General features: G+C 48.7%; 3 protein-coding genes, 3 non-coding genes and 3 pseudogenes across 10 annotated transcripts; 4 read left to right on the top strand and 5 right to left on the bottom strand.

Annotated features, from left to right (window-relative positions):
• Nucleotides 1-1,550: 1,550 nt before the first annotated feature.
• Nucleotides 1,551-7,853, bottom strand: PRR13 (proline rich 13). Of its 2 annotated transcripts, none has more exons than XM_039472039.2 (4): nt 7,776-7,853; nt 6,841-6,879; nt 5,517-5,890; nt 1,551-2,186 (listed from the first exon to the last, which is right to left on the bottom strand). In XM_039472039.2, exons 2-4 carry the CDS (start codon nt 6,857-6,859, stop codon nt 2,145-2,147), a joined length of 435 nt encoding a protein of 144 aa, XP_039327973.1. In that variant the 5' UTR covers nt 6,860-6,879; nt 7,776-7,853; the 3' UTR covers nt 1,551-2,144. The 2 variants fall into 2 exon arrangements, with proteins under 2 accessions (XP_039327973.1, XP_039327972.1); XM_039472038.2 differs by having other exon boundaries at nt 1,866-2,186; nt 7,768-7,853.
• A 7,845-nt stretch (nt 7,854-15,698) lies between these two features.
• AMHR2 (anti-Mullerian hormone receptor type 2) lies at nt 15,699-28,130 on the bottom strand. 3 transcript variants are annotated; one of them, XM_003939237.3, is made up of 11 exons: nt 28,002-28,130; nt 27,515-27,697; nt 27,087-27,278; nt 26,745-26,822; nt 26,418-26,536; nt 26,072-26,302; nt 19,223-19,337; nt 17,758-17,930; nt 17,410-17,557; nt 17,107-17,243; nt 15,699-16,194 (listed from the first exon to the last, which is right to left on the bottom strand). In XM_003939237.3, the coding sequence occupies exons 1-11, from the start codon at nt 28,048-28,050 to the stop codon at nt 15,898-15,900; spliced, it is 1,722 nt and encodes a 573-aa protein (XP_003939286.1). In that variant the 5' UTR covers nt 28,051-28,130; the 3' UTR covers nt 15,699-15,897. The 3 variants fall into 3 exon arrangements, with proteins under 3 accessions (XP_003939286.1, XP_010348182.1, XP_003939287.1); XM_010349880.2 differs by having other exon boundaries at nt 17,107-17,239; XM_003939238.3 differs by lacking the exons at nt 17,107-17,243; nt 17,410-17,557.
• On the bottom strand, nt 25,557-25,663 carry LOC120365126 (U6 spliceosomal RNA). Its single transcript, XR_005580145.2, has one exon. It is a non-coding gene; the product is annotated as a U6 spliceosomal RNA (small nuclear RNA).
• Nucleotides 28,131-36,018: 7,888 nt separating the features above from the next.
• SP1 (Sp1 transcription factor) lies at nt 36,019-66,765 on the bottom strand. 2 transcript variants are annotated; one of them, XM_039472410.2, is made up of 6 exons: nt 66,646-66,765; nt 64,815-64,972; nt 63,003-64,515; nt 45,916-46,084; nt 40,445-40,644; nt 36,019-39,697 (listed from the first exon to the last, which is right to left on the bottom strand). In XM_039472410.2, the coding sequence occupies exons 1-6, from the start codon at nt 66,650-66,652 to the stop codon at nt 39,384-39,386; spliced, it is 2,361 nt and encodes a 786-aa protein (XP_039328344.1). In that variant the 5' UTR covers nt 66,653-66,765; the 3' UTR covers nt 36,019-39,383. The 2 variants fall into 2 exon arrangements, with proteins under 2 accessions (XP_039328344.1, XP_074258784.1); XM_074402683.1 differs by having other exon boundaries at nt 63,003-64,371.
• Nucleotides 44,966-45,909, top strand: LOC141585121 (uncharacterized; annotated as a pseudogene).
• LOC120365109 (U6 spliceosomal RNA) lies at nt 53,221-53,327 on the top strand. Its single transcript, XR_005580128.1, has one exon. It is a non-coding gene; the product is annotated as a U6 spliceosomal RNA (small nuclear RNA).
• Nucleotides 66,766-80,314: 13,549 nt separating the features above from the next.
• LOC120365072 (mitochondrial import receptor subunit TOM6 homolog pseudogene) lies at nt 80,315-86,281 on the top strand (annotated as a pseudogene).
• A 4,874-nt stretch (nt 86,282-91,155) lies between these two features.
• LOC120365176 (U7 small nuclear RNA) lies at nt 91,156-91,185 on the top strand (annotated as a pseudogene).
• A 3,444-nt stretch (nt 91,186-94,629) lies between these two features.
• Nucleotides 94,630-94,770, bottom strand: LOC120365256 (U4 spliceosomal RNA). The gene has a single exon (XR_005580259.1). It is a non-coding gene; the product is annotated as a U4 spliceosomal RNA (small nuclear RNA).
• Between the last annotated feature and the right edge of the window lie 27,126 nt (nt 94,771-121,896).

Below are 121,896 nucleotides of genomic sequence, written 5' to 3'. Positions count from 1 at the left end.
AGATAATCCACCCACCTCAGCCTCCCAAAGTGCTAGGATTACAGGTGTGAGCCACCGTGCCCGGCTGGGAAATCCATTCTTCTATTTTTTTCTACCCATACTTTTCACATTGAAGGCCAAGAGGTAGTTCAAATGTCACTTCTTCTGTGAAGTCATCTTTCACTCCTCCCTCTTCTCCCAATGAGAATTCTTTCTCCCCCTGACTTTTTATTGAGACAGAGTCTTCCTTTGTCACCCAGGCTGGAGTATAGTGGTGCCATCTTGGCTCACTGCAACCTCCACCTCCTAGGTTCAAGTGATTCTCCTGCCTCAGCCTCCCAAATAGCTGGGATTACAGGCACCCACCACCATGCCCAGCTAATTTTTATATTTTTAGTAGAGACAGGGTTTGACCATGTTGGCCAGGCTGGTCTCGAACTCCTGACCTCAAGTGGACCACCAGCCTCAGCCTCCCAAAATGCTGGGATTATAAGCATGCACCACCGTGCCTGGCCTCCCCCTGACATTTTATAGGGCCTCTCTTTATTAATTAGTTATCTTAGATGTCTTTTTCTTCCACTCAGCAGATCTTGGGGAACTCTATGTATAGTACAGTGCATGGTATATGGTAAATCAGTGGCCCTCCAAGTGTAGCTGTGCATCAGAATTACTCAATTTCATAAATATATTGATTTGTAGAGACACATTGAAAGTCTTAGCAGGGTACGGTCGCTCAAGCCTGTAATCTCAGCACTTTGGGAGACCAAGGCAGGTGGATCACCTGAGGTCAGGAGTTCAAGACCAGCCTTACTGTCCAACATGGTGAAACCCCATCTCTACTAAAAATACAAAATTAACTGGGCATTGTGTCAGGTGCCTATAGTCCCAGCTACTTGGGAAGCTGGGGCAGGAGAATTGCTTGAACCCAAGAGGCAGAGGTTATATTGAGTTGAGATTGCACCATTGTACTCCAGCCTGGGCAACAAAAGCAAAACTCCATCTCAAAATAAATAAATATATAAATAAAAAGTCTTAGGAAAATTTTTTAAAAAATAAAAATAAATACTAAGCCCCAAATTCCTGTCTTATAGCTGATAGGCAGCCAAGGTTAAGAACCTCTGAGCCGGGCACGGTGGCTCACGCCTGTAATCCCAACACTTTGGGAGGCCAAGGCGGGTGGATCACGAGGTCAAGAGATCGAGACCATCCCGGTCAACATAGTGAAACCCCGTCTCTACTAAAAATACAAAAAATTAGCTGGGCATGGTGGCACGTGCCTGTAATCCCAGCTACTCAGGAGGCTGAGGCAGGAGAATTGCCTGAACCCAGGAGGTGGAGGTTGCGGTGAGCCGAGATCGTGCCATTGCACTGCAGCCTGGGTAGCAAGAGCTAAACTCTGTCTCCACAAAAAAAAAAAAAAAAGAAACACAGGAATCATACAGCATCTTCCTCACTGATGCTGCTCCGGTTCCCTTCTATAAAACTGATACACTTTAAAGGGTCTGTGGAAGTTTAGCAAAAGTAGTAGAATGTGCCATGCCCAGGCCAGGTGATGGCACAGGTGAACAGAGACCAGGAGAAATAACTTTATTTGGACCGAGAGCTGGAGAATAAGAATAGGACCTGACACAGTATATTGGGCTAAGGAGGACAGGTGAGGTTCCAGAACGGCAGTCAAAGCTCATCGACCAAACGGACCCTACTTCCCAGCAACCTTGCAGTTAGTGCAACCAACAAAAGGCCTGCTGGGGAATGTATTTGCCACTAAATTCTCCAAGCATGCCAACATCACAAAAAAGATAGAGGTTCTTCATCATAATTGAATTTCCACAAACCCCTCAATCACAAGTATTATAAGAGGGAGTAAAAATCACATTTTACAGATCTCAAACTTGTCTTCAACATTTAGTTCATCATCTTCAAACAATAGCTCCCCGGCTAAACTCATTAGCTATATGATCTATCCCAGCAGCAAGAGGACGGCCATACCATGGCAATCCTCTTCCCATTTTCCCAAGGCACTCAGGGCTGAACAGCAGGGTGAGGCTCAGGTGGGGGTGGGGAAGGGAGCACAAGGGCTACTTTCCCCCAGTATAACATGGCATCTGAAGCTTGATGGGACAGCAGAACTGGTGAGACTTGAGGGAAGGGTCCAGGGCCTGTATTCAGTCAGAGTCACTGCTGGAAGAGGAAGAGGAGGAGGAATGCTGCAAGGGGAAAGGGGAAAGGGGAAAGGAGATAGCATCAGATCCAAAAGACCTTTCATCACTCTATGGGCCATTCTTCGGCCCCACCCCTCCACCCAAGTATCCCTTGCTTCCCTAAGAAGGTCAAGAGTCTTGAACAGACTGTACCTAAACAAAAGTAAGGGTCTCCTTCAGCAGTGAGCATACAGGATTAAACCATCCTAAACTGTCACACAGAATTTAACAAATTTAACATACTGACTTTGGAGGAAATTTCCAACTTTCTTTACCTGAGTTGATGCCTAGGCAAGGAATAAATTACAGGCACAAGCATAGTATAGTACTAGGCAACCAGCTGCATCTTATAAATGCTTATTCATTAGCTGCATGCCAAGTCTTATGATTTTAAGAAATTGGATACTATAAAACTAAGAAAAGAAGATAGAAACAGCAGCTGTGCCGGGCGCGGTGGCTCAAGCCTGTAATCCCAGCACTTTGGGAGGCCGAGGCAGGTGGATCACGAGGTCAAGAGATCGAGACCATCCTGGTCAACATGGTGAAACCCCGTCTCTACTAAAAAAATACAAAAAATTAGCTGGGCATGGTGGCACGTGCCTGTAATACCAGCTACACAGGAGACTGAGACAGGAGAATTGCCTGAACCCGGGAGACGGAGGTTGTAGTGAGCCAAGATCGCGCCATTGCACTCCAGCCTGGGTAACAAGAGCGAAACTCCGTCTCAAAAAAAAAAAAAAAAAAAAAAGAAACAGCAGCTGTGTGTGCATGTATCTCTACTTTTTCCCAAGCAGAATGGGAAAAGGTGGAGAAGATGTAAAAGGGTGGGAGTTCTACTCAAGGGTCCTTATGCATATACTCCCAGCAATGCTACAGTTATTAAATAAAAACATTTTTCAGCCGGCCGCGTTGGCTCCCGCCTGTAATCACAGCACTTTGGGAAGCCGAGGTGGGTGGATCATGAGATCAAAAGATGGAGACCATCTGGTCAACATGGTGAAAGCCAGTCCCTACTAAAAACAAAAATACAGAAATTTGAAAAAATTAAAAAATTAAAAAAAAAAAACTGGTGCTGGAAGGAGTTAAGAAAAAAAATTCTGAACTGCACCTTTCGGCTGAAAAAAAAAAAAAAAAAAAAAAAAGAAAGAAAAAAGAAAAACAATCCAGGTCAACTGACCAACATAATAAAATTCCATCACTACTAAAAATACAAAAATTAGCCAGGTGTGGTAGCACACACCTGTAGTCCCAGCTACTTGGGGAGGTTGAGGCAGGAGAATCACTTGAACCCGGGTGGCAGAGGTTGCCGTGAGCCGAGATCACACCACTGCACTCCAGCGTCGGTGACAGAGCAAGACTCCCTCTCAAAAAAAAAAAAAAAAAAAAAAAAAAATTAGCCAGGCTCATGGTGGCACACACCTGTAGTCCCACCTACTCAGGAGGCTGAGGCAGGAGAATTGCTTGAAGCCAGGAGGTGGAAGTTGCAGTGAGCTAAGATCCGTGTCACTGCAATCTAGCCTGGCCACAGACTGAGACTCCGTCTCAAAAAAAATAAAATAAAATTTCAGTCTCTCTAAGGTAATTTCTCCCCTTCTTCCCCACTCAATCTCACTTCTCTTCAGACTTCAAAGACCCAGAATCAGGAATTAGAAACCACAAGGCAAATAAATACTGGGCTGTTAAATGTAAATGAGGCTTCATCAATTTGCAGATTGGTTTAATCCTTCCAGAGTTGTCCTCAGAGTTGCTTTTACCCTTGCTATTTTTTATTTAATCATTTTTTTTTTTTTTTTTTGAGACAGAGTCTTACTGTAGTCCAGGCTGGAGTGCAGTGGTGCAATCCTGGCGCACTGCAACCTCCGCCTCCTGAGTTCAAGGGATTCTTCTGTCTCAGCCTCACGAGTAGCTGGGACTATAGGCAACGCACCACCACGCCTGGGTACTTTTTATATTTTTAGTAGAGACAGGGTTTCACCATATTGGCCAGGCTGGTCTCGAACTCCTGATCTCATGATTCACCCGCCTCAGCCTCCCAAAGTGGTGGGATTACAGGACTGAGTCAGCTATTTTTATTTATTTATTTATTATTATTATTATTTATTTTTATTTTTATTTATTTTTTAGATGGAGTCTTGTCTGTCACCCCAGGCTGGAGTGCAGTAGCGCAATCTCAGCTCACTGCAACCTCCACCTCCTGGGTTCAGGCAATTCTCCTGCCTCAGCCTCCTGAGTAGCTGGGATTTACAGGCACATGCCACCACACCTGGCTGATTTTTGTGTGTGTGTGTGTATTTTTAGTAGTGATGAGGTTTCACCATGTTGCCCAGGCTAGTCTGGAACTCCAGACGTCAAGTGATCCCTCTGCCTCAGACTCCCAAAGTGCTGGGATTACAGGCGTGAGCCACTGCACCCAGCCACTCTTGCTAATTTTTGTTTGTTTGTTTTTTTGAGACAGAGTCTCTGTCACCAGGCGCTAGGCTGGAGTGCAGTGGCGAGACCTCCGCTCACTGCAACCTCTGCCTCCCGGGTTCAAGCAATTCTCCTGCCTCAGCCTCCCAAGTAGCTGGGACTACAGGCATGAACCACCAAGCCCAGCTAATTTTTTTGTATTTTTAGTAGAGATGTGGTTTCACCATGTTGGCCAGGATGGTCTCAATCTCTTGACCTCGTGATCCGCCCTCCTCGCCCTCCCAAAGTGCTGGGATTACAGGCGTGAGCCACTGAGCCCAGCCTGCTAATTTTTAAACACTCTTCTGAAACAAAGATACTTAGCCTTGGGGCTGAGTTTAAAACCTCCTTAGTCCTACATTTTGTTAGAGGCTGAGTCACTGCTGCTCCTGTCTTCATTTTTTCTGCTGGATCATAGGGCAAAGGGCCCATGCAATTAAAACAACGCCCTAAGAACACTGAAAGAGAGAACTCCAGGAACTAGGGCCAGATTATTATTCTGTTAATTATTATGGGACTGCTTTGTCAAAGGACTTTGCTATTTTGACAATGTCAGTGGGTATGTCCAACTTGCTAGAATATGCACCTGAGGGGGAGCAAAAGTTCTGGGAGAGAGTAGGGCAGACAAGATGTGGCTTTTGATTCTAAAATCCATTCTAAGGCTCACCCTAGCTGCCTCCAGATAAGAGAAGCCTGATGTTTCTTTCCAAGATAATCAGATTCTTCCCAGTAGCAATCTTTTATAAAAAGGAAGAAGAATCATCTACCAGAGTGGAACAACCGTCATCTCCATGTCCACAGAATGTGAATCCCCCACACCCCAACCCTGCCCACCTGGTCCCTCTGAGGGGGCACCCCTTCCCTCACCAGGTGCCAGAGGGTACTGACCTTGCCATGCTTGTGGTGCTTGTGGTGCTTGTGCATCTTTTTATGAGCTTTCTTCATTTTCTTCTGCATCTTCTTGTCCACTATCACTGTTGGTCCGACCATGCCAGGAGCCAAGGGATTCACAGGAGGCATTCCAGGGGCAGGGGGTGGGTATGGAGGAGGGTAGGGACCACAGGGTTGGCATCCTGGATACCCTGGCTGTGGCACAGCAAGAGGGGGCCCACATGGGGGGGGAACTGGATTGCAGTGGGGGGCTCCTGGGGGAGGAGGATAAGGGCCTGGGGGAAAGGATGGATTGACAGGTGGTGGGTGGGCAGGATTGGAACTTCCAGGGCACCCGATGTTGGGGGGATATGGATTTGGCCCTGGATGCCCTGGTGGAAGAAGCAGAGAATAAACATTAGAATTCCCCAGAGTCTCCAACAACAAACCACAAAAAGAAAGAGATTCACTTTCTCACCCAATACTTAAAGGGAAATAGAACAGTGACAAAAGAGAATGGAGGGTAGAGGAAAAAAACCAGAGTTGGGGAGAAAAGGGGGAATGTCCCCAGAAGGCTGGGGAGCAGAGGGAGACAGTGAACTCTGAGGAAGACAAAAGCACTGGTCCAGCCAGGCCCAGTGGCTCACGCCTGTAATCCTAACACTTTGGGAGGCCGAGGCGGGCAGATCACATGAGGCCAGGAGTTGGAGACCAGCCTGGCCAACACAGTGAAACACCATCTCACAAAATAATCGCTTCAACCCAGGAGATGGAGGTTGCTGTGAGCCGAGAAACCGACATCGCACTCAGCTGGGTGACAGAGACTCCGTCTCAAAAACAACTAAAATTGCCTGGCGCGGTGGCTCAAGCCTGTAACCCTAGCACTTTGGGAGGCTGAGGCGGGCAGATCACAAGGTCAAGAGATCAAGACCATCCTGGCCAACATGGTGAAGCCTCGTTTCTACTAAAAAAAAAAATACAAAAATTAGCTGGGCGTGGTGGCGTATGCCTGTAGTCCCAGCTACTCGGGAGGCTGAGGCATGAGAATTGCTTGAACCTGGGAGGTAGAGGTTGCAGTGAGCCAAGATTGTGCCACTGCACTCCAGCCTGGTGCCTGGCGACAGAGTGAGACTCTGTCTCAAAAAATAAAATAAAATAAAATAACTAAAATTAAATTAAATTTAAAAGCACTGATCAGCTGTAGACCAGGGACTTTGCTTTTGCGAGTGCGGCGGGTACAGCGGGTGCGGCGGGTGGGGCGGGGCAGCTGATACATAAACTTCCTATTATAGAACACATCAGAAAAAGGGTTAGGGGTGGAACAGAACCCCCAAACACCTACCGGCATTGGGGTTCCACATGTTTAGGTGTGTCCTCCACCCTGAGGGGAAAGAAATAAGGCAAAAAAGATGACGGTCTAGAGGTAGAAAGTGGACTTAGCACCGGAGCCCAGCCCCAACGTCTTCCGGCCCACAGTGGGCTCTCCTACCCGGAGAACTACCACAACTTCCACATAAGAAATGTCTTTTTTTCTGGCCGGGCGCGGTGGCTCACGCCTGTAATCCCAACACTTTGGGAGGCCAACGCGGGTAAATCACCAAGTCAGGAGTTCGAGACCAGCCTGGCCAAAATGATGAAACCCCGTCTCTACTAAAAATACAAAAATTAGCTGGGCGCAGTAGCGGGTGCCTGTACTCCCAGCTACTCCGGAGGTTGAGGCAGGAGAATCCCTTGAACCCGGGAGGCAGAGATTGCAGTGAGCCAAGATTGCGCCTGGGTGACAGAGCAAGACTCCGTCTCAAAAAAAAAAAAAAAAAAAAAAAAAAAATTCTTTCCACTTGTTCCTTCGCCCTCAATACCTACTTAATTCCTAACACAGGAGTCTCGTTCCCAGGGCCCCTCCACCTTCCACTACCTCTGGCCCCAGGTGGAAGCATCTAACTCCTCAGAAGAGCAGAGCCTGCGAGCCTCGGCCCCCCATCACTCGTCTCCCTTTCCCTGGAACTGAGTCCGGAGGCCTTTAACCACTCACAGAGTAGGAAACGATCTCAGACAACTTTCTCTCCTGGGGAGGACCCCAACCTTAAGCTAAGAAAAGGATACGCCTCGAGGCAAAGTTAAGAGGGAAGTTGCTCAAGAACCTTAAATATGTGGCCACAGCCCTCTTCCTCCAAAAATGAAAAAAAGCAAATGAAGATCCTATCCCCAAGCTGTAAAGGGACTCTTTACCCAGTAATGGGAAAAGGAAAAAGTTAAGAAATCCAGATACCCCTTCACCTTTCCACCACCGCCCGGGCTTGAGGCGTTCTTCTTCCCAGTCTAGGCTTTCACTTCCTAGTCACACAGACCCCATGCTTCGGCACCCGCCTCTGCTACTGCCTCATTGGTAATTATGTGACCACTCGGCTGATGATTGGACAACAGACTAATCAATTATTCTGGTTCGCCTGAGCAGGAAACAGATATTCTAGGGGCGGAGCCGAGCCCTGTACTGCTAGACCAGTACAGAGAAGCCGGAAATATCATGGGGGAGGGGCTAGGCGGACAGCGCTAGAGGGGGCGGGGCTAGCTGCTGGGCGAAGTCCTACAAACACCGAGAAGAAACTCTGCCCTTGCTCTCTTAGCTCATGGTTCATTGCGTGCAATAAGTTGTAATAAATGCACTGTGGTAAGTGTTGTAATACAGATAAAGACAGAGTTCTCGGCAAGGGCAGAGGAGCTGCTGAGTCCCAGCCCCAAGCTTCGATGATGCCGGCTCCTTCTTACACTCTCAAGAGAAGCCAAGAAACATTCTTGGGGAAAATGCAGAGATTTCATAATCTCTCCCAGGATTCTCTCTGTCAATTGTCTAGCTCCACCATCTATCGAGTAGCCTAAGAAACCAAGGAGGTCATCTGTGATGCCTCTCTCTCCTTCACCTCCCTTGCCCCAAATTAGCAGTTTTGTCACTCAAATACATCTGGAATCTCTCCACTTCTCTCTGTCTTCCCTGCTCCTAACCTGCCATCATCCTCGCCTGAATTACACAATGGCCTCCTTGAAAGAAAAAAAAAAACTTGACCTAATGAACATACATTGAACCATGCGCTCAAAACTTAAAGATTGCTAATTATTCTTTTTTTTTTTTTTTTTTTGAGACGGAGTTTTGCTCTCGTTACCCAGGCTGGAGTGCAATGGCGCAATCTCGGCTCACCACAACCTCCGCCTCCTGGGTTCAGGCAATACTCCTGCCTCAGCCTCCTGAGTAGCTGGGATTATAGGCACGCGCCACCACGCCCAGCTAATTTTTTGCATTTTTAGTAGAGACGGGGTTTCACCATGTTGACCAGGATGGTCTCGATCTCTGGACCTCGTGATCCACCCGCCTCGGCCTCCCAAAGTGCTGGGATTACAGGCTTGAGCCACCACGCCCGGCCAAAGATTGCTAATTATTCTAAGCATGCTTAGAGCCATTTATAAAAATTGGTAACATTCTAAGCTAAACATGTCTCAACTGATAACAATTCAATTTTGAAAGAATTATTCAATACGTATATATTCTCTGACCACAGTGTAAAATACAAGCAAACATACAGCTAGATTTTTTTTTTTTTTTTTTTTTTTTTTAGACGGAGTTTCACTCTTGTTACCCAGGCTGGAATGCAATGGTGCGATCTCGGCTCACCGCAACCTCCGCCTCCTGGGTTCAGGCAATTCTCCTGCCTCAGCCTCCTGAGTAGCTGGGATTACAGGCAGGTGCCACCATGCCCAGCTAATGTTTTGTATTTTTAGTAGAGACGGGGTTTCACCATGTTGACCAGGATGGTCTCGATCTTTTGACCTCGTGATCCACCCGCCTCGGCCTCCCAAAGTGCTGGGATTACAGGCTTGAGCCACCGCGCCCGGCCCCTAGATTTTTTTTTTGAGACAGAGTCTTGCTCTGTCACTCAGGCTGAAGGGCCCTGGTGTGATCTCAGCTCACTGCAACCTCTGCCTCCCAGATTCAAGCAATTCTTCTGCCTTAGCCTCCTGAGTAGCTGGATTATAAACTCCCACCATCACGCCCAGCTATTTTTTTTTATTTTTATAGAGACATGTTTTATCATGTTGGTCAGACTGGTCTTGAAATCCTGACCTCAAGTGATCCACCCACCTCGGCCTCCCAAAGTTCTAGGATTGTTTAACTGTCATCCAGTCTGGGAACGGTAGTTTATGCCTGTAATCCCAGCACTTTGGGACATCATGGCTGGAGGATCACTTAAGGCCAGGAGTTCAGGACCAGACTGGGCAACATGGTGAGACTCCATCTATACAAAAATGAAATATTAGCCAAGGGTGGTGGCACTCGCCTGTAGTCCCAGCTACTCAGGAGGCCAAGATGGGAGGATTACTTGAGCCTAGGAGATGGAGGTTGCAGTGAGCCCATATTGCACCACTGCACTCCAGCCTCGGCAACAGAGCAAGACTCCATCTCTAAATAAATAAATAAATTGCCTTTCAAATAACCGTAGAAAGAATAAACCATGATGAAAATTAAATACTTAGAAATAAGTAGGCAGGGCATAGTGGCTCATGCCTATAATCCCAGCACTTTTGGATTCCAAGGTGGATGGATCACATGAGGCCAAGAGTTTGAGACCAGCCTGGCCAGCCTAGCAAAACCCGGTCTCTACTAAATATACAAAAAATGAGCTGGAAATGTGAGCTGGAGGTGATGGCACACATCTTTAATCGCAGCTACTGGGGAGGCTGAGGCATAAGAATCGTTTGAACCTGGGAGGCGGACGCTACAGTGAGCCCAGGTAGTGTCATGGGCAACACAGCAGGACTCTGTCTCAAAAAAAAAAAAAAAAGTGGGATACAAAAAATTTAATGCCAAATTTGTCATATTAAATTAAAGCCTTTGAAAATTTTTAAACTTTTTTTCTCCTAATTTTTATTTTTAGTTCTGGGGTACATGCGCGGGATATACAGGTTTATTACATAGTTAAATGTGTGCCATGCTGGTTTGCTGCACCTGTCAACCCATCACCTAGGTATTAAGCCCAGCATATGTTAGCCACTTTTTTTATTTTTTTATTTTTATTTATTTATTTATTTATTTATTTTGAGGCGGAGTTTCGCTCTTGTTACCCAGGCTGGAGTGCAATGGCGCGATCTCGGCTCACTGCAACCTCCGCCTCCTGGGTTCAGGCAATTCTCCTGCCTCAGCCTCCTGAGTAGCTGGGATTACGGGCACGCACCACCATGCCCAGCTAATTTTTTGTATTTTTAGTAGAGACGGGGTTTCACCATGTGGACCAGGATGGTCTTGATCTCTTGACCTCGTGATCCACCGGCCTCAGCCTCCCAAAGTGCTGGGATTACAGGCTTGAGCCACCGCGCCCGGCTGCTACTTTTTTTAATACTCTCCCTCCCCCTGCTTCTCCCTCCGACAGGTCCCAGAGTGTGTTGTTCCCCTCCTTGTGTTCTTATGTTCTTACTGTTTAGCTCCCACTTATGAGTGAGAACAGATGGTGTTTGGTTTTCTGTTCCTGCATTAGTTTGCTGGGGATAATGGCTTCCAGCTTCATCCATGTCCCTGCAAAGGACATGATCTCACTCCTTTTTATGGCTACATAGTATTCCATGATATATATGTATCACATTTTCTTTATTCAGTCTATCTTTGATGGGCATTTGGATTAATCCCATCTCTTTGCTATTGTGAATAGTGCCCAATGAACATATGCATGCATGTATCTTTGTAACAGAATTATTTATATTCCTTTGGGTATATACCCAGTAATGGAATTGCTGGGTCAAATTGTGTTTCTGGCTCTAGATCTTTGCGGAATCACCACATCATCTTCCACAATGGTTGAACTAATTTCATTCCCATCAACAGTGTAAAAACGTTCCTATTTCTCCACAACCTTGCCAGTATCTGGTTTTTGTTTCTGGTTTTGTTTTTTTTTTTGTTTCGAGATGGAATCTTGCTCTGTTGCCTAGTCTGAAGTGCAGTGGCAAGATCTTGGCTCAGTGTAACTTCTGCCTCCCAGGTTCAAGCAATTCTCCTGCCTTGGCCTCCTGAGTAGCTGGAATTACAGGTGCCTGCCACTACACCTGTTATTTTGTTTTATTTATTTATTGTATTTTTAGTAGAAACGGGATTTCACCATGTTGACCAGTCTGGTTTCAAACTCCTGACCTCAAGCAATCCACTTTGGCCTCCCAAAGTGCTAGGATTACAGGCGTGAGCCACCAGGCCCAGCCTGTTGTTTCTTGACTTTTTTTTTTTGGGGGGGGGGGGATGGAGTTTTGGTCTTGTTGCCCAAGCTGGAGTGCAGTGGCGTGATCTTGGCTCACTGCAACCTCTGCATCCTGGGTTCAAGGATTCTCCTGCCTCGGCCTCCCGATTAGCTGGGATTACAGGCACGTGCCACCCCATCTGGCTAATTTTTTGTATTTTCAGTAGAGACGGGGTTTCACCATGTTGGCGAGGCTGGTCTTGAACTCCTGACCTCACGTGATCAGCCCACCTCAGTCTCCCAAAGTGCTGGGATTACGGGAGTAAGCCAACAGTACCCAGCCTTGACTTTTTAATAATCATCATTCTGACTGGCATGACATGGTATCTCATTATGGTTTTGATTTGCATTTCTCTAATGTTAGTGATGCTGAGCTTTTTCTCATATGTTTGTTGGCTGCATGTCTTCTTTTGAGAAGTGTCTATTCATGTCCTTTGCCCACTTTTTAATGGAGTTGTTTGTTTTTTTCTTGTAAATTTGAGTTTCTTGTAGATTCTGGATATTAGACACTTTGTCAGATCACAAAAATTTTCTCCCATTCTGTAGGTTGCCCGTTCACTCTGATAATAGTTTCTTTTGCTGTGCAGAAGCTCTTTAGTTTAATTAGATTCCATTTGTTGCAATTGCTTTTCGTGATTTCATCATGAAATCTTTGCCCGTGCCTATGTCCAGAGTGGTATTGCCTAGATATTCTTTTATTTTGAAATAGTTTTAGACACACAAGAAATTGTAAAATTTACCCAGCTTCTCCCAATGTTAGTATCTTATATAATAAGACTACATTTTGGCCAGGCGAGGTGGCTCATGCGTGTAATCCCAGCACTTTGGGAGGCCGAGGCTGGTGGATCCCTTCAGCTCAGGAGTTCGAGACCAGGCTGGGCAACATGGCGAAACCCTGTTGCTACAAAAAATACAAAAATTAGCTGGGTGTGGTTGTGTACACCGTAATCCCAGCTACTCAGGAGCCTGAGGTGGGAGGATCACTGGAGCTTGGGAGACAGAAGTTGCAGTGAGCCAAGATCATGCCACTGCACGCCAGTCTGGATGACAGAGTGAGCCGTGGTCTCAAAACAAAACAAAACAAGACTACGTGGTTTTTTTTTTTGTTTGAGATGGAGTTTCACTCTTGTTACCCAGGCTCGAGTGCAATGGCACGATCTCGGCTCACCGCAACCTCCTGAGTTCAGGCAATTCTCCTGCCTCAGCCTCCTGAGTAGCTGGGATTATAGGCACGCACCACCATGCCCAGCTAATTTTTTGTATTTTTAGTAGACACGGGGTTTCACTATGTTGACCAGGATGGTCTCGATCTCTTGACCTCGTGATCCACCCGCCTCGGCCTCCCAAAGTGCTGGGATTACAGGCTTGAGCCACCACGCCCGGCCAAGACTACGTTTTGATGTATTTTTATGTTAGCTTTTTGCAAAATACTTGAAATAATTTGGAAGGTTTTCTAAGGCCTACAACAACTTAGATATACACATTCTTTTTTTGTTTGTTTGTTTGTTTCTGAGATGGAGTCTCACTTTGTCGCCCATGGTGGAGCACAATATTTCGATCTCAGCTCACTGCAACCTCCACCTCCTGGGTTTAAGTGATTCTTCTGCCTCAGCCTCCTGAGTAGCTGGGAGTACAGGTGCCTGCCACTGTGCCCGGCTAATTTTTGTATTTTTAGTAGAGATGGGGTTTCACCATCTGCACCAGACTGGTCTCGAACTCCTGATCTCATGATCCATCCACCTCGGCCTCCCAAAGAGCTGGGATTGGCCGGACACGGTGGCTCACATCTGTAATCCCAGCACTTTGGGAGGACGAGGTGGGTGGATCACTAGGTCAGAAGTTTGAGACCAGCCTGACCAATATGGTGACACCCCGTGTCTACCAAAAATACAAAAATTAGTGAGGCATGGTGGTGCACACCTGTAATCCCAGCTATTCAGGAGGCTGAGGCAGAGAATTGCTTGAACCTGGGAGGTGGAGTTTGCAGTGAGCCAAGATCGAGCCACTGCACTCCAGCCTGGGGAATAAAACAAAACTCCGTCTCAAAAAAAAAAAGGCCAGGCGTGTTGGCTTCATGCCTGTAATCCTAGCACTTTGGGAGGCTGAGGCAGGCAGATCACGAGATCAAGAGATCAAAACCATTCTGGCCAACATGGTGAAACCCCATCTTTACTAAAAACAAACAAAAAAAAATAGCTGAGTGTGGTGGCGCGCACCTGCAGTCCCAGCTACTCGGGAGGCTGAGGCACAAAATCGCAGGAACCAGGGAGTCAGAGCTTGCAGTGAGCTAAGATCCTGCCATTGGCACCAGAACAACACTCTGTCTCAAAAAACATATAAAGAAAGAAAAAGAAGTAGGCCCTGACTAGGCAGCCTCAGTGGGACGTGAGAACTGACTGGATGTGGATGACAGCTGGGTCACAGCAAGGGACAAGAACATGCTCCTAGGAAACTCCTGCTCAGTTAAGACACAGTTCAAGCATCCTGTGCTCTATGAAGCATTCCTGCTCAAGTCTCTCCTGTTACCCCTAGGACAGTGTGCAGGACCCCAACAATGCAATATGCAGGTCCTTGAGCACCTTTAGGGCAGTGATTTTGTTGTGTTTGCCTTTCTTTCCCCAGTGCCCACCTGAGATACCACCTTTAAAAATAAATTTTGGGCCGGGTGCGGTGGCTCAAGCCTGTAATTCCAGCACTTTGGGAGGCCGAGGTGGGTGGATCACGAGGTCAAGAGATCGAGACCATCCAGGTCAACATGGTGAAACCCCGTCTCTACTAAAATACAAAAAATTAGCTGGGCATGGTGGCGCGTGCCTGTAATCCCAGCTACTCAGGAGGCTGAGGCAGGAGAATTGCCTGAACCCAGGAGGCGGAGGTTGCGGTGAGCCGAGATCGCGCCATTGCACTCCAGCCTGGGTAACAAGAGTGAAATTCCGTCTCAAAAAAAATAAATAAATAAATTTTGAGGCTGGGTGTGGTGGCTCATACTTGTAATCCCAGCACTTTCGGAATCCTTGGCAGGTGAATCGCTTGATCCCAGGAGTTCAAGACCAGCCTGGGCAACATGGCAAAACCCTGTCTCTATGAAAAAAATACAAAAATTAGCTGGGTGTGGTGGCATGCATCTGTAGTCCCAGCTACTTGGGAGGCTGAGGTAGGAGGATCGCTTGAGCCTAGGAGGTCAAGGATGCTGTGAGTGATGATCACAGCCTGGGTAACAGAACAAGAGCTTATCTCAAAAATAAAAGTAATAAACAATTTAAAATGCCAAGTGCAGTGGTTCATGCCTGTAATCCGAAAGCATTGGGAGGCTGAGGTAGGAGGACTGCTTGAGCTCAGGAGCTCAAGACTAGCCTGGGTAACACAGCAAGAATTCATCTCTTCAAAAAATAAAAAAATAGCTGGGTATAGTGGTGCATGCCTGTGGCCCTAGCAACTCAGGAGGCTGAGCCAGAAGGATCACAAGAACCCAGGGAGGACAAGGTTGCAGTGAGCCGTGATTGTGTCATTGCACTGCAGCCTGGACAGATAATCTGTCTCCAAAAAATAAATTAATAAACCGGGCTTGGTGGCTTATGCCTGTAATCCCAGCACTTTGGGAGGCCAAGGCAGGAGGATCATGAGATCAGTTCAAGACCAACCTGGCCAGCATGGTGAAACCTCGTCTCTACTAAAAATGCAAAAAATTAGCCGGGCATGGTGGCATGCACCTGTAATCCCAGCTACTCGGGAGGCTGAGGCAGAATTGCTTGAACCTGGAAGGCAGAAGTTGCAGTGAGCCAAGATTTTGCCACTGCACTCCACCCTGGGTGACAGAGTGAGGCTCCATCTCAAAAACAAAAAAGATAAATAAATAAAAATAAATGTTGATGGAAGAGGAGAGAGACAAGAGGGTCCCTGGATTACAGAAATAGATAAAGGCCCAAGGATATGCGTCAGGAAAGCTGACTTTATTCTGTTTCCTGTTCATACCTACCCTTAGTCACTGGTCAGAACTGCCATGGTCTGGATGCCTGCGGAAGAATCCAGGGATTCGGCAGGTGGGAAAGGCAGTGGTGAGACAGACAAGACAGCTATACAATTGCCATATTTACGTTGGCATGTACATTAACTACACATAAATTGCAAATTTACGTGAGAGAAAGGGTACAGGCAGGCTGGGGATTCATGGAGCAAGGGCCTTGCTGAACACCGAAGTGGCAGGCACTCCGCTGAGGCCTACAGGGTAGGACGGCAGGGGCAGGAGTTGAAGTACAGTCTTCTGGGCAGAGATATGGGCAGCCATGTGGACAGCCCTCTGGGAAGGGATGGCTCTCCTGAGGATGGGCCAGGGCAGCCAGACGCTGCTGTACACACTCAGCTGTCAGCCGTGCTTCTGGGTCTGCATCCCAGCAGTCTTCTAGGAGCTCCCTCAGCCCATCAGGGTCCTGGGAGGAATGACAGGGGGAGGGCTGATCCTAGGATCTCGAGTGGGCCCCAGGGTTAAAAGGCATCTTCAATGTCCCTCACTTTCCTGTTTTCAACACTCCATTTCTGATTTTTCCTGGAGCCTCCCTCTTCTCCCTCTTGCTGAACTCCAGCCCTCTGAGTCTTGTTCCCTATGAAACAGGCCCTCTGGGGGCCTTCCATACAGCCCACCATTTCCTCTGAGGAGCTAATACAGGTTGACAGCTTCATATGCTAATGGGAAATTACTCTCTTTTTGCTCAGAGAACCAGAGTCTCCTGCAAGTAATGCCTGGTTTCTGTTAGCTAACCTAACTGACTTGTGCAGTGGAAAGTTCAGATCGGATAGCAAGAGAAGGGACATTCTGTTACAAAAGTATTGATGCAAAGTCCTGAATTTTCACTGTGAGGCCACTGCTTTCACCCTTTATATCCAGAACTGCCTTTTATTGGGTCACAGCAGAAACATTATCAATGCATGACAGAATGGGGACTTATTGAATTGATTTTTGGGCTTTACTGTAATCAGGAGAGTAAACGGGGCAGAACTCAGGGCAAGAACAAAGCCAAAGAGGGCTTCTTGGAGGAGGGGACTGAGGAAAAGAGCTAACCGTTAAATTAGAGTATGGTAGAGAGGAGAGCAGGCTGGGCAAGGCTGAGCAGGAGGAAGGTGTGTGTCTCAGGTAGATGGAATGGACTGTTTGAGACTTAGAGTGGAAGAGGATGAACTGAGGGGGAGAGCAAGCTTGCCCAGTTCCAGCTAAGCCTGAACAAGGAGTGATGGGAGATGAGCGGAGATAGGAATAGACAGATTGGCCCTGGCAGAGACATTCTTGAAGCCCATGCCCAGCCCCCACTCCCCAGGTCCCCAGCCCAACAGCCTGGGCCTCTTACTGTGACAAAGCAGGGCCATGTGGATGGGATGTAGGGACGCCTCCTCTCCTGCACTGCCAAGGCCCATAGCTCATCGGAGGTGGGGGTACTGCCCAGTTCTGCCTCATAGGCCAATTGGAAGGGTGGTGGTCTGCTGTCTGGAGGAAGGTAGAGGGGATGGGTGTCAGTTAGCCCTAGGGGTGCCTACCATGCAGAAAGGCCAAGAGGGGGAAGAGCAGAGCTTTCTTGGGACCAGGTCATGTTGGGGTGAACCTAGAATGGGCAGGGGTACCCAGGAAGGGGAACGGTACCACCCATCCTTACCAGGCCTCAAATCTGGGCAGCGGCTCAGGATCTCCCACAGGAGCAGAGCCAAAGAGTAAATATCAGCTCGTCGGAGGGCCATGCCCCAATCCTGTAGGTCCAGAGTCTTGTCCAAGAGCTCTGGTGCCATGTATCTCTGGGTGCCAGCCTGGAGAGCAAGGCACAAAGGGCCAAGAATCGTCTCTGTGGTAACCCTCATTGCAGCAATGGGCCATGCAACCCCAACCACAGACTCAGCAATGTCTCAAATGCTACAGGTATTGCTACAACTATTAACACACAACAGCGGCACTGCCATCAGCAGCAGCACCGTCATCCTGAGCCTCACCAGTTATCCAGAGAACTCACTTCCATGATGGCAGCTGGGCCTTGCGGTTGAGTAGGGGTCCAGCCAGGGGGCTGAGTGAGGCCAGGAAGCACCATGGCAAGGCCCAGGTCTCCAATGGCACAGGATCCATCTTCCCGAATGAGCACATTCTGGCTACTCAGATCTCGGTGGGCAATACCTGGTTTATACTGGCCTGTGGGGGCGTTCCAAGGTTGGAGGAATATGAATCTTCTTCCGCTCTCTTTTCTGTTTTCTTTTTTTTTAAATTTATTTATTTTTTATTTTTTTATTTTTTTATTTTTATTTTTATTTTTATTTTTTTGAGACGGAGTTTCGCTCTTGTTACCCAGGCTGGAGTGCAATGGCGCGATCTCGGTTCACTACAACCTCCACCTCCTGGGTTCAGGAAATTCTGCCTCAGCCTCCCGAGTAGCTGGGATTACAGGCATGCGCCACCATGCCCAGCTAATTTTTTGTATTTTTAGTAGAGACGGGGTTTCACCGTGTTGACCAGGATGGTCTCGATCTCTTGACCTCGTGATCCACCCGCCTCGGCCTCCCAAAGTGCTGGGATTACAGGTGTCAGCCACCACGCCCGACCCTAAATTTATTTATTTATTTATTTATTTATTTATTTATTTATTATTATTTTTGAGATGGAGTTTCACTCTTGTTACCCAGGCTGGAGTGCAATGGCGCGATCTCGGCTCACCGCAACCTCCGCCTCCTGGGTTCAGGCAATTCTCCTGCCTCAGCCTCCTGAGTAGCTTGGATTACAGGCATATGCCGCCATGCCCAGCTACTTTTTTGTATTTTTAGTAGAGACGGCGTTTCACCATGTTGACCAGGATGGTCTCGATCTCTTGACCTTGTGATCCGCCCGCCTCGGCCTCCCAAAGTGCTGGGATTACAGGCTTGAGCCACCGTGCCCGGCAATTTTTTTATTTTTATTTTTATTTTTATTTTATTTTATTTTGAGATGGAGTTTCGCTCTTGTTACCCAGGCTGGAGTGCAATGGCGCGATCTTGGCTCACCACAACCTCCGCCTCCTGGGTTCAAGCAATTCTCCTGCCTCAGCCTCCCGAGTAGCTGGGACTACAGGCGTGCACCACCATGCCCAGCTAATTTTTGTATTTTTAGTAGAGACGGGGTTTCACCATGTTGACCGGGATGGTCTCGATCTCTTGACCTTGTGATCCACTCGCCTCGGCCTCCCAAAGTGCTGGGATTACAGGCTTGAGCCACCGCGCCCGGCCAATTTTTTTATTTTTTATAAAGACGGGGTTTCACCGTGTTAGTCAGGCTGGTCTTGAACTCTTGACCTCAGGTGATCCACCCACCTTGGCCTCCAAAGTGCTGGGATTACAGGCGTGAGCCACCATGCCGAGCCCTCTCTTTTGACCCAATCCTTCCCCTCCAAACTAAGGGAGACTCAGAAACATAGCAGTGTGGCTCCCTTGACTCCCTGTGCCCAGCTCACCCACCATTCTGCCAGCGCTCCTCATGGAGAAATGCCAGGCCCTGGGCCAGGGACAGTGCCATCCGCAGGGAACTTCCCCAGTCACTGGTGTGCTGGGTCAAGTAGTGACACAGGGAGCCCTGGGGAAAAGCAGAGAGAAGAGGACGGTACACAAAGCTGGAGGCAGCTGATCCATCCCAGGGAGCAGAGATCAATTGATAATCTGCTCCCTGCATCTCCCCAGCAGACAGACACACTGACAGATGCTGGCCAAGACTATAGGTAGGAGTAAGACTGTGTATTGATTGACATGAAAAAATAGTTACTCTGGGTCAAGGGTACTAAGTACTTACTGTGGTCCAGGCCCAGTGTACGTGGCCTCCTGTAATCCTTGTGACAACCCTAGGAGGTAGGTGTTCCTATCACACCCCCGTTTAACAGATGAAGAGCTTTTCCTTAGAGAGCTAAGGAAACACGCTTGAATCAGTTGATGAGGCAGGAGTGGAGCTTGAATCCAAACACTCTGACTCAGGGTCACTTATTAATAATAACCACCAGCTTATACTGATTCAGAAGACATGGAGCAAAGACAGAAACAGAGGAGGCAGGGTAAGCTAGTCAGGCATCCCTCACGAACCACCTTGTCTGAGGTGTCAGGCCTGTGTACACATGGACGGGCAGAGCCAGTGGATGACACAGTAACAGGTGGAGGGCAAATGGGAATTGGAGGGAAAGAAGCAATAGAAACCCTTATTCAGCAAGTGTCATGGTGCACCTTCAGTGGCCACGATCTGTGTTCAGGCACAAGACGGCTCAGGGAAGGTAAAAGATAAAGAATGCAAGGCTGGGCGCGGTGGCTGATGCCTATAATCCTAGCACTTTGGGAGGCCGAGGCGAGAGAATCACGAGGTCAGGAGTTCGAGACCAGCCTGGCCAACAGGGTGAAACCCTGTGTCTATTAAAAATGCAAAAAATTAGAATAAGGAACAAAATAAATAAATAAAAATACAAAAAATTAGCTAGGAGTAGTGGCAGGTACCTGTAATCCCAGCTGCTCAGGAGGCTGAGGCAGGAGAATGGCTCAAACCCAGGAGGCAGAGTGAGATTCGGTCTCAAAAAAAAGAAAAAAAAAAAGAGATAAAGAATGCAAAGGCTGGGCGCGGTGGCTCACATCTGTAATCCCAGCACTTTGGGAGACTGAGGTGGGTAGATCACGAGGTCAGGAGTTCAAGACCAGCCTGGCCAACAGAGTGAAACCCTGTGTCTACTAAAAATACAAAAATTAGCTGGACATGGTGGCTCTTGCCTTTAGTCCCAACTACTTGGGAAGCTGAAGCAGGAGAATCACTTGAACCTGGGAGACGGAGATTGCAGAGAGCTGAGATCACGCCACTGCACTCCAGCCTGGGTGACAGAGCGAGACTCTATCTCAAAATAAAATAAAATAAAATAAAATAAAATAAGGGAAAAAGAATGCAGTAAACCCCAACATGGGAAAATTAACTGAGTCCCGAGGGGCATAAAGCAAGAATGACTAACCCTGCCTGGAGAAGTCACAGAAATTTTAACAAACAAAAACGTGATTTTTGAGCTGGGCCAGGAGGTATGGGGTCAAAGAGGGAAATTTCCAGAATTTAAGATTTCAGAGGTGCAGAAGCTGTAGATGCTGATAAAGTCCGGGGAAAAGCCCCTGCATTCGAGCACTGAAACAGGTTGAACTACTTACAATAGGGCAAAGTGAGTTGTGGGGAGCTCTCCCACGTGGGCAGAGACACACACAGTCCTGATGGAGGGGTAAACAGGAGGCAATACACAAGATGAGGAGGAGCCAGCTCTAGAGTCACGCAGATTCTGGGCAAATGGCTTCCCTTTTCTGAGCCCCAGGTGGATAATCATTCCTTCCTCATCATGTGTTTTTGAAGGTAAGTTCGAAAATGTGTTTAAAATGGGCACTGCAGCCAGGTGGGGTGGCTCACGCCTATAACCCCAGCACTTTGGGAGGCTGAGGCAGGCAAATCACTCAAGGTCAGGAGTTCGAGACCAACCTGGCCAATATGGTGAAACCCCATCTCTATTAAAAATACAAAAATTAGCCAGGAGTGGTGACAGCACACCTGTAATCCCAGCTACTTGGGTAGCTGAGACAGAATTGCTTGAACCCAGGAGGTAGAGGCTGCAGTGAGCTGAGATTGTGCCACTGCACCCCAACCTGAGTAACACAATGAAACTCTGTCCAAAAATTAAAAAGAAGAAGAAGACGACGAGGAGGAGGGGGAGGGGAGGAAGAAGGGGAGAGGGAGGGGGAAGGGGAGGGGAAGGAGGAGGAGAAGGAGAAGAGCCAGGGTGGCTCCCAGCACTTTGGGAGGCCGAGATGGGCAGATTGCTTGAGGTCAGGAGTTCATAGCAATCATATTCACTCTTTTTTTTTTTTTTTTTTTTTGAGACGGAGTTTCGCTCTTGTTACCCAGGCTGGAGTGCAATGGCGCGATCTCGGCTCACCGCAACCTCCGCCTCCTGGGCTCAGGCAATTCTCCTGCCTCAGCCTCCTAAGTAGCTGGGATTACAGGCACGCGCCACCATGCCCAGCTAACTTTTTGTATTTTTAGTAGAGACGGGGTTTCACCTTGTTGACCAGGACGGTCTCGATCTCTCGACCTCGTGATCCACCCGCCTCGGCCTCCCAAAGTGCTGGGATTACAGGCTTGAGCCACCGCGCCCGGCCAGCTTCACTCTTAAGTAAAAAGAAAAAAAATAAAAATAAAAGAAGAGGTCAGGAGTTCAAGACCAGCCTGACCAACATAGTGAAACCCCATCTCTACTAAAAATACAAAAATTAGGGCTGGGCGCGGTGGCTCAAGCCTGTAATCCCAGCACTTTGGGAGGCCAAGGTGGGTGGATCACGAGGTCAAGAGATCGAGACCATCCTGGTCAACATGGTGAAACCCCGTCTCTACTAAAGATACAAAACATTAGCTGGGCATGGTGGCACGTGCCTGTAATCCCAGCTACTCAGGAGGCTGAGGAAGGAGAATTGCCTGAACCCAGGAGGCGGAGGTTGCGGTGAGCCGAGATGGCGCCATTGCACTCCAGCCTGGGTAACAAGAGCGAAACTCCGTCACAAAAAAAAAAAAAAAAAATACAAAAATTAGCTGGGCATGGTGGCACACTCCTATAATTCCAGCTACTTGGGAGACTGAGGCAGGAGAATCACTTGAACCTGGGAGGCAGAGGTTGCAGTGAGCCAAGATTGTGCCACTGCACTCCATCCAGTCTGGGTGACAAAGCAAGACTCTATCTCAAAAACAGAAAGAAAAAGAGTATGGCCGGGCATGGTGGCTCAAGCCTGTAATCCCAGCACTTTGGGAGGCCGAGGCGGGTGGATCACGAGGTCCAGAGATCGAGACCATCCTGGTCAACATGGTGAAACCCCGTCTCTACTAAAAGTGCAAAAAATTAGCTGGGCGTGGTGGCACGTGCCTGTAATCCCAGCTACTCAGGAGGCTGAGGCAGGAGAATTGCCTGACCCCAGGAGGCGGAGGTTGCGGTGAGCCGAGATCGTGCCATTGCACTCCAGCCTGGGTAACAAGGGCGAAACTCCGTCTCAAGAAAAAAAAAAAAAAAAAAGAAAAGAAAAAAGAAAAAGAGTATGTAGTGTAATACCTAACAGGAAGCAGATGAGAAATTATACAAAAGCTTAAACAGTCCCAGATTTATTTTTGAGACGTAATCTCACCCTGTTAACCAGGCTGGAGTGCAATGGTGCAATCTCAGCTCATTGCAACCTCCACCTGCTGGGCTGAAGTGATTCTCCTGCCTCAGCCTCCCAAATAGCTGGGATTACAGGCACAGGCCATCATGTCCAGCTAATTTTTGTATTTTTAGTAGAGACGAGATTTCACCATGTGGCCAGGTTGGTCTCGAACTCCTGACTTCAGCCACCTCAGCCTCCCAAAGTGCTGGGATTACAGGGGTAAGCCATTGCAGCAGGCCTTTTTTTTTTTTTTTTTTTTTTTTTTGAGACAGAGTTTCTCTCTTGTTACCCAGGCTGGAGTGCAATGGCGCGATCTCGGCTCACCGCAACCTCCGCCTCCTGGGTTCAAGCAATTCTCCTGCCTCAGCCTCCTGAGTAGCTGGGATTACAGGCACGCGCCACCATGCCCAGCTAATTTTTTGTATTTTTAGTAGAGACAGGGTTTCACCATGTTGACCAGGATGGTCTCGATCTCTTGACCTCGTGATCCACCCGCCTTGGCCTCCCAAAGTGCTGGGATTAAAGGCTTGAGCCACCACGCCCGGCCAATGGTGCAATCTTGGCTCATTGCAACCTCCACCTCTCTAATTCTCCTGCCTCAGCCTCCCAAGTAGCTGGGATTACAGGCGTGTGTCACCACGCCTGGCTAATTTTTTGTATTTTTAGTGGAAACAGGGTTTCAACATGTTAGCCTGGCTGATCTCGAACTCCTGACCTCAGATGATCCACCTGCCTGAGCCTTCCAAAGTGCTGGGATTACAGGCGTGAGTCACTATCCCCAGCCAAAAGTTCCAAATCTTTAGCAGGCCCATAGGGCCTGGTGTGGCTGGCCTCTGCCTTCCGTTACTTCTTCTTATTGTTCATTGCTCTTCCCATCAAGTCACATCTTATTATTCTTTCTTATAGTTCAGTGGTGCTGTCTTCTAGCACTTAGCACACTTGACATTTGACACTTGTGTTTACTTGATCCATTTCTGTCTCCTCTGCTAGTCTGTAAGATTTGTAAAGGCAGGGACCGTGTTTTTCCTGGCCTCTAGCATAGTACCTGACATATAGTTAATAATTATTTGTTGAATTAATATATGAATGAGTTTGGAGGGCTGTGCCTGGAGGTATTTCTTTAACAATGTTGGGGTTTTTTGTTTGTTTTTTGGGGGTTTTTTGACTGGGCACAGTGGCTTATGCCTATAATCCCAGAACTTTGGGAGGTCAAGGAGGGTGGATCACCTGAGGTCAGGAGTTCGACACCAGCCTGGGCAACATGGTGAAACCCTGTCTCTAGTAAAAATTCAAAAATTAGCCAGGCAAGGTGTTAGATGCTTGTATTCCCAGCTAATGGGGAGGCTGAGGCAGGAGAATCACTTGAACCCAGGAGGCAGAGGTTGCAGTGAGCTGAGCTCGTGCCATTGCACTCCAGCCTGGGCAACAGAGCAAGACTTTGTCTCAAAAAAAAAAGAAAAAAAATACACACACACACACACACACACACACAAACATGTATTGTTTATGTAATAAAAAAGAAAAAATAGGCCGGGCGCGGTGGCTCAAGCCTGTAATCCCAGCACTTTGGGAGGCCGAGGCGGGTGGATCACGAGGTTGAGAGATCGAGACCGTCCTGGTCAACATAGTGAAACCCCGTCTCTACTAAAAATACAAAAAATTAGCTAGGGATGGTGGCGCGTGCCTGTAATCCCAGCTACTCAGGAGGCTGAGGCAGGAGAATTGCCTGAACCCAGGAGGCGGAGGTTGCGGTGAGCCGAGATCGCGCCATTGCACTCCAGCCTGGGTAACAAGAGGGAAACTCTGTCTCAAAAAAAAAAAAAGAAAGAAAAAATAATAAAAAATTTTATTATTATTGAGATAGGGTCTCACTCTGTCACCTAGGCTGGAGTGCAGTGGCACAATCTCAGCTTACTGCCAGCCTTAACCTCCCCAGGCTCAGGTGCTCTTCCCATCTTGGCCTCCTGAATAGCTCAGACCACAGGCATGTGTCACCATGCCCAGAAAATTTTTTGTTTTTTGTATAGGTGGGATTTCACAGTGTTGCCTAGGCTGTTCTTGAATTCCTGGCTCAAGCAATCTGCCCACCTTGGCCTCCCAAAGTGCTGAGATTACAGGCTTTAGCCACCACGCCTGATTTCATGATCTGCCCACCTCGGCCTCCCAAAGTGCTGGGATTACCAGTGTAAGCCACAGCGCCCAGCCCCTATTATTATTTTTTGAGATGGTCTTGCTCTGTTTTTTTTTTTTTATAAATATATGAATATATTTATTTAATTAGTAAATTTTTTTTTTTTTTTTTTTTTTGAGACAGAGTTTCGCCCTTGTTACCCAGGCTGGAGTGCAATGGCGCGATCTCGGCTCACCGCAACCTCCGCCTCCTGGGTTCAGGCAATTCTCCTGCCTCAGCCTCCTGAGTAGCTGGGATTATAGGCACGTGCCACCATGCCCAGCTAATTTTTTGTATTTTTAGTAGAGACGGGGTTTCACCATGTTGACCAGGTTGGTCTCGATCTCTCGACCTTGTGATCCACCCGCCTCGGCCTCCCAAAGTGCTGGGATTACAGGCTTGAGCCACCGCGCCCGGCTGTTTTTTTTTTTTTTTAATTTATATACGGAACGCTTCACGAATTTGCGTGTCATCCTTGCACAGGGGCCATGCTAATCTTCTGTGTATTGTTCCAATTTTAGTATATGTGCTGCCGAAGCGAGCACGATCTTGCTCTTCCATGCTGGAGTGCAGTGGCATGCTCACGGCTCCTGCAGCCTCAACCTCCCAGGGACAAGCAATCCTCCCACCTCAGCCTCCTGAGTAGCTGGGACTACAGGTGTGCAAAGCCATGCTGAGCTAATTTTTGTAATTTTGCAGCGATGGGGTTTCCTCATGTTGCCCAGGCTGGTCTTGAGCCCCTGGGTTTAAGTGATCCACCCACCTTGACCTCCCAAAGTCCTGGGATTACAGGTGTGGGCTATCTCGAGTGGCCATTTTTAATGTTTTAGAAAAGAGAAAAATCTAAAGCAGAAGCGTGAACAGGACCCAGCTGCTGCGTAGCCCCCACCTCCATACATACACACAGGCATACACACAGGCATATACACTCATGTACATTCTTTGATGCTCACCTTGGGATGCAGTTCCAGTATTAGCAGCGGCCCAGAGAGCAGGGGGCCAGGGCCCCCGCGGCTGGCGGTGATAAATCGGACAATGTGGTCGTGCTGTAGGCCTGGCAGCTCGTACAATGCTCTCTCAGCTTGGAACTGAGCCAGAGACCTCGGTGGGAAGGCCTTGATGGCAACCAGTTTGCCCTGCAGCTGCCCGGCCCAAACCACTGCATGACCTCCTTCCCGGATTACCTGGTAGGGACACTGTGCTGAGTGTGGGCCTCTGAGCTAGACCAGGGCAAGGCTTCCTCCCCAGCACAACCTCCAGGAGTGCCCAGAGGAGCCCTTCTCTCCCTCCCTGGGGCACCTGGGAGAAGCACAGCTCGGGCAGCTCCTGCAGCTCCACACTCCAGTCCCTGCCTGAGTCTGGCCCTGGCTCTGGCTCTGGCTCACCTCGAACTCTGTAAGTCTTTCGCTGTAGCAGGGCTGGAACAGAGAAAAGCCTTAGGGTCAGGGTGTCCACGCATGGGGACAGGAAAGGGGACTTTGTGGAAAGGCAGCTTTGTGAGAGGTAATGGGAGTCTGGGAATCAGGCTATAGAGATCCCAAGACCATGGGGTCAGGGGTGCCTGGAGAGGGGTCAGAGCTTTGGGGCAATCTGGGGTCACAAGGGAGGGATGGGGTGGATTAGTACCCAAGATGATGCTGCCCACCAGCAGCAGGAGGAGGAGGAACAGCCCCAGCAGCGCCAGTACCATCCAGATGGACTCACCTGGACATCAAGGCAAGAATGCAGGCTGGCGAACCCTGACCCAAACCTGCTCTCTGCTCTTCCCCTCCTGAGAGTTTGCTTCTCAACCCACCCCCACCCTGGTCACAAGACCCCTTATCTCCCAGTCACCAGGGTAACCAACTTCCCAAGGCCAGGAGGAGGAAAGTATGGGGTGGGAGTAGGGTGAGAACTAGCACTGGTTCCACCTCTCATCCTAACCTGGGCCCCAGCCCCCACCAGGTTCCAGTACCCTTGGGTGGCTACCTGGGGTGACCTGGGGACCCTGGGAGTCAGGAGTCCCAGGGCTCCCTGGAGGAGGCAGATGACTGTAATTGGCATTGCAGAAGTCAGTGCCACAGGAGCAGGTGAAGAGAGTGGAGCCAGGGCTGGGGTGGGCTCGGGGACTTGGGTCACAGTGGAGGGACTCACAGCCTGGCTCATCACTGTCTCGGCATCCTGATGGGGTGGGATTAGAGGAAGAGGAGAGAAAGAAGAAGCAGGGAAGAAAGCACAAAGGGGTGTGGAAACAGGATACATCCCTTCTCTGTCAGAGGCATCCCTTCCATCTCTCATGGGCTTTTCTTTCCCACCACATATTCTATTTCTCCCCTTCCCCTTTGGCTGCCACCCACACCCCAGGATGTGTCTGTCTCCCACCCTAGCTATCGCCTATCATATACTTTGCTATTCACCTTGCATTTCCACCTGTGCCCGGTCTTGGGTCAGGTTCCAGATCCCAAAGCAGCAGCGGCTGTAGAGGCAGCGGATAGCTCTGGGGAGCTCTGGGTCTGCATCTAGCAACTCTCCCAATGTCTTTGTGCTTCCCCGCACTCCGGGGGACTCAAAGAACACACAGGTTCGCCTGTTTGGGGGTGCTGAGGCCCAGGATGGGGAAAGGAAAGGATTCAAGATGGGAGTGAATGCAGAGGCCGAAAAGTGGCCAAAAGAACAGACAAAACATGTTTCACATCCCGGCATCAGTATGGTAAAGCCACAGGAGGAACCAGGGTCAGCAGAGGCCTGGAACCCGAGCCCTGCCATGCGGGCACCTGGCTATGTCCTTCATCTTCACTCACCCAGCCCACTCGCCACTCTTCCAAAGGGGTGGCTGTTGCTTCAAGCACCCCTTTCCCTCGCTGGGTGGATGGAAAGACCCTGCCCCTCCCTGTCCACGCTTACCTTCCACAGCTGTGGGAAGTAATGCCCAAAGCCCCAGAGACCCCAGCATCTTGCTGGAGGATGGCAGCAGCAGGAGGAGGAGAGCATGAGCCAGCACAGCTGCCCCTGGCCAAAGCTTTCTTCAGATACAGGGCATCGTGGGACTTCTGATCCCTCAGTCCCCAACTCCGCCCCCCTCATCCTTTCTCAGCCTCTGTGGGGGAGAAGGCTGCTGTGGGGGAGAGGGTGGGTGTGGGGAAAGCAGGGAAAGAAAGGGAGGAGCAGAGAACCAATCTTAGATCCTCCTCTCTGCTGCAGCCTCCTCTTTGCTCTGCATAGTGGGAGGAGGGGACCTTGGAGGCCCAGCTGAGAACCCAGTGATGCCTAATTTCAAATCTCTGCCCTTTGCTGACCTTGGAAGAAGATGCGGACGCTGTTGACTCTTTTCGTAGGAAACCAAGGTGAGGTCAAATGCTTAGAGTCATTCAGCTCTGCCCAAGATCCTTTCTAGCCTAAGATCCCTTTATATTCAGGGTTCACATCTGTCGCTGCTTGGGCAGAGGGGTGCCTCACAGCCCATACTAGAGGTTACTTTGTTTACCAAACTTAAGAATCAGAAAGTATATCAGAATTTTTTTTTTTTTTTTTTTTTTTTTTTTTTTTTTTTTTTTTTTTTTTTTTTTGAGACGGAGTTTCGCTCTTGTTACCCAGGCTGGAGTGCAATGGCGCGATCTCGGCTCACCGCAACCTCCGCCTCCCGGGTTCAGGCAATTCTCCTGCCTCAGCCTCCTGAGTAGCTGGGATTACAGGCACACGCCACCATGCCCAGCTAATTTTTTGTATTTTTAGTAGAGACGGGGTTTCACCATGTTGACCAGGATGGTCTCGATCTCTCGACCTCGTGATCCACCCGCCTCGGCCTCCCAAAGTGCTGGGATTACAGGCTTGAGCCACCGCGCCCGGCAGTTTTTTTTTTTTTTTTAGACAGAGTCTCACTGTATCACCCAGGCTGGAGTGCAGTGGCACAATCTGGGCTCACTGCAACCTCTACCTCCTGGGCTCAAGCGATTCTCCTGCATCAGCGTCCCAAGTAGCTGGGACTACAGGTACCCATCACCACGTCTGGCTAATTTTTGTATTTTTAGTAGAGACGGAGTTTCACTATGTTGGCCAGGCTGGTCTTGAACTCCTGACCTTGTGATCTGCCGCCTCGGCCTCCCAAAGTGCTGGGATTACAGGTATGAGCCACCACGCCCAGGCCAATTTATCAGAATTTCTTAAAAACACATTGAAAACAGTAACAATGGTAAATTTTGCTATGTGGATTTTACTTTAAAGAGGGTCACATTGCTTCATAGGCTGAACAAATAACCAACCACTACTGAGGTAGTAACAGATTTCTTATCAAGCACCTGCTATGTGCTGGGGCACAGCTAGAGCTATGCATTTTACAATCATCTCATCTAATTCTCCCTGAAATATTTATTATTATTATTATTTCCACTTTATAGGTAAGAAAATTGAGCTTAGGTAAGTTGCCCAGGGTCATTCAGCTAGGAAAGCGCTGGGATTTGAACCCAGGCAAGTCTGACTCCAAAGTCCAGGCTCTGTTCTTTGCATTACACCATACTGCCTGAAACACGTACATAATTCAACAATGAAAAAAATTACTGGCCCGGGTGCGGTGGCTCACGCCTGTAATCCCAGCAGTTTGGGAGGCTGAGGCGGGTGGATCACCTCAGGTCAGGAGTTCAAAACCAGCCTGGCCAACATGGTGAAACTCCATGTCTACTAAAATACAAAAATTAGCTGGGCGCGAAGGTTCGTGCCTGTAATCCCAGCTATTTGAGAGACTGAGGCAGGAGAATTGCTTGAGCTCATGAGGCAGAGGTTGCAGTAAGCTGAGATTGCACCATTGCACTCCAGCCTGGGCGACAGAGCAAGATTCCGTCTCCAAAAAAAAAATTTACTACTTACTACTATACTTGGACATTTGAATTTTTTTTTTTTTTAATAAGAATCATGTTAGTCAGGCTGGTCTTGAACTCCTGACTTCAGGTGATCCGCCCAAAGTGCTTGGATTACAGGCGTGAGCCACTATGCCCTGCCAATATTTGAATTTAAATTGTCAAGAAAATATGCACCATTAATTGATGGCCAACAGGCCACCAACTAAAAAGGAAGGGTACAGTTCAAACTATCACCACCAGAGGTCAGCAGAGGAGAAATTCCCAGCTGCTGTGAGAGGGCAGAAGGTACCTCCTCTGAGGACTAATACACATAGTACACCTTGTACATTTACTAAGCTGCAGGGACTATAAAATGTGAAGGGCAGGCACAGGATATGGAGAGTTTCAGCATGGAGATGGGAGGAGAGGGCTATGGCTTGTTCTGCAATAGAGATCGAGGAGTCCAACTGCACCAGACTCTTTCCCAGAGCAAGAAACAACAGAAATAGGCCGGGCACGGTGACTGACGCCTGTAATACCAGCACTTTGGGAGGCGAAAAAGGGCAGGTCACCTGAGACCATCCTGACCAACGTGGTGAAACCCCGTTTCTACTAAAAGTACAAAAATTAGCTGGGCATGGTGGTGCGCGTCTGTAGCCCCAGCTACTCGAGAGGCTGAGGCCGGAAAATCTGTTGAACACAGGAGGCGTAGGTTGCAGTGAGCAGAGATTGCACTCCAGCCACTGCACTCCAGCCTGGCGAAAGAGCGAGACTCTGTCTCAAAAAAAAAAAAAAAAAAAAGAAGAAAAGAAACTCCAGTGGCTCATGCCTGTAATCCCAGTACTTTGGGAGGCTGCGGTGGTGGATCACCTGAGGTCAGGAGTTCGGACCAGTCTGGCCAACATGGAGAAACCCATCTCTACTAAAAATACAAAATTAGCAGGGCATGGTGGCGCGTGCCTGTAATCCCAGCTACTTAGGAGGCTGAGGCAGGAGAATTGCTCAAACCCAGGAGGCAGAGGTTTCGGTGAGCCAAGATTGTGCCATTGCACTCCAGCCTGGGCAACAAGAGCGAAACTCTGTCTAAAAAAAAAAAAAGAAGAAGAAGAAAAAAAGAAACAACAGAAATAGGTAATCACTTCCACACCTGTGAGCATCTGGCTCCCTGAGATTAGAGTCAGTGGGGATTTATCTGTTTCCCTAGCTTTCTGTCCCCCTAGTGGCTGCCTGGAAACCCTTTTCTTGGAATGATCTGCTTAGACCAGGGATGATAATCTGAGTACGGACTTTTTCTTTTCTTTTCTTTTTTTTTTTTTTTAATTTTTCTTTTTTTTTAAAGAAGGGATTTCACCATGATGGCCAGGCTGGTCCTGAACTCCTGACCTCAGGTGATCCACCCACCTCAGCCTCTCAAAGTGCTAGGATTACAGGCGTGAGCCACCGCGCCTGGCCTTTTCTTTCTTTCTTTCTTTTTTTTTTTTTTTTGAGACCGAGTTTCGCTCTTGTTGCCCAGGCTGGAGTGTAATGGCTCGATCTCGGCTCACCGCAACCTCCGCCTCCTGGGTTCAGGCAATTCTCCTGCCTCAGCCTCCTGAGTAGCTGGGATTACAGGCACGCGCCACCATGCCCAGCTAATTTTTTGTATTTTTAGTAGAGACGGGGTTTCACCATGTTGACCAGGATGGTCTCGATCTCTTGACCTCGTGATCTACCCGCCTCAGCCTCCCAAAGTGCTGGGATTACAGGCTTGAGCCACCGCGCCCAGCCTCTTTTTCTTTTTTTTGAGATAGAGTCTCACTGTTACCCAGGCTGGAATGCAGTGGCACAATCTTGGCTGACTGCAACCTCTGCCTCCCGAGTTCAAATGATTCTTGTACCTCAGCCTCCTGAGTAGCTGGGATACAGGCGTGCATCACCATGTCCAGCTTTTTTTTTTTTTTTTGTATTTTTAGTAGAGATAGGGTTTCACCATGTTGGCCATGTTGGTCTTGAACTCCTGACCTTAGGTGATCTGCCTGCCTCTGCCTCCCAAAGTGCTGGGATTATAGGTGTGAGCCACTGCACCTGGCTTGAGGACTGACTTTTTGATTCTGGGGTCTTTCTTCTGGGCACCTGCACATGAAAGGAAGAGAAAATAGTTGTGAAACACCAGCTAGAGGAATGACCAGGGCTGGAGACAGCCGCCCATCCTTTCTTGGTCCCTTCCAGGAGTCTGCGGGGCCTTGCCAGTAAGGTGGAATGTTGTACTTCCAGCTACTTTCTTTCACTGGCTCCCAGATCAGATAAGTCTGGAGTGCTGTGTGTGGTGGGGTTGAGGGGAGGTTTGAAGGTGAAATAGCTTCTTATGTCTGGAATGTCTTAGGAGACTATCTCGTCCAGAGTGGGAGCAGGGTAAGGATCAGGCAGAAAGGCAGTCTCCTCACCCAGAGCTTTGAATAACTAGTTCTTTCCAAGATAGAAACATTCCAGTCAGGTTTATGGGAACTATACCTGCTCTGGGCTGTTACATTTTAGAGTTAAGATGCTATTAGAGCCTGGGCGCTGTGGCTCATGCCTGTAATCCCAATACTTTGGAAGGCCATGAGTTTGAAACTAGCCTGGGCATGTACATAGTAAGACCCCCATATTTATTTAAAATTTTTTATTTTAAAAAATTTTTGGCCTGGCGCGGTGGCTCATGCCTGTAATCCCAGCACTTTGGGAGGCCAAGGCAGGAGGATAACCTGAGGTTAGGAGTTCGAGACCAGCCTGGCCAAGATGGAGAAACCCTACCCTGGCTCTAAAAAATAAAAAAAATTAAAAAAAATTAATTTTTATGTATTTATTTTTTTCTAAGCTATTCAAACCTGTGTACTTATATATTATTTAAATTTTTTTTTTTTTTTTTTTTTTGAGATGGAGTTTTGCTCTTGTTACTCAGGCTGGAGTGCAATGGCGGGATCTCGGCTCACCGCAACCTCCGCCTCCTGGGTTCAGGCAATTCTCCTGCCTCAGCCTCCTGAGTAGCTCGGATTACAGGCATGTGCCACCATGCCCAGCTACTTTTTTGTATTTTTAGTAGAGACGGGGTTTCACCGTATTGACCAGGATGGTCTCGATCTCTTTTTTTTTTTTTTTTTTTTTTGAGACGGAGTTTCACTCTTGTTACCCAGGCTGGAGTGCAATGGCGCGATCTCGGCTCACCGCAACCTCCGCCTCCTGGGCTCAGGCAATTCTCCTGTCTCAGCCTCCTAAGTCGCTGGGATTACAGGCAAGCGCCACCACGCCCAGCTAGTTTTTTGTATTTTTAGTGGAGACGGGGTTTCACCATGTTGACCAGGATGGTCTCGATCTCTCGACCTCGTGATCCACCCGCCTCGGCCTCCCAAAGTGCTGGGATTACAGGTTTGAGCCACCACGCCCGGCCCTTATTTTTTTTTTTTAAGACAGGGTTTCACCTTGTGGGTCAGGCTGGTCTTGAACTCCCGACCTCAGGTGATCCACCTGCCTTGGCCTCCAAAGTGCTTGGATTACAGGCGTGAGCCACCATGCCCGGCTCAATGCCAGTTTCTTAATTTTGACAATGTACCATGGTCATGGTTAACGATGAGGGAGACTGGGTAAGGATTATATGGAAACTCTGTCCTAGCTTTGCAACTTTTCTGTAAATCTAAAATTATTCAAAAATAAGAAAGCATATGGGGGAAAAAAGTGCTGCCCATTTGACTTGGTCCTCCACATTTCCATGTAGTTGTGGCACACTGATCTGATCACAAAACCATTTATCTGGGAGTTAAGTGTAGGGCAACTGCACTGATTAACACGTGTATGGGAGCACAACACAGTGTAGCTGGAAACCTTTGTAAGGTTCAGAGTATGAAGTTTTAAACATACACTCTCCCCATTCCCAACCCTCATCAATACACCAGAGACATGGCTTTTTATTAAAAAACTTTTTAATTGGTTTACAAAGGAGGCTACAGACTACATTGAAACTAATCTTTGTACAAAAGGCAAAAAAAAAAAAAAAAAAAAAAAAAAAGCCCCAAAACACCCAGAGACAAAAGGTAGGAAAGACAAGGAAGGAAGATACAAAAGGAGCAGGAAGAAACTTACTTAAGGACAAGATTAGCATCATACATACCTAAGAGTTGGGGGTGATGGGGAAGAGCAAGAGAGAGCATTTAAAAGCATTTATCCACACAGCCCTGGTGATAATTGGATTGGAATCAACAAACGCAGCATGAGATTAAGAGGTTTTAAAAGGCAACAGTGGTGTGGACTGGTTATTGCCAGTGTTAAGAAAGAGAAATTAACTTGGGTTTTTAGGCACCAGAGATCAGAGCACCACCCCTCCCTTACAGAGGATGACAGACTTAGGAAGAGGAAGCAGGCCCTGGGGCAGCTGCCACTGGTGTGTGTAGATCTCTCCTCAGGTCAATCTCAGCATATCTTCCCCAAAGTCTTTGTGCCCTAGACTCTAGGTAAGGGCTATGGGATTTCACTGGGAGAAAGGGATGATCAGAAATATGAAGATCCACCCTTGTCCACAATGTTCAAGGGCAGTCACGGGAATTTGGAGCACTGGGAAGACAGAGCCCGTATCCCTGGGAAGAAGGCACAGTGTAATTCCTGAAGGCAAGGTTTGGGAAAGCACACATCCCAGGAGAGGTATCAACAAAATCCTCACTACTTGCAGCCCTAGTCTAATCCCATTTGTTAGGCCTTTTTTTTTTTTCCCCCTGATACTTAGCTAGGATTTAGGGCAGCTGAGGGGCAGATCATTACACCTCTACTCCCTTAGCAGAGACAAGGAAGACTGAGGCTGTTTGATAATGAGGAAAGGGAAAATGGAACAAAATACTCCTCTTTCAAATGAACACTGTGGAGAAAATTTTTCTGGGTTTGGGGAAGTCAGAGTGGAGAAGACTTAGGGGAGTAAGTAATAAAGTCAGGGACTCCCCCTTTTTCCCCTTTCCTTAACTTGGATCTAAGACAAGTGAGCCAAATTTGGAAGAGGGAGTAGGAATTTAAGCTTAAGGCTGCTTAATGTCTTCCTGGGGGCTGGTGTTTTGGGAAGGCAGACAAAGAGAAACAGGTCAACCTCAAAGCTGGTCTGCTCATCCTCCTAAAAGAGGTCTGGTATCTGTGGAGTAGAGCCAAGAGCGAGGCACCAGAGAGAGCACAGTCTCCCAAACAGAAGTAATAACCGGCTCATATTTTATCAGCTGTTTTCAAAAGCAATGTTTTCCGGGGTTGGAGAAGTGCCATATCCTCCTCCCTTTCCCCAAAGCTACTGCTGCCACCTTTCATCCTGGTACATAAGTTACTGGCTCTCTTCAAAGGGAGATAAATTCTGAGATTTCACATTTTCCCTCTCAACCCCAAGAAGCTACCCAGCTTCAGTGAGGGGGAAGGAGAGCTATGCAAAGGACCCCTCACTTGAGGCAGCTAGACTGTCCTTATTTCCTTGGTACCTGATCTCCAAAACTCTTGATCTGATCCCAAGGTCCAAAAGGCATCAGGGTACTTACAACTGAAAATTTCAAGCAAGTAGCACCAGGGCTCCCCCTAAGCATAACAGGGGCCTGATTAGCACCCCCAGAAGAACCCCTCAAAAGGTATATAAATTTATTGCATCCTAGCAAAGAGCTGCAGCTTCCAGTATTCACACGATGTGAAGATACTACAAATACAAAATATATTTTGAAAGTCAAACACCTGCAGTTCATAGTGCTTTCTTAGATTTGTTTAAAAAAAATACAATGCTTAGTTTCCGATATAGGATATACAAAAGCAAAAAATATATATGTATATAGTAGAAATAAATCAGCCATAGTAATTTACAGCTTTTGTCTCCAACCCTCCCCTAATCATAATCTTTATCCCACACTTTAATATATACTTTCTGGGATCAAAGGTTCAATTTTTTCTGAACCAGGCTGAGAAATACCCATTAAATTGCATTCTGTGTAGCACTCACAGAGTGCCTGTGGGAAGTCCCTGAAGGAAGATGGTGTGTGTTGTTACTGTTCTGGATAAAAAGTGAGACAGTCAGTGACAAACAAATGAATATGAATGGGCAACCTGAAAGGATGAGGAAATGAGTGTTTTACTATCTCACCACTCTTCTGGGCATCCCCTGCCCTGCAAGGTTTGGTCATCTTAAAAAAAAAAAAATTTTTTTTTTTTTTTTGAGACGGAGTTTCGCTCTTGTTACCCAGGCTGGAGTGCAATGGCGCGATCTCGGCTCACCGCAACCTCCGCCTCCTGGGTTCAGGCAATTCTCCTGCCTCAGCCTCCTGAGTAGCTGGGATTACAGGCACGCGCCACCATGCCCAGCTAATTTTTTGTATTTTTAGTAGAGACAAGGTTTCACCATGTTGACCAGGACGGTCTCAATCTCTTGACCTCGTGATCCACCCTCCTCGGCCTCCCAAAGTGCTGGGATTACAGGCTTGAGCCACCGCGCCCGGCCATCTAAAAAAAATTTTAAAACTCATTCAAAAAAATGAAAAAAAAAACTCGAAAAAAAAATTCAGAATCAATTTGCCTGTCATTACATTAATTTCTATTGACCAGAAGTTCAGGGAAACGGGGTTTTTCTGTAATGAGCTCCTAACTCAAGGAATGTAGGCTCCTAACTTCCCGTGAAAAAGACTGAGTGGCTCACTACTGCTAGGAGACAAAAGAAGCAGCTACTTCTGTTTGGGGGCCTAACAAGATATTGGATCTGGAGCTTCCTTGGTGAGAACAGGGCAAGTGGAAATAATTAGATACAATTCACTCATGGTAATGCTAACGAAGAAGTTTGAGGGTAAACCAGCAGCTTTCCATTCAAGAGAAGTATCAAATTACCTTCTATAAACTTATATCCTCAGCATCATTACACTAGTTTATATCTAATAATTTCATACTGGAGAAGATTCCATTTCTTGAAATGCACTAGCAAAATACTGTACACTCCAGTGAGTTACCCTGCCCCTTTCCTCCAAAAGATGCCAAAGTACATGATTATAGACATAAAATAACAGGTACTGAATTCTGCCTTTCAGTGAGAATAAAGTGTATGATAGTGGCTGGGCATGGATGACTTGTATGTCAGCGTTAATAGAAGTTGATCTGGGGAAAGTTCCTTGCAATAGTTCCTGAGCTTAAAACAGAATTACATTTGTGGAGAAAGGACCAAATGGAGTGAACTATTGTTTAGAGTATTAAGTTACTGTATTTCAGGTTAAACAACAATACATTTACCCAAAACTTAATTTGGATGGATTTTATATAAAATATATAATAAAATCATACCATCATCTATTTGTAGCCAAAGTAAAAAGACTTATGAAAAGAATAAGGACTCTGCTATAGATCTGGATGTTGGCATCACTTTCAAACACAAAAATAGTTTCTTTTTTAAAAAAGTTACAGTAGAACATCCTCCATTCATAATTGTAATTAATTTAGCATAAGCAAAGAAATGACCTTAGGAACATATCCAGGTTTTAAGATAGATTTCTAGGTAGTGGGTCTGAAAGGCATTTTGATCTGATTTATTTTCCAACAATTTCAAATATAATCTCTCATCTGTGTGTAGACATATACAGGCATAAACACACATTCACACAGACAGTCATACAAAAACACTTGCTTTCTATCAGATCAGGGTAATTTTTTTTTTATTGCAGGTCTCTTTTAATATTGGCTAGCAGAAAACCTATCCCCAACCTAACAGATTACACACACACACACACACACACACACACACACACAGCCATTTTGCCGTATTTCCTCACAGTGAAAAGCTCTCTAACAAGGTACCAGAAGATTGAGAGAGACAATGCTTTTATGGCTGGGCCTTGAGGACAATTCTGGTTGCATTTAAATCTCAGTGCCAAATGCACTAGGTTCCCTGCCGTTATAATTTTTGGATCAGTCTCTTCTGGAATCAGGTCATGGAGAAAACAGGATGATTTCTCCCCATCTCTCCTATAAACCACAGTGGTAAGACAAGATTTCTTTTTGTTCTGGGCTATCATTCTTATGATCATGTGCTTCCTTTTCCCTTAGGAACCACCCAAGAACATACAATGAAGTTAAGGGAAAAGATTGTTAAGAACCACTGTTCTGCCACTAGCACATGCTCTGGAGGAGTTCTGCAGAATGGAAACCTCGAACAGATTCATTGGCTGATGCTCCTTCTCAACAATGGAAAAGAACCTAGTGGGGATGTTCAAAAGAAGAAGTGTATTTCCTTTCAGAATATAAACTCAGAAGCCCACGTTAAAACTTAGAACTACCTTAGAAGATAGTGATATCAATGTCCAAATACTCCACTAACTCCTGAACCTGACTACCATGAGTCATTTCCTCTTCTCAGCACATGATTTTCCTAGTGAAAGCCCCCTACCTATTACTGGACCATTTTTTGACAGTTTATACCATCTTAGCCAAGATTATTATCTTCAAAGAGTCTCTTGTACAATTCCACTGAAAGACTCCTAATTCTCAATGCTTAGAACAGCTAATGAAGGGAGATGCCTTTGACTCTCCAGCGCCAAGAAGGTGCCTGCGTCAGTAGTATTTTTAATACTCCCTCCACAGCTACTTCAAGCATCAGCCTGGGCTTCAAGGTTTTTCCATTCTGCTGCTGGAACTAAGGTCTTTAAAAAATTGACAGAAGTGCCTAATCCAGGCACCAACAAAAATAAAACATGAAGTGATCAGATGAGAGAATGTGAGATGGCAACAGCTGAGTCAGGAAAGGAGTGCAAGAAGCTGATCCCAAATAAAAAGACAAAATTATGAAAGGAAAAACATTATGTATGTATATATAAACTAAAAGCAGAGCATATGAATGCTTAATCTGGTGGGAAGCCAAGACAACATCTACAGAAAAGCTTGATGTGTCACAACAAGGCTCAGCCATAGGGAAATAAGGCAATATAAAAAAAAAAATGACCAAGGTATTTTGGTCACAGAATGGTCTTCTTCCTCCTCCCAGCCAACCCCTGTGAATGCATCTCTATATATCTTTATATATATATATATATATATATAATAATATAGAATCTGTTTTTTGTTAAAAAGTATTTCAATGATCATATATATTTATCAAGGCATGATGGCTTTAGGAAACGGGCGGGGGGTGATCCATCATGGAAGAGCTGAGAAGAGAAATGCAGGAAGGGTAGGCCGGAGTAAGAAGTTTAAGAAGAAACTGGGGTCAAACAAATGCTCATCAAAGGGTGGCACCAACAGAATTTTCACTAATGTTTCCCACCTTCAAAGAGGCACTGATGATACAGATGGGTGCCAGGACCCCATCTCTTCTCTTGTATCCCTCTCCCAATTCTTCCCACCACCATGCATTTTAATGCTTCATGGCTCTCTCTTCCCACATGTCTCTTGGACCCATGCTACCTTGCATCCCAGGGTTGATGAGTATGGCCCATATGTCTCTGGCCCCAGGTGCCTGATCTCAGAAGCCATTGCCACTGATATTAATGGACTGCAGATCCGCCACCTGCATGACGTTGATGCCACTGTTGGCAAGACGGGCAATGCCCTCTGGACAGATGGCCTCCATGGCTACCATGTTGGTGGTAATAAGGGCTGAAGGAGTGGCAGTGCCACTGCCTTCTGAACCTGCCCCACTGTCCAGGGGCAAAGTGCCCACACTCAGGGCTACACCTGGGCCACCCTTCTTATTCTGGTGGGTCTTGATATGTTTTGACAGGTGGTCACTCCTCATGAAGCGCTTAGGACACTCAGGGCAGGCAAATTTCTTCTCACCTAGGTAAAGGAAGAAAAGAAGCTGACATGTTAGGAAGTAAGATTACCTTACCTAATTCACTGCTTTCAAACTCTACTAGGCTGAATAAGGCCAGTATGACAAGATGATTAAAAACAAGAAAAATCTTGAAGTATCTTTTCCTTTTGGTTGGGGGGACGGGGAAGAAAAGTAGATAAAGGTTAAGGAGTACTCAGTAAGGACAGTAGAACTTAGCAGAAAAGTAAGGCAAGGCAAAGACTAAGAGTAATGGTTTCAATACTTTGCCTTCAAAATCCCACTCAAAATCTAGCTCCTTCCTTTTTTTTCTTTGAGACAGAGTCTTGCTCTGTCACCCAGGTGGGAGTGCAGTAGGGCAATCTCAGCTCACTGCAACTTCCGCCTTCTGGGTTCAAGTGATTCTCCTACCTCAGCTTCCCAAGTAGCTGGGATTATAGGTGCCCAACACCAAGCCTGGCTATTTTGTATTTTTAGTAGATGGGGTTTCCCCATGTTGGCCAGGCTGGTATCGAACTCCTGACCTCAAGAGATCCACCCACCTTGGCCTCCCAAAGTCTTGGGATTACAGGCGTGAGCCATAGTACCCGGCCCTCCTTCCTTTAAAAGTTTTCTAGATTAACTCCAATTCCATTTGTGACCCATATAATTCAGTTTCAAATTAAGTTGCTAAGAAATTTTAGTTATTTTGTAAGTGTATTTTGTGTTTTTCATTCTATTACTATTTTTCTCTCCCACAGGCTCTTGCTCACCTGTGTGTGTACGTTTGTGCCTCTGCAGCTCATCCGAACGTGTAAAGCGTTTCCCACAGTATGACCAGGTACACATAAATGGTCTCTCGCCAGTATGCCAGCGCAAGTGTGCCCGCAGGTGTGAGGTCTTGCCATATACTTTCCCACAGCCTTGGATGTGGCAAATATGCTGTTTCTTTTTGCCAGGATCCCCTGAACCCCTAAAAGTGAGAATACAACTATTTATCATTCATTCTAGAGACAGAAACTAAAGAACCACAAAGTATCAACAGCAATTACCCAACCTACACCAAACTTACTCAAACTGTTTCGTTTTTTGTTTTTTTTTTTGAGACAGAGTCTCACTCTGTCGCCCAGGCTAGAGTGCAATGGTGCGCTCTTGGCTCAATGGTGCGCTCTTGGCTCACCGCAAACTCCCCCTCCTGGGTTCAAGCAATTCTCCTGCCTCAGCCTCCCAAGTAGCTGGGATTACAGGCGCGCCACCACACTCAGCTAATTTTTGTATTTATATGTAGAGACTGGGTTTCACCGTGTTGGTCAGGCTGGTCTCAAACCCCTGACCTTGTGATCCGCCCGCCTCAGCCTCCCAAAGTGCTGGGATTATAGGTGTGACCAAACTTTTATTTTCGAAAAAGGCTTCCGTTTGTTGGTTTTTGAGACTGAGTCTCTCTCCGTCACCCAGGCTGAAGTGCAGTGGCACAATCTCAGCTTACTGCAACATTTGCCTCCTGGGTTCAAGTGATTCTCCTGTCTCAGCCTCCCAAGTAGCTAGGACTACAGGTGTGGGCAACCACGCCGGCTAATTTTTTTTTTTTTTTTTGAGACGGAGTTTTGCTCTTGTTGCCCAGGCTGGAGTGCAATGGCGCGATCTCGGCTCACGGCAACCTCCGCCTCCTGGGCTCAGGCAATTCTCCTGCCTCAGCCTCCTGAGTAGCTGGGATTACAGGCACGCACCACCATGCCCAGCTAATTTTTTGTATTTTTAGTAGAGACGGGGTTTCACCATGTTGACCAGGATGGTCTCGATCTCTTGACCTCGTGATCCACCCGCCTTGGCCTCCCAAAGTGCTGGGATTACAGGCTTGAGCCACCGCGCCCGGCAATTTTTTTTATTTTTAGTAGAGATGGGGTTTCACCGTGTTAGCCAGGATGGTCTCGATCTCCTGATCTCGTGAGCTGCCCACCTGGGCCTCCCAAATAGCTGGGATTACAGGCGTGAGCCACCGCGCCTAGCTAAGGCTTCATTTTTTTTTGTTGTTCATTCTGTTCTGTTTTTTTGAGATGAAGTCTCACTCTGTCGTCCAGGCTGGAGTGCAGTAGCATGATCATAGCTCACTGCAACCTCTCCCTCTCCTTCCCAGGTTCAAGAGATTATCTGGCCTCAACCTCCCAAGTAGCTGGGACTACAAGTGCACGCCACCAGGCTCAACTACTTTTTGTATCTCTAGTAGAAACGGGGTTAGCCATGTTGGCCAAGCTGATCGCAAACCGCTGACCTCAGGTGATGAATCCACCTGTCTCTGCCTCCCAAAGTGCTGGGATTATAAGTGTGAGCCACTGTGCCAGGCCAGAGGCATTTTTTTTTTTTTTTTGAGATAACTTTCACTTTTGTTGCCCAGGCTAGAGTGCAATGGAACTATCTCAGCTCACCAAAACCTCCGCCTCCCAGGTTCAAGCGAGTCTCCTGCCTCAGCCTCCTGAGTAGCTGGGCTTACAGGCACACAACACCACGCCCACCTACTTTTGTATTTTTAGTAGAGACAGGGTTTCTCCATGTTGGTCAGGCTGGTCTTGAACTCCTGACCTCAGGTGATCTGCCCGCCTTGGCCTCCCAAAGTGCTGGGACTACACCATGCCCAGCCAATGCTTCTTTTTAAAAAGACTTCTAGGCCGGGCGCGGTGGCTCAAGCCTGTAATCCCAGCACTTTGGGAGGCCGAGGCGGGTGGATCACAAGGTCAAGAGATCGAGACCAGCCTGGTCAACATGGTGAAACCCCGTCTCTACTAAAAATACAAAAAATTGGCTGGGCGCGGTGGCTCAAGCCTGTAATCCCAGCACTTTGGGAGGCCGAGACGGGTGGATCACGAGGTCGAGAGATCGAGACCATCCTGGTCAACATGGTGAAACTCCGTCTCTACTAAAAATACAAAAAACTAGCTGGGCGTGGTGGCGCGTGCCTGTAATCCCAGCTACTCAGGAGGCTGAGGCAGGAGAATTGCCTGAGCCCAGGAGGCGGAGGTTGCGGTGAGCCGAGATCGCGCCATTGCACTCCAGCCTGGGTAACAAGAGTGAAACTCCGTCTCAAAAAAAAAAAAAAAAAAAGACTTCTAGGCTGAGCAAGGTAGCTCATACCTGTAATCCTAATACTTTGTGGGGCCAAGGCAGGAGGATTGCTTAAGCACAGAAATTTGAGACTAGCCTGGGCAACACAGGGAGACCCTATCTCTATAAAAAAATTTAAGTTAGGCCAGCCAAGGATGGCTCAAGCCTGCAGTCTCAGCAGTGAGGTGGGCAGATCACAAGGTCAAGAGATGGAGATCATCCTGGCCAATATGGTCAAACTCCATCTGTTGGCCGGGCGTGGTGGCTCATGCCTATAATCCCAGCACTTTGGGAGGCTGAGGCGGGTGGATCATGAGGTCAAGAGATCAAGACCATCCTGGTCAACATGGTGAAACCCCGTCTCTACTAAAAATACAAAAAATTAGCTGGGCATGGTGGTGTGTGCCTGTAATCCCAGCTACTGGGGAGGCTGAGACAGGAGAATTGCCTGAACCCAGGAGGCGGAGGTTGCAGTGAGCCGAGATCGCGCCCATTGCACTCCAGCCTGGGTAACAAGTGTGAAACTCTGTCAAAAAAAAACCAAAAAAAAACAAAACTCCATCTCTACTAAAAATATCAAAGTTAGCTGAGCGTGGCAGCACGCACCTGTAGTCCCAGCTACTCAGGAGTCTGAGGCAAGAGAATCACTTGAACCCAGGGGTGGAGGTTGCACTGAGCCAAGATCACCCCGCCACTGTACTCCAGCTTGGTGAGACTCCGTCTAAAAAAAAAAAAGGGCCAGGCGCAGTGGCTCACGCCTGTAATCCCAGCACTTCGGGAGGCCAAGGAGGGTGGATCACGAGGTCAGGAGTTTGAGACCAGCCTGGCCAAAATGTTGAAACCCCGTCTCTACTAAAAATACAAAAATTAGCTGGGCGCGGTGGCACACGCCTGTAATCCCAGCTACTCAGGAGGCTGAGGCAGGAGAATCGCTTGAACCTGGGAGGTGGAGGTTGCAGTGAGCCGAAATCGTGCCATTGCACTCCAGCCTGGGTGACATAGTGAGACTCTGTCTAAAAAAAAAAAAAAAAAAAATGCTGGATGCAGTGGCTCACACCATTTTGGGAGGCCAAGGTGGAAGGATCACCTGAGTCAGGAGTTCGAGACAAGCCTGACCAACATGCTAAAACCCTATAATTAGCTGGGCGTGGTGGCACAAGCCTGTGATCCCTGCTGCTTGGGAGACTGAGGCAGGAGAATTGCTTGCACCCAGGAGATAGAGGTTGCAGTGAGCCAAGATCACGCCATTGCACTCCAGCCTGGGCAACAAGAGTGAAACTCTGTCTCTAAAAAAAATGTTTTTTTGACCAGGCAAGGTGGCTCATGCCTGTAGTCCCAGCACTTCGGGAGGTCGAGCTGGGCAACTCCCAAGGTCAGGAGATTGAGACCATCCTGGCTAACATGGTGAAACCCCATCTCTACTAAAAATACAAAACATTAGCTGCACGTGGTAGCACGAGCCTATAGTCTCAGCTACTTGGGAGGCTGAGGCAGGAGAATCACTTGAACTTGCAGTGGAGGCTGCAGTGAGCCAAGATTGCACCACTGCACTCCAGCATGGAAAACAAAGCAAGACTCCGTCTCAAAAAAAAAAAAAAAAAAAAATTTCATTTCCTCTTTTTATTGCCAGTAAAATATTCCCACTAAAATCTGTAGAAAGGCCGGGTGCAGTTGCTCACATCTGTAATTGCAGCACTTTGAGAGGCCGAGGCAGGCAGATCACCTGAGGTCAGGAGATCAAGACAATCCTGGCCAACATGGTGAAACCCCATCTGTCCTAAAAATATAAAAATTAGCCAGGTGTGGTGGCACATGTCTGTAGTCCCAGCTACTCAGGAGGCTGAGGCAGGAGAATTGCCTGAACATGGGAGGCAGAGGTTGCAGTGAGCCAAGATCATGCCACTGTACTCACACTTGGGCAACAAAGCAGGACTTCGTTTTTAAAAAAAAAAAAATTGTAGAGATGGGCTATCACTTTGTTGGTCAGGCTGGTCTCAAACTCCTGGGTTCAAGTAATCCTTCTATCACGGCCTCCCAAAGTGCCACGATTATAGGCATGAGCCATTGCACCTAGCTCTGAGTATCAAATCCTAAAAAAAATTAACTTGATCTGCCTGCCTTGGCCTCCAAAGTGCTTGGATTACAGGCGTGAGCCACCATGCCCGGCCAATTTTTCTTTATATTTTATTTATTTATTTATTTATTTATTTATTTATTTATTTTTTTGAGATGGAGTTTCGCTCTTGTTACCCAGGCTGGAGTGCAATGGCGCGATCTCGGCTCACCGCAACCTCCGCCTCCTGGGCTCAGGCAATTCTCCTGCCTCAGCCTCCTGAGTAGCTGGGATTACAGGCACGCGCCACCACGCCCAGCTAGTTTTTTTGTATTTTTAGTAGAGACGGGGTTTCACATGTTGACCAGGATGGTCTCGATCTCTCAACCTCGTGATCCACCCGCCTCGGCCTCCCAAAGTGCTGGGATTACAGGCTTGAGCCACCGCGCCTGGCTATTTATTTATTTTTTTTTGAGACGGAGTTTCGCTCTTGTTACCCAGGCTGGAGTGCAATGGCGCGATCTCGGCTCACCGCAACCTCCGCCTCCTGGGTTCAGGCAATTCTCCTGCCCCAGCCTCCTGAGTAGCTGGGATTACAGGCACGCACCACCATGCCCAGCTAATTTTTTGTATTTTTAGTAGAGACGGGGTTTCACCATGTTGACCAGGATGGTCTCGATCTCTCGACCTTGTGATCCACCCGCCTCGGCCTCCCAAAGTGCTGGGATTACAGGCTTGAGCCACCGCGCCCGGCCGTATTTATTTATTTTTGAGACAGAGTTTCGCTCTTGTTACCCAGGCTGGAGTGCAATGGCGCAATCTCGGCTCACCGCAACCTCCGCCTCCTGGGTTCAGGCAATTCTCCTGCCTCAGCCTCCTTAGTAGCTGGGATTACAGGCACACACCACCATGCCCAAGCTAATTTTTTGTGTTTTTAGTAAAGACGGGGTTTCAACATATTGACCAGGATGGTCTCGATCTCTTGACCTCGTGATCCACCCGCCTCGGCCTCCCAAAGTGCTGGGATTACAGGCTTGAGCCACCGTGCCCAGCCTTTTTCTTTATATTTTTAAGAAACTGGCTGGGTCAACTCACCTTCCTTCACTGTCTTTACAGTAGGGGCAGGTGCATGCTTCCCGCCGGGTCCTCCGACCAGCTTGGGGTTGGGCATCTGGACTGTTTTCTCCTTCCTCTCCACCTGCTGTGTCATCATGTATTCCATCACCACCAGTCCCATGGAGACCAAGCTGAGCTCCATGATCACCTGAAATTGAGAAAAGGGTCAACATGTGACGTGTGCAGGTTATCATAGGCATCTCAGCAATACCCTACATTCACAGCATCATTTCTTTTGAACTGACATCCCAGATTCACAGTACCACAAGTTTTGAAGCTTTTTTATGTTTAGCCATTCCATTCAATCACACCTGAAGACTCAATGAAATCTCAAGAATCATCATTGAAAATACCAAGAGCCGGCCAGGCTCATGCCTGAAATCCCAGCACTTTGGGAGGCCGAGGCAGCCAGATCACCTGAGGTCGGGAGTTCGAGACCAGCCTGACCAACATGGAGAAACCCCATCTCTACTAAAAATACAAAACTAACTGGGTGTGGTGGCGTATGCCTGTAATCCCAGCTACTTGGAAGGCTGAGGCAGGAGAATGGCTTGAACCCGGGAAGCAGAGGTTGCAGTGAGCCAAGATGGTACCACCAAACAAACTCCAGCCTAGGCAACAAGAGCAAAACTCCGTCCCCCGTCCAACCTCCAAAAAGAAAAGAAAATACCAAGAGCCAATAAATATGTAAAAATCTGATCAAATCTCACTCATAATTTTTTTTTTTTTTTTTTTTTTTTTTGAGACGGAGTTTTCGCTCTTGTTACCCACGCTGGAGTGCAATGGCGCGATCTCAGCTCACCGCAACCTCCGCCTCCTGGGTTCAGGCAATTCTCCTGCCTCAGCCTCCTGAGTAGCTGGGATTACAGGCACACGCCACCATGCCCAGCTGATTTTTTGTATTTTTTTAGTGGAGACGGGGTTTCACCATGTTGACCAGGATGGTCTCGATCTCTTGACCTCGTGATCCACCCGCCTCGGCCTCCCAAAGTGCTGGGAATACAGGCTTGAGCCACCGCGCCCGGCCCTCACTCATAATTTTTAAAATGCAACTCCACTTATAATACATTTGTAAGTTTTCATTCATCAGATTACCAAAAGTTCAAACTCTAATATACAGCATTGGTAAGGGTACAGGGAAACAGACATTTATTTCCTTCCTTCCTTCCCTCCTTATTTGTCTCTTGTTTTTTATTTTTTATTTTTTATTTTTTGAGACAGTCTCTCTCTGTCTGGAGTGCAGTGGTGCGATCTCGGCTCACTGCAACCTCTGCCTCCTTGGTTCAAGTGATTATCCTGCCTCAGCCTCCCGAGTAGCTGGGACTATAGGCATGCGCCACCATGCCCAGCTAATTTTTCTTTTCTTTCTTTTTTTGGTAGAGATGGGGTTTCACCATGTTGGTCAGGCTGTTCTTGAACTTCTGACCTCAAGAGCAAAAGGTGATCCACCTGCCTCGGCCTCCCAAAGCACTGGCATTACAGATATGAGCCGCCGCGCCTCATCAGAAACAGGCATTTTCATACACAGATGGTGATAAATTAGTATAACCTTTCTGAAGGCCAATTTGAAAATATTAAAAATTTAAATGTGGCCGGGCGCGGTGGCTCAAGCCTGTAATCCCAGCACTTTGAGAGGCCGAGACGGGTGGATCACAAAGTCGAGAGATCGAGACCATCCTGGTCAACATGGTGAAACCCCGTCTCTACCAAAAATACAAAAAATTAGCTGGGCATGGTGGCGTGTGCCTGTAATCCCAGCTACTCGGGAGGCTGAGGCAGGAGAATTGCCTGAACCCAGGAGGCGGAGGTTGCGGTGAGCCGAGATCGCGCCATTGCACTCCAGCCTGGGTAACGAGAGAGAAACTCAGTCTCAAAAAAAAAAAAAAAAAAAAAAAAAAATTTAAATGTACATCTACTTTGAACCAGCAATGTCCATATATTTATATATGGCTCTGCTTATAACCTACTTTGAACCAGCAATGTTAATATATTTACATATGGTTCTGCCTATAACCTCAGCACTTTGGGAGGTTGAGGCAAGAGAACTGCTTGAGGTTAGGAGTTCAAGACCAGCCTGGGCAACACAGAAACACTCTGTCTATAAAAAAAAAAAAAATAGCCAGGCGCGGTGGCTCACGCCTGTAATCCCAGCACTTTGGGTGGCCGAGGCGGGTGGATCACAAGGTCAAGAGATTGAGACCATCCTGGTCAACATGGTGAGACCCCGTCTCTACTAAAAATACAAAAAATTAGCTGGGCATGGGGGCACGTGCCTGTAATCCCAGGTACTCAGGAGGCTGAGGCAGGAGAATTGCCTGAACCCAGGAGGCGGAGGTTGCAGTGAGCCAAGACCGTGCCATTGCACTCCAGCCTGGGTAACAAGAGCAAAACTCCGTCTCAAAAAAAAAAAAAAAAAATAGTAATAATAATAATAGGCCAAGCATGGTAGCTCACGCCTGTAATCCCAGCACTCTGGGAGGCCAAGGTGGTTGGATCAACCGAGGTCAGGAGTTCAATACCAGCCTGGCCAACATGGTAAAACCGTCTCTACTAAAAAAATAAATAAAAATAAATAAAAATAAAATCAGCTGGGCATGGTGGCACACACCTGTAATCCCAGCTACTCGCAAGGCTGAGACAGGAGAACTGCTTGAACCTGGGAGGCAGAGGTTGCAATGAGCTGAGATTGTGCTACTGTACTCCAGCCTGGGTGACAGAGCAAGATTTCATTGCCTAGCCGGGCGCGGTGGCTCAAGCCTGTAATCCCAGCACTTTGGGAGGCTGAGGCGGGCGGATCACGAGGTCGAGAGATCGAGACCATCCTGGTCAACATGGTGAAACCCCGTCTCTACTAAAAATACAAAAAACATTAGCTGGGCATGGTGGTGCATGCATGTAATCCCAGCTACTCAGGAGGCTGAGGCAGGAGAATTGCTTGAACCCAGGAGGCGGAGGTTGCGGTGAGCCGAGATCGTGCCATTGCACTCCAGCCTGGGTAACAAGAGCGAAACTCCGTCTCAAAAAAAAAAAAAAAAAAAAAGATTTCATTGCCAAAATAATAATAATTATTATTAGCTGGGCATGGTGGCAGGTGCCTATGGTCTCAGCTACTCAGGAGGCTAAGGTGGGAGGAGGACTGCTTAAGCCAAAGTGTTTAAGGCTGCAGTGAGCTATGATCACATCACTGCACTCCAGCCCGGTCAACAGAACAAGATTCCAATCCAAAAAAATAAATAAATAATTTATGCTAAAATTTTTTAGACTCTCATCATCACTCAGTTGGTCACATCTGACATTTTCAAACACAGCTCTAGGCCACTGGTAAAACATAGTATCTTTTTTTTTTTTTTTTTTTTTTTTTTTTTTGAGACGGAGTTTCACTGTTGTTACCCAGGCTGGAGTGCAATGGCGCGATCTCGGCTCACCGCAACCTCCGCCTCCTGGGTTCAGGCAATTCTCCTGTCTCAGCCTCCTGAGTAGCTGGGATTACAGGCATGCGCCACCATGCTCAGCTAATTTTTTTGTATTTTTCGTAGAGACGGGGTTTCACCATGTTGACCAGGATGGTCTCGATCTCTTGACCTCGTGATCCACCTGCCTCGGCCTCCCAAAGTGCTGGGATTACAGGCTTGAGCCACCGCGCCCGGCTAACATATGGTTTTTATACAAGAAAAATAAAGTGAATTAACACTGCGGAGGAAAAAAAAAAAAAAGTCAGAGCTGGGTGCAGTGGGTCACGCCTGTAATCCCAGCCCTTTGGGAGGCTGAGGCGGGTAGATCACCTGAAGTTGGGAATTCGAGACCACCCTGACCAACATGGAGAAACCTAGTCTCTAAAACAAAAAAGTCAGACCAGGCAAGATGTCTCACATCTGTAATCCTAGCACTTTGGGAGGCCGACGCCGGTGGATCACCTGAGGTCAGGAGTTCAAGACCAACCAAGCAAACACAGTGAAACCCCATTTCTCTTAAAGATGGCCAACATGGTGAAACCCCGTCTGTACTAAAAATACAAACATTAGCCAGGCGTGGTGGCAGGTACTTGGAGTCCCAGCTACTCAAGAGTCTGAGGCAGGAGAAAGAATCACTTCAACCTGGAAGATGGAGAGGTTGCAGTGAGCCTAGATTGTGCCACTGCACTCCAGCCTGGGCAACAGTGCGAGGCTCTGTCTCTCTGTCTCAAAAAAAAGAAATTTGATGATTTGGAAAATTTCCAAACACAGTTTTCAGAGTTACGGGCTTTTTATCTTCTTTAAGGCAAATTATCTACATAAAATGTATTTTTTTAAAATTAGTGCAAGAAACAGTCAAAGAGTTCTAAGCAGAGTACTTTCAGAAATTATACGGCCAGTAGTCATAAGAAATATTGGGCCAGCAGGGTGCCTGTAATCCCAGAACTTTGGGAGGCCAAGGTGGGTAGATCGCAAGGTTCGGAGTTCAAGACCAGCCTGACCAACACGGTGAAATCCTGTCTCTACTAAAAATACAAAAATTAGCTGGGTGTGGTGGCATGTGCCTGTAATCCCAGCTACTCAGGAGGCTGAGGCAGGAGAATTGCTTGAATCCAGGAGGGAGAGGTTTCAGTGAGCCAAGATCATGCCACTGCACTCCAACCTGGGCAACAGAATGAGATTCACTCTAAAAAAAAAAAAAAAAGAAAAAGAAAGAAAGAAATACTGAGCCCTATCCGGGCACAGCAGCTCACACCTGTAATCCTAGCACTTTAAGAGGCCAAGGTAGGTGGATTACTTGAGGTCAGGGGTTCGAAACCAGCATGGCCAACATGGTAAAATCTCATCTCTACTAAAAATGCAAAAAAGTAGTTAGGTGTGGTGGTGGATGCTTATAATCCCAGCTACTTGGGAGGCTGAGACAGGAGAATCGCTTGAACTGGAGATACAGAGGTTGCAGTAAGGCAGAGAGCCAAGATCATGCCACTGCACTCCAGCCTGGGTGACAGAGCAAGACTATGTCTCAAAAAAAAAAGAAAAGAAAAGAAAAAGGGGCCAGGTGAGGTGGCTCATACCTGTATACCTGTAATCCCAACACTTTGGGAGGCCGAGGCAGGCAGATCATAAGGTCAAGAGATGGAGACCATCTGGCCAACGTGGTGAAATCCCATCTCAACTAAAAATACAAAAATTCGCCGGGTGTGGTGGCATTCGCCTGTAGTCCCGGCTACTCGGGAGGCTGAGGCAAGAGAATCACTTGAACCTGGGAGGCAGAGGTTGCACTGAGCTGAGATAGTGCCATTGCACTCCAGCCTGGGCAACAGAGTGAGACTGTCTCATAAAAATAAATAAATAAATACTGGGCCCTTTATCATCTTTTAAAAAGTTGTTAAATCATTATCTCCTAAAAGTACATTGGGATATATAAATGCATATATACACGCATATGCATATTTTTTTTAAGTCAGAAATGGTGGGTAGGGGAATAGGAAGGCATTGAAGGGAATTTCCAGCATAATATGAAAAACAACAGATGGGCAGGTGGGCAACAATTATGAAGATACAGTTTGCTCTAACAATGTCTCAAGCATACCAAGGAAAAAACAAGGAACAGTCAGGAAAACAGATCACATCTCCCTAATTAAAAAAAAAACAGGGGGTGGGGCTAACCCCTCTAAACACCAGATATGACACGGTTGACCTCTATTTCAAAGACTAAATATCAGCCAGGTGTAGCAGCTCACACCTGTAATCCCAGCACTTTGGGAGACCAAGGCGGGTGAATCACCTGCATGCCTGGGCAACAAGAGGGAAACTGTCTCAAAAAAAAAAAAAAGAAAAAATTAGCTGTGGTGGCTTGTGCCTGTAATCCCAGATACTTGGGAGTCTGAGGTGGGAGGATCACTTGAGCCCAGGAGATAAAGGCTGCACTGAGCAGCCTGGGCAACAGAGTGAGAACCTGTCACCAAAATAAATAAATAATCAACAAAATAGACAGGCACGGGGCGGGGGTGGGGGTGCTCACACCTGTATTCCTAGCACTTTAGGAGGACAAGGTGGGCGAATCACCTAAGTCAGGGAGACCAGCCTGGCCAATGTGGTGAAACTCAGTCTCTACTAAAAATATTTTAAAATTCGGCCAGGTGCAGTGGCTCACACCTGTAATCCCAGCACTTTGGGAGGTTGAGTCAGGTGGATCACCTGAGGTCAGGAGTTTGAGAACAACCTGACCAACATGGTGAAAACCTGTCTCTACTAAAAATACAAAATTAGGGGCCGGGCGCGGTGGCTCAAGCCTGTAATCCCAGCACTTTGGGAGACCGAGGCGGGTGGATCACGAGGTCGAGAGATCGAGACCATCCTGGTCAACATGGTGAAACCCCGTCTCTACTAAAAATACAAAAAATTAGCTGGGCATGGTGGCACGTGCCTGTAATCCCAGCTACTCAGGAGGCTGAGGCGGGAGAATTGCTTGAACCCAGGAGGCGGAGGTTGCAGTGAGCCGAGATCGCGCCATTGCACTCCAGCCTGGGTAACAAGAGTGAAACTCCGTCTCAAAAAAAAAAAAAAAAAAAAAATACAAAATTAGCCTGGGCATGGTGGTACATGCCTATAATCCCAGCTACTTGGTTGGCTGCGGCAGGAGAATCGCTTGAATCCAAAAGGTGGAAGCTGCAGTTAGCCAAGATCGAGCCACTGCACTCCAGCCTGGGCAACGAGAGTGAAACCCCATCTCAAAAAAAAAAAAAAAAAAAAATTAGCTGGGCCTGTACTTGGGAAGCTGAGGCAAGAGAATCACCTAAACTAGGGGTGGAGGTTGCAGTGAGCAGAGATCATGCCACTGCACTCCAGCCTGTGTGACAAGAACAAAACTCCATCTCGAGTGGAGGGAAAGGCCAGGCAAGGTGGCTCATATCTGTAATCCCAGCAGTTTGGGAGGCTGAGGTGGGCAGATCACCTGAGATCAGGAGTTAAAGACCAACCTGGCTAACATGGCAAAATCCTGTCCCTACTAAAAGTACAAATATTAGCCAGGCATGGTAGTGGGTACCTGTAATCCCAGCTACTCAGGAAGCTGAGGCAGAAGAACTTGAACCTGGGAGGCAGAGGTTGCAGTGAGCCAAGATCATGCCACTGCATTCCAACAAGAGTGAGACTCTGTCTCCAAAAAAAAAAAAAAAAACTCCTCCTTCAAAGTAGTTAAATTATTTATTTTGTATAAAGGTGAGGAAGAGGATTCACAATAAGTTAAGATATGCACATCCAAACTTGTCAAACAAGTAACACTGCCCAATTTCCACAAGACATTCAGAGTCCAAAAAACATTGGAACAGTGCTCGCTTCGGCAGCACATATACTAAAATTGGAACGATACACAGAAGATTAGCATGGCCCCTGCGCAAGGATGACACGAAAATTTGTGAAGCGTTCCATATTTTTGGAGGGGGTGTGGAGAAATAGGAACACTTTTACGCTGTTGGTGGGAGTGTAAATTAGTTCAACCATTGTGGAAGACAGTATGGCGATTCCTCAATGACCTCAAAATAGAAATCCCATTTGACCTAGCAATCCCATTACTGGGTATATATCCAAAGGATTATAAATCATTCTACTATAAGGACACATGTACACGAATGTTCACTGCAGCACTGTTTACAACAGCAAAGACCTGGAACCAACCCAAATGCCCATCGATGATAGACTGGACAGGGAAAATGTGGTACATATACACCATGGAATATTACGCAGCCATCAAAAACGATGAGTTTGTGTCCTTTGTAGGGACATGGATGAACCTGGAAACCATCATTCTCAGCAAACTGACACAAGACTAGAAAATCAAATACTGCATTTTCTCACTCATAGGAGGGTGTTGAACAATGAGAACACATGGACACGGGGAGGGGAGCACTACACACTGGGGTCCGTTGGGGGGAAATGGGGAAGGGACGGGGGGATGGGGAGGTGGGGAGAGATAGCATGGTGAGAAATGACAGATATAGCTGAGGGGAAGGAAGGCAGCAAATCACACTGCCATGTGTGTACCTATGCAACAATCTTGCATGTTCTTCACATGTACCCCAAATCCTAAAATGCAATTAAAAAAAAAAAAAGTTCTGGGATTATTTAAAAAAAAAAAAAACCACACTGGAACAAAAGAACAAATCCAAATTACAGCACAGATTTGAAACGAACTCAAAGATATACTTAAAAACATTCTACAGAAACATGTTTCAGGACAGCCATAAAAAAGAATGAAGTCATACCTTTTGCATCCATGTCTGGATGCAGCTGGAAGCCATTATCCTAAGTGAATAAACGCAGGAACAGAAAACAAAATACCGCATGTTCTCACTCATAAGTGGGAGCTAAACACTGGGTACTCATGGACGTAAAGATGGCAACAATAGACACTGGGGACTACAAGATAGGGGAGGGTAAGGGGCAAGGGTGGAAAAACTAACTGCTGGGTACTATGCTCACGACCTGGGTATCAAGATCATTTGTATCCCAAACCTCAGGATTATGTAACAAAGGTGAATCTAAAATCTAGCACAGTATTAACAATATAGTCATATCACAGTGTGAGCAAATATATTTTAAAGTAATCCTTCAGCATACCAGACCCTGTATACTGCTAAATGTTAAAGAAAAGAACACTACTGTAACACTTTCTGTGAAAAATATGAAAAATAATGTGCTTGTTTTCCAATTAAATAGCAAAATGAAAAAAACTACCATCCACTAATGTTGACAGACACCCAATAAGTAACTTAAAAAGCATTATGTAATAAAGCTTTTCTACAGATGTTCACCTTACATTTTAAAACATTTTCAAAGTGGGTAAACAACAACTAGAAACAAGTAATGAGCAGAACTAAATTACTAGTTGCATGTTTACATGCTACTTTACAAAATGAAACAAAGGGAAAGGAAGATAGAACAGATACAAAACTTTTCTGAAACAGAAGGCACTCTTGTACTCTTGTTATTTAATTAAGAACTAAAATGGCCACATTACACAAGGCAACGTGATTTAACAATGATGTCATTTACAGAAAGCCACTGGAATGAATAAATAGGAGCAACTGAAAGGGTCTGAAACTGTCTTCTCATATGCCACTGATTTTCAAATCAATCAAAGCACTCAGATTTCAAATGACATCTTTCCTACTTAAATGAAAATAACCCTTTAAAAAAGTACAAAACATCCTAAAAAACAAGTATATACCTTTCTGTGCTGATGGCTCTAGAAAATAAACTTTTTAAATTAAAAAGAGAAACAAGTATAATACTAGGTAAAGACAAAAGACGCAGAAACATGATATTGTATTTGATAACAGATCTTAAAATAGAAAATTCTCTCATATGACATTTTGCACGAAAATTATAACTGCTAAGACATTTAAATCATCTAAACTTACTTTTCATTAATGTCCAATTGTACTAGTCTAAAACACAACTTTTAAACAAATTAGATCTCAGCAATCTGACCTCAAGTTTAGTGACACCCTTGGCAAACCAAACCTGGTATCACATTCAACTTAACTTCTAAGAAGACATTTTCCTGACCCCAATAAAACCCAGCAGATGTGAAATTTTTATTTTTAGTATCTGAAATTTGGTTCGTGAGTGAATTATATCCATCAAGGAAATATGTTCTATTCTTCTGCCAAAGCCTAGCCCTACACTCTTTATTAGACAGAACTCACAAGAAATCATCCAAATTCAATCTTTAAAAGCCAGCTCCCCGTCAACTTGGGGCAAGAGTTTCAATATATCTGAGGCTTTAAATGAAAAACAAAATAAAATAAAGAAATGAAAGAAAATGAAAGAAAAAGGTGCTGATAAAGAGGAAGGGGTATCAATTAGAAAAAAAAAAGCTCACGCTTATAATTCCAGCCCTTTGGGAGGCCAGGAGATCAAGACCATCTTGGCCAACATAATGAAAATACAAAAATTAGCTGGGTGTGGTGGCGTGTGCCTGTAATCCCAGCTACTCAGGAGGCTGAGGCAGGAGAATGGCTTGAACCAGGGAGTCGGAGGTGGCAGTGAGCTGAAATTGCACCACTGCACTCCTCCTCTAGCGACAGAGCTAGACTCCATTTCAAAAAAAAAAAATCTATCGATGACTTTAAAAAAAACTAAGAGTTCATAGACAATTTCATAGTCTGGACATTAAACTCAGTTTACTGGTGGTCCCTCCTCACTACCACCCACAAGGGGCAGAGCCATGAAAAACATAGGAACACAAAGATGGCTGGTTTAGGCTACGTGTGGTGGCTCATGCCTGTATTCTTACCACTTTGGGAGGCCACGGCAGGCAAATCACTTGAGGCCAGGAGTTCAAGACCATCCTGGCCAACATGGTGAAATCCCCATCTCTACTGAAAATACAAAAATGAGCTAGGTATGGTGGCAAGCACCTGTAATTCCAGCTATTTGAGAGGCTGAAGCAGGAGAATTGCTTGGATCCCATTGACAGAGGTTGCAGTGAGTTGAGATAGTGCCACTGCACTCCAGCCTGGGCGACAAGAGAAAAACTATCTCAAAAAAAAAAAAAAAAATTATTTTGGCGGGGTGAGGTGGCTCACGCCTATAATCCCAGCACTTTGGGAGGCCCAGGCAGGCGAATCACCTGAGGTCAGGAGTTCTAGACCAGCCTGGCCAACATGGCAAAACCCTATCTCTAGTAAAAATACAAAAATTAGCCAGGTATAGTCATGGGTGCCTGTAATTCCAGCTACTTGGGAGGCTGAGGCAGAAGAATCACTTGGACCTGGGAGGTGGAGGTTGCAGTGAGCCAAGATTGTGCCATTGCACTCCAACCTGGGCAAGAAGAGTGAAACTCCATCTCAAAATAATAATAATAATAATAAATGTAAACAAACTAAGTGAACACCAAGGAAGCTGCAGTCTCCCACAATCATGTAATATATCTCATTTTGTACATTGATATATACATGTATCATACAACATGCTTTCATATCTAATGTTCTTTCTACATCATACCACCAAGAAGTTGAACATATTGCAAAAAGGTTATATTTTACAGCAAAATAACTATCAGAGAAGGGTGGTAAAATGAGATAACTTTTTTTTTTTTTCTTTCTTTTTTTTTTTTTTGAGACGGAGTTTCGCTCTTGTTACCCAGGCTGGAGTGCAATGGCGCGATCTCGGCTCACCGCAACCTCCGCCTCCTGGGTTCAGGCAATTCTCCTGCCTCAGCCTCCTAAGTAGCTGGGATTACAGGCACGCGCCACCATGCCCAGCTGATTTTTGTATTTTTAGTAGAGACGGGGTTTCACCATGTGGACCAGGATGGTCTCGATCTCTTGACCCTGTGATCCACCCGCCTCGGCCTCCCAAAGTGGAGATAAGTTTTTTTTTTTTTTTTTGAGACAGAGTTTTGCTCATTGCCCAAGCCTGGAGTGCAATGGCGCATTCTCGGCTCACTGTTGCCTCCACCTCCCAGGTTCAAGCTATTCTCCTGCCTCAGCCTCTCAAGTAGCTGGGATTACAGGCATTCGCCAACATGCTCAGCTAACTTTTTGTAATTTTAGTAGAGTCGGGGTTTCACTATGTTGGCCAGGATGGTCTTGATCTCTTGACCTCATGATCCACCTGCCTTGGCCTCCCAAAGTACTGGGATTACAGGTGTGAGCCTTTTTTTTTTTTTTTTTTTTTTGTCCCAGACAGGGACTCATGCTATTGCCCTGGCTGGAGTGCTACGGCATTATCACAGCTCACTGCATCTTCAGCCTCCTGGTTTCAGGCGATCCTCCCACCTCAGTCTCCCAAGTAGCTAGGACTACAGGCATGTGATACCATGCCCAGCTAATTTTTGTATTTTTTTGTTTAGAGACAGCGGATCCCTATGTTGCCCAGGCTGATCTTGAACTCCTGGGCTCAAGTGATCTGCCTGCCTTTACCTCCCAAAGCTCTGCATTAAAGGTGTGAGCCACCACGCCTGGCTAAAACAAGATACTTTGTTGCAGAAGGCAAAAACTGAAAAGCACTAAGCTTCCAGGAAATAATTTTATTATCTTTCATTAAGGAAAAAGATCAATTAAAGAGGAAAAATGCTGTACAATTATTACTAGCCAGAAAGAAGGAAACCTGGATTTTCAAAAACCCCTATTAATGAAGCAATCTCTCACAAAACAGCTTGTCAATGCCTCATTCTCTCATTAGTGAATGTTAAGCTCCTATTACCTTATAGAAACACATGCATTTTCTTCAGCTCAGAGACCATCAGTAACAACTAGGTAGCCCTGGCAGACTTCCCCAGAGCATGATTTAGCAATGAGATGCCTCACAACTGTTCTCTAGAGCCTAAGTTATAAGCCTTTTAGAAAACGCAAGGATCCGGCCGGGCACGGTGGCTCAAGTCTGTAATCCCAGCACTTTGGGAGGCCAAGGCGGGTGGATCATGAGGTCAAGAGATCGAGACCATCCTGGTCAACATGGTGAAACCCCCGTCTCTACTAAAAATACAAAAAATTAGTTGGGCATGGTGGCGCGTGCCTGTAATCCCAGCTATTCAGGAGGCTGAGGCAGGAGAATTGCCTGAACCCAGGAGGCAGAAGTTGCGATGCGCCAAGATCGCACCATTGCACTCCAGCCTGGGTAACAGGAGCGAAACTCTGTCTCAAAAAAAAAAAGAAAGAAAGAAAGAAAACGCAAGGATCCAAATTATTAAAAGGACTAATCCAAGCCAGGTGCGGTGACTCAAGCCTGTAATCCCAGCACTTTGGGAGGCTGAGGCGGGTGGATCACAAGGTCGAGAAATCGAGACCATCCTGGTCAACATGGTGAAACCCCGTCTCTACTAAAAATACAAAAAATCAGCTGGGCGTGGTGGCGCGTGCCTGTAATTTCAGCTACTCAGGAGGCTGAGGCAGGAGAATTGCCTGAGCCCAGGAGGCGGAGGTTGCGGTGAGCCGAGATCGTGCCATTGCACTCCAGCCTGAGTAAGAAGAGCGAAACTCTGTCTCAAAAAAAAAGGACTAATCCACAGTCTGCTCTGAAGAAGAGCAAAACTGGGTACTTCAATCAAAGAGCAAATAAACAAACTGATGGGCCGGGCGAGGTGGCTCACGTCTGTAATCCCAACAGTTTGGGAGACTGAGACGGGCGGATCATGAGGTCAGGCGTTTGAGACCGGCTTGACCAATGTGGTGAAACCCCGTCTCTACTAAAAATACAAAAATTAGCTGGGCATGGTGGTGCACACCTGTAGTCCCAGCTACTCAGGAGGCTGAGGCAGGAGAATTGCCTAAACCCGGGAGGCGGAGGTTGTGGTGAGCCGAGATTGCGCCATTGCACTCCAGCCTGGGTAACAAGAGCGAAACTCTGTCTCAAAAAAAAAAAAAAAAAAAAAAAAGAGGCCGGGCGGGGTGGCTCAAGCCTGTAATCCCAGCACTTTGGGAGGCCGAGGCGGGTGGATCACGAGGTCAAGAGATCGAGACCATCCTGGTCAATATGGTGAAACCCCGTCTCTACTAAAAATACAAAAAATAGCTGGGCGTGGTGGCGCGTGCCTGTAATCCCAGCTACTCAGGAGGCTGAGGCAGGAGAATTGCCTGAACCCAGGAGGCGGAGGTTGCGGTGAGCCGAGATCGCGCCATTGCACTCCAGCCTGGGTAACAAGAGCGAAACTCTGTCTCAAAAAACAAAACAAAACAAAACAAAACAAAACAAAAAAAACAAAAACTGTATATGTATCTTTTTATTGTGCTTTACTAAAGATTAGCTCCATACAGTGGAACTTAAAATTATACAGTCTGGCCAAGGCAGGCAGATCACTTGAGGTTGGGAGTTCGAGACCAGCCTGGTCAACACAATGAAACCCCATCTCTACTAAAAATACAAAAATTAGCTGGGTGTGGTGGCACGCACCTGTAATCCCGGCTACTTGGGAGGCTGAGGCAGAAGACTCACTGGAACAAGGAGGGGGAGGCTGCAGTGAGCAGAGATTGCACCACTGCACTCCAGCCTGGGCAACAGAGCAAGACCCCATCTCAAAAAAGGAAAAAAAAAAAAAAAAAAAAAAAGATATGGTCTACATAGAACTGTTTCCTGTTTTAAATTTCAAATAAACCAATAATGAAACATTAGTTTAAAATGAAAGACACTGAACATCATGGTCAACCAATTCAATATTCTTCCCAGATTTTTATTCCCTTTGATGCTCTCCTCATTCTTTTTTTTTTTTTTGAGACGCAGTTTTTGCTCTTGTTACCCATGCTGGAGTGCAGTGGCATGATCTCGGCTCACCGCAACCTCCGCCTCCTGGGTTCAAGCAATTCTGCCTCAGCCTCCCGAGTAGCTGGGACTACAGGCATGCGTCACCATGCCCAGATAATTTTTGTATTTTTAGTAGAGACGGGGTTTCACCATGTTGACCAGGATGGTCTGGATCTCTTGACCTTGTGATCCACCCGTCTCGGCCTCCCAAAGTGCTGGGATTATAGGCATGAGCCACCCCACCCGGCCTGCTCTCCTCATTCTTAACTCTTCTCAATCCTGCCTCCTCCACTCCATTCCAGTCCCTAACTTACCTCATTCCCTTTCCTTCTCCTTCCTTCCTAACCATACATAGTATTTTCAAAGCAGTCTAGAAACTTATTCTCTATCTAGGAAGTATCAGAATCACCTAGGACACTCATTTGTTAGTGTGAAGGGAAGCAATGAGATTTTGTTTTTAAAATAACTAGGAGCTGGCGGGCGGGAGCTCATGCCTGTAATCCCAGCACTTTTGGGAGGCCAAGGCGGGTGGATCACAAGATCAGGAGTTCAAGACCCACCTGACCAACATGGTGAAACCCCGTCTCTACTTACTCCAGCCTGGTTAGCCGGGCATGGTGGCACATACCTGTAATCCCAGGTACTTGGGCGGCTGAGGCAGGAGAATCATTTGAACCCAGGAGGCGGAGGCTGCGGTAACCCAACAGTGCACCCAACAGCCTGGGTGACAGAGTGAGACTCTGTCTCAAAAAAAAAAAAAAAAAAATTTAGCAGGGCATGGTGGTGGCCTTGGTAATCCCAGCTACTAGGGAGGCTAAGGCAGAGAACTGCTTAAACCCTGGAGGTGGAGGTTGCAGTGAGCAGAGATCAAACCACTGCATTCCAGCCTGGGCAACAGAGCAAGACTCCAAAGATAAACAAAAAAGATAAGTAGGAGTCAAAAAAATTAAACCCTGATTAACCAGCATGCTCAGAGTGTGAGATATTCTGGTTAATATTAACCGGGCAACTTATTTTGTTGAAAAATCATTCCTGAATCCGTTACATCGTTTTCCCTTCAATTAGGAGTTACAGTTCACAAGTAATATCTGATGATTTAATCTGTGTTCTACAAACAGGTCAAGTTCATAATCAAATTTTATTAATTTTATTTATTTAGAGATGGGGTCTCACTGTGTCACTCAGGCTGGGGTGGAGTGGCGGATATCGGCTTACTGGGTTCAAGCGATTCTCCTGCCTCAGCCTCCCAAGTAGCTGGGATTACAGGTGCCCACCACTACATCTGGCTAATTTTTGTATTTTTAGTAGAGACGGGGTTTCATCATGTTGGCCAGGCTGGTCTCAAATTTCTTGACTTCATGATCCACCTGCCTGGGCCTCTCAAAGTGCTGGGATTACAGGCGTGAGCCACCATGCCTAGACTATTTTTATTTTTTGAGACAAGGTCTTGCTTTGTTGACCAGGCTGGAGTGCAGTGACACAACCTCAGCCCACTGCAACCTCTGCCTCCCAGGTTCAAGCAATTCTTGGCCTCAGACTCCCATATAGCTAGGACTATAGGTGCGTGCCACCATGCCTGGCTAATTTTTTCTATTTTTAGTGGAGAAGGGGTTTCACCAGGTTGGCCAAGCTAATCTTGAACTCCTGACCTCAGGTGATCCGCTGTCCTCTGCCTCCCAAAGTACTGGGATTACAGGCGTGAGCCACCACACCCAGCTGCCAGTCTAATTTTTGTGGTTTTTTTTTTTTAACAGTCTTGCTTTGTCGCCCAGGCTAGAGTACAGTGGCACAATCTTGGCTCACTGCAACCTCCGGAGTAGCCTCAGCCTCCAGAGCAGCTGGGACTATATGCATGTGCCATACCTGGCCAATTTTTGTATTTTTGTTGGAGACGGGGGTTTCACCATGTTGCTCAGGCTGGTCTCGAACTGAACTCAAGCCACCCACCTATCTTCTCAAAGTGCTTGAATTACAGGTGTGAGCCACCACGCCCCACCCATAATCAATTTTTATCCTATCAGGAGTTGGCCCACAGGCCAAAGAAGGCCTTAGAGCTAAGAATGGTTTTACATTTTTATTTATCTATTTTTTTTCTGAGACAGAGTTCTGCTCTTGTTTACCAGGCTGGAGTGGGACGGCAGGATCTAGGCTCACTACAACCTCCCCACCCCGCCCCCTGTCGGTTTTACGTTTTTAAAGGGGTGCGGAGGCCGGGCTTGGTGGCTCACACTTGTAATCCCAGCCCTTTGGGAGGCTGAGGCAGGCAGATCATTTGGTCAGGAGTTCAAGACCAGCCTGGCCAACAGGGTGAAACCTGGTCTCTAGCAAAAAATACAAAAAATTAGTCAGGCATAGTGGCGGGTGCCTATAATCCCAGCTACTCAGGAGGCTAAGGCAGGAGATTTGCTTGAACCTCGGGAGATGGAGGTTGTAGTCAGCCGAGATCGAGTCACTGCACTCCAGCCTGGGTGACAGAGTGAGACTGTCGCCAAAAAAAAAAAAAGGTGTGTGTGGGGGCGGGGGGAGAAAATGTGACATGTGGGCCACAATGCCTAAAATATTACTATCTTGCCCTTTACAGAAAAAGTTTGTCAACCCTTATTTTGCAGCACCAAAAACAGCGAGTAGTACACAGACTCCAGAGTATTGCTCAGAAGTGCTCCTTTCTCATCAAACTGGAGAAGTTTCCTTTACTTCAGTTCCAAATTACTTTATAACAGAATCTGTATTTCTAATTTATTTGCCTAAATGACTAGCTCTCAAGAAAGTGTTATCTCAAAAGGCTCTATTCCCTTCTTTAAACTTAAGTTTCAGCTAAGATGCTAGGGTTACTTTCCAACAAATGCAAAAGATTGGAAATCTTACCTGGGGCATTTGCTATAGCCAACGGCAAGCTTTGAATCGGGTGCACGTGGATTCCTGAAGTACCCAATGCACTGAGGTTAATGGTCTGGAGGCCTGGCATGGAGGAGAGTTGAGCAGCATTCACAGTGACTGTGCCGGCAGGAATGGAAGCAGCTGAGGCAATGGGTGTGAGAGTGGTGTTGCTGCTGCTGGTCTGCCCCAAGGAAACACCCTGCATTGGGGCTAAGGTGATTGTCTGAGCTTGTGGGTTCTGAACTTGGAGGTTCTGCAGCTGCAGAGTCTGCCAACTGACCTGTCCATTGGGCCCCACTGTCGGTGCCCGGATGATAATGGGACCAGAGTTTGGAACAGCCTGAAGCTGGAGGTTCTGGAGGGTTTCCTGTGAGATAGCTTGAGTTGTAAAGGTCTGCCCTGATAATGGTGCAGCTTGGAGGGCCTGGAGGGCCTGTCCCCCTTGAACTAACTGAGGCTGGATAAGAATTTGTTGCTGCTGTGTCTGCTGGTTTTGCTCTCCTTCTTTTTGCTGACCTGCTTGCAGTGAGCCTCCAGATGTCTGGTTTTGCTGGATGTTCAGAGCATCAGACCCCTGCAGCCCACTGACCCTCTGGGGTGTCTGGCCTTGAGAGTTGGTCCCTGATGATCCACTGGGAGCAAAGTTCATAATTCCCATGTTGCTGGTGGTAGTAGTAGTTGAGTAGCTATTGGCATTGGTGAAAAAGGAGCTGGAACTGGCTTGTGATGACACCAAGCTGGCAGAACTGATGGTAGTCCCTGAGGTGACAGGCTGTGAGCCACTCTCCTGGGACCCAGAGCTGCTGATCGTGACTGCCTGAGAGCTGGGAGTCAAGGTAGCTGCAGAAACGCTGTTGACAGGTAGCAAGGTGATGTTCCCATTCAGGGCCACTGGTACATTGGTCACATACTGAGTCTGTCCTGAGAGTACATTATTAGCTAGGCCTTGGAGGGGGACAGCCTGCTGGAGTAGGTTTGGCATAGCAGCAATAATGTTGCCTCCACTTCCTCGATTTGTGATAATCTGTTGGTTTGCACCTGGTATGATCTGTATTTGACCAGAACCATCCTGCTGCACTTGGGTCCCAGTGGTAGCAAATTGCAGCTGCTGCCCATCAACGGTCTGGAACTGTGGGATTACTTGATATTGAATGTTAGGCATCACTCCAGGTAGTCCTGTCAGAACTTGCTGGTTCTGTAAGTTGGGAGTGGCAGCCACAACATACTGCCCACCAGAGACTGTGCGATTCTTAGACGATTCATTGCCATTGCTGCCATTGGTACTGTTGCCACTCTGTTCCTTTGAGGTAGGGGTAGCCCCAGAGGAGGAAGAGATGATCTGCCAGCCATTGGCACCCTGTGAAAGTTGTGTGGCTGTGAGGTCAAGCTCACCTGTTCCCCCTGACTGACTTGGGCCCTGGGAGTTGTTGCTGTTCTCATTGGGTGACTCAATTCTGCTGCAAGTTGCTGCCAGCAGAGCCAAAGGGGATGGCTGGGACTCCTGGCCGAAAATAAGGGAGAGGAAAGGAGTTAGTGACACCCAGCTGCCAGCCTAGGGGGCAGTATACAACAAATAAACAGCAACGTAGTGCAGACAAGGAGCAAAAAACAGAAACAAAAAGCTGACCTATCTGTATTGCTGAAACTCCTGTCTTTGGGGATCTCCAATCTCTGTGCTTACTTCCTTACATATAAAATGATTTAGTCCCTCCCTAAACAGCTTTCTGTGAAGAGTAAGGCAACTATCTAAGGATATTTACATCCTCTCAACACCTTCCCCACTCTGTGATGATCACTTACCTGCCCTCCTCCTCCTCCACTGCTGCTGCTACTGCCTGTGCTGCTGCTGCGAGCCTGTGAAAAGGCACCACCACCATTACCATTGCCCCCATTATTGCCACCAACTCCTTTCTCAATCTTCACCACAGCTGTCATTTCATCCATGGAGTGATCTTGGTCTGAAAGAATTAAAAAACGAGCAACTTAAACTTGAGGGAAGAAAAGAAGCGAAGTAAGAAGGATAAAAGGAGTCTATGATGAAACAGCAATGACTAACAGGAAGGCGAAAGGCGCCAGTATAAAGAAAATGGATTAGAGGACAGAGGGGAGCTGCAGGGCACACAAGACATGAAATAAGCTCAATGGTGCCAAAAGTGGGCCTCGATTCTCCCTTGCACAAAATTAAACTAAGAAAACATTCAAAAAGTGTTTTGGGGATAGGAAACGTGAAGAACGGTGGGCATGTTGAAAGAGTTTCAAGCCGGGCGCAGTGGCTCAAGCCTGTAATCCCAGCACTTTGGGAGGCCGAGGCGGGTGGATCACGAGGTCGAGAGATCGAGACCATCCTGGTCAACATGGTGAAACCCCGTCTCTACTAAAAATACAAAAAACTAGCTGGGCATGGTGGCGCGTGCCTGTAATCCCAGCTACTCAGGAGGCTGAGGCAGGAGAATTGCCTGAGCCCAGGAGGTGGAGGTTGCGGTGAGCCGAGATCACGCCATTGCACTCCAGCCTGGGTAACAAGGGCGAAACTCCGTCTCAAAAAAAAAAAAAAAAAAAAAAAAAGCAAGAAAGAGTTTCAAACTGAGAAAAAGTATCCTGGGGGAAACAAAAGAAAAGAACAGGTAAGGCAAAAAACATGTGGGTGGATGGAAAGCTTGCTAAAATTAAGGTTAAACGAGATGGAGAGGCCGGGCACAACGGCTCGCGCCTGTAATCCCAGCACTTTGGGAGGCCGAGGCAGGCAGATCACCTGAGGTCGAGAGTTCAAGACCAGCCTGACCAACATGGAGAACCCCTGTCTCTACTAAATATACAAATTAGCCGGGCGTGGTGGTGCATGCCTGTAACCTCAGCTACTCCGGAGGCTGAGGCAGGAGAATCACTTGAACCTGGGAGGCTGAGGTTGCAGTGAGCCCTGATCGCGCCATTGCACTCCAGCCTGGGAAACAAGAGCGAAACTCCATCTCCAAAAAAAAAAAAAAAGAGATGGAGAAAGAAAAATCCAAGTGTGAAAAGTAACAAGAGGAGAAGGGAAAGGGAGAAAAAAGAAGTAAAAAGTGCGAGTAGGAAAGCATTTGTGAATACTGATAAGGGACTACAGGGGTCTACGGGTTAGTAATCAGGAGGTTTCGGGGCGGAGGGCGGGCCCTGAGGGAAAGGGCGGTTTCGGGGTGAGGGGCGTGGAAAGGGCGGGACGGTGGAGGGGGAAGGGAAATCTACGGAAAGTGGGGGGAGGAGGGCCTTGGAGCAGGGGCGGACCAGGCAAGCGGTTGGCCCGGGCGGGGCCTTCACTGCTCGGGCCGCCCCCGCGGCTCCAGCCCCCGGCGGGAGGAGCCTCAGGCTGGCGGCCGAATAGTGGGGGTTAAGGCCCGTCCCCCGTGGCCGGGGCGGGCAGGGGGCGGGCGAGGCCACGCTGCCCCCTCCCCCGGGGCGGGCGGCCCATCCCCCTCCTCCTCGGAGGCCCCGTCACTGCCCCGTCTCCCTCCCTTCCCTCCGCCCCGGGCGGGACCTAGGCCGCCGCCGCCGCCTCCCGCCCGCCCCCCCTCACGGCGGGGATCGCCCGGTCGGCCCTCGCGCGCGCCCCCTCATTCCCCTCCCACCCCTAAGCTTGGAGTGGACTCATCCTTACCGCTCATGGTGGCAGCTGAGGGACAAGCTCAAGGGGGTCCTGTTCGGGGGGGTTGGGGGGGGCCGGGAAAAACGCGGACGCTGACGAGGCAAGCGAACCCGGACCGGACAGGGAGGGGGGGGGTAAGGAGGAGGGAGCAGCGCGCCACAAGCCCAACCTAGGCTCCGCCCCTTCGCTGCTGCCCCGCCCAATGAGGGAGGGGGAAAGGAGGGACTTGCAGAAGAAAGACTGTGAGATAATCCAATGGCAAGAAAAGCTTGCTCTCTAAGGCGTATATGACTAAGTTGCGTGCCCGGTGTCCTCCCAAAAAGACCGCCCTCTCAGTGTTAAAAGCCAATGAAGGATGCAGGAAGTGAAGATGGGCGGGAACTGAAAGTGATTGGCTTGAAAAAAAACCAGTCAACCGGCAGGCGGGCTCCCTAAGACGTAGGGATAGGGAAAACTTTGATAGGAATGACAGAACAACGGCCAACCAGAATCCGGGATGTTCTTGGGCAAAATCCTAGTGGGAGGAGCGGTAAGAAGTAGGCAGGAAGCTGATTAAAACCAATCAGAAGTCAGGCGGGCAGCCAGGGAAGTTATCATTGGATTAAGACCGAAAAGAGACAGGAAAGGACGCATATTGACGTGAACTAAAAGCCAATTAAACGCCGAATTCGCTCTAAGGGCGGAAACTTGGAGTGGGCAGAGGAGAATTGGCGGCTCCCTCAGTTATTCAATCCAATGGGGGGACGAAGTAAGCCTGGCACCGCCTCCCAGTTGGCCAATGGGAGTTACGGGAGCCACCCATCATGAGGGAGGGAAGAGGGCTGTGCCAAGAGGAGACCGTCGCCATATTGGCCCTCTTCGGGGGATGTCGTTGCAGTTATTTAGTGGGACGCTTTAGCGGAGCCCTGCAGCTCAACAGGTGTTGGAGCCAAGGCATTCGGCGCGCAGTTCTGTCTCTACACCAGGACTTGCTTGAGTCTTCATTTGACTGTCCCTATGAATAAAGCATCTCTCAAATTTTACCCCTTCCCGGGGCGGGCGGATGCATCAATCTCGCCGCAAGCCTTGCTGGTGCAGGCGGGACCAGATCTGGGGACAGCGCTCATCAAATAAATACTGAGCTGACCAACATGCAGAGTCTCAGTAAGAGTCGAGAAAACACCATTTTATTAACTTCCCCCAGACAAAGGCGGTAACCACTTAAGGCTGGTTAACTTTTCAAGAGCTTTGAGGCTAAGGTGGAAATAAGTCACTTCCATTTTTCCCCCTTAATAGTGGATACCGCCTGTGCATAAAGCGAGTTAGCTGAGCTCCTGCTTTTTGCAATCACGAAGGTTAAGAAACTTTACCGCAGGCACCTGGATTTCCGGCCTCCTCTTGCATCCTTGTTTTGGTGGAGCCGGCCTTGATAACTTGTCAATGACACGATGAGGTCATGTCCTTTAGTAATCTTTTTATGTTGTCACTTGTTTATATGTTTTTATGTTTTAAAATCTGAATTCTCCTAAAATATGTTAAGCCCTTTGAAGGTAGGAACCAAGGTCTCTGCTGCTTTAGACAGGACCTGAAAAAGGTGAAGCGATTGCTGACTGCCTACCGTGTTAGGTGCCTAAGCCAAGGAAGCAGTTGGTATTCCGTGTCATCCTTATAAGGAAGATTTTATTAAGTATTAGCTACATTACGTTTTTTTCTAAGTGAAGACATTTAGGCTGAAAAGTAACTTACCCAAGGTCACAAAGCAAGTGAGTTGCAGTGTTACCTTCCAACCCAGAATAGTTCCTCAAAAAGTTTTCTATAATTTCTTCACTCAATTAAACAATGCTGCCCGGTGCAGTGGCTCAAGCCTATAATCCCAGCACTATGGGAGGCCGAGGCGGGCTGATGGCTTTAGTCCACAGGCTGAGCAACATGGTGAAACCCCATCTCTACAAAAAAATACAAAAATTAGCCAGGCCTGGTGATGTGTGCCAGTAGTCCCAGCTATACTGGAGGCTGGGGTGGGAGGATCACTTGAACCCAAGAGGTTGAGGCTGCAGTGAGCTGAGATAGTGGCACTACACTACAGCCTGGATGACAGAGTGATACACTGTCTCTAATAAGTAAATGCTTTTTGATTTTTACTGTCTAGCTCAAAACAAAAACAAAAACAAAAACAATCTGCCCTTACTCCTAGGACAGCTCATGAGGTATCATCTTATTATATACCTCTTATAAAATTTATCAGATTAGGGCCGGGCACGGTGGCTCACACCTGTAATCCCAGCACTTTGGGAGGCCGAGGCGGGTGGATCACGAGGTCAAGAGATCGAGACCAGCCGGGCGCGGTGGCTCAAACCTGTAATCCCAGCACTTTGGGAGGCCGAAGCGGGCGGATCACGAGGTCAAGAAATCGAGACGATCCTGGTCAACATGGTGAAACCCCGTCTCTACTAAAAATACAAAAAATTAGCTAGGCATGGTGACGCGTGCCTGTAATCCCAGCTACTCAGGAGGCTGAGGCAGGAGAATTGCCTGAACCCAGGAGGCAGAGGTTGCAGTGAGCCGAGATCGCGCCATTGCATTCCAGCCTGGGTAACAAGAGTGAAACTCCGTCTCAAAAAAACAAACAAAAAATTATCAGATTATAAAACAATTAATTGCATCTCTCACTCACTATCTCAAGGTTTCTTAAAACATAATGTCCGGCCAGGCGCGGTGGCTCAAGCCTGTAATCCCAGCACTTTGGGAGGCCGAGGCGGGTGGATCACAAGGTCAAGAGATCGAGACCATCCTGGTCAACATGGTGAAACCCCGTCTCTACTAAAAATACAAAAAAAATAGCTGGGCATGGTGGTGCGTGCCTGTAATCCCAGCTACTCAGGAGGCTGAGGCAGGAGAATTGCCTGAACCCAGGAGGCGGAGGTTGCGGTGAGCCGAGATCGCGCCATTGCACTCCAGCCTGGGTAACAAGAGCGAAGGGCGTGGTGGCTCAGGCTTCTAAACCCAGCACTTTCAGCGCCTGAGGCGGGCAGATGACCTGAGGTCGGGAGTTCCAGATCAGCCTGACCAACATGGAGAAACACTATCTCTACTGAAAGTACAAAATTGCACCGGGCGCGGTGGCTCAAGCCTGTAATCCCAGCACTTTGGGAGGCCCAGGTGGGTGGATCACAAGGTCAAGAGATCGAGACCATCCTGGTCAACATGGTGAAACCCCGTCTCTACAAAAAATTAGCTAGGCATGGTGGCACGTGCCTGTAATCCCAGCTACTCAGGAGGCTGAGGCAGGAGAATGGCCTGAGCCCATGAGGCGGAGGTTGTGGTGAGCCAAGATCACGCCATTGCACTCCAGCCTGGGCGAAAGAGCAAGATTTGGTCTCAAAAAACGAATTTTAAAAAACAAGAGAAGAAACTGGAGAAAAGAAACTTCCAGAAAGGGAGAAATTTCCTGGAAGGAAGAATCTGCATTACTCATTTTTGTAAACAAAGCTCTGGAGATTCTAATAGCTGTTTACTGCATTCAGCAACTATGAACACACACCTAAACTTGCTTGGGGGTAGGGAGAGAAACTAACACTGTGGAGGAGTATTCTAAACATTTCACTTATTTGTCTAAATTAATTCTTTCTATCAATTTAAGAGATAGTTGTCCCCTTTTACAGATGAGAAAACTGAGGCTCAAATACTTTGGTTAAATTATGACTCTTTGGCCGGGCGCGTTGGCTCAAGCCTGTAATCCCAGCACTTTGGGAGGCTGAGGCGGGTGGATCACAAGGTCAAGAGATCGAGACCATACTGGTCAACATTGTGAAACCCCGTCTCTACTAAAAATACAAAAAATTAGCTGGGCATGGTGGCACGTGCCTGTAATCCCAGCTACTCAGGAGGCTGAGGCAGGAGAATTGCCTGAGCCCAGGAGGCGGAGGTTGCGGTGAGCCGAGATCGCGCCATTGCACTCCAGCCTGGGTAACAAGAGGGAAACTCCGTCTCAAAAAAAAAAAAAAAAAAAAATTATGACTCTTCTGTTTAGTCCCAGCTACTAGGGAGGCTGAGGCAGGAGAATTGCTTGAACCCAGGAGGCTGAGGTTGCAGTGAGCCCATATCCCGCCACTGCATTCCAGTCTGGCGACAGAGCAATACTTTGTCTCAAGACAAAGAGAAAACTTCTAAAAAGAAATTTTTAAAATGTGATCATATGGGCCGGGCATGGTGGCTCACGCTTGTAATCCAAGCACTTCGGAGGCCAAGGTGGGCGATTCACCTGAGGTCGGGAGTTCAAGACCAGCCTGACCAACATGGTGAAACTCCATCTTTTTATTTAAAAAAAAAAAAAAAAAAACAAAAAGATGGGTTTCACCATGTTGGTCAGGCTGGTGTTGAACTCCCGACCTCAGGTGATCCAGCCGCCTTGGCCTCCGAAGTGCTTGGATTACAGGCATGAGCCACTATGCCCAGCCGAAAACCATCTTTATTAAAAAAAAAAAAATGCAGTCATATGATGGTTATTTGACTTCAAAACAACTTGTATGAACATGAATTGTGTTTGGCTATGATATGGCAAGCCTCATATGTACCAAGTGGTAAAATGTTCCAGCATGGCAGTCAGTGCTTTTAGTGATCTGCCCTGCACACATTCGGGCTCATCAGCCATTACTACTGTCCACTGCATTCTCTTGCCCTTTACTTTATTCTTTGTTGAAGTGCCCCCCTAAAATTTATGCTTTCTTGGGTCTCCTAGGAAAACTGAAAGTGATACATCACAGCACTTTCAGAAACCAAGGTGGAAGGATAGCTTGAGCTCAGGAGTTCCAGTGGGTGACAGACTCTTCTCAAAAAAAAAAAAAAAAATGTAGGCCGGGCACAGTGGCTCATGCCTGTCATCCCAGCACTTTGGGAAGCCGAGGCAAGTGGATCACAAAGTCAGATATTGGAGACCACCCTGGTCAACAGGGCAAAACCCTGTCTCTACTAAAAATACAAAAATTAGGCCGGGCGCGGTGGCTCAAACCTGTAATCCCAGCACTTTGGGAGGCTGAGGCGGGTGGATCACGAGGTCGAGAGATCGAGACCATCCTGGTCAACATGGTGAAACCCCATCTCTACTAAAAATACAAAAAACTAGCTGGGCGTGGTGGCGCGTGCCTGTAATCCCAGCTACTTAGGAGGCTGAGGCAGGAGAATTGCCTGAGCCCAGGAGGCGGAGGTTGCGGTGAGCCGAGATCGTGCCATTGCACTCCAGCCTAGGTAACAAGAGCGAAACTCCGTCTCAAAAAAAAAAAAAAAAAAAATTAGCCGGGCATGATGGCGGTGCATGCCTGTGATCCTAGCTACTCAGGAGGCTGAGGCAGGCAAACTGCTTGAATCCGGGAGGCGGAGGTTGCAGTGAGCTGAGATTGTGCCACTGCACTGCAGCTTGGGGGACAGAGCAAGCAAGACTCGGTCTCAGGAAAAAAAAAAGTACTGATATTACAGCCGTGAGCCACCACACCCAGCTAAAACCCAGAACTTTATAACCAAAGTTCACTCAGCCTGTCCTCCTGGGCTACCAAATTATTTTGTTTATTTATTTATTTATTTTAAGGCAGAGTCTCGCTCTATCACCAGGTTGGAGTGCAGTGGCGAGATCTGGGCTCACTGCAACTTCCGCCTCTTGGATTTAAGTGATTCTCCTGCCTCAGTCTCCAGAGTGGCTGGGACTACAGACACATGCCACCATGACCAGCTAATTTTTGTATTTTTAGTAGAGACAAGGTTTCACCACGTTGGCCAGGACAATCTCGATCTCTTAACCTCCTGATCTGCCTGGCTCTGCCTCCCAAATGCTGGGATTACAGGCTTTAGCCACTGTTGCTCAGCCATTTTTTTTGTTTTTTGTTTGTTTTTTGAAACAGGGTCTCACTCTCACCCAGGCTGGAGTGCAGTGGTGGGAATCACAGCTTACTGCAGCTTTGACCTCCCTGACTCAAGGGCATCCTCCCCGCTCAGCCTCCAGAGTAGCTGGGGTCACAGGCACACACCACCTGGTTAATTTTTTTCTTTTTGGGGATGGTGTTTCACTCTTGTTGCCCAGGCTGGAGTACAATGGCGTGATCTTGGTTCATCACATCCCCTGCCTATCACTGCATCTCCCGTTCAAGTGATTTTCTTGCCTCAGCCTCCCAAGTAGCTGGGTTTACGGGCATATGCCACCATGCCTCGTTAATTTTATATTTTTAGTAGTGATCGGGTTGCTCCATGTTGGCCAGGCTGGTCTCGAACTCCTGACCTCATGTGATCCACCCAAACCAGCCTCCAAAGTGCTGGGATTACAGGATGAGCCACCGAGCCCAGCCACTTTTTTTTTTTTTTTTTTTTTTTTTTTGAGACGGAGTCTTGCTCCGTTGCCCAGGCCAGAAGACAGTGGCGTGATTTTGGCTCATTGCAACCTCTGCCTCTCCCATTCAAGCAATTATCTCTACCTCAGCATCCCAAGTAGCTGGGATTACAGGTGCCCATGACCGTGCCTGGCCAATTTTTTGTATTTTTAGTAAAGACGGGGTTTCACCACATTGGCCAGGCTGATCTTGAACTCCTGACCTGAGGTGATCTGCCCGCCTCAGCCTCCAAAACTGCTGGGATTGCAGGTGTGAGCCACTGTACTGGTTAACTTTTTGATGTTTTGTTGAGACAAGATCTGGTTACAGAGTGAGACTCCATCTCAAAAAAATAAAAGAACATTTGGCTGGGTGTGGTGGCTCACACTTGTAATCCTAGCACTTTGGAGGCCAAGGCGGGTGGATCACCTGAGGTCAGGAGTTCAAGACCAGCCTGACCAACATGGTGAAACCTCATCTTTAAAACAAACAAACAAATAAATGACTAAAATAAAATAAAAGAATATTTTAGAAAATATAATACACAGGTTAAAGCCCTCCTTTTACAAGGTCATTTTAATGTTCCCTCGCAGTAAACTCTCAACTACAGCTAAGTACAAAATGGACTAACTGAAATTTCTTTTACCTTTCCTGCCTACTCTAGGATAAAGGAGCCTAGAAAAAAAAGAGTCTTTTGACAAAAGTAAAGTCCTGCAGTCTTCTAAATTCCTACTTTTCACCTCTCTGAATAAGAAAACAAGCCTAGACTTTTCACATCACAAGCTTGTGATAAGCAGACTAAGCTCATTCCCTGCAATTAGGACTATAGAAGCTGGATGGAACATCACATACATCCCCCAAAGTCCTTTAAGGAGCCCTAGAAAGGCAAAAAATTGATCTAAAAAGAAACTGAAACAAGACGGGCTTCTTTCCAGTTGGTAAACCCAGAGCTTGTGAGGAATTCAGGTCTGGCTGCTGCTAACTGCCTGCTAATATTCTTTTTGCTTTTCTTTTTTTTTGAGACAGAGTTTGGCTCTTGTCTGGCACCATTGCCCAGGCTGGAGTGCAATGGTGCAATCTCGGCTCACCACGACCCCCGTTTCCTGAGTTCAAGCGATTCTCGTGCCTTGGCCTCCTGAGTAGCTGGGATTAGAGGCATATGACACCATGCCTGGCTAATTTTTTATTTTTAGTAGAGAAGGGGTTTTCCATGTTGGTCGGGCTGGTCTCCAACTCCCGACCTCAGGTGATCTGCCTACCTCGGCCTCCCAGTGCTGGGATTACAGGCGTGAGCCACCTCGCCCTGCTGATATTCTTTATATTAACATTATTTAAAATGACTCATTCTGTACTTTTGCCGAGTCTTTGTTTCCTTATCTGAGAAGCATTATGATTCATCCGTGTCTAAGCTGCACCTAGTCATACTAGGAAGGTATTAATTCAGTTCTGCAGAGTCTGTGGTTCTGGTGGTCTTGAAGGCCCTGGATGAGAAAGGCTGGGGATAAAATGAGAGTTTTTGTGTGAGGATTGGGAGGCATGGTCAGGAACACAATTTAATTAATGTTGCAGCTGAACTCTGGCTCAACTTTTTGGAATATTCCCTGCCAGTAAACCCATTTGAGGGTCTCTGGAGCAGGAAGATCCTTTACCAAATAAAACCAACAGTAGCTGGATGCATGGTGAGGAAGAGGAAGAGAAATTGCTGAGAGACTGGAAGTTTCGCAATCCATGTGCTTTTTTTTTTTTAAACTTTTTTTTTCCTTCTTTTTTTTTTTTTTTTTTTTTTTTTTTTTTTTTTTTTTGAGACGGAGTTTCGCTCTTGTTACCCAGGCTGGAGTGCAATGGCGCGATCTCGGCTCACCGCAACCTCCGCCTCCTGGGTTCAAGCAATTCTCCTGCCTCAGCCTCCTGAGTAGCTGGGATTACAGGCACGCACCACCATGCCCAGCTAATTTTTAGTATTTTTAGTAGAGACGGGGTTTCACCATGTTGACCAGGATGGTCTCGATCTCTCGACCTCGTGATCCACCCGCCTCGGCCTCCCAAAGTGCTGGGATTACAGGCTTGAGCCACCGTGCCCGGCTTTTTTTTTTTTTTTTGAGACAGAGTTTCGATCTTGTTACCCAGGCTGGAGTGCAATGGCACGATCTCGGCTCACCGCAACCTCCGCCTCCTGGGTTCAGGCAATTCTCCTGCCTCAGCCTTCTGAGTAGCTGGGATTACAGGCATGTGCCACCATGCCCAGCTAATTTTTTGTATTTTTAGTAGAGATGGGGTTTCACCATGTTGACCAGGATGGTCTCGATCTCTTGACCTCATGATCCACCCGCCTCAGCCTCCCAAAGTGCTGGGATTACAGGCTTGAGCCACCACGCCCGGCCCTTTTTTCTTTTTTAAAGAGATGGGGTCTCGCTATGTTGCCCAGGCTGGAGCGCAGTGTCTATTCACAGGCGATCCCACTACTGATCAGTATGGGAGTTTTTACCTGCTCCGTTTCCCATCTGGGCCGATTCACCCCTCCTTAGGCAACCTGGTGGTCCTCCGCTCCCAGGAGGTCACCATATTGATGCTGAACTTAGTGCGGACACCCGATTGGCATAGCGCACTACAGCCCAGAACTCCTGGGCTCAAGCGATCCTACCACCTCAGCCTTCTGAATAGCTGGGACTACGGGTTCGTACCACCGCGCCCGGCAATCCATGTGCTTTCTTTAGAACTGGAGGAGGCAGGCTCAGGGAACTGAGGAGGGCCAGAGACTATCTTAGACCCCAAAGAGATCAAACATACAGCTTTCCTGAAAATTTAAATCTGACCCCTAGGAATTCCAATTTGGAATAAACACATAACTAAAACATTTCCCTTCCCTTCCCCAAATACTCGAACCCCTAAGGCTCCTCAGGGAACCTATACTTGCCATCCCCTCACCCCCAGGAAGGCGTGCTTAATGTGAACTAACCCCCCACTGTGGTACCCACACACACCCTAAGGGTGATGGGGTCCTGCCTGACCGCTAAACATTTAGCATTTTTTTTTTTTTTTTTTTGAGACGGAGTCTGGATCTGTTGCCCAGGCTGGAGTGCAGTGTGATGATCTCGGCTCCTTGCTACCTCCACCTTCCAGGCTCAAGCAATTATTCTGCCTCACACTCCCCAGTAGCTGGGATTATAGGCAGGTGCCACCGCATCCGGCTAATTTTTGTGTTTTCAGTAAAGACAGGGTTTCACCGGCCGGGCGCAGTGGCTCAAGCCTGTAATCCCAGCACTTTGGGAGGCCGAGGCGGGTGGATCACCAGGTTGAGAGATCGAGACCATCCTGGTCAACTGGTGAAACCCCGTCTCTACTAAAAATACAAACAATTAGCTGGGCATGGTGGTCTGTGCCTGTAATCCCCACTACTCAGGAGGCTGAGGCAGGAGAATTGCCTGAACCCAGGAGGCGGAGGTTGCGGTGAGCCGAGATCGCGCCATTGCACTCCAGCCTGGGAAACAAGAGCGAAACTCGTCTCAAAAAAAAAAAAAAAAAAAAAGGGTTTCACCATATTGGCCAGGCCGGTCTCGAACTCCTGAACTCGAGCGGTCCGCCGGTCTCGGGCTCCCAAAGTGCTGGGATTACAGGTACGAGCCTCCACGCCTGGCCCAGCTATGCATTAAAAACAAAAAAAAAAGCCGGGCGCGGTGGCTCAAGCCTGTAATCCCAGCACTTTGGGAGGCCGAGGCGGGTGGATCGCGAGGTCGAGAGATCGAGACCATCCTGGTCAACATGGTGAAACCCCGTCTCTACTAAAAATACAAAAAATCAGCTGGGCATGGTGGCACGTGCCTGTAATCCCAGCTACTCAGGAGGCTGAGGCAGGAGAATTGCCTGAACCCAGGAGGCGGAGGTTGCGGTGAGCCGAGATCGCGCCATTGCACTCCAGCCTGGGCAACAAGAGCGAAACTCCGTCTCAAAAAAAAAAAAAAAAAAAAAAAGTTCCTCTTTTAACCAAAGTGAAGCAGTTTCCTTTCCTCCTTCCTCTCCTGAGACAAGCAGCCCTGAGTCCGCTCCAGAGTCCAGAGTTGAGGAGAAAGGGACACCACCCCATTCCCAGAAAAGGAGCATGGCCCCGACAGGTATGGGGAAAGGAAATGCGCTCCCCTAGAACAACGGGAGAGGCTGGACCAAGGAAGGGAATGAGAGGCAAGAGCCGGCCGGGGGCTGGCTCTGTTTCCCCCTCCCACGGAACTGGGGCCACCCTGGGGGCGGGCGGAGGCTGGGCTGGAGGAGGAGGGAGCGGGATTCGTAAACAAACCCGCCTGGGCCACGAGGTGCCCAGAGGAATGGGGTGGGGCTTGCCGGCCTCTCCGGCCCAGCCCGGAGCTGTAAGACGCGTGGGCTGGACTGGGGCCTCTCCACCCCCAGTTTCCGCTTAGGGGTGGGTCCTCTGGCTTTCCCCAGCCGCAAACCCCTCCTTCCTGCTTTGACCTCCCTCCCTCGAGCCCTAGAAGCTAGCCTAGGTTCGTGGAGGCCTGACGCCTGACCTCTCAGCGCTTCTTCCGGAAGCCTTCACTGCCCCAGGGAGAAAAACTGGGCGAGTGGGTGGCTCCTGTAGGGGAAAGGCCCCAGAATACCATGTTAATTCCTTCTTGGTATGGTCAGGAAAATAGTGGAGAAAGGAAGGAGGGAGAGGACATGAGCGTCACAGATTTCTGTCTCCAAGAAGGGTTTTTCGCACCGCTGCCTGCGCCCCAGATGCCCTACTTAGAAGCGCTAACCTTCACCGCCGCCTGCCAGCGCGCTGCGCTCCCCTCCCCCGCCGCTGTAGGCGACCGGAGGTGCTTGGGCAAAGGTCCCTGGGAGTGTCCTAGGAAGAATTTTTCCAGCCACTCACAAACTCATAACTAACATCTGTAGATATATTATCTCTTTCTAAAGGTTAGAAAACACAGCTTGAGAAGTGTGCTTGACCAAGGTCTCAAGACAGGTTAGGCAGGACTCCCTGACTACAATTCTACTTCTTCTTTTTTTTTTTTTTTCTTTTGTTTTTGAGACAGAGTTTCAGTCTTGTTACCCAGGCTGGAGTGCAATGGCGCGATCTCGGCTCACCGCAACCTCCGCCTCCTGGGTTCAGGCAATTCTCCTGCCTCAGCCTCCTGAGTAGCTGGGATTACAGGCACGCGCCACCATGCCCAGCTAATTTTTTTGTATTTTTAGTAGAGACGGGGTTTCACCATGTTGACCAGGATGGTCTCGATCTCTTGACCTCGTGATCCACCCGCCTCGGCCTCCCAAAGTGCTGGGATTACAGGCTTGACCCACCGTGCCCGGCTACAATTCTACTTCTTAAGCCTTTTCCTAAGTGTACAGTGACCACTGGTGAAATTTTATTTATTTATTTATTTTGAGACAGAGTCTTGCTCTGTTGCCCAGGCTAGAGTGCAGTGACACGATCTCAGCTCCTTGCTACCTCAAGCGATTCTCCTGCCTCAGCCTCCGGAGTAGCTGGGATTACAGGCATCTGCCACCGTGCCCGGCTTAGTTTTGTATTTTTAATAGAGAAGAGGTTTCACCCTGTCGGCCAGGCTAGTCTTGAACTCTTTTTTTTTTTTTTTTTTTTTTTTTTGAGACGGAGTTTCGCTCTTGTTACCCAGGCTGGAGTGCAATGGCGCGATCTCGGCTCACCACAACCTCCGCCTCCTGGGTTCAGGCAATTCTCCTGCCTCAGCCTCCTGAGTAGCTGGGATTACAGGCACGCACCACCATGCCCAGCTAATTTTTTGTATTTTTAGTAGAGACGGGGTTTCACCATATTGACCAGGATGGTCTCGATCTCTTGACCTTGTGATCCACCCGCCTCGGCCTCCCAAAGTGCTGGGATTACAGCTTGAGCCACTGCGCCCGGCCGTCTTGAACTCTTGACCTCAAGTGATCCACCCACCTAGTCCACCCAAAGTGCTGGGATTACAGACCTGAGCCACCGCTTCTGACGGGGTCGAAACTCCATCTCAGGCCAGTTGTGGTGGCTCACGCCTGTAATCCAAGCACTGTAGAGGCTAAGGTGGGCGGATCACCTGAGGTTGTGAGTTCAAGAACAGCCTGATCAACATGGTGAAACCCCGTTTTAAAAAAAAGAAGAAGGGTCGGGCGCGGTGGCTCAAACCTGTAATCCCAGCACTTTGGGAGGCCGAGGCGGGTGGATCACGAGGTCAAGAGATCGAGACCATCCCGGTCAACATGGTGAAACCCCATCTCTACTAAAAATACAAAATATTAGCTGGGCATGGTGGCGCGTGCCTGTAATCCCAGCTACTCAGGAGGCTGAGGCAGGAGAATCGCCTGAACCCAGGAGGCGGAGGTTGCGGTGAGCCGAGATCGTGCCATTGCACTCCAGCCTGGGTAACAAGAGCGAAACTCTGTCTCAAAAAAAAAAAAAAAAAAAGAAGAAACTCTGTCTCTACTAAACTAAATTAACTGGATGTGGTGGCACGTGCCTGTAGTCTCAGCTACTCAAGAGGCTGAGGCAGGAGAATCGCTTGAACCTGGGAGGTGGAGGTTGCAGTTAGCCGATATCTTGCCACTGCATTCCAGCCTGGCGACAGAGTGAGGCACCATCTCAAAAATAATGATAATAATAATAATAATTGTTGTCAGTCGGGTGCGGTGGCTCATGCCTGTAATCCAGCACTTTGGGAGGCTAAGGTAGGTGGATCACCTGAGGTAAGGAGTTCAAGACCAGCCCGACCAACATGGAGAAACCCATCTCTACTAACAGTACAAAATTAGCTGGGCATAGTGGCACATGCCTGTAATCCCAGCTACTAAGGAGGCTGAGTCAGGAGAATCACTTGAACCTGGAAGACAGAGGTTGTGGTAAGCCAAGATCATGCCATTGCACTCCAGCCTGGGCAACAAGAGCAAAACTCCATCTCAATAATAATAATAATATTAATTGTTACCTTCAGATGATGAATATTCCAGATTGATTTTCTTCTGTATTTTGATTTAAATTATTTTTTTTTCCTTTTTTTTTTTCTTTTTTCTGAGACGGAGTATCACTCTAGTTACCCAGGCTGGAGTGCAATGGCGCGATCTCGGCTCACCGCAACCTCCGCCTCCTGGGTTCAGGCAATTCTGCCTCAGCCTCCTGAGTAGCTGGGATTACAGGCACGCGCCACCATGCCCAGCTAATTTTTTGTATTTTTAGTAGAGACGGGGTTTCACCATGTTGACCAGGTTGGTCTCGATCTCTCGACCTTGTGATCCACCTGCCTCGGCCTCCCAAAGTGCTGGGATTACAGGCTTGAGCCACCGCGCCCGGCCGAATTTTTCAGATTTCTTTCTTTCTTTCTCTTTCTTTCTTTCTTTCTTTCTTTCTTTTTCTTTCTTTCTTTTTTTTTTTTTTGAGACAGAGTCTGGCTTTGTCACCAGGCACCAGGCTGGAGTGCAGTGGCACAATCTCAGCTCACTGCAACCTCTGCCTCCCAGGCTCAAGCAATTCTTCTGCCTCAGCCTCCCAAGTAGCTGGGACTATAGGTGCACGCCACCATGCCCAGCTAATTTTTGTATTTTTTTAGTAGAGATGGGGTTTCTCCATGTTGGCCAGGATGGTCTCCATCTCTTGATCTTGTGATCCACCCGCCTTGGCCTCCCAAAATGCTGGGATTACAGGAGTGAGCCACTGCACCCAGCCTCTTTCTTTCTTTTTTTTTTTTTTTGTGACACTATCTCACTTTGTCACCCAGGCTAGAGGCTACAGTAATTATAGTTCACTGCAGACTCCAACTCTGGGCTCAAATGATCCTCCTTACCTCAGTCTCCTAACTAGCTGGGACTACAGGCACTCGCCCTTGTGCTCTGCTAATTTTTCTAAGTTTTGTAGAGATGAGGTCTGGCTCTGTTGCACCAGCTGGTTTTCAACTCCTGGCCTCAAGAGATCCTCCCACCTTGGCCTCCCAAAGTACTAAAATAAGAGACATCAACTGCCATACCTGGCCCCAGCAATATTAGTTTAATTTTATTTTATTTATGAGACGAAGTCTTGCTCTGTCGCCCAGGCTGGAGTGTAGTGGTGTGATCTTGGCTTACTGCAACCTCCACCTCCTAGGTTCAAGCAATTCTCTGCCTCAGCCTCCCAAGTAGCTGGAATTACAGGAATGGGCCACCACGCCTGGCTAATTTTTGTATTTTTAGTAGAGACGGGTGTTTCCCTTTCTAGGCCAGGCTGGTCTTGAACTCCTGACCTCACGATCTGCCTGCCTCAGCCTCCCAAAGGGCTGGGATTACAGGTGTGAGCCACCTTGCCCGGCCCCTTAGTTTTATTTATTATTATTATTATTATTTTATTTTATTATTTTTTTTTTTTTGAGACCAGAGTCTCACTCTGTCACCCAGGCTGCAATGCAGTGGTGCCATCTTGGCTCACTACAACCTCTGCCTCCCAGATTCAAGTGATTCTCCTGGCTCAGTCTCCTGAGTAGCTGGGATTACAGGTGCACACCATCACACCCAGCTAATTTTTGTATATTTAGTAGAGATGGGGTTTCACCATGTTGGTCAGGCTGGTCTTGAACTCCTGACCTAATGATCTGCCTGCCTTAGCCTCCCAAACTGCCGGGATTACAGGCGTGGGCCGCCATACTTGGCCTTATTATTATTTTAAAATTATTTTTATTTTATTTTATTTTATTTTTTTATTTTTTTTTTTTACCTTTTTTTTTTTTTTTGAGGCGGAGTTTCGCTTTTGTTACCCAGGCTGGAGTGCAATGGCGCGATCTCGGCTCACCACAACCTCCGCCTCCTGGGTTCAGGCAATTCTCCTGCCTCAGCCTCCTGAGTAGCTGGGATTACAGGCACGCACCACCATGCCCAGCTAATTTTTTTTGTATTTTTAGTAGAGACGGGGTTTCACCATGTTGACCAGGATGGTCTCGATCTCTTGACCTCGTGATCTAGCCGCCTCGGCCTCCCAAAGTGCTGGGATTACAGGATTTTATTTTTAAGATGGAGTCTGGCTCTGTCACCAGGCTAGAGCGCAGCAGTGTGATCTTGGCTCCTGGCAACCTCTGACTCCCCGGTTTAAGCGATTCTCCTGCCTTAGCCTCCTGAGTAGCTAGGATTACAGGCTTGAGCCACCGCGCCCGGCCACACGAGCATATTTTTATTTTTTAACACAGAGTCTCACTCTGTCACCTAGGCTAGAGTACGGTGGTAACATCTCGACTCACTACAACCTCCATCTCACAGGTTCAAGCGATTCTCCTACCTCAGTTTCCTGGGTAGCTAGGACTGCACATGCCCACTACGATGAAGGGCAAATTTTTGTATTTTTTGTAGAGAGGGGGGTTTCACTATGTTGACCAGGCTGGTCTTGAGTTCTTTCTTTTTTTTTTTTTTTTTTTTTTTGAGACGGAGTTTCGCTCTTGTTACCCAGGCTGGAGTGCAATGTGCGATCTCGGCTCACCGCAACCTCCGCTTCCTGGGTTCAGGCAATTCTCCTGCCTCAGCCTCCTGAGTAGCTGGGATTACAGGCACGCACCACCATGCCCAGCTAATGTTTTGTATTTTTAGTAGAGACAGGGTTTCACCATGTTGACCAGGATAGTCTCGATCTCTTGACCTCGTGATCCACCCGCCTCAGCCTCCCAAAGTGCTAGGATTACAGGCCTGAGCCACCACGCTTGGCGGTCTTGAACTCTTGACCTCAGGTAATCAGCTGGCTTCAGCCTCCCAAAGTACTGGGATTACAGGTGTGAGCTATCATACCACCAGCCATTATTTATTTATTTGTTTATCTTTTTTTGGAGATGGAGTCTTGTTCTGCCACCCAGGCTGGAGTGCAGTGATGCAATTTCAGCTCACTGCAACCTCCGCCTCCCAGGTTCAAGCGATTCTTGTTGCCTCAGCCTTTCTCATAGCTGGAACTATATGCACACATCACCATGCCCGGCTAATTTTTTGGAATTTTAGTAGAGACAGGGTTTCACTGCGTTGCCCAGGCTCGTCTTGAACTTCTGAGCTCAGACAATCTGCTCACCTTGGCCTCCCAAAGTGCCAGGATTTACAGGCATGAGCCACTATGCCCAGCTCATTTAAAAAAAATTTTTAAGAAAGAGTCTTGCTCTTTCACTCAGGCCAGAGTACAGTGTCATGATCATAGCTCACTGCAATCATGTATTCCTCAGTTCAAGCCATCCTTCTGCCTCAGCCTCCCAAAGTGCTGGGGTTATAGGTGTAAGGCACCATGCCTTGCCAAAATTTTTCTTTTCTTTTTTTTTTTTTTTTTTTGAGACGGAGTTTCGCTCTTGTTACCCAGGCTGGAGTGCAATGGCGCGATCTCGGCTCACCGCAACCTCCGCCTCCTGGGCTCAGGCAATTCTCCTGCCTTAGCCTCCTGAGTAGCTGGGATTACAGGCACGCACCACCATGCCCAGCTGATTTTTTTGTATTTTTAGTAGAGACGGGGTTTCACCATGTTGACCAGGATGGTCTCGATCTCTCGACCTTGTGATCCACCCGCCTCGGCCTCCCAAAGTGCTGGGATTACAGGCTTGAGCCACCGCGCCTGGCCAAAATTTTTCAATTAAATAATAATAATCATAACAATACAAATCCCCACTGGCTTCTTCTTTCTCCTTTCACATCACAAGCCTCAGGCCTATGGCCTCTTTTCTTTTCTGCTGGAGTTCAGCACCTTCTCAGCTGCTCTGTTCTCTTTTTCCCTTGCCAAATCAGCCTGTGGCATAGGGCCAAGGACATGCCACATTTTGCCATACGTCTCAAGGCTTGGTGGTTTAGAGAAGGGAAGTAGAAGTCGAAGGCTTCTCCCACGTTGCCTTTTTTCTTTCTTTCTTTTTTCTTGTTTTGAGATGGCGTCTTGCTCTGTCATCCAGGCTGGAGTACAATGGAGCTATCTCGGCTCACTGCAATCTCTGTTTCCTGGGTTCAAGCTATTCTCCTGTCTCAGACTCCCAGGTAGCTGGGACTACAGGCATGCGCCACCATGCCTGGCTAATTTTTTTGTATTTTTAGTAGAGATAGGGTTTAACCGTGCTGACTAAGCTGGTCTTATACTCCTGACCTCAAATAATCCACCCACCTCGACCTCCCAAAGTGTTGGCATTACAGATGTCAGCCACCACGCCTGGCCTAGAGTGCCTTTTTGGAATGAGTTTCTGGGCTGGGCATGGTGGCTCAAGCCTGTAATCCCACCAGCACTTTGGGAGGCCAAGATGAGTGGATCATTGGAGGTCAGGAGTTCGAGACACCCTGTCTCTACTAAAAATACAAAAAGTTAGCTGAGCATGGTGGTGGGCGTCTGTAATCCTGGCTGCTTGAAAGGCTGAGGCAGGAGAATCACTTGAGCCTGGGAGGCGGAGGTTGTAGTGAGCCGAGATTGCGCCATTGTACTCCAGTCTGGGCAGTAAGAGCGAAACTTGGTCATTGAGTCTCATCAATTTAAAATAAAATAAAATAAAGCCAAACATGGTGGCTCATCCCTGTAATTCAAGCACTTTGGGAGGCCGAGGCAGGCAGATCACTTGAGCCCAGGGGATGGAGACCAGCCTGGGCAACATGGTGAAACCCTGTCTCTAATAAAAACACAAAAATTAAGGCCGGGAGTAATGGCTCACGCCTGTAATCCCAGCACTTTGGGAGGCTGAGGCGGGCGGATCACTAGATCAAGAGATCGAGACCATCCTGGCCAACATGGCGAAACGCCGTCTACTAAAAAATACAAAAATTATCTGGGCGTGGTGGTGCGCACCTGTAGTCCCAGCTACTATGGAGGCTGAGGCAGAATTGCTTGAACTCAGGAGGCAGAGATTGCAGTGAGCTGAGATTGCACCACTGTACTCCAGCCTGGCACCTGGCCACAGAGCAAGACTCTGACTCAAAAACAACAACAACAACAACAACAAATTAGCTGCGTGTGGTGGCACATGCCCGTAGTCCCAGCTACTCAAGAGGCTGAGGCAGGAGATTCACTGAACTGGGAGGTGGAGGTTGCAGTGAGCTGAGATGGTACTTCTGCACACCAGCTTGGGCAACGGTGAGTGAGACTTACTTTTTTTTTTTTTTTGAGACGGAGTTTCGCTCTTGTTACCCAGGCTGGAGTGCAATGGCACGATCTCGGCTCACCACAACCTCCGCCTCCTGGGTTCAGGCAATTCTCCTGCCTCAGCCTCCTGAGTAGCTGGGATTACAGGCACGCACCACCATGCTCAGCTAATTTTTTTGTATTTTTAGTAGAGACGGGGTTTCACCATGTTGACCAGGATGGTCTCGATCTCTCAACCTCGTGATCCACCCGCCTCGGCCTCCCAAAGTGCTGGGATTACAGGCTTGAGCCACCGCGCCCGGCTTAGACTTTCTCAAAAAAATAAAGAAAAAGAGGAGATTCGTGCAAAGCTTCCTATTATGGCTTCCAGCAGGGTCCCGGTGAGTGTTACTGGCTTGGCTAATGAAACCCCCAAAATACCGGACAATATGGGAGATTGGCTTCGGGGCATCTACCGCTTTGCCACTGATAGGAATGACTTCCGGAGGAACTTGATCCTCAATTTGGGACTCTTTGCTTCGGGAGTTTGGCTGGCCAGGAACTTGAGTGACATTGACCTCATGGCACCTCAGCCAGGGGTGTAGCCAAGTAGACAAATGGAATCTTTTTTTTTTTTTTTTTGAGACGGAGTTTCACTCTTGTTACCCAGGCTGGAGTGCAATGGCACAATCTCGGCTCACCGCAACCTCCACCTCCTGGGTTCAGGCAATTCTCCTGCCTCAGCCTCCTGAGTAGCTGGGATTACAGGCACGCGCCACCATGCCCAGCTAATGTTTTGTATTTTTAGTAGAGATGGGGTTTCACCATGTTGACCAGGATGGTCTCAATCTCTTGACCTCGTGATCCACCCGCCTCGGCCTCCCAAAGTGCTGGGATTACAGGCTTGAGCCACCGCGCCCGGCCGGACAAATGGAATCTTGTGCTGAACCTGAACCTTCCAAAAACCAGCCTACAATCTGTGACCATCACAAGACGTGCCCTGATGGCAGTTAAAGTTTGATTCAGATGGGCACTTCCTTTCCTTATCCCTGCCTAGTTTCCTTTTGTTCCTTAGTCCACGCAGAATTTCATTCTCTGGTCAGCAAACAGGTTTAAGCTAAAGTATTGCCTCTGTTCTGTAAAGTTCTGTACAAAGTTCCTAAGCTTCTCCAGGGGGTGATCTTTGTTCTTGTCCTGAAAAATAACAATGCTGTTTTAACTAACATTTGAAATAAATACTGCACACACACACACACACACACACACACACACACACAAAGAAAAGAAAGAAAGAAAAAGAAAGCACCATCAATTTTACTCCGCAAATATCTTTCAGACCCATCTCTTCCACTTGCTCCATACACCCAGTCACTGCTTTAGTTGTGCACAAGCCCAACCCCCTCATTGCTTACTTGCATTGCTACTGTATGCATTTAACAGATTTCTGGTCAGGTGCAGTGGCTCATGCCTATAATGCCAGCACTCTGGAAGGCCGAGGTGGGCGGATCATGAGGTCAGGAGATTGAGACCATCCTGGCCAACATGGTGAAACCCTGTCTCTACTAAAAATACAAAAAAATTAGCTGGGCATGTTGGTGCGTGCCTGTAGTCCCAGCTACTCAGGAGGAGAATTGCTTGAACCCAGGAGGCCAAGATTGCAGTGAGCCAAGATTGCGCCACTGCACTACAGCCTGGGTGACAGTGCAAGACTCTGTCTCAAAAGAAAAAAAAAAAAAAAAGGAAAGAAAGGAAAAAACGGATTCCTTGTCTCTAGTTTTGTCTTCGGCAAAATAGGTGACACATTGTGGCCTCAGGGACTGAACACCTCAACACAGACTTCATCATATTGTATAAATAAAATCAAGACCAGGCACAGTGGCTCACACCTGTAATCCCAGCACTTTATAAGGCTGAAGCAGGCAGATCACTTCAGGTCAGGAGTTCGAGACTAGCCCAGCCACATGGTGAAAAAATTAGCCCGGCCTGGTGGCAGGCGCCTATAATCCCAGCAACTGGGGAGGCTGAAGCAGGAGAATCGCTTGAACCCAGGAGGTGAAGGTTGCAGTGAGCTGAGATCAAGCCACTGCATTACACCCTGGGGAATAGAGGCAGACTCTGTCTCAAAAACATACATATATATTTCCGGGCACTACCTGTCACCTAGAGGTGTAAGTAGAGCTCTTAGTCATGCTCACTCAACTACTTATCAGTCACAAAATAGGCCAGTACCTTCCTCTGTGACACTGCACTGATACGGACACAGGTGTGTCATTCTGGATGCCCTTCTCCCATAGGTCCGGAACTCACCTTTCAAGTCTTATATCAAGCTTCAGCTCCGGAATCCTTTCCAAAAAATCCCTTTTCTCTTTGAATTGGCCACACTACTCCAGGAGTCCCCATTACAACCTCTACTGTCTTCTAACATGTAGCTGTCAACACTTCGTTGCACTTACTAGCCTGTACATTTATAGGCACGGTGAAGGCCAGGCACAGTGGCTTATGCCTGTAATCCCAGCACTTAGGGAGGCTGAGATGGGCAGATCACCTGAGGTCAGGAGTTTGAGACCAGCTTGGCAACATGGCAAAACCCCATCTCTACTAAAAATACAAAAAGTAACTGGGCATGCTGGGCGCCTGTAATTCCAGCTACAAGGGAGGGTGAGGCAGAAGAATCACTTGAACCTGGGAGGCGGAGGTTGCAGTGAGCCAAGATTGCACCACTGCACTCCAGCCTGGGTGACAGAGCTAGAGTCCAACTCAAAAAATAAATAAATAAAATAAAAATGAAAATAAAATAAAAAACATACAGTGGCTGGGTGCAGTGGCTCAAGTCTGTAATCTCAGTACTTTGGGAGGCCGAGGCAGGCAGATTACCTGAGGTCAGGAGTTGGAGACCAGGCTGGCTAACATGATGAAACCCCGTCTCTACTAAAAATACAAAAGTTAGGGCCGGGCGCGGTGGCTCACGCCTATAATCCCAGCACTTTGGGAGGCCGAGGCGGGTGGATCACAAGGTCAAGAGATCGAGACCATCTTGGTCAGCAAGGTGAAACCCCGTCTCTACTAAAAAAAATACAAAAATTAGCCGGGCATGGTGGTGCACACCTGTAGTCCCAGCTACTCGGGAGGCTGAGGCAGGAGAATTGCTTGAACCCAGGAGGCGGAGGTTGCGGTGAGCTGAGATTGTGTCATTGCACTCCAGCCTGGGTAACAACAGCGAAACTCCGTCTCAAAAAAAATAAAAAAAAAAAAAATACAAAAGTTAGCTGTGCGTGGTGTGCATGCCTGTAATCCCAGCTACTGTGGAGGCTAGGCAGGAGAATTGCTTGAACCCAGGAGTTGGAGGTTGCAGTGAACTGAAATTGCACCACTGCACTCCAGCCTGGGTGACAGAGCAAGACTGGGTCTCAAAAAAAAAAACAAAAACCCACAGTGGAGTGAAGACACAGATCAAGGTTCACATCCAGGCATATATATATATATATATATATATGAGACTTTGTCTCAAAAAAAAAAAAAAAAATATATATATATATATATATATATATATATATATATATATATATAGACACAAAGTCTTGCTCTGTCGCCCAGGCTGCAGGCTGGAGTGCAGTGGTGCAATTTTGGCTCACTGCAACCACGCCTCCCAGGTTCAAACAATTCTCCTTCCTCAGCCTCCTGAGTAGCTGGGATTACAGGCACCTGTCACCATGCCTGGCTGATTTTTATATTTTAATACAGGTAGGGTTTCCCCACTTTGGCCAGGCTGTTCTCAAAACTCCTGACCCCAGGTCATCAGCCCCCCTCAGTCTTCCAAAGTGTTGGGATTACAGACATGAGCCACTGCACCTGGCCTATTTATTTATTTATTTTTATGATTTTTTTTTTTTTTTTTGAGACAGAGTTTCACTCTTGTTGCCCAGGCTGGAGTGCAGTGGCACAATCTCAGCTCACTGCAACCTCTGCCTTCTAGGTTGAAGTGATTCTTGTGCCTCAGCCTCCCAAGTAGCTGGGAATTTTTTTTTTTTTTTGTATTTTTAATGGAGATGGGATTTCTCCATCAGGCTGGTCTCGAACCCCCGACCTGAGGTGATCCGCCAGCCTGGGCCTTCCAAAGCACTGAGATTACAGGCGTGAGCCACCATAGCAAGCCTCAGCCTCTATTTATTTATTTATTTATTTATTTATGACTGAGTCTCACTCTTTCACCAGGCCAGAGTGCAGTGGCACGATCTTGGCTCACTGCAACCTCTGTCTCCCTGGTTTAAGTGATTCCCCTGCTCAGTCTCCTGAGTAGCTGGGACTACAGGCGCACGCCACCACGCCTGGCTAAATTTTTGTATTTCAGTAGAGATGGGGTTTCACCATGGCCAGGATGGTCTCAATCTCGTGACCTCGTGATCTGCCTGCCTTGGCCTCCCAAAGTGCTGGGATTACAGGCGTCAGCCACTGTGCCCAGCCTATTTATTTATTTTTGAGACAGTGTATCACTCTGTCACCCAGGCTGGCGTGCCCTGGCTCGATCATGGGTATTTTTTGTAGAGAATAGGTTTTGCCATGTTGCCCAGCCTGGTCTTGAAATCCTGGGCTCAAGCATGTCTCCTGTCTCAGCCTCCCAAAGTGCTAGGTTTACAAACATGAACCACTCAGTCCAGCCGTGTTTTTATTTTAGTTAAAAAAAAAATTCTTTTTGGCCGGGCGCGGTGGCTCAAGCCTGTAATCCCAGCACTTTGGGAGGCCGAGGCGGGTGGATCACGAGGTCGAGAGATCGAGGCCATCCTGGTCAACATGGTGAAACCCCGTCTCTACTAAAAATACAAAAAACTAGCTGGGCGTGGTGGCTCGTGCCTGTAATCCCAGCTACTTAGGAGGCTGAGGCAGGAGAATTGCCTGAGCCCGGGAGGCGGAGGTTGCGGTGAGCCGAGATCGCGCCATTGCACTCCAGCCTGGGTAACAAGAGCGAAACTCCGTCTCAAAAAAAAAAAAAAAAAAAAATTCTTTTTTTTTTTAGCCGGACATGGTGGTGCAAACCTGAAGTCCCAAGCCACTCCAGAGGCTGAAGCAGGAGGGTCGCTTGAGTGCGGGCGGCAGAGGTTGCAGTGAGACCAGATTGCACCACTGTACTTTTCGTGTGGGTGACAGAGCTTCTGTTTCAAAAAAACAAAAACAAAAACAAAAATAAAGAAATAGTTTGTTTCTGTTTTTGAGATAAGGTCTCACTGTGTCACTCAGCCTGGAATGCAGTCATGGGATCTCAGCTCATTGCAGCCTCCACCTCCTGGGCTCAAGCAACCCTCTTACCTCAGCCTCCTCAAGGAGCTGGGACCATGGGTGCCTGTCACCACACCTGGCTAAATTTTTTATTTTTTATTTTTGTAGAGATGAGGTCTCGCTGTGTTGCCCAGGCTGATTTCAAACTCCTGGGCTGAAGGGATTCTCCTGTCTTAGCTTCCCAAAGTGCTGGGATTACAGGCATGAGCGACCTTGCCCAGCCTTAAAACATTTTTTTCGGCCGGGCGCGGTGGCTCACGCCTGTAATCCCAGCACTTTGGGAGGCCGAGGCGGGTGGATCACGAGGTCAAGAGATCAAGACCATCCTGGTCAACATGGTGAAACCCCGTCTCTACTAAAGATACAAAAAATTAGCTGGGCGTGGTGGCACGTGCCTGTAATCCCAGCTACTCAGGAGGCTGAGGCAGGAGAATTGCTTGAACCCAGGAGGCGGAGGTTGCGGTGAGCCGGGATTGCGCCATTGCACTCCAGCCTGGGTAACAAGAGTGAAACTCCGTCTCAAAAAAAAAAAAAAACCAAAACATTTTTTTCAGACAGAGTCTGACTGTGTCATCCAAGCTGGAATATCGTGGCACAAGCATGATGCAGTGGAGCCTCGACCTCCTGGGCTCAAGTGATCTTCCTGTCTCAGCTTCCCAAGTAGCTGGGACTACAAGCAGAGACCACCACACCCAGCTAATTTTTAGAACTTTTTCTAGAGATGAGGTCCGAATATGTTGCCCAGGCTGGTCTCAAACTCCTGGCCGTGTGATCCTCCTGCCTTGGCCTCACAAAGTGCAGAGATTACAGGTATGAGCCACCACGAGTGCCCAGCCAAATGTTTTTATTTTTTGTAGAGATGGGGGTCTGTGTTCAGCCTACATTTTTGTATTGAATTGTTTGACTTAGTGTTACAGCTCTTTTAGAATTTGTCTAAGGCCGGGCGCGGTGGCTCAAGCCTGTAATCCCAGCACTTTGGGAGGCCGAGGCGGGTGGATCACGAGGTCGAGAGATCGAGACCATCCTGGTCAACATGGTGAAACCCCATCTCTACTAAAAATACAAAAAACTAGCTGGGCGTGGTGGCGCGTGCCTGTAATCCCAGCTACTTAGGAGGCTGAGGCAGGAGAATTGCCTGAGCCCAGGAGGTGGAGGTTGCGGTGAGCCGAGATCGCGCCATTGCACTCCAGCCTGGGTAACAAGAGCGAAACTCCGTCTCAAAAAAAAAAAAAAAAAAAGAATTTGTCTAGCAGGCTTTCTGGTAAAAACCTCTCTCTCTCTCTCTCTCTCTCTCTCTCTCTCTCTCTCTCTCCTCCCCCCATCTCTCTCTTTCTCTCTCTCTCTCTCTCTCTCTCTCACACACACACACACACACACACACACACACACACACACACACAAATTGTTTGACTTAAAGAAGTTTGTTAAGGCCTGGCGCGGTGGCTCAAGCCTGTAATCCCAGCACTTTGGGAGGCTGAGGCGGGTGGATCATGAGGTCAAGAGATCCAGACCATCCTGGTCAATATGGTGAAACCCCGTCTCTACTAAAAATACAAAAAATTAGCTGGGCATGGTGGCGCATGCCTGTAATCCCAGCTACTCAGGAGGCTGAGGCAGGAGAATTGCCTGAACCCAGGAGGTGGAGGTTGCGGTGAGCCGAGATCGCGCCATTGCACTCCAGCCTGGGTAACAAGAGTGAAACTCCCTCTCAAAAAAAAAAAACAGAAGCGGCCGGGCGCGGTGGCTCAAGCCTGTAATCCCAGCACTTTGGGAGGCCGAGGCGGGTGGATCACGAGGTCGAGAGATCGAGACCATCCTGGTCAACATGGTGAAACCCCGTCTCTACTAAAAACACAAAAAAGTAGCTGGGCATGGTGGCGCGTGCCTGTAATCCCAGCTAGTCAGGAGGCTGAGGCAGGAGAATTGCTTGAACCCAGGAGGCGGAGGTTGTGGTGAGCCGAGATCGCGCCATTGCACTCCAGCCTGGGTAAAAAGAGTGAAACTTCGTCTCAAAAAATAATAAAACGTATATTTTGGCCCGGCGTGGTGGCTCACACCTGTAATCCAAGCACTTTGGGGGCCAAGGCGGGCGGATCACCTGAGGTTGGGAGTTCAAGACCAGCCTGACCAACATGGTGAAACCCTGTCCTTATTTAAAAAAAAAAAAAGAATAAAACGTACATTTTGATGAGTTTAGACAAATGTCTATATTATCACAATAATCAAGATATACAGCATTATCCTAAAAAACTCCTTCGTGCCCCATCCTCCCAGACAGTCCCTGCTAACCACTTTCCCTCCACACATATCTTAGTCCCATGCAGTCACTGTCCTGCTTTCTGTCACTTCAGATTAGCTTTGTTTTTTTCCTTTTTTTTTTTTTGAGACGGAGTTTCACTCTTGTTACCCAGGCTGGAGTGCAATGGCGCGATCTCGGCTCACCACAACCTCCGCCTCCTGGGCTCAGGCAATTCTCCTGCCTCAGCCTCCTGAGTAGCTTGGATTACAGGCACTCGCCACCATGCCCAGCTAATTTTTTGTATTTTTAGTAGAGACGGGGTTTCACCATGTTGACCAGGATGGTCTCCATCTCTTGACCTTGTGATCCACCCGCCTCGGCCTCCCAAAGTGCTGGGATTACAGGCTTGAGCCACCGCGCCCGGCCAGCTTTGTTTTTTTCTAGTTTTTCAGAATGGAGGCTGAAGCAACTCCATCTTAGATGCTAATCTCCTATGTTGACTTCTGAATAACCCCAGCTCCAGGAATGCCTCTGAAGTTACTATTTTTTTTTTTTTTTGAGACGGAGTTTCGCTCTTGTTACCCAGGCTGGAGTGAGTGCAATGGCGCGATCTCGGCTCACCACAACCTCCGCCTCCTGGGTTCAGGCAATTCTCCTGCCTCAGCCTCCTGAGTAGCTGGGATTACAGGCACGCGCCACCATGCCCAGCTAATTTTTTGTATTTTTAGTAGAGACGGGGTTTCACCATGTTGACCAGGATGGTCTCGATCTCTTGACCTCATGATCTACCCACCTCGGCCTCTCAAAGTACTGGGATTACAGGAGTGAGCCACCACGCCTGGCTAAAGTTACTATTTTATCTACAGATCTTTAGGTAAGAGCATGTACTTATCATAAATCCTGCCCTTAGGTCAAGACCACTTTGACCATGAATTCTGCTCTTAGGCAGATTCACAGAATATTCTTGCCTTTCTCTTAGAGGTGGACTTCAATTGTCCTACACATTCCTTCCCTATGGTATATAAATTCTGGATCAGGAGATTCATGGCACAGGGATACACTGTCTTGTTTTACCACCGCCAGACATACAAACATGGCTTCTGTTCATAAGTCCCTATTAAATGATTCTGTTTTGAGATGGTCTTGCTGTGTTGCCCAAGCTGGAGTGCAGTGGTGCAATCATGACTCATTGCAGCCTAATATCCCAGACTCAAGTGATTCTCCTGCCTCAGCCTCCCCACTAGCTGGGACTACAAGCAGGCAACACCACACCCAGCTAATTTTTTTTTTTTTTTTTTTTTTTTTTTGAGACAGAGTTTCGCTCTTGTTACCCAGGCTGGAGTGCAATGGAGCGATCTCGGCTCACCGCAACCTCCGCCTCCTGGGTTTAGGCAATTCTCCTGTCTCAGCCTCCTGAGTAGCTGAGATTACAGGCACGCGCCACCATGCCCAGCTAACTTTTTGTATTTTTAGTAGAGACGGGGTTTCACCATGTTGACCAGGATGGTCTTGATCTCTTGACCTCGTGATCCACCCACCTCGGCCTCCCAAAGTGCTGGGATTACAGGCTTGAGCCACTGCGCCCGGCCCGCTAATTTTTATTTGTTTATTTTTTTGAGACAGAGTTTCACTCTTGTTGCCCAAGCTGGAGTACAGTGGCATGATCTCGGCTCACCGCAACCTCCACTTCTGGGGTTCAAGCAATTCTCCTGCTTCAGCCTCCTAAGTAGCTGGGATTACAGGCATGCACCACCAAGCCCATTTAATTTTTGTATTTTTAGTAGAGATGGGGTTTCTCCATGTTGGTCAGGTTGGTCTTGAACTCCTGACCTCACGTGATCTGCCTACCTTGGCCTCCCAAAGTGCTGGGATTACAGGCATGAGCCACCACGCCTGGCCTTATTTTATTTTTTATTGTAGAGATGGAGTCTCACTATGTTGACCAGGCAAGTCTTTAACTACTGGCTTCAAGCAATCCTCCTGCCTCAGCCTCCCAAAGTGCTGGGATGCTTGAATTGCAGGTGTGAGCCACTGCACCTGGTCTAGTGTATCACTTCTAACTTTTGCATAGTATTCCCTTCAAGATGGAGAACTAGCTTCTTTATTTTTATTTATTTATTTATTTTTTATTAAAAACTCAGTCCCTGTAGAGACTGCCAAAAATTGCCAATGCCGACTATATTTCAAGTCGTCCTGGAGGGGTATTGGGTAAAGTTTTCCATTAGCAATAATCGCACCTCGGATAACCCTCATTGGCTATGATACTGCTACTGTGCAAAGCTGAGAACTAGCTTCTTGAACCAAAAAGCTGCCATGAATATCCTCAAGCATGTTCTCTTACAGTTCTGTGCAATACTTTCTTACGGTGATGATTCTAAAGTAAAAATGTGGTCATTTCACCTCCCTGCTCCACATCCTTCAATAACTCTTCATTCTTTTCCTTCTTCTAAGTTTCTGTGGACTTTCTGAGAGCAAAGATCAGATCTTGAGTGCAGCGGCAGGACTTCAGTTTACCGCAACCTCAATCTCCTGAAGCTCAGGCGACACCTCAGCCTCCCAAGTAGCTGGCACTACAGGGTAAACCCCATTACGCATGGCTAATTGTGTGTGTGTGTGTGTGTATTTTTTTTTTTTTTGAGACGGAGTTTCGCTCTTGTTACCCAGGCTGGAGTGCAATGGCGTGATCTAGGCTCACCGCAACCTCTGCCTCCTGGGTTCAGGCAATTCTCCTGCCTCAGCCTCCTGAGTAGCTGGGATTACAGGCACACGCCACCACGCCCAGCTGATTTTTTGTATTTTTAGTAGAGACGGGGTTTCACCATGTTGACCAGGACGGTCTCGATCTCTTGACCTTGTGATCCACCCGCCTCTGCCTCCCAAAGTGCTAGGATTACAGGCTTGAGCCACCGCGCCCGGCGTGTGTGCGTATTTTTACTAGAGGAGGTGTTTCACAAAGCCTTCCAGAGGCCAAGGCTGGTCTGGAACTCCTGGACTCAAGCAATCCACCTGCCTCAGCCTTCCAAAGTGCTGAGTTTATAGGCATGAGCCACCATGCCCAGCTTCTTTTATTTTTTCTTAAGACAAGGTCTCATTGAGTGCAGTGGTTCACGCCTGTAATCCTAGCACTTTGGGAGACTGAGGTGGGTGAATCATCTGGAGCTTAGCAGTTCAAGACCAGCCTGGATAACATGGCAAAATCCCATCTCTACCAAAAATCCAAAAAAATTAGCTGGATATGGTGGTGTGTGCCTGTGGTCTCAGCTAATCAAGGTGCTGAGGTAGGGGGACTGTTTTTGAGCCTGGGAGGCAGAGGTTGCAATGAGTCAAGATTGTGCCACTGTACTCCACCCTCACCTGTAATTCCAGCTACTTGGGAGGCTGAGGCAGGAGAATCACTTGAACCCAGGAGGCAGAGGTTGCAGTGAGCTGAGATCATACCGTTGTACTCCAAGCAGCCTGGACAACAAGAGTGAAACTCTGCCGGGCGCGGTGGCTCAAGCCTGTAATCCCAGCACTTTGGGAGGCCGAGGCGGGTGGATCACAAGGTCGAGAGATCGAGACCAACCTGGTCAACATGGTGAAACCCCGTCTCTACTAAAAATACAAAAAATTAGCTGGGCATGGTGGCGCGTGCCTATAATCCCAGCTACTCAGGAGGCTGAGGCAGGAGAATTGCCTGAACCCAGGAGGCGGAGGTTGCGGTGAGCCGAGATCGCGCCATTGCACTCCAGCCTGGGTAACAAGAGCGAAACTCCGTCTCAAAAAAAAAAAAAAAAAAAAAAAAGAGTGAAACTCTGTGTCAAAAAAATAAAACAAAAAAGGGTCTCAGTCTCACCATGTTGCTGATCTTGAACTAAGCTCAAACTGGACCCCAGCTATCCTCCTGCAGCACTATAGGCATGCGCCAGCATATGCAGCCCTGCTTTTTTTTTATTATTATTTAAATTTTTTTTTTTTTTTTTTTTTTGAGACGGAGTTTCGCTCTTGTTACCCAGGCTGGAGTGCAATGGCGCGATCTTGGCTCACCGCAACCTCCGCTTCCTGGGTTCAAGCAATTCTCCTGCCTCAGCCTCCTGAGTAGCTGGGATTACAGGCATGCGCCACCATGCCCAGCTAATTTTTTGTATTTTTAGTAGAGACGGGGTTTCACCATGTTGACCAAGATGGTCTCGATCTCTTGACCTAGTGATCCACCCGCCTCGGTCTCCCAAAGTGCTGGGATTACAGACTTGAGCCACCGTGCCCGGCGAGCATGTACATTTATGTTCTCCATAGTTTATCTGTCTTACTCCTCCTGGCCTACCTTCCCCTACCACTGCCTTTTCCCCGGCATACCACATATATCTGCCATTCATCCTTCACAATTCTTTTTTTTTTTTTTTTTTTGAGACAGAGTTTCACTCTTGTTGCCCAGGCTGGAGTGCAATGGCGCGATCTCGGCTCACTGCAACCTCTGCCTCCCAGTCAAGCGATTCTCCTGCCTCAATCTCCCAAATAGCTGGGATTACTGCCACCATGCCCAGATAATTTTATATTTTTCATAGAAATGGGGTTTTACCATGTTGGTCAGGCTGGTCTCGAATTCCTGTCCTCAGGTAATCTAGCTGTCTCGGCCTCCCAAAGTGCTGAGATTACAGGCGTCAGCCATTGTGCCCGGCCTCATCCTTCACAGTTCTACATAGTGGTTCCCTTCTCTGCAAAGTCTCCTCAAGATGGAGCTGGGGCCTGCTCCCCCAGCATCAGCATTTATAATAACTACCATGTGGCAGGGAATGACTTTTTTTTTTTAAAAAAGATGGGGTTTCATCATGTTGGCCAGGCTGGTCTTGAACTCCTGACCTCAGGTGATCCACCCAACTCGGCCTCCCAAAGTGCTAGGATTACAGGCGTGAGTCACCGCGCCTGGCGTGAATGACTTTTATGTATTTCTTCTTAGGCAGTGAATTTTTTTTTTTTTTAAGATGGGGTTTCATCATGTTGGTCAGGCTGGTCTTGAACTCCCGACCTCAGGTGATCCTCCCGCCTTGGCCTCCAAAGTGCTTGGATTACAGGCATGAGCCACCATGCCCAACCAGGCAGTGAATTTTTATGTATCATGAAGGTTGTCTACCCCCATTTTATACACAGAGAGACTGGGGCTCAGATAGATGGTGCAGCTAGCAAGTGTTGGTACTTTAATTCACACCCTACTCTGACTTCCAAGGCAGTGTACTTAGCCACTATTCAAACTACCTCTCAGCATCATACAAGTGTAGTGTTAACACACTTTTTTTTTTTTTTTTTTAAGGACGGGGTTTCACTATGTTGGTCAGGCTGGTCTTGAACTCCCAACTTCAGGTGATCCGCCCGTCTTGGCTTCATAAGTGCTTGGATTACAGGCGTGAGCCACTACGCCCGGCCCGGACACTTCTTGTTAAATGCTACATTGTACACTTCTAGTACATACCTGGCACACAGTAAATGTTTAAGAAATGTCTGTGAAAGGCAGGCAGACAGGCTGGTGGGGCAGAAAATAGACCAGCACTTGCAGAGCTCTGATACCTTGTGCTTGCCCTCTCCGTGCCAAGACTGTAGGGAACGATAGAGTAAGTATTATAAGTATCAATAAGTATCATAACTCTGAGACTTTTTCCCACCTCAGCCCTTGCCTCAACCGCTGACAACTCTGCCACTGTCCCCCGCAAAAAAGGTGCCAACATTCTGCCTCCAGCCATGAGCCCGAAGCAGTCGGCAATAGGTTGTGTTGGGAGGCTCACTGCTGCCGCCTGGTGGTAGGAATAAGCCTTCCTTATTCTCCAGGGCAGTGGATCCTAGGGAAGGTCTTTTTTTTTTCTTTTTTTCTTTTTTTTTTTTTGAGACAGAGTTTCGCTCTTGTTACCCAGGCTGGAGTGCAATGGCGCGATCTTGGCTCACCGCAACCTCCGCCTCCTGGGTTCAGGCAATTCTCCTGCCTCAGCCTCCTGAGTAGCTGGGATTACAGGCACGCGCCACCATGCCCAGCTAATTTTTTGTATTTTTAGTAGAGACAGGGTTTCACCATGTTGACCAGGATGGTCTCGATCTCTTGACCTCGTGATCCCCCGGCCTCGGCCTCCCAAAATGCTGGGATTACAGGCGTGAGCCACCGCGCCCAGCCGGGAAGGTCTTTTCTATAAAAGGGTAGAAGCTCTTTGCACACTGCCCTTTCCCCTGAGGGTTTTCTTTTTTCTGGAATCCCTTCGCACCCCTTGACATTCCTGTTATTCCAATATGCTGAATTGGATAGAGTTAGGACCCTTAAAGATCCTAAGCTCTGAAACGATTGCGGTGCACATCTCTACCATGAGGGGTTCAAGACAGAAACAATACGAAAAACTGTCCCGGTGCAGTGGCTCAAGCCTGTAATCCCAGCGCTTTGGGAGGCCAAGGCGGGCGGATCACTTTAGGTCAGGAGTTTGAGACCAGCCTGGCCAACATGGTGAAACTCCGTCTCTACTGAAAATCCAAAAATTAGCCTGGCGTGGTGGCACATAGCCTGGCATGGTGGCACATGCCTATAACCCCAGTTACTTGGGAGGCTGAGGCAGGACAATCACTTGAATTCGGGAGGCAGAGGTTGCAGTGAGCCGAGATTGTGTCACAGCACTCCATCGTGGGCGGCAGAGGGAGACTCTGTATCAAACAAACAAAAAGAATCAGGCCCCTACCCACCCTCTTATCCCTTTCGAAAACACATTTCAGGCTGGGCACTGTGACTCACACCTCTAATCCCAGAGTTTTGGGAGGCCGAGGCTGGTGAGTCACCTGAGGTTAGGAGTTCGAGACCAGCCTGACCAAAAGGGAGAACCCTTGTTTCTACTAAAAATACAAAATTAGCTGGGTATGGTGGCACATACTTATAATCCCAGCTACTCAGGAGGCTGAGGCAGGAGAATCACTTGAACCAGGGATGCCGGAGGTTGCTGTGAGCTGAGATCACACCATTGCACTCCAGTCTGGGTGACAGAGGGAAACTCCGTCTCAAAAAAAAAAAGAAAAAAAAGAAAAAAAAGAAAACACATTTCACCTCCAAAGAAGGATCCTAAAATGGTAATCTCTATCATTTGTTGAATAGTGTTTTTTTTCAAATAAGTTTCATTAAGAATAGCCATCTTGACTTTTGTCAGATGTCTTCTTAGCATCCGTTGAATTGATAATGTGATTTTTCTTTTATTCATTTAGTTTTAGTTTTTGGAAACAGACCCTCACTCTATCCCCCGGTCTGGAGGGCAGTGGGGTGTTCCTCTGCCTGCAACTTCTGCCTCTGGAGTTCAAGAGATTCTTCTGCCTCAGCCTCCTGAGTAGCTGAGTAGATTACAGGTGCCTGCCACCATGCCTGGCTAATTTTTGTTTTTTTAGTAGAGACAGAGTTTTGCCATGTTGCTCAGGCTGGTCTTGAACTCCTGACTTCAGGTGATCTGCCTGCCTTGGCCTCCCAAAGTGCTGTAATTACAAGTGTGAGTCACTGCAGCCAGCCTGTTTTTATTTATTTATTTATTATTATTATTATTATTATTATTATTTTTTTGAGACGGAGTTTCACTCTTGTTACCCAGGCTGGAGTGCAATGGCGCGATCTCGGCTCACCGCAACCTCCGCCTCCTGGGTTCAAGCAATTCTCCTGCCTCAGCCTCCTGAGTAGCTGGGATTACAGGCACACGCCACCATGCCCAGCTAACTGTTTTTATTTTTTAAGACAGAGTCTCGCTGTGTCACCCAGGGTGGAGTGCAGTGGTGCAATCTTGGCTCACTGCAACCTTCACCTCCTGGGTTCAAGTGATTTTCCTGCCTCAATCTCTTGAGTAGCTGGGACTACAGGTGCATGCTACCATGCCTGGATAATTTTTGTATTTTTAGTAGAGACAGAGTTTCACTATGTTGGCCAGGCTGGTCTAGAACTCCTGACCTCAGGTGATTCACCCGCCTCAGTCTCCTAAAGCGATGGAATTACAGGCATGAGCTACCATGCTCGGCCTAATGTGTTCTTTTTTTTTTTTTTTTTTTTGAGACGGAGTTTCGCTCTTGTAACCCAGGCTGGAGTGCAGTGGCGCAATCTTGCTCACTGCAACCTCTACCTCTCAGGTTCAAGCAATTCTCTGCCTCAGTCTTCCAAGTATCTGGGATTACAGGCGCCCACCACCATGCCTGGCTAATTTCTGTATTTTTTTTTTTTTGAGACAGAGTCTTGCTGTGTCGTCAGGCACCAGGCTGGAGTGTAGTGGTGCGATTTCAGCTCACTGCAACCTCTGCCTCCTGGGTTCAAGCATTTCTCCTGCCTCAGCCTCCTGAGTAGCTGGGACTACAGGCGCATGCCACCATGCCCAGTTAATTTCTGTATTTTTAGTAGAGACGGGGTTTCATCATCTTGGCCAGGCTAAGTCTTGAACTCCTGACCTTGATTCACCCGCCTTGGCCTCCCAAAGTGCTGAGATTACAGGTGTGAGCCACCTCACCTGGATATTTTGTATTTTTAGTAGAGACAGGGTTTCACCATGTTGGCCAGGATGGTCTCAAATTCCTGGTTTCAGGTAATCTGCCTGCCTCGGCCTTCCAAAATGCTAGGATTACACTCATGAGCCATCGTACCTGGCCGCTAGTTTTTTCCTGCATCTTTTTTTCCCTAACCACACTGCTAAACTTCCAAAGAGCAAGGACCAAGGGTTGTATACAGCATCTTCTCTATAGTATTTCATCCAAGGGGCCACCCAATAAATGTCATTGACTACCAAACTGATGACTAATCTTTTGTGCTGGAGCTAGAGCAAAAAGTTACAAGCTAAAAGGAGGATAGAAGATGATGGTTATACCACATAAAGGACTTCCGGGCAAGGTATGGTAGGTTATGCTTACAATCTCAGCACTTTGGGAGGCCGAGGTGGAAGGATAGCTTGAGCCCAGGAGTTCAAGACCAGCTGGAGAACATAGGGAGGCCTGTCTCTACAAAAATATAAATAAATAAATAACTTCTGGATAGTTGGAGGCAAATCATTAAACGTGAGTAAAGATGGCTTGAGATATTGCCTCCCAGGTGAGCTTGGGAAAGGAGGATATATTTTCTTTTTTTTTTTTTTTTTTGAGACGGAGTTTCGCTTTTGTTACCCAGGCTGGAGTGCAATGGCACGATCTCGGCTCACCGCAACCTCCGCCTCCTGGGCTCAGGCAATTCTCCTGCCTCAGCCTCCTGAGTAGCTGGGATTACAGGCACGCGCCACCACGCCCAGCTAATTTTTTGTATTTTTAGTAGAGACGGGGTTTCACCATGTTGACCAGGATGGTCTCGATCTCTCGACCTTGTGATCCACCCGCCTCGGCCTCCCAAAGTGCTGGGATTACAGGCTTGAGCCACCGCGCCCGGCTGGAGGATATATTTTCTAACTGGCCCATAAAACTAAAGAAAGAGCACAGGACTTTTGGCCAGCCTGATTAGCTTTGGTTCTCATGATTATTGTAGTCAGTCCCTCATCCCTTTATGGTAACCCTGCATCCCAGATTTTCTGGAACTTTCCAATTTCAAATATTTCCCTAAACCAGTGATATGTTCCAGGAAACAGAAGACTATGTATCTCTATCCGCAGCTTTTCCATAGCTCTGTTCCATACTGTGTTCATGCACAAATCTGTGCCCTTTCCATCCAGCAAAAGACAAATGTGGGATGTAAAAATTAAGTCATCGGGGCTGGGCATGGTGGCTCATCCCTATAATCCCAGCACTTTGGGAGGCTGAGGCGGTGGATCACCTGAGGTCAGGAGTTCAAGACCAGCCTGGCCAACATAGTGAAACCCCATCTCTACTAAAAATACAAAAATTAGCCAGGAGTGGTCTCGCATGCCTGTAGTCCCAGGTGCTAAGGAGCTTGAACCCAGGAGCGAAGGTTTCAGTGAGCTGAGATCACACCACTGCACTCCAGCCTGAGTGACAGAGCAAGACTTTGTCTCAAAAAAAAAAAAAAAAAAAAAAAAAAAAAAAATAGGGTCTTGTATTGGCAATGTGGTGGGCAGAAGATAATTGGTTGAAGAATAGGCTGAGCTGGGGGTGCAGTCCCTACCCTCTTTTCAATCACCAGGGCTGAGATAGAAGAGATCAGGAGGAGCAGTGGTAGGGGCAGGATGTCACCATTAAGGCCACAAAATCCCTAGGCTCCCTCTCTGTCCCCAGGAGTTACTCTGGTGTTCTTCCTCCTCCAGGCTCCCAGAGCTCCCTGCAGCTGCACACATTCTTCCCCTTTCTTTGTCCCTTGGCTGCCGTGAGTGAGCCCACTGGACATCCTATGCGTCTTCTCCAAGAATCTGGAGGCAACTAGAAAGTGTTCTGAAGGTAGTACTTGAGAAGAAGCCTCCACAGCCTTCCTCTACCCCAGATCCCAGGATCCTGGAGAGATGGGCTAGGCAGGCCTGAGCGCCATCTAGAAGTGGAGTGGGATGGTGGGTGTTGTCTGGCAGGGCACATTAGATGTCTCTGTCTCTTCTGTTAACTGAGATCTTCCTGCTGTCCTGAGCTAGTGTTCTTGGATTCCTAAGGTCTCCTTACCTGTCAAGGAAGGCCCAGGGTCCAAGGATATTTTAAAGGGCCAGGTGGAGAGAGAGTGTGATCATCTGTGGGTGTGTTAGCTTTGTATATCTGTTTCTAAGACCTGGCCTCTGTGGTTCGTGTGCCGCCATGGATGCCCACGGATGCGTGACTGTGGCATGCGCTGTGTGTCAGTGTCGGCCTCTGTGTGTCAGGGCAGGGGCTCCCGTGGTGTGCATATGTGTTGGGAGGGGGTGATGGTGAGAGCCTGGCTCCCTCTCCTCCTCCCCCATCCCTGCTCCCATCTGGCCTTGATCAGCCGGTCCCTGGGGAGGGAGCCGCGGTTTCGGATACAGGAAAATGTTCCAGGAAGCGGCCACTGTGCTGGGCCCTGCTCTGGCTCCCCCAGCGGAAATTATTCCAGGAGGGAGGGAGGAAGGGAGTGTTGAGATAGGACTAAGGGAGGAGGGGGTTGGCTCTTGGCTCCCCTCTCCACAGGCTAAAGCTGGATAAGTTGATGGGAAGCTCAGGTCAGCCACCAACCTGGATGCTGCTACTGAAATAATTAAATGCAGGCAAATGGAGGGCCAGCAAAAGAGGGTCCCCTTCCCTATCTGCTTCTCTTTTTAATGAAGTTTCAAGATTGGGATGAGGATGGCCTCTGAGAGTCCCTCTTTTGGCCCTGCTGTCATGTACACAAGCCGGAGACCAGAGCACCTGGGTCTTGTCTGAAAGTGGTGTGGCTTGGTGAGGAGGTAGGGGGTGTAGGATTCAGCTCCCTTTTCTCCCAACTGAGGGGGCTTTGAAGCCTGGATCCAGGACTGGGAGGGCTGCCTAATTGGGATAATGGAGGTTAATGGGGCGCCTGGAGGGGGTTGCCACGCTCCTAGATCAAAGAGGCCAGCTCTTCCCAGCCACCACAGCTGGAGGTCACAGCTGGAGGGGGAGGGGTAGAGGCTTCGGGCCAGCCAGCAGGGGGTGCTCTGGCCCTCGAAAGTCTGTCCTCTGCCTCTCTGACCTTCTTCGCTTGCAATGGCTTTTGCCTAGAGAGTGCGTTGGGGAGCGGAGGATAAGCGTGGAGCCCAGAGATCCCGACTCCTCTCTGTGTGGGGTGATAGGGAAGAGGAAGAGCATGAGAGACCGGCAGGCTGGGGTCAACGGGATGTCAGCACCGTCGGGACCTCAGACACTGCAGGATCTGGAGGAAGAAGCTGGGTCGCAGCCTCGAGAAAGCTGCGGCCGAGGAGGCAGGACTCCTGTCCTGAGTTCGGGCGGCTGAGAAAGGACTGGGCTGGGCAGCGGGGGGCGCTGGCTGGGCTGAGGCGAAGGGGCATCCGGAGCTCCCCCGCCGCCGCCCCCTCCCCCGGGCTGGCGCTCCCTTTCGGGCTCTAATCGGCGCGGCGGCCGCAGCGGGCAGAGTCAGCGCCGCCAGTCTCCGGGACGCGACTCCCAGCAATTGTGGTCGGGACCGCAGATATGCAGCTGCCTCCTGCCCGGGCGCCTGGCCCGGCCGGCCCCGCCCGCGCCCCGCCCCCCGGCCGCCCGCCCCTCGGCTGCCCGGGGACACTGAGGCACGGGAGGGAGGCGAGATTCCCCGGCGGCCCTGAGCCCAGCCTGGGCCGCAAGAGACCTCCCAGCAGCCCCCAGCTCACGACCTGCCCAGTTCGTCTGAGGGTGCCTATCTCCCCAACAGCTGTAGGTGGGGGCTGAGACCCCCCCCAATCCTGCCTCAGCTTCAACTGTGCTTTTTGCCTCACACCACAACGCGGGGTGCGGGTGGATGGAGGGCGTTGAACAGTGCTTTGAAATCTAGAGGGGGGCCCCGGGGAAGTGGCTCACGCCTGTAATCCCAGCACTTTGGCAGGCCGAGACAGGTGGATCACTTGAGGTCAGGAGTTCAAGACCAGCCTGACCAACATTGAGAAACCCTGTTTCTACTAAAAATACAAAATTAGCTGAGCATGGTGGCACATGCTTGTAATCCCAGCTACTCGGGAGGCTGAGGCAGGAGAATCGCTTGAACCTGGGAGATGGAGGTTGCGGCCAGCCAAGATCACCATTGTACTCCAGCCTAGGCAACAAGAGCAAAACTCCGTCTCAAAAAAAAGAAAAAGAAATCCAGAGGGGTGCGTCCCATTGAGGCTGTGCGGGGAGGAGGTGGTGATGTTGGTACCTGAGTCCCAACGACCCTCATTAACTGAGGCAGTGGAAAAACGGGTGGGAAAGACTACGCCTAGGTAGGCTTAGAAGTTACAGCGGGTTCCTATGTAGGGGAGGTGATGGAAGGTGGCGAGGCAGAAATGGGTGAAAAGGGGGAAAAGAAATAGTTCAGGAGGAACTGGGGCAGAGGGCCAAGGCAGGGGTCCTTCTGGGAGGCTGGGGGCCAGGTCCTCAGATATTACACTGAACCTTCACTCTGTTGGCCAGATTTAGCAACTGTCAAGAGCTATTCTCAGAACTGAATAGATACCTTTAAAATGCCTGCATGTCGGCCGGGCGCGGTGGCTCAAGCCTGTAATCCCACCACTTTGGGAGGTCGAGGCAGGTGGATCACGAGGTCAAGAGATCGAGACCATCCTGGTCAACTTGGTGAAACCCCGTCTCTACTAAAAATACAAAAAATTAGCTGGACATGGTGGCGCGTGCCTGTAATCCCAGCTACTCAGGAGGCTGAGGCAGGAGAATTGCCTGAACCCAGGAGGCGGAGGTTGCGGTGAGCCGAGATCGCGCCATTGCACTCCAGCCTGGGTAACAAGAGCGAAACTCCATCTCAAAAAAAAAAAAAAAAAAAAAAAAAAAAAAAAAAAAAAAGCCTCCATGTCCTGTGTGCAAGTGCACACGTCAACACACAGGTGAAGGGAAGTCATGCATGACTACTCACCCTTCACACCCAGTTGGGCACTAGTCCTCTCTACCTCACATCCTCAATATCACCACTCCATTGACTTTTTTTTTTTTTTTTTTTTGAGACAGGCTGGTGTGAAGTGGTGCGATCTTGGCTCACTGCAACCTCTGCCTCCCAGGCTCAAGCGATTCTCATGTCTCAGCCTCCCAAGTAGCTGGGATTACAGGCATGTGCCATGTGCACAGCCAATTTTTTATTTTTAGTAGAGAAGGGGTTTCACCCATGTTGGCCAGGCTGGTTTCAAACTCCTGGGCTCAAGTGATCCGCCTGCCTTGGCCTCTCAAAGTGCTGGTGTGAGCCAGGGTGCCGGCCCCTCCGGTGACTTCTGCTCATCCCCTCTGCTGCTGCAGGCCACACCTTCCCACATCTTGCTTGGACTGCTACAGCAGATTGTTGCCTTGCCTCCAATTTTACCCACCTCCCAACTGTGACAATATTGATAGGCACCGTTTATGGAGCAACTACTAAGTGCCAGACCCTGTGCTAAGAACTCTACGTGTGTTATTGCTAATCCTTAATACCTGTGGGAGATTACCAAATTATGCTGCCCCTTTCAACAGAAAAGGAATCTTAGGCATCAGAGGTTAAATAGTTCACCCATGCTTGCACCATTGTAAATGGCTGATTTACCCAGAACTGCCTGGCTCTAAGCCCCTATTTCATTCTCCTCTCTGAAGTCAGTCGTTTCTCTAATATACAGGTATTCTCGCGCTGGGCGCGGTGGCTCAAGCCTGTAATCCCAGCACTTTGGGAGGCCGAGGCGGGTGGATCACAAGGTCAAGAGATCGAGACCATCCTGGTCAACATGGTGAAACCCCGTCTCTACTAAAAATACAAAAAATTAGCTGGGCGTGGTGGCGCGTGCCTGTAATCCCAGCTACTCAGGAGGCTGAGGCAGGAGAATTGCCTGAGCCCAGAAGGCGGAGGTTCCGGTGAGCCGAGATCGTGCCATTGCACTCCAGCCTGGGTAACAAGAGCCAAACTCCGTCTCAAAAAAAAAAACAAAAAACAAAAAACAAAAAATTAGCTGGGCATGGTGGCGCGTGCCTGTAATCCCAGCTACTCAGGAGGCTGAGGCAGGAGAATTGCCTGAACCCAGGAGGCAGAGGTTGCGGTGAGCCAAGATCGCGCATTGTACTCCAGCCTGGGTAACAAGAGTGAAACTCCGTCTCAAAAAAAAAAAAAAAAAAAACAGGTATTCTCGTATGTTGCCTTTGGATCAAGTCTGGCCCCTGGCATAGCTGATTAGATCTTCTCCATCAGCCTCCGCTCTGTGTTGCACTCATACTCAATTTTCAGCATCTCAAAAGTTGTCAATTTCTCATAGCTCTGAGCCTTTGCATATACTCTTCTCCCTTCCTTTTTTTTTTTTTTTTTGAGACGGAGTTTCGCTCTTGTTACCCAGGCTGGAGTGCAATGGCGCGATCTCGGCTCACCGCAACCTCCGCCTCCTGGGTTCAGGCAATTCTCCTGCCTCAGCCTCCTGAGTAGCTGGGATGACAGGCACGCGCCACCATGCCCAGCTAATGTTTTTTGTATTTTTAGTAGAGACGGGGTTTCACCGTGTTGACCAGGATGGTCTCGATCTCTTGACCTCGTGATCCACCCGCCTCGGCCTCCCAAAGTGCTGGGATTACAGGCTTGAGCCACCGCGCCCGGCCTTTTTTTTTTTTTTTAGATGAGGTCTCATTCTGTCACCTGGGTGTTTTTTTTTGTTTTTTTTTTTTTTTTTTGTATTTTTTTGTAGAGACAGGGTTTTGCCATGTTGCTCAGACTGGTCTCCAACTACTGGACTCAAGTGATCCACCCATCTCAGCCTCCCAAAGTGCTAGGATTACAGGTGTGTGCCACTTTGCCAGGTCCACTCTTCCTTTTTTTACTTGATAATTCTTATTCGTCCTTCGGTTTCTTTATTTAGTCATCCTTTCTTCCAGGAAGCCTTCTATAACTCCCCCCAACACTGGCTTAGATTTACCTTTTGTCCTTATGCTATCAAGATACTTCCAGGCTGGGCGCAGTGGCTCATATCTGTAATCCCAGCACTTTGGGAGGCCAAGGCGGGTGAATCATGAGGTCAGGAAGTGGAGACCATCTTGATTAACAAGGTGAAACTCCATCTCTACTAAAAATACAAAACAGGCCAGGTGTGGTGGTTCACACCTGTAATCCCAGCGCTTTGGGAGGCTGAGGCGGGCAGATCACAAGGTCAATAGATCGAGCCCATCCTGCCCAACATGGTGAAACCCCGTCTCTACTAAAAATACAAAAATTAGCTGGGTGTGGTGGCGCATGCCGGTAGTCCCAGCTACTCGGGAGGCTGAGGCAGGAGAATTGCTTGAACCTGGGAGGCGGAGGTTGCAGTGAGCCGAGATCGCGCCACTGCACTCTAGCCTGGTGACAGAGCGAGACTCTGTCTCAAAAAAAAAAAAAAACCAACAAAACAATTAGCTGGGTGTGGTGGCGTGCGCCTGTAGTCTCAGCTACTCAGGAGGCTGAGGCAGTATAATCGCTTGAACCTGGGTGGTGGAGGTTGCAGTGAGCTGAGATTGAGCCACTGCACTCCAGCCTGGGTGACAGAGCGTCTGAGGCCCCCATCTCAAAATAAAAAGATATTTCCTACTCTTTTGTGTTAGTTGCTGGTTAGTTTGTGGGGTGAAGGGATGTTTGTTGTTGCAGGCCCAAGTCTAGCCCAGTGTACTTGGCACAAAATAGGTGCTTTCTGAACATTTGTTGAATGAAAGAATGTTCTCTAGGTTCATTCCACATCTTAAAAATCTGTGCTACCAAGAACACAGCAGGTCAAAGAAAGTGGGGAGAGATGTATGTTTAGGATTTTTTTTTTTTTTTTTTTTGAGATGGAGTCTTGTTCTGTCTCCCACGCTGAAGTTCTGTGGCTCAATCTCAGCTCATGACAACCTCTGCTTCCTGGGTTCAAGTGATTCTCCTACCTCATCCTCCTGAGTAGCTGGGATTACAGGTGTGCACCACCACACCCTGCTAATTTTTGTATTTTTAGTAGAGAGGGTTTTGCCATGTTGGCCAGGCTGGCCTCGAACTTCCTGACCTCAGGTGATATGCCTACCTTGGCCTCCCAAAGTGCTGGGATTACAGGCCTGAGCCATTGCACCCAGCCTGTATGTAGGATTTTGAAGGACCAACCCCTTGGGTCGTTCAGCCTTACTCCTAGGGATGATGTAATCAGAATTCCATCTCCCCAAGTTCTTCCTGTGAAAGACATTAGAATATTTCATGTATCAGATTCTAGGATATCATTTTTACAAAGGGTAATTTTCCTTTTTTTTTTTTTGAGATGGAGTTTTGCTCTTGTTTCCCCGGGCTGGAGTGCAATGGAGCAATCTCGGCTCATCGCAACCTCCGCCTCCCGGGTCCCAGTGATTCCTCTGCTCAGCCTCCTAAGTAGCTGGGATTACAGGCACGAGCCACCACAGCCAGCTCATTTTTGTATTTTTAGTAGAGACAGGGTTTCCCCATATTGGTCAGACTGGTCTTGAACTCCTGACCTCGTGATCCACCTGCCTTGGCCTCCCAAAGTGCTGGGATTACAGGTGCGAACTACTGCGCCCGGCCCAAAGGGTCATTTTCTTTTCTTTTCTTTTTTTTTTTTTTTGAGACGGAGTTTCGCTCTTGTTACCCAGGCTGGAGTGCAATGGCGCGATCTCGGCTCACCGCAACCTCCGCCTCCTGGGTTCAGGCAATTCTCCTGCCTCAGCCTCCTGAGTAGCTGGGATTACACTCACGTGCCACCATGCCCAGCTGATTTTTTGTATTTTTAGTAGAGACGGGGTTTCACCATGTTGACCAGGATGGTCTCGATCTCTCGACCTCGTGATCCACCCGCCTCGGCCTCCCAAAGTGCTGGGATTACAGGCTTGAACCACCGCGCCCGGCCAAAGGGTCATTTTCTAGAGATGATCAGGTTCTTACTTAATTCAGTGTTATCCCACGTGAGACACTCCCACCCGGGACAGGTCCCCTTGTTTCGGAATCAGACTTCAGTCTTCCCCTTCCTTTCATTTTCCTCTTTGTCCCCTGCCATCCAGATTTCTTCTTCCTCCTTCCATCACGGCACCTGTTTCTGATTCCGATCTGCCTCTCCTTAAGCTGCCGAATTATATCAGGGCTCAAATGTCAATGAAGGAACTTAAGGTTCAGAGAAGAGGGGAGCCAGAGCCTGTCTCAGAAGTCCTGCCTTGTAGAACCTAGTGCTGGAAGAGGGGGTGGGGAGACCTAGGAGGGAGGGAGGGAAGTTGCAGTCTGTCTGTACCTGTAAATTTGTGTACAAATTGTTGGGGTGGGGAGCCCCTTTTCCATGCTGTCCTATACAAAGGTTGCTAGCCTCTTAAAAGTTTCCCTTCTGCCGGGTGCGGTGGCTCAAGCCTGTAATCCCAGCACTTTGGGAGGCCGAGGCGTGTGGATCACGAGGTCGAGAGATCGAGACCATCCTGGTCAACATGGTGAAACCCCGTCTCTACTAAAAGTGCAAAAAGTTAGCTGGGCATGGTGGCGCGTGCCTGTAATCCCAGCTACTCAGGAGGCTGAGGCAGGAGAATTGCCTGAACCCAGGAGGCGGAGGTTGCGGTGAGCCGAGATCGCGCCATTGCACTCCAGCCTGGGTAACAAGGGCGAAACTCCGTCTCAAAAAAAAAAAAAAAAAAAAAGTTTCCCTTCTACCCCATGCCCTCAGCTTTGCCTCCTAAAATTGGATCCTCTTCCCTAAGTACCCTGAGCCTCATTATCAGAAATGCTGGGTCAAGGCACTCAGCAGTCTGTAAATCCGGAGGCCACGAGTGGATGTTCCTTCAACCCAAGGAGCAAGCTTTCCTGGTCATCAGCCCCATTGTTCTTGGAGGACCCGACAGACTGGCAGCTGATCCTCAGGGTCTCTTATCTGTTCCCACCATTGGTTTCTGCTTTGTCTCTCCCATGTCTTTCTGGTTCCCTGTCTCTGGATGCCTTCTTCTTTCCTGTCCCCTCTATGTTCTCTGTCGCTGGAGTATCCACTAGAGACAAGGGCTGGGCTGGGTGCATGGGGGGGTAGTGGCCAGACCAGGGGCCCGGGACATGAGCGCAACTTTCCAAGCTTCTCTTCCAGGTCCCTGTGGTTGGGGAGCTCCACAGAGGGAGAGATGAGTCAGCAGGGCTGCAGAGCAGCAGGGGCCTGGGTGGGGGTAGGGAAGCTGGGGTTCCCCAGGGCCTGGGAGTTCGCTGGGGCCATCTGGGTCTCCGAACTCTGGTGTGTGTGGGGCGTGTTGGATCAAATATGCCCCACACGCACCAGACCTAAAGGTACACTGGAGCTTCTTATACTAGCAGGAGTTGGAGGCAGCAATTTGCAGGACTGGCAGTGGCCTCCATATCACCCTTATCCCCAGATTCTTATAGGGAGAGGGGTTCGCAAATGGCCTTTAGGAGACCTCAGGGATCTCCAGAGCTGTGGAGTTGTAACGATAGCTCTGGGTATATGTGTGTGACATTTGCCACATGGGTAGATACATGTGTTGATGTGAGTCTGTGAGTCCATGTGGGGCGTATTCTAGGTGACTGTGAATCTGCATGCATGTAAACATACTGGTGTGTGCATTTTTTTTTTTTTGAGACGGAGTTTCGCTCTTGTTACCCAGGCTGGAGTGCAATGGCGCGATCTCGGCTCACCGCAACCTCCGCCTCCTGGGTTCAGGCAATTCTCCTGCCTCAGCCTCCGGAGTAGCTGGGATTACAGGCACGCGCCACCATGCCCAGGTAATTTTTTTTGCACCTTTAGTAGAGACGGGGTTTCACCATGTTGACCAGGGTGGTCTCGATCTCTTGACCTCGTGATCCACCCGCCTCGGCCTCCCAAAGTGCTGGGATTACAGGCTTGAGCCACCGCGCCCGGCTGGTGTGTGCATTTTTATGTTTGGGGGTTAGGGTGTCTTCGGGTAAGCATTATCTGTACAGCATATGTATATATCAGTGTGCATCAATATGGGTGCCTGCATAGTACAAATGTGTATGAATTATGTGTCACCTTGTGTGTGTACAAGTACGCAGATCTGAATGTGTCACGCATCAGGTATGCATGAGAGCATGTGTCAGTCTTTCTGTTTCAGGGGCTCTGCTCACTATTCTCTGGTGATTCTCCCTAGGGTAGTCAAACCTTCTATAACAGCAACAATGAAGAGTTGGGAGTCACTTTGGATGAGGCTGTTAGAGGCAGCCCAGCCTAGAAGGGTGGTAGAGGGCGATGGTGAGCAGGACGGAGGGTGCATCCCTCGGGAGTAGGGGGTACAGGTCTCCCACTCTCCACTGATCTTTCCAAAAAGATCCAAAATCATTTGGAGAACTGAGGCAAGTTCCAAATTCAACCCCTCTAACCTAGAAAGCCCACCCTGCTTCTCCTAGGGGAGGGCGAGAAGGGAGTGGTTCCTGTGGTTCAGCGAGTCCTGGCATTGGGATATCAGAAAGGCATCATCCCACCCCTTCCTTCTGGGGCATCCATCCCTTGGAGTTCAGTGTCTGGGTGGCCATGGGCGGAGGCTGAGGGGCCCCCAGGGTGGTGGGGGGTGGTGGATAGAAACCAGATGCCTAGGGGGTTTATACTGGAAGGACCAGAGCCGCAGCCTCTACCCGCCCCTGCCACATGGCGCCTCTGCTTGGGCTGCCCCACCCCCTGGGAGGCTGGGCTGAGGGAGGACTGAGAGGGTGGAGGTAAGTCCTTGGTTAAGGCTTCTAATTGCTGTCCCCAGCCCCTCAAGGCACTGGGAAGGAGACTGGGGAGCTGGACCCAGGAACACCAGCACCTCAGCTGGCCTGCAGGATTATCTTAAAAAAGGATGTGGGAGAAGTCAGAACCCAGGGGGTCCTGAGGGCAGCAGCTGGGGCTTCAGGCAGCCCCTCTGCCTATCTTTGGCCCTGATCTCTGGTGGGGGGGCAGGCTCTGTGTCCAGGGGCTGTCCTATGTTGACCTATCAGGGGCCCTGGCTCACATCTTCCTGGGACTCTGCTCCTCCTTTTTCTTCCCCTAGCACTCAGGATTTGAATGTGTCTGCCCCTCCCCAGGTAGGGTTAGGGATTAAAGACCACACGGGGAGTGAGAAGGTGACCCTTCCTTCCAGCTCCTCTCCCCAACCCTGTCTGTCCATCCATCTTTCCATCCTTCCTCTTTTTCCCCTTCGGTTTCTTCCTTTCTTCTCTCATCTAGTCTGAATCCCAACTCCCTCCTCACCTGCTCTCTCTCCTTTGGAGGGTCACGGGAAGCTTCTCTAGAGTCTTCCTCTGCCTCCGTTTCTTTCCTGATCAAACTGGTCTTAGGCTTTTCTGCTGGTGATACAGGAATTGCTCTAAATTTTCTCCTTCCCAGCATCTGAGTTGGGGGCCTCAGAAATCCAACTGGCACCTCAGTCTCAGACTCCTCCCAACCAGGGGGAGACCGCGAGGTCACAGGGACACCCCACCACGGGCACTTCCTCTCGGGCAGACGGGTGGGGTGGCCCGTGTAATCAGCGGACACAATTATGTGCTATTTATATTCCATCCCCGCCCCCCCACCTGCCTGGCAGTGCAACCCTCCTCCTCCTCCTCCTCCTCCTCCTCCTCTGGACCTGGCTATGCCTCAGGCTATTTTCCCTGTCCTTCCCAAGACTCTGTCTCCATCTTTGTTCCTCTGCTCCTGTTTCTTTACCTTTTTGGCTTTTCTCCTGATCTTTCTTTCTTTCTTTCTTTTTTAAGCCACACATCTGGTCTTCTGTTTTCCTCTTTCCTATCTCTTTCTTTTTTTTTTTTTTTGAGACGGAGTTTCGCTCTTGTTACCCAGGCTGGAGTGCAATGGCGCGATCTCGGCTCACCGCAACCTCCGCCTCCTGGGTTCAGGCAATTCTCCTGCCTCAGCCTCCTGAGTAGCTGGGATTACAGGCACGCACCACCATGCTCAGCTAATTTTTTTGTATTTTTAGTAGAGACGGGGTTTCACCATGTTGACCAGGATGGTCTCGATCTCTTGACCTTGTGATCCACCCGTCTCAGCCTCCCAAAGTCCTATCTCTTTCTTATACCCAGTGATATCTCTTCTGATTCTCTTGGACTGTTTCATTTGCTCTGTTTCTTCTTTTGCTTCTTTCTCTTTGTCGGCTACCTGGTTCCCTAACCCTTCCCCTAAACCTTGGGTTCCCAGAGTTCCTTGGGGTAAATCAAATCATGGGGCTAGAATCCAGAACTCCTGGGTCCTACCCTGAAATTCATGCCTGCCTGTTGGCAAAACTGCTGTGCAAACCTCCCTGGACCTCCATCTGCTCCTGCCACCTCCCAGACTTTTCTTTGGAGATCTATCGAGGAAGTGGGCACTCCGAGAAAGTGAGGGGATGGTGCTGAGGAGTGAGGAGGGTGGGAAAGACAGGGCTTTACTCCCCTGGCAGGAAGAGCTGGGAGGGGGAGAGATGTGTGTTAAGGAATAAGCAGCCAAACAACCCCAGCAGGCGAAACCCCCCTGTGGGACAGCTGTCGGCTCCACCACTAGGCTGCCCAGTCCTCTCTCTCCCATAAACACCTGGGGGTCCAGGGCCTAGGTTTCAGGTAATAGACTTTTTGGGTTTCCCTCCCAACCTCGCTGACCTTTCTTCTCTTATTTCCTATTTTTATGGGAAGTGAAAGTTGGGAAGTCCTTATTAAGTTGTAACTTCAGATCTTTCTTCGGAAGAGGGAATTGAGGCACGGCAATGAGAAAGGGAACTGGGAGTTCCCAGGAAAGTCAGATCACTCAAGAGAACTGTCCACCAAAGGGTGGAGATTAAACTCGTGGCCTCCAAGAGAGGCCCAGGGATGGTAACTGACAAGGAATGATGGAGGTGAGCGCATTTCTTTTTTGGGGAAAATAATCCAAAGGGGCTAGGTGTCAGCATGAATGAGTTGACTCAATGACCTTCCACGGCCACCCTCACCCCTGCCTGTCTTTTTTTTTTTTTTTTTTTTGAGATGGAGTCTTGCTTTGTCACCCAGGCTGGGTGCAGTGGCGCCATCTCGGCTTACTGAAGCCTCTGCCTCCCAGTTTCGTGATTGTCCTGCCTCAGCCCCCAGAGTAGCTGGGATTACAGGCACACACCACCACACCCGGCTAATTTTTGTGTGTGTTTTTCAGTAGAGATGGTGTTTCACCATGTTGGCCAGGCTGGTCTCGAACTCCTGACCTCAGATGATCCACCTGCCTTGGCCTCCCAAAGTGCTGGGATTATAGGCATAAATCACTGCGCCTGGCCTCCTGTCTGTCTTAAATTCTCTCTTCATCAGAAGATCCAGGTTCTGCGCCACAAGGTGAGGTAGGCCTAGGTATCCGAACAATGAAACTGAGGCACTGGGAGGAAAACTGAGGGACCCCCAAGCCAATACCAAGCCTTCTCTACCTCTTCACCCCTTCCTCCAGGCCTTACTCTGGAACCTACCTCAGTGACACTAAAAGTTTAGGCAGCAGAAGCCTCCACCTCAGAACCTTCCGTCCCTCTTCACACAACACACACACAGACACACACACACTTGGGCACGTACACACTGCTCTCCTGAGCTAGAGGCAGGTGGGTGACTGAGGAAGCAAGTTCTCCATGGTCAGCTGGGGCGGGTGCGGCACGTGTGCCTCCAGCGTGTTACCGTGTGCATTCGCGTGTGTCCATCTGTGTTCATTCATGACAGTGGCTGTGCCCGTGTGAGTGGTACTGTGTGTGTACATGTGCATGCATCACCCCTGTGTTTGGCCACGAGTGTGTATGTCAGTGCGTTCCAGTCTCTCTGTGTGTCGTCCCCAACCCCCCATCCCCCCCCTGGATCTCTAATTAGTGGTTTGGGGTTTGTTCCTTTTCCCTCCTGTTCCTTCCCTCAGCAGCGGCGGGCGGCAGCAGCCTCGGCAGCAGCAGTAGCAGCAGCAGCAGCCACCAAGCAGCAGCAAGGACTCTGGAGTCAGAGTGGGACTGTAGGACCACAGCCTGAGCGGGAACGGGAGTGGAGCTGGCCTGGGAGACAGCGGATCCCTCCCAGCACCCTCGGGCCACCCGCTGCCTGCAGTCTCCCTGCCAGACCTCCAGAGAGGAAAGACTCGGGACAGCCAGCCCCAGGTTCCCCCAGGTACATGACACTGGGGAGCGCTGGGAGGGGTGTCCACAGATGCCTGTGGGATTGCTGCCGCGTTTAGGACACCGGGGTCCACCATCCCTTTCACCTTTCCCCTCCGCCGCCCCTGACGAAGCCCTGACAACTGGCCCTTGTTGCTCTCCCCTTTTCCTTCCTCCCACCCCTTCCATGGGCGCCCCTTTTTCTCCTCTCCCTCCCTGATCCCTTCTTTGGGGAGCTTAGCAAATGGAGCAGGAAATTTGGACCCTCTGCCTCCCTCTCTCGCCCTCCTCATTGGATCCGGAGCCTTCTCCGCTGGGAAAGCTGTAATTAGAGGGTGGATCCCTACAGACAGAGCAGCCCCCCACCCCCCACCCCCCACCCCGGTCCCTTCTAACTTTAGATCTCTTCTCTCTCATTCTCCCATTCTCCCTCCCTCTCCCTTCTCTCTCTCTCTCTCTCTCTCTCTCTCTGCCCCCCACGGCTCAGCTCTCTCCATCTGCCTGGCTCCTTGGGACCCGTTCCCCAGCCTCAGGATGGCGTCCTCCTTGCTTGAGGTAACTGACCCCTCTTCCCCCCAGGAAACCAGCCACAACCGTAATAGTCCTAGTCCCTGCCCACCCACCTCCTGCAACTCACATAGATAGTAGCTGTGGTGCCTGTCAATTCCAGGGGTTCTGCTGATGTGGGGAGAGGTGTGGGGTCCAAGAAGGGGGAAGCAGGGGGACAGGAGAACAGGGAGGGAAGAATAGGGCCAGGGGTCAGAGGGCAGTGAAAAGAGGGTGACAGGGGATTAGGTCAGAAGGAGGAATGTATCCCAGCTAAGCACACTGACTGTGAGGAGTGGAAAAGGGATGGGGAGAGGAGGGGGAGAGGGGACTGAGGAGAGAGGGGTGGGGACAGAGAAGCTGGCAGCAGAGATAGAAGGCAGAGAGGACTGGCTGAGGGGGCACAGAGCAGCAACTGGGTATAGTTCTTTGGGGGTCCTGTCTCCTGGGACTCGTGGCCCTGGCGGGATCTTGCCTGTTGTGTGGGGAGGGGGCTGGGCCCGGGAGCTGGTGGAGGAGGAAGGCTGTGGGAGAAAGGAGGTGGCCAGCCTGTGCCTGTGGGGGGCTGACCAGGGGAACTGAGCCCAGGCCTGAGAGGGAACCAAGGAGGAGGGACGGGGTCTGAGGCCGCTTGCCCGGCTCACAAATATTTAGCTTTCAGCCAAAGACAAACTCAGCTCTATTTTGGGAGTGGGAGGCTCCAGGGCGGGCTGGGCCACTTCCCCTCCGGGCTGGGACCCCAGTATCCCTTGCCTCTGGCACGGGGACAAAGGGAACTGGGGTATTATGGGGGTCAGGGTTTGGGGTCTTGAGAAATTTCTGACTCTACCAGGGCTTCTGGGGGCCCCAAGCCACGGAGTTGGGAAGGGAGGGCTTACAGGCACTCAGGGCCAGAGTCCTCCCTGCTTCTGGGTCTCTGACACTGGTCCTCTGTCACTATCTCTGTTTTGCTTTCTGGGTCTCTCTGCAGGAATTTAGGGCCAGAGGGCCCTCCCCAAAAGCCTTGACCCTTCCCTATTCTGGGGTCCCACATCTCTCTTCCCAGTGCCCTAGCTCAGGCCCTGGGGTGCTGGGCCAAACAGGAAGCGGACTCACTCAACCTGTCAGAGAAGTGTGTGTGTGAGAGATGGGGCAGAGTCTTTTAACACCTGTGTTCACTGGTCTGAGTATAATCATGAGGGTGCAGTGGAGTGTGCCCGCCCGCTGCTGGCTCTGTGAGAGAGAGACAGAGAGAGAGAGAGAGAAAGTTGGGCCATCTGAGTGCTGTGAGTCCAGGTGAGGATGGGCGTGTGCAGAAGGCTGTGAGATAGTGAGTTTGTGGCTGAGTTTGGGGAATAGCATGCAAGCCAGCCAGATGGCCACCATGTCCCTTGTCATACTCTGTATCCAGCCAGGGGTCTCTGGCTATTGTACTCCACCCACAGCTGCAATGGGGCCGACTGTCATCCTGCCACCTCCCCAACAGACTCTATTTTGAGCCATCATTGAAACACTGTGGTCTTGAGGAATAAGAAGCATGGAAATCCTGGGTCCACCCAGGGCAGGGACAGTGTCAGTGGGCGTGGGCACCATGCCAGTGTTGCCAACGTGGCACTGGTGGCTTGGGAGGGACTGACCCAGAGGCCTGCTGGAAAGACATAGGATTGGGGTAGTGCATGGTAAGAGAAGGGTGTCATGGAAGCTAGCCTTTCAAATCCCCTCACTCCTGCGAGCTGGCGATGCCTACCACACACGCTCACCAGTCCCTCCCGTCTCTCTACCACTCTCACCTAGTTTTTGGGTACCTGGGCCCTCAACTTCCTCCCCACCTCCCCAGTAACCCCTCTGCCTGCTATGGGTAGGCTCTCTGGCAGTGGGAAGAACTTGGGGTTCAGAGAGGGAAGCAGCTGCTGCTTGATGCGGGGGCTCCCCTGGGCCAAGTGAGATGCAGGGGAACAGGAAGGAGGAAGAATTGGTTGGAGCCCTAGGTGGGACTGGAGAACCGCGAAGCTGGGAGAACTCACGAACTTGGGAGAAGGCTGAGAACGTTGAGAACTGGAAAATGGGAACTTCGCTGCTCAGAACCTAAGGCCAGTCAGCCCCGAGATGTCTAGTGAGATTCCCACTGGGAGGCCAGGCTGGGCACTGCACCACCAGCTCCCTGGGGGGAGGGATCCCCTTCCCCTGCTCCACATCTGGGTGGGAAAGCTGGGACAGCTCCTACCTTGTTCTTCTTCCAAACAGACCCACTTCAATACTTTAAGTCTGTTTTTTTGTTTTGTTTTTATTTTTTTAAGGGTGGTGGGTGGAGGTCGGGAGGGAACAGCCGAAAAGGTGGAACTGCTGGGCCCTGGAAAGGGAACACATTTGATCAGGTATATGGGGACACGTACTTAGAACTCTTAACCAGGACTTTTCCCCTGAGTTCCCAGGAGAGAACAATCAGCAAGAGAAGGAAACTGAGGCTGTGGTGAAACTTAGCCACGTGCTCAGCCCATAGCTTCCAGAGTATTCTGAGCGGGTCTGGTTCTTTCCTCCCCTTCCCTGCCCTCAAGGGCCCTCTGGGCCTCCACTCCCCAGGGCTGGGGTCTCCTGTTGGCCTAGGGCTGGCTGCCTTCTTTCACCCCTCCTTCCCTCCCCACAGCTGGGTGGGGTCCCTGGGCTTGGCTGAGGCCCCTGTGGCCGCAGTGTGAGGGCCGGGCGGGGGACGGCGTCGGCGTTTTTAAAAATAAACCGACCGCAGGGAAACCATCGGAGCCGGGCTGGGCAGAGGGAGAGGGGGCGGTCAGGGGGGAGAAGGAGGGAGGAGTGGCCTGGTCTGGGGGTTTTCTGGGGCCCAGCACCATGGTGGTTTTCTCTTAGGTAGGAAGTCTCCTTTCTTCTTCCTCCTCCCCCTTTGCTTTTTTCTGCTCCTTTCTTCTCCTCTCTGCTTTCCTTTGCTTTTCTAGCCCAGTCTCTTTTCCATCATCTCTCCTTCGTAGTTTGTGTCTTTTTACCTTTCTGCTTTTTTAGGTCCTTGCCTATTTCTGCCTCTTTTTTGTTGTTGTTTTTGGTACAGGGTCTTGCTCTGTTGCCCAGGCTGGAGCACAGTGGCGCAATCATAGCTCCCTGCAGCTTCTAACTACTGAGCTCCAGCGGCCCTCCCATCTCAGCCTCCTGAGGAGCCTGGACTACAGGGGTGCACCACCATGCCCACCTAATTTTTTTTTTTTTTTTTTTTTTGAGACAGAGTTTCGCTCTTGTTACCCAGGCTGGAGTGCAATGGCGCGATCTCGGCTCACCGCAACCTCCGCCCCCTGGGTTCAGGCAATTCTCCTGCCTCAGCCTCCTGAGTAGCTGGGATTACAGGCACGAGCCACCATGCCCAGCTAATTTTTTATATTTTTAGTAGAGACGGGGTTTCACCATGTTGACCAGGATGGTCTCGATCTTTCGACCTCGTGATCCACCCGCCTCGGCCTCCCAAAGTGCTGGGATTACAGGCTTGATCCACTGCGCCTGGCCCCCAGCTAATTTTTATATTTGTTATGGAGATGGGGATCTCATTATGTTGCCCAGGCTGGTCTCAAACTCCTGGCCTCAAGCAACCCTCTCCCACCTGGCCTCCCAAAGCACTGGAATTACACCTATTTCTGCCGTTTCATGCCAGTTTTTCCTCTCTAGTCCTCCTTCCCCCATTGCTATGGGCCTTTTATGTCCATTTGTCACCCTACTCAGGTCCTTTGTGTCCCATGTCTCCGGGTATCTGCCCCTCTCCTTTGAACTCCATGTTTCTACCTCTTCTTTCTGCTGGGATTTGACTCCTCCTCATCAGCTACCCTGCTGCAGCTCACCCTCTGCTGGGAAGATCGGGGGTTCCAGGGAAACCCTGACTAGAAGCAACCATGGGTGTTCACTGTGGTTAGACTGGAGAAAGCTTTTGGGAGCTCAGTTTGGGAGTCAACAGGACCTTAGAGAGAGGTAACTGCCCAGGAGGAGCAGCAGGTGTGCACTTGGGGAGTAGCGCGGGAGGGGCTGCACACACGCCTCGTGGCAACCCCAGGGCCCCAGGCCCACCTCTCGGATGGGCATCGTACAGTACACATACTACATACTAGGAGCTGCCAGGCAGGTGTGAGAACCCTGGATTCTTGAGTTCTCTTCTCCGCTTTACTGGGAAAGCAACAGGCATATCAGCTTATGAAGACCCCAATCCTCAAAACTGCTTTTCTAGCCCTTTCAAACCCATATAACTACATAGGGTTAGATTTTGAGGACATTTTTTTTTTTTTTTGGTGGGATTCCCAGCAATACATGAATGTCTGTGCCAGCCAGGGATGCTGTAGGGTATTTCTTCCTTGGATGACTCACCCAAAGAGAGGTGCCATGAACTCCCGAGGGTGATTTGGCCTGGTAGCAGCAGCATGGTGGGCATTAAGAAGATACTTTACGGCTGGGCGCCATGGCTCAAGCCTGTAATCCCAGCACTTTGGGAGTCCAAGGCGGGTGGATCACGAGGTCAAGAGATCGAGACCATCCTGGTCAACAAGGTGAAACCCCGTCTCTACTAAAAATACAACAAATTAGCTGGGCATGGTGGCGCGTGCCTGTAATCCCAGCTACTCAGGAGGCTGAGGCAGGAGAATTGCCTGAACCCAGGAGGCGGAGGTTGCGGTGAGCCGAGATCGCGCCATTGCACTCCAGCCTGGGTAACAAGAGCGAAACTCCGTCTCAAAAAAAAAAAAAAAAAAAAAAAAAGAAGATACTTTACGTTTCTAAAAGACACCCATGCACTACATCCATGTCCTTCCTCATTCACAGTGCTAGAAGGACTACGTGTTAGGGGACGCTGAGGCATGGAGCAATGTGGCTGTGAGCCAGTATGTTAGTCACCCCAATTCCTTGCCTTGGAAGGGTATGATGACTTTGGGTTCTTCTAGCCCTCTCAAAGGGGTACCAGCTGGCACCACAAAGCAGGAGGTGCTCACTGCCTACTTGAAAGGCATTCTTGTCTCAGCCACAGTTCTGGCTTGGCTGCAGCCCTGTTCCCTCTCAATGTCCCAGTGTCTCCACCATCACTTCCTCTTGCTCCCCAGCCTGAGTCCCTGCCAAGAGATTCCTTACCAGGGACATCAGGATTGGACCTCAGGGAGACCAGGCCACTGCCTTAGTCAGGAGCTGAAGCAGCGACAGGAAATGAAATATGGGATATGGGTTGAAGCTGGGAAATCAGGCATGGGCGCAAATACAGTGCTCTAATACTTTGGCCTTCTCTCCATGCTGCTCTTTGAGCCCCATCTTTCCTCTTCAAGACCCTGACCATGGCCTCGTTCTGCTCCAGACCGACTTCCAAGGGTCAGGATCCCCAATTCTCACCTCAGTAG

This window comes from Saimiri boliviensis, chromosome 7, assembly GCF_048565385.1.
Source record: "Saimiri boliviensis isolate mSaiBol1 chromosome 7, mSaiBol1.pri, whole genome shotgun sequence".
Taxonomy (NCBI): Eukaryota; Metazoa; Chordata; class Mammalia; order Primates; family Cebidae; genus Saimiri; species Saimiri boliviensis.
The sequence above is the reverse complement of the archived record's forward strand: the minus strand, read 5'-3'. Positions and strand labels throughout refer to the sequence as shown.

Bases quoted from the DNA above. Each gene is read 5' to 3' on its own strand.
- AMHR2 (XM_003939237.3), bottom strand. From the start codon at position 28,050: ATGCTGGGGTCTCTGGGGCTTTGGGCATTACTTCCCACAGCTGTGGAA. The intron at 26,823-27,086 runs GTAGCCACCCAA...CTTGATGTCCAG, and splicing joins GGGTCCCCAGGTCACCCCAG to GTGAGTCCATCTGGATGGTA. The intron at 17,931-19,222 runs GTGGGTGAGCTG...ACGCCCCCACAG, and splicing joins TGAGGAGCGCTGGCAGAATG to GCCAGTATAAACCAGGTATT.
- PRR13 (XM_039472039.2), bottom strand. The intron at 2,187-5,516 runs GTCAGTACCCTC...TTCCCCTTGCAG, and splicing joins AGCACCACAAGCATGGCAAG to CATTCCTCCTCCTCTTCCTC.
- SP1 (XM_039472410.2), bottom strand. The intron at 64,516-64,814 runs GTAAGTGATCAT...ATTTTCGGCCAG, and splicing joins GTGGAGGAGGAGGAGGGCAG to GAGTCCCAGCCATCCCCTTT. The intron at 40,645-45,915 runs GTGAGTTGACCC...TCTCACTTTTAG, and splicing joins TGTAAAGACAGTGAAGGAAG to GGGTTCAGGGGATCCTGGCA.